The 139,034-nt window shown below is 43.2% G+C and overlaps 3 protein-coding genes across 3 annotated transcripts; 2 read left to right on the top strand and 1 right to left on the bottom strand.

Moving 5' to 3' along the window:
- Positions 1-50,305: 50,305 nt before the first annotated feature.
- Positions 50,306-55,330, top strand: AVPR1B (arginine vasopressin receptor 1B). Its single transcript, XM_030873079.2, has 2 exons — positions 50,306-51,248; positions 55,020-55,330. The coding sequence occupies exons 1-2, from the start codon at positions 50,306-50,308 to the stop codon at positions 55,328-55,330; spliced, it is 1,254 nt and encodes a 417-aa protein (XP_030728939.2).
- A 10,978-nt stretch (positions 55,331-66,308) lies between these two features.
- Positions 66,309-69,905, bottom strand: RHEX (regulator of hemoglobinization and erythroid cell expansion). Its single transcript, XM_030872821.2, has 5 exons — positions 69,895-69,905; positions 69,563-69,663; positions 68,367-68,510; positions 67,000-67,061; positions 66,309-66,509 (listed from the first exon to the last, which is right to left on the bottom strand). The coding sequence occupies exons 1-5, from the start codon at positions 69,903-69,905 to the stop codon at positions 66,309-66,311; spliced, it is 519 nt and encodes a 172-aa protein (XP_030728681.1).
- Positions 69,906-88,366: 18,461 nt separating this feature from the next.
- Positions 88,367-138,808, top strand: CTSE (cathepsin E). The gene is given in 7 exon segments (XM_060310919.1): positions 88,367-88,525; positions 132,821-132,933; positions 132,935-133,015; positions 135,336-135,458; positions 136,649-136,689; positions 136,692-136,927; positions 138,647-138,808. Coding segments are annotated over 7 exon segments (915 nt in total).
- Positions 138,809-139,034: the final 226 nt, after the last annotated feature.

The raw sequence follows: 139,034 nt of genomic DNA, 5'->3' as shown, positions 1-139,034 counted from the left end.
ACGCGCAGGCTCAGCGGCCATGGCTCACGGGCCCAGCCGCTCTGCGGCATGTGGGATCTTCCCAGACCGGGGCACGAACCTGTGTCCCCTGCATCGGCAGGCAGACTCTCAACCACTGCGCCACCAGGGAAGCCCCCGTCATCACTTCTGATGCAGAACACATAAGGAGGCCTGGCAATCTACATTGTTGACAAGCTCTTTAGGTCATTCTGAAGTGGGTAATTCGGGAGTACCCTTCGAAAAACAATGAAATTTTTTACTATCGATCTAAGAAAACATTTTATAGGTCCTTAAATTCAAGAATACTTCTTTTTCCCTCCCCACTTCCTCTTATGGATCCTACAGAAAAGAATTGTGAGATGCTGACAGGGAAAGTTGGGCCTTCTCTTTTTTTTCTAGTTGCCCTTTTCAGGGTGGGTGAAAGTGAACTAAGAACTCCTGCCTGGAAAAGGAGAGGGGATATAGGCCTGCAAATAGTGTCTCAAGAGAAGTATGTTCTCCTTTAAATACCTAACTTGATGCCCAATGATAACACTTTATGAAGCAAAACCAAAAGCAAAGTCAATATTTATTTGTCTCCTAATTATAAGTAGCATACACTCCTTCCATATCTCTGGGAGAGAAGAGCAGTCATATTCTTCCCCATGTTTCATGGAAGGCTTAGAGAAGATTAAATGAAAAACAAATGCTTAGCAGCCTGCTGTAGTTTTACTCTCCTGTCTATCAAAATTAATGCTGATCAGGCCTCTGTAAGGGGAAAATGCCCATCACTGTTTATACCATACCATTGATGCAAGACTGAATTCTTACTGTGTTTCTCAAATATAAAAATGTGAATATATTTCCACTTGGACCTCATCTGGAACTGTAAATCAAATGTTGTTGGTGGTGAAATTAAACGGATATATTCTCCCTTTTGCAGTTCAGTGGTTGCAAGGGGGCCTGAAGCTGCAGGAGCCATGTGCTGGGATAATGATTGCATTGATTAAATGCCAATTACTCCTGGACACTTTTCAAAGGTTTCTGCAGCGGAGTCGAAACTGGGCTTTCTGTCTCAGATTAGATCAGATCTCCATAATCCTAGGTGATAGCTGGTTTGGGATCTCTGGCAATTACTTGTGTCATGTACTTTAATCAACAGCGTGCTTACTATCATAACAAGTCTCCACACCCACCATGAAGCCAGACTCTGTTTCCCCAGCCCCCACCCCACTCACATGAAACTGAGCTTCTGACTGATAGATGATTAAGTCACTCTGGTGAATCATCCTCTGTGGGATGGGGGCAACCCTCCAGCCAGAGCTAGACCTTTACCACAGCCAAGTGCCTGTCTGGAAGGATGATGGATCCTATCAGTCCAGCCAAAGGTCAAGTTACCTGTCTCACTGTTCCACCGGGTATCAATCTTCTGGCTGGCATGCAACCAGCAACTAATTCTCCTATTTAGCATGTGCTTTCATTAGCAAATACTTAGAAAGGGTCTATGCTTGCATGTTGTCCCCAAGGAAATTCTTTCCAACAAAGTATTGGATCTAATCACCATCATAGGCTGATTTTGCCACCATCTTTGAAATATCCAGCAGATTAGGAGAGACATGGAAGGACCAAAGGCTGAGCTAAGAGGGTGACAAAGTCACCAACTTGCTGTGTGACCTTAGGCATCTTATTTTAAAACAAGGGGACTGAGCAAGTTGTTTTCTGAGATTCCCTTCCAACTCTAGCATTCTATGGATTAATTTCATTTTTGCAGAGATTCTTATTCATTTGCCAGAGGAAATTGTGTTAGTTTGCTAGGGCTGCCGTAACAAAGTACCACAAGTGGGTGGCTAAAATAACATACATTTATTATCTCACAGTTCTGGAGGCTAGAAGTCAGAAATCAAGATTCTGGGAGGGTTGGTTGCTTCTGAGGGCTGTGAGAGAAGGGTCTCTGTTCCCGGCCTCTCTCCTTGGCTTGTAGATGGCCATCTTTATCTTCACATGGTGTTCCTCCTTTACATATGTCTGTCTCCAAATTTCCCCTTTGTAAAGGACACCAGTCATATTGGATTAGGGCCCACCCAAATGGCCTCATTTTAATTTGATGACCTCTTTGAAGACCCTTTCTCCAAATAAGGTCACATTCTGAGATGCTGGGGGTTAGGACTTTAACATATAAATATTTGGGGAACACAATTCAACCTATAACAGCAATTAAATATCAACTAGTAATAAGGGGTAAAGAATAATTATTTGATTGATTTTAAGGCTGATGACCAACAGGGGCACAATCAGCTAGCAAATAAATATAGATCGTTGAATTTATTTTGTATATTCTAATGGCTTAAACCCACAGTGATACTAATCTTTACCTCCACATATTGATTTTGTGTAAGAATCGGCTCTGAATCCCTTTGTACCTGAAATTCTTAGCTTTGCTGTACTTTGTAATGTTTTCATCTGTTTTTATAATTGAATGTGAAACTTCCTGAAAAGGTCCTAAGACTAACCAATTATTGCTCAAAGAAGCCTCCTGGGGGTTAACAAGTAGGCAGGCCATTATTTAATGAAATGGCCCTGTCAAGGTTTGATTGAGTTTGGCCATCAGAGGATATAATTATGAGTGGAATATGCTTTTCTGTGCTGATATGAGTCTCCTGATCATATAATGCTATTTATATGTTAAGAACAGAGAAAAGGAATGCTTTAGATTCTGCTGACTCACAGCTACACATTTGGCTTTAATGGAAATAAATCAAAGAGCTCAGTCAATCTGAACAAAGACAGATTGGGGTGGAACAGGGTATTGTCTTTAAAGAAAATGACTGAAGTCCAGATTGATCAGCAAAAGTACACCTTTCTCTTCTGGTTTCTTTTCAGTCTCTCCAGCATGGAAATCCACTAGGTGGAGCAAAGGACCAGGAATTAGCTGACCGGGAGCGCTCACAAGCAAATTTGCAGCTATTCCTTTTCCTCTACAAAACTTAGACAGGCTGGGGGAAATTTGGGTCTCTGAAACTGCTTCAGATCAAATGTTCCTTGCTCATTAAAATGGATAGTAGTCCAAAGAAGAAAGAAACTCAGCTTTGCTGAGTTGGACACGATTGCTAAACACACAGGAGGCACACCCGACTTGGACTCTTTCCCCATGGCTTGGCTCACTTTACACATTTCCTTTCTGCTTTCATTGGTGGCAGATGGAATTTGGGGCAGACCTCTTACCCAGGCTCCCGTAGTCCAAAAATCCTATGCTTAGATCATGCATCTTTTTCCTGCCTGCGATAACCCTCCTAAAGTTCTGGTATCAACCTGGTTTCTATTTGAATATGTTCTCTTTGATTCCAGGCCCTTGGATTAACACTTCCTTCCTTAGATTCCAATCTTGCCTTTTTTTCTGCACTTATGGGTTGTTGGTTAGCTGAGCAGGGGCCAGGAACTTGACTGATATTTATTTAAGGACTTTTAAGGTATAAAAGAGGACTATCCCCAGTCCCCCATCAGATTTTTGTCCCTTTTGCAAAGCATACTCCGTATGCCTTTGCATTCAAATTGCAGGGGTTAAATGTCTTGTGTCTCAGTCCACATCTACCAGTGGAAGACATGGTTTTGTTTATATATTATAGTCATCATTCCAGAACCACACAAGTCCAAACACTTGCGGATGAAATGATGGAGGTAAATTCCAAATCCAAAATTATCCTGTTTTCCGTGGCTATGATTCTGTGGCAGGATAATTTATTGAAATATGAACTTCTCTGTTTTCTTCCTATATTTTCTCTTCCCCTTTGATCTAAGCAAGTTAGATAGGCCCTTAGTAGTTTCTCACCTTAGAGATTTTTTGCAGAATGATCTCGCTGTCTTTAGATAAAATCTGAGTTCATTGAAGAGAGCATTCTCCATGCCTTTGAAGGCAGCAGGAAAAGGGAAGGAGAAAACCTCCCAAGAATATGAAGAAGCTTGAAATGTAGAGGTGGGAGTGGGTAAGACTACACGCTGTGGCTGGAGAGTCTTGAAATGGGTCAGTGGACATCTCCGCAGTGACCAGAGTTGGCTGACAACTGTCAGGGTCTCTACCAGGCAAGATCCCAGGACCTTGCACAACCCTTGGAGAGGGGAGCCCCAATAATGACTAAGATTATATTCTCTCCCAATAAAGCTGGATGGGGACTCAGAATCCGTTTTAAGTTGACTCAAAGAAAATATAAACGTCCTTGCATATCTGAGTTTGTTTTCTGAGTTTTGTATTGGCTACAGTATAATTAAGGGTTTGTCATGGAAGTCTGAGATTGCATAGGAGCAGTAGAACATGGTGGCTAAGACTCTGGTCTTAGAACAAAGGTGCCTGGGTTCAAATCTCAGCTCTGTCACTGATTAGGTGTGAATCCTATTCAGTCTTTCTCTACCACAATTTTCCCACTCTGTGAAATGGTGATAATAATAGTAATCACCTTACAAGGTCCTGGTTGAATTCAATCAAATAATACATGTAAAGTGTTTAAAAAAAACAGTGCCTGACATATAGCAAAATTCAATGTGTGTAAGCTATTTCCCATAGAGTTTTTTGTGTGTCACTATTGTGGATGTTGAAATTTTAATTACTTTTTAAAATATGCACACAAATGGTACAAAATCTAAATGTTAAAAAAAGTATACAATGAAAAGTAAGGGTATAAAAGAAAAACTGTTTTCTAATTTCCCTCCCCAGATGCCACCTGTGTCACTTGTTTCTGAATATTAAACAAATGGGATTACCTACATGTTTCTGTATGCTTTTCTCCCCTAGCAGTACATCATGTAGATTATTCTTTAATAGTATCTCATTATATAGATATACTCTAGCTTACTAACTTATTTACCCAGGCTTCTTCATGGACCTCTAAGTTTCTTTCTTTCTTTTTTTTTTTTTCTCTCACAAATAATTCTGCAATAATTATCTTTATACTTACATCTTTGAGCACATGTCTGGAAGATCTGTGGGATAAATTCCTAGAAGTGAAATTACTGGATCTAAGTAATTACTACTCTAATCTTTGTGCACTACAAAATTTAATAGATATTGTCAAGTTGTCTTCTGTTCAGCAAATTACACTCCTAATACCTTTACATGAAAATGCCAACAGAAGAGGTTATTTAAAATTTTTGCCAATCTGCTAAGTATCCTCTTGTAATTTTTATTTGTTTTTATCTTGAGAGCGAAATTGAGCATTTTTTAAAATATTTCAAAAATCTCATTTTTTTCCATTTTGAGAAATAATCTATTATAAAATGGACTTTCAGAAATGAAAATGATACATCCGCTGGTTTATGAAGATCCTTCCAGTCTCATCACCAGGAAAAACAATATTTCTGCCATCACAAGCTGCCTGACATCTCCGTTATAGGATATACTCTGATTTCTTTGTGGTTGTCCCTCAATTCCACTGCACCAGAGCTAACAGGAGAAGACTCTTGTTTTCTTTAGTGTATTTGGTAGTGGAAGGTGACCAGGTGTCAAAAAATGGAAGTGATATGATCTTTCCTTAGATGCATTTCTTTTTTTTTTTAATTTACTATTTTTGGCTGCATTGGATCTTCGTTGCTGTGCGTGGGCTTTCTCTAGTTGCGGCGAGCGGGGGCTACTCATCTTTGGGGTGCACGGGCTTCTCACTGTGGTGGCTTCTCTCGTTGTGGAGCACAGGCTCTAGAGCACAGGTTCAGTAGTTGGGGCGCAAGGGCTTAGTTGCTCCACTAACATGTGGGATCTTCCTGGACCAGGGCTTGTACCCATGTCCCCTGCATTGGCAGGCAGATTCTTAACCACTGCTCCACCAGGGAGGCCCCTTAGATGCATTTCTAGAGGCTGCCACTTCCTCAGAGAATTGGAGGATCCAAGAGCAAAAGAACTTGAAGAAATCTTTTACATTCAAGGTACCCCAGTGAAATCATTCAGAGGTGAGAGAAGCAGAAAAATCAAATCTTACAAAATGTCTGAAAAATTTAAAAATTATTCTCCTGTGCTGTTACACTCTCTACAGTTTTTCTGTACAAGTAACGGATGAAATGAAAATGGATCAATGAGATGTTAGCCATTTATCAAAGGAACGTCAAGAAAACCATAAGCTCTGTTGTCTCAGCTGTTATCTGGGAAGGAAGAGGCTCCCAGAGAACTGCACAGTCAGAGCTCACAAGAAACCAGGGAAGAAGGAAAAAAGTTATCCAAAGGAGCTGCTCTCTTTGACACATGCTATTTCTTTTCCAGGAAGGAAACATTGCTAACTAGGAAGCCAAATCCAAATTTAGGATTTAATTAATCTTCCATTTGAAAAGTGCAATCGAGATAATCAGTGTCTACTCTAAATCACCCTCTCTGCCACCCTAAGTATTAGCATACTTATGTGTGAATTGCTATTCCAACCATAAGATGGGCAGAACCAAACATTTCAGGGATCATCTAGTTCATCATTTAATAGATGCAGACATCTAAGATAAGAGTCATCAAGTGACTTTTCCACGGCTACTCTGTGGAGAGTGGGTATCATCGCTAAAATGGGAATGCAAGCTCCCCACCATAGTTTAGTATGAGGCTCTTTCCATCGGTAAAACCAGCTCTGTGCCTATTCAGGGCTCCTATTTCAAATATGTATTTACAAACAAATCTGTTTTAGTCTGCTCAGGCTGCTATAACCAAACAACATGAATTAGGTGGTTGAATAACAGACATTTCTTTCTCACAGTTCTGGAGGCTTGAAGTCCAAGATCAAGGTGCTGGCAGATTTGGTTCCTGGTGAGGGCTCTCTTCCTGGCTTGTATATGGCCACCTTCTCACTGTGTCCTCACATGGCAGAGAGAGCGCTCCGGTGTCTCTCTTTTCATAACAGCACTGATCCCATCATGAAAGCCCCACTTTCATGACCTCATCTGACCCTAATTACATCCCAAAGGCTCTACCTCCAAATACCATTGCCTTGGTGGGCAGGGGGTGGGGGGCATTAGGGCTTCAACATATGACTTGGGGAGAGGAATGGGGTAAGAGGACACAATTCATGTGTGTGTATGTATGTGTTTTTTGTTGTTGTTTGCCTCTTCCCACCGGGAAGTAAGCTCCGTGAGGACAGGGACTTATTCTGTTTTATTGACTTTAGTATTCCCAGCATAAAACAGTGTCACGTATTGAGCCACAACTATATTCAATAAACATTTGTGGGGTATTTTTGTTTTTAAATTTAATTAATTTATTTTTTGCCACACCTTGTGGGATCTTAGTTCCCCAACCAGGGATTGAACCCGGGCCCTGGCAGTGAGAGCATGGAGTCTTAACCACTGGATCGCCAGGCAAGTCCCAATAAACATTTGTTGAATTGATGGATTTATTGATGCTTACTATGTGCCAAGCACTGTTCTAAGCATGTTACATTAACGTACAGAATCCTCATATAGCCTTATAAAATAGATACTATTATTCCCTCAATTGATGTGTGAGGAAACAAGCCCCGAGAGGATAAGTCGATGCCCTGGTTTCACAGGAGGCAGAGCCAAGCTTTGAAACAAGGCAGCCTCCTTAGCCCATTTTCTCATCCATTACACTATGAACAGAGTGTAAGTTTCCCCCAAAGCTACTAGGATGCCTATGGAGTTAAAAACTTGCATAGATTTTAAGTAAAATCTTGACTAAAGTGTTGACATTTTATCCCAATATTCCGTAGTTTCTAGAAATGCTTCTGATTATAACACCTCAAATTCTCTAATATAAACACTATTGTTCTGGTGGGGGCAGAGTTTCCATTGCACCATTGGTATCCAGGGTTATATTATAGACATATATTACTGACTAGTCTTGTGTTTTAGGTAGCCAGGGAGAGGGGTTCCCTTCTACTCAGATGCTTCCCAATACAGTATTGTCATTGACTAATTTTCCATTCTCAGGGAGTTTCCATTGCTGTAAAAAGTGATAATAAGGTTGTCAATGGAAAATGGACTTGGGGGGTTACTGGGGGGCAGTAGAGAAGACCTTCAGAGACTTAAAGCCATAGGAGCAACAGGAAAGCATGACACAGCTTGGTTTTAAGAGAAAAAGTCTTCTTGCCAGTGAGGCTGGACATTCTAGGAAAATAACATAAATTCCATGTTTATTATAGGCTAGGCACTTTCATATTTCGTGTTAAATCATTCTTACTCAACCTTGAGATGTGGATATGGAAAAGGAACCGACACCTCATAGCTAATAAGAGGAGGATCTTGGATTTGAAAGCAGGCCTGTGTGACTTCAGAGTTTTGCTATTTCTACTGGCCTATTCCAGGAAGAGCTTCATCCTTTAAAACAGTAAGATGGCCACCCCCGTCATCCAGTCACTCTTTAAGGTGAGGAAGTATTTGCAGTCCTTAGGAATAGAAAGTGTGTTACTGAAGCAGGAAGCATATTGTGCCATTATCACATCAGCATCTAAACGAAAAGTAAAATCCACCAATGAACCGGAGCCATATTTCTAACCAACCTCCAATTTTTTTCTGTGGCAGCTGCAGAGTCTTTTTCTCTCCCCGTCTGCGTCTGTCTCGGTTTCCCTGCTCAGAATAGTTATCTGAGGTTTATTTTCACTTGAAATATATTAGTGATCAAAGTATACTTTCCCTTTTCTCTCTTTTTAAAACAGTTTTGAGATAATTTACATACCATAAAGTTCACCCATTTAAAGTGCACAATTCAGTAATTTTTAGTATATCTCTAGAGCTATGCAACCATCACCAGAATCTAATTTTGGAACATTTTTGTCACCCCAAAAGAAAGCTTGTAGTCATTAACAGTCACTCCTCAATCACCACCTCCCCAGCCCTAGACAACCACTAATCTATTTTCTGTCCCTCGATTTGCCTATTCTGGACATTTCCTATAAATGGTATCATGCATTCGTGACTGTATTCTTTCACTTACAATGATGTTTTTGAGGTTCATCTGTGTTATAGCACGTAGCAGTAATGTAATCTCCTTTTTAAAAAACCCCTTTTTCATGCATAAATTTGTTCTGAATTTGGGCTGACCTCTCCAGGGAGCCCATCCCTGACCAGAGCCTGTTTCCTGGTGAACCAGCTATAACATCTGACAAGGGCACTATCAGGACAGGAACCCTATTCAAGGAGAAACAGACCCCAGGTTCCTTTCCAGGCCACTGTCCATGGCAATCTCAGGATTCCTTGGAAGGACAAGATGTGGCTGTGTGGATGGCAGCCAAGGAACGACATCCTGATCTTTAGTGGCTGAGGCTAATGGCGCTGGCTCCTCACTCTGTTTTGTTTTCGTTCTTCAGCTGAGTTTAGATTTTTAGATGAAAGATTTTTACTAAAAGCTGCTTCTCTCCTCCTCTGAGAACCATCTGAAGCTCCAGAAGCTTCTTGCTGTGAAAAAGCTTGATTCTGCTGCCACCTGCTGTTCTTAAGCCAGAAACAACTTTGGCAAAGATGAGGTCTTGTTCAAAAGCCCTCGTCTGAATATGCTGTGCTTGTATATTTAGGCCTCTTCTTTATGTCTAGGTTTTTATGTTTTCTACCTAAAAGTTCTTATCCCTTGAAAATACATCATAAGAGTGATCTGACTGAAGCTCTGTCAATAGAAAAGTTCCGCATAAACTTTTTGTTATTTAAATCAGATCTCAGCCATGGTAGCAGAGACGGTGGCCAGGGATCCTCCACAGATAGCTTGTCAGCAGAACACAAGCACCTGTGACAGACTTCCCATCAGCCTCAGAAATAACAGGGGAGATGGAACAGCCTAAGATCATGCAGCTGTGCTGCTGGAGACCAGGTGGTCAACAGAATCTAGCATTGATGTTAACGTGGCCTCACTGGCGTCCATGGGCGTGGGAGGCCCAGGAACATTTGGCTTACATGCACATGGGGACACTGAAGCCCAGAGAGTTCAGGGAACTCGCCCAAAGGCGTCCAGCAAATAAATGGGAAAGAAGCCAAATGTCCTGCACCTTTGCAACCTTTCAAAGTTGGCTCCCGAATGGGCTCCTGTTAAGGAAAACCTGAAGAAATGACTTCTTGAATTTTTTTATGAAGCAGGACCTGGAAAGGACACAGCATTGACAGATTCTGTGTTGAGATCAGCTTCGCACAGTAGGACATGCAAAGTCCCAGGAGGCCCACTAGGGAAAAAATACCCAGACCAGGTTTTTACCAGCTGTCCTGTAAAAGAGGCCTGCCCTGCACACTGGCCAGTCAGACTGGGACCCATCTCTGCAGTCCCCAGGGGCATGCAACCTGCCTGGACATTCCTCTTGGATTCATTCGGGCCCAGATATCATAAAGACCCAAATATTGCCTGCCCCAAGCTCGTCTCAGAAATCTCATACATCGTTCTTTCAATCTGTCAGCCAAAAAATAATGACTCAGTTCCAATTCTGAGTCCCAGACACTGTCCTAGGCTTGAGAAGGATAAACAGAGAAAACCCACTGGCTCTGCCTCCGGAGCTCTCAGTCCAATGAGAGAAGTAGATGGGCAGATGGATGTTTACAGCACGGCGTGGACATTTACAGCACCCCGAAGGAAGGGCAGGTAACACAAACTGGGGAGAGGCTTATGGACGTTTCTTGGAAGAGGTGACAGAAGCTATAACTTGAAGGACAAGGAATAATTCATCCCGAGGAGGAGCAGTGGCACGTCTCAGCTGAGGTGTAGGAAGCTCCGCACGATGGGAGAATGCACAATTGTGTGATGCTTGGAGCCGCGGAAGATGAGATTTGAAAGGCGGTGAGGGGCCACATCATGAAGGACCTTTCATGCCATCTCTGGGCCTGGGTTCTCCCCAAGAGCAGAGCCTGAAAAAGGGTTGGTGTTTAGGTGGTCTATCTTGTGATGTTCCCAAGGAACTGGAGTGAGAAACTGAAAAGGTAAAACAGGAAAGGAGGGAAAATCAATCTGAGGGCTTGTATGGAGCTGGCCTCCCCTGAAAGCCACTGGGCCTTGATCCCACAAGGATCAGAGCTGTCTGCCTGAGAACTGAAAGAGGGGGTGTTTATCTACCAGTTCCTGGCCCTCCTTGGACAAGAGTTGTTATCCCAGGGGTGATAATTCCCTCGTACTTCCAGTCTCACACGCACAGGGTAGTTGGGCAGGTTCCCAGTTATCCCACACGACAACATTGTTGGAGAAGGCCTGGGACAGAAGCGAGGGATGGACAGCTGAGGAGGGCTGGGGTAGGGTCACATGTGCATACGGCTAGTTGCTGCAGCAAAGGCTGGAGTAAAATAGTGGGTCGAGGGGATGTGAGAAGTGTGTGGAAGGGTTCAGCATCATGCTAGGGAGCTTGGAGTTTTCCCTGATGGTACTTAGAAGCCCACTTTTTCTTTTTCTTTTTCTTTTTTTTTTTGCGGTACGCGGGCCTCTCACTGTTGTGGCCTCTCCCGTTGTGGAACACAGGCTCCGGACGTCCAGGCTCAGTGGTCATGGCTCACCGGCCCAGCCACTCTGCGGCATGTGGGATCTTCCCGGACCGGGGCACGAACCCGTGTCCCCTGCATCCGCAGGAGGACTCTCAACCACTGCGCCACCAGGGAAGCCCAGAAGCCCACTTTTTTTTTTTTCAAGTTTGTCCTGGCAGCAATATGGAGAACAGTTTAGAAAGGATTAGGATGAGAGCCGAAAGCTATAGATGAGCTTCGCAGGGTTGTATATTACATATAAAATGGGGTGCTTATTGTGCCTGTGTGATTTTTAGCTGAGAGGGGTCAGAGTTTTCATCGGATTCTCAAAGGGGTCTGAGGCCTGAATGGAGGAAGGCAACTGTTAAAGCATCTAAGCAAAAGTGCAGATGGGTGATAATAATAATAAGTAAGGCCATGGGTGGAGTGGCCTGGGAGGTCCCAGTGAGTATAAATTTTGGAAGAACAATTATTTGGTACCTTCCAATCTCCCCAACTATATTGCTAGAAGGGGGAGGAGGGGCAGATATCCCTTGCGTGTCTTAGAGCTGCTGACGGCCTCTGAATGTGGCAGATTTAGGGCATGATGGGGACACGGGGTCCATGTCCCACCACATGGCAGATGGCCCCACAATCGGCACCCGACTTGGTGAGTGAAGCCAGTGACGTGCTCTCAGCCTCTCTAGGCACCATCTATATCACAGGCACTGGGTGCTCTGGATTGGGGACTTCTTGAGGAGAAGTGGTAGATAAGGTGGGATCCTTGCTAACATGTATCCATTCATCACCCCAAAGAGGTGTCTACTCAGTAGAAGGAGCCTTCACTTCTGACTCTCACAGGGCTGTTAAGGGATTAGGTCCCTAGTTTAGTATTTAATCTATGCCCTCGTCTCCATTTTATGAGTTGGTTGAAAGCAAAAGCTGCTATCACTTTCTTTAACTAAAAGGTCACTGGTTACAACCGGAATACCACATGCATTAAGTAAAGATAAGGTTCTGACTGTTTTGTTTCTAAATGAACAAATAAGATAAAAGGTTTCAGGCTGCTATTTATAAGCACTTTTTGGCAAATAGCATGTTGTGGGTGTAGAGAGTCTTCATTCCCAGTAAGTGAAAAGCCAAATGGAATAGGCTGTTATAGGGTCCACCTGAGCCCCTCTGCCCTTGACCCTGCAGCACAGAGGTCTAGGGTTCCAGTTCCACATTGCGGGTGCTCTGGAGCCACTGTGTATTTCTGGCTCTGAAGAGTCCTCTAATTTCTTGGTTTGGGCCAGTTTTATGCTTTGTTTTGTTTTGTTTTGTAAATTTGGAAGCCTGCCACTCAAAATGGCCCCACGCATCTATTCAGCGACCAGCTCAAGCATGTAATATGGTTTCAACAGCAAGCAGGCAAAGATAAGGTAGAGGGGTTGACGGACTAGCTGGACCTCAGGCAGCAGGGCAAGTCTGGGATTAGTTATTTTCATTCCAGTTGTGACTGTGTCACAAGCTGATTCAGGAAGCCGCAGGAAGTTGAGATTCAAGTACTTCCCAGAGAAGAGTAAAGCAATGTTTCCTAATCTAGTGGCTCATGACACCCGAGAGATTTATCATGTTGTCACAGGGGCTACCATCCTTAAAGTGGGATTGGCAACTACTTCACTTTTAAAAATTCTGTAAATATCAATGTCAAAAAAAAAAAAACAGTCAAAAAGTGGGGACCTAAATAGGCATTTCTCCAAAGAAGACCTACAGATGGCCAACAGACGCATGAAAAGATGCTCAACATTGCTAATTATTAGAGAAATGCAAATCAAAGCTACAATGAGGTATCACCTCACACTGGTCAGAACGACTATCATCAAAAAGACTACAAATAATAAATGCTGGAAAGGATGTAGAGAAAAGGAAATCCTCCGCCACTGTTGGTAGGAATGTAAATTGGTGCAGCCACTATGGAGAACAGTATGGAGGTTTCTGAAAAAACTAAAAAAGAATTACCGTATGATCCAGTAATCCTACTCCTGGGAATATAGTTGGAAAAGACGAAAACTCTAATTTGAAAAGATACATGCACCCCAATATTCATAGCAGCACTCTGTAATAGCCAAGACATGGAAGCAGCATAAATGTCCATTGACAGATGAATGGACAAAGAAGATGTGGTATATATACACAATGGAATATTACTCAGCTATAAAAAATAATGACATAATGCCATTTGCAGCAACATGGTTGGACCTAGAGATTATCATACTAAGTGAAGTAAGTCAGACAGTGAAAGACAAATACATGATATCACTTATATGTGGAATCTAAAAAAAAATCCAAAATCTTGAATATATATATATATATATATCTGAATCACTTTGCTGTACACCTGAAACTGACACAATATTGTAAATCGACTATACTTCAGTGAAAAGTTGTTTGTTTTGAAAAAAAAATCTGTAAAAGTAAATCCATTTCTCAAAGGCCGAATGAAAGAATAAAACATCAAACCTTGAACTTCAATGTCTGTTTTAGAATGCAAACCCCAAACCAAACACTATAGAACATGTCTTTTTAAGACTTATTTGTTAACGAATCATTCTTTTTCATGCTATTAATTTAAGGTAAATCAAGGAGCCTGCATTATTTGTTAATGGGGAAAAGCAGAAAATTATCTCAATGTTATAGTAAAGATTATAGTAAAATGAATATTATAATGCAATCCTTGATCATGTGCTGATTTAAACAAAATATTTGTATTTAAAATCATTTTGTTATTACATACTTTATTATGCAAATGACCTAATATCCTTTAATATAATGATCTTTAAACATTTTAATTTATGTACTTCCAAAATAAATTTAATGAAGCTGGTTTTCTAAAATGTTCAGGTCATTACAATACTTTATTGCATTTTAGGAACATTTTGTTCTACATAGGTAAATGTTCCATTGAGACTGCAGCTTAAATTACGTTGTGGAAATACATAGCAAAAGGAAAAGAAGGGATTGAGCTACTGGTAAGTGCAGTGCTTACAAAAGATATAGTAATTATGATTTTAAGTGCATTATTTACAGTTGGGTTGACAATATATTTCCATTAAGTTAATCTAAATCTAGTGAGCGCATAATATGAATGACTAAACCAGTGGAATAGTGGTTAATGAGGAACAGCAGGAGACTGCACCCCAGTAAAAACGGAATATGGGTTTATGATATCAATAATCTTTTGGCCAAAATGAATGAAATGTTTCTTCTACAAGTTTGAATGAATGTTTAAGGAAATATGGAGTGGCTCTACTTACTTTTAATATCTTTTCCTAGCTTGAAGATCTAATGTTGATCTGTTGGAAATAAACCTGAGACTTCTCATCTTCTCTTTGAAATAATGCAAAATTCTCATGAGATGTGAGTGAATGTAGGTGAAGTTTTGTAGCATACTGCTATTCTCCAACATAAATTTTACAAATTTTGATATCTTAATTTGAAGCTGCATAGGAAGACAGAAGAATGAAAGGAAGGAGGGGAAGAAAGGATGGAGGGAGGAAAGGAGAGAGGGAAGGAGGGAGGGTGAATAAGGCATAGTCTTGCTTTGCCATGAGTTTGTTGCCTAGATGAAATGGCTCTGCTAAGCTTAATATCTTGATCCTCTCTGCTTTGATCTCACAGAACTCTTCCATAATAATAGTGTTTTCTTCGACAATAACCAGGGGATGGAAGATCACTGAACAAAATTTGCCATCACTCCTGCCACTTCACCCTGCGATATACATGAATTCAGGACATCCCAAACCACCTTGTTCCTATACTGTATTTCACCCTTATCAGAAATACGGGTAAGATAGAAAAAGACACACAGCTCTAGTGTAGGATTACAGCGTCTTGAATAAAGAAGGCTTCCCTAACTACAAAATATTGAATTGCCCATTACCACCCTGGAGGTTATTTCAGCCCGGTACAATGCACCATAATTAAGTGCAGTAAGAGTACTAGTCATTCATTCATTCATTCATTCATTCATTTTTAATAAAATGGAGAATAGCAATTCTGAAAGAGGAGATGGAAAATGTGGGCCAGTATGACACCTTGACTTCAGACGTGCTATAAGGCAGATTAATTTTAAGAAAGAGTACTTTCAGAATTTAGGAAATCAGGAATTGAGTCTCTTAAAAATCTAAGACATGGAAACTGTTCTCCAAGGTTGGAAACTGAAAATCCATGTATGGAATCTCAATCTCTAAGCATAGAACTTGACACTCCTATATGAAATATGGACTTTCAGGCATTGATTTAGGTCTTCTAGGTGTTAATTTTTTTTTTTTTTTTTTTTGCGGTACGTGGGCCTCTCACTGTTGTGGCCTCTCACATTGTGGAGCACAGGCTCCAGACGCGCAGGCTCAGCAGCCATGGCTCACGGGCCCAGCCGTTCCGTGGCATGTGGGATCTTCCCGGACCGGGGCACGAACGCGCGTCCCCTGCATCGGCAGGCGGACTCAACCACTGCGCCACCAGGGAAGCCCAGGTGTTAATGTTACCTTTCCAAGCATATAATCTGATCCTCCATATGATAATCCACTGAACAGGAAAGGGACTTGGACCTCCCAGCATAGAATCTAGTTCTCTAAGCATGAAAACTTGTAAAACAGGTATAAAATGTGTCCCTTCAAACATGGAACATGGCTTTCCAACTATGGAATTCAAGTCCCCAAACATGGAATATCTCTCCAGTTGTGAATCCTGCCTCTCCAGGCATAAAATATGACTAATATGGGATTCCAATATCCAAGCATGGAATCTGGTGCTCCATGTATGGAATCTCACTTTCCAGAATGGATCCTGACTCTACAAACACAGATCCTGGCACCTCACACAGGAATCTCTATCACTAAGCATGGAATCTAAACTTACAGGAATGGAATAGCACACAATGGGTGGAATCTCAGTCTTCCAGTATGGAATGTGGCTTAATAAGTGTGGAACCTGGCACTGCAGACATTAAATCTGGTGTTTCAGTCATAGGAGTTGGCTGCCTAAGACATGGAACCTGGTCACCCAGGCATGGAAGTTGGCACTCTGTGTACAGAATCAGAATATCCCAAAATGGAACCTGGTGCTGTAATTGTAGAACTTGACATTCCATGAAAGGAATCTCAATCTCTAAGCATGGAATTGGCTCCCAAAGCATGGGACATAGCACTCCATGTATGAAATCTGGAATTTCAAGTATTAATTTATGTGTTCTAGAGGTGAAGTGTGTCTTTCCAGTCATATATTGTGGTGGTCCTTAAGACCCAACCCTACTGGCATGGAACCTAGACATCTAAGCATGAATAATTGCCCTCCTGGTATAGAATGTGCCCTTCAAACATGGAACCTGGCCCTCCAACATGGATTCTGCATTCCATCCATGAAGACTCTTTCAGGTGTGAGCCTACCTCTCTAGTCATAAGATCTGGCACTCTAGGGTTGGAACCTCTACTTTTATATGTGGATCCTGATGCTTTAGGCATGGAATTAGGCAAAACAGTCATTTCATGGAAGCCTGTGTGAAACCTCTCTTTCCAAGTTTGTAACCTGGCCTTCTAGGTTGGAACCTGAACCTCAAGCCATGTCATCTGGCACACTGAGCATGGAACTTAGTCACCTTGGCATGAAATCTTGAATTCCAAGTATGGAACCTAGAATTTTAGGTAGGATATAAGGTCTTACATTCATAAGAACTGATCTGTAGAAGTAGAATCTGGTTCTCCAAATAAGTAACTTGGCTTAAAATGTGAAAAAACTGGACTTCTGAATGTGGAAAAGCAAATCTCAAAGTAATTATTTGACCCTCCATTCACAACACTGGAACCTGGCATTCCATATGTGGAATCACAACCTTCAAGCATGGAGATCAGCTCTACAGGTATGGAACCTCGCACTCCATGTATGAAATTTCAATGTCCAAACATGGAACATGTCCATACACGTCTGGAGGCTGGAACTCCAGATATGGAACCTGGCATTTCAGTCATAAAGTTTGATTCTCCATGCATAAAAACTGGCCTACCAGGCATGTAACCTGGCACACTAGGTACAGAACCAGTGCTCCTATGTGTGCATTCAGGCCATGTAGACATGGAATTAGGCCTTCAGGCATGCCATGAATTACTAAACTGTGTGGTATCTTTCCCTCCTAGCTTATAACCTGGCCTTCCGTGGCATTTAGTTAGAACTTGAATGTCATCTAACCCACCAGGTATTGAACCTGACCATCTAGGCCTTGAATCTTAACTTGTCAAGTATGGAGTCTCAGTCTCTGAGCATGGAACCTGCACTATTAGCACTGAATTTGGCACAATGTGTATGGAACCTGTGGTGGTTAATTTTATGTGTTACTTTGTCTGGCCTTGGGGTGCCCAGATAAAACATTATTTCTGAGTGTATCTGTGAGTGTGTTTCCAGATGAGATTAGCATTTGAATCCATGAATTTAGTAAAGCAGATTTCCCTCCCTAATGTGGGTGGGCATCATCCAATCCGTTGAGGGCCTGAATATAACAAAAAGTGGAGGAAGGAGGAAGTCATCCCTTTACCCCCAGCTCACTACTTAAACTGGGACTTCTCATCTCTTCTCCTGTCCTCAGATTGGAATTTATGCCATTGGCTCCTTGCTTCTCGGGCCTTCAGACTCAGACTGAATTATACCTCTGACTTTCTTGGGTCTCTAAATTGCAGATGGCAGATCATGGGACTTCTCAACCTCCCTAACTGCCTCAGCCAATTCCTCATAATAAATCTCCTTATATACATCTATCATATATATGTATATCTGATAGGATTCTATTTTCTGGTTCTGCTTCTCTGGAGAACCTGACTAATACAGAGTTTGGAACCAAGTGTGTTCTAGAGAAACAGAATTTTAAGGATGAACTTTCTGAATTGGTTCTGGGATTTCTGGAATTGACTCTCTAATCTGATTAGATTTAAAACACTAATGACTATTTCCTGTAGTAAATAGAGTACTGATAGTCCACAGTGTGAACTGTTTATAGAGATACGCAAAATATCTGCAGGGAATATAATTAACCACTTATAAGAAGCAAGGAGCTGGACGACTCTCTATATGATACTTTTTTCAATTTTATTGAAATATAATTTATTTACAATATTGTGTTAATTTCAGGTGTACAACAAAGTGATTCAGTTATACATATGTGTATATGTATGTGTGTGTATATATATATATATATATATGTATTCTTTTTCAGATTCTTTTCCATTATAGGTCATTACAAGATATTGAATATAGTTCCCTGTGCTATACAGTAGGTCCTTGTTTTTTATTTTATATATAGTAGTGTGTATCTGTTAATCCCATATTACTAATTTATCCCTCCCCTTTCCTTTTTGATAATCATAAGTTGTTTTCTGTGAGTCTATTTCTGTTTTATAAATAAGTTCATTTGTATCATTTTTTTTAGATTCCACGTATAAGTGATATCATATATTTGTCTTTCTCTGTCTGACTTACTTCACTTAGTATGATAATCTCTAGGTCCATCCATGTTGCTGCAAATGGCAATATTTCATTCTGTTTTATGGCTGAATAATATTTCATTATATATATATATATATATATATATATCACATTTTTTTATCCATTCATCTGTTGATGGACACTTAGCTTGCCTCCAAGTCTTGGCTACTGTAAATTGGGGTGCTATGAACATTGGGGTGCATGTATCTTTTCAAATTAGAGTTTTCATTTTTTCTGAATACATGCCCAGGAGTGGGATTCCTGGATCATATGGTAACTTTATTTTTAGTTTTTTAAGGAACCTCCAAACTGTTCTCCACAGTGGTTGCACCAATTTTCATTCCCACCAATAGTGTAGGAGGGTTTCCTTTTCCCTACATCCTTCCCAGCATTTATTATTTGTAGACTTTTTGATAATGGCCATTCTGATCAGTGTGAGGTGATACCTCATTGTAGTTTTGATTTGCAGTTCTCTAATAATTAGTGATGTGGAACATGTTTTCATGTGCCTGTTGGCCATCCGTAGGTCTTCTTTGGAGACCTATTGGTCTATTTAGGTCTTCTGCCCATTTTTTGACTGGGTTTTTTTTTGTATTTTTATTGAGTTGTATGAGCTGTTTGTATATTTTGGAAATTAATCCCTTGTTTGTCACATCATTTGCAAATATTTTCTCCCATTAGGTATGTTGTCTTTTCATTTTGTTTATGGTTTCCTTTGCTGTGCAAAAGCTTATCAGTTTAATTAGGTCCCATTTGTTTATTTTTGCTTTTATTTCTTTTGCCTTGGGAGACTGACCTAAGAAAATCTTGCTACAGTTTATGTCAGAGAATGTTTTGCCTATGTTATCTTCTAGGAATTTTATAGTGTCACGTCTTATATTTAAATCTTTAAACATTTTGAGTTTATTTTTGTGTATGGTATGAGGGAATGTTCTAACTTCATTGACTTACATGTGGCTGTTCAGCTTTCCCAACACCACTTGCTGAAGAGACTGTCTTTTCCCCACTGTATGTTCTTGCCTCTTTTGTCGAAGATTAATTGACTGTGTGTGGGTTTATTTCTGGGCTCTCCATTCTGCTGCACTGATCTATATGTCTGCCTTTGTGCCAATACCATGCTGTTTTGATTACTGTAGCTTTGTAGTATTTTCTGAAGTCTGTGAGGGTTATGTCTCCAGCTTTGGTCTTTTTCCTCAGGATTGCTTTGGCAATTCTGGGTCTTTTGTGGTTCCATATACATTTTAGGATTATTTGTTCTGGTTCTGTGAAAAATGTCATGGATAATTTGATAGGGATCACATTAAATCTGTAGATTGCTTTGTAGATCTTAACAGTATTAATTCTTCCAATCCAAGAGCGTGCACTATCTTTCTATTTCTTTGAATCATCTTCAATTTCCTTTACCAATGCTCTCAGTGTGTAAGTCTTTCATCTCCTTGATTAAGTTTATTTCTAGGTATTTTATCTTTTTTGATGTGATTTTAAATGGGATTAAAATTTTCTTTCTCTTTCTGATATTTCATTGTTAGTGTAAAGAAATGCAACCGATTTCTATATGTTAATTTGTATCCTGCTACCTTGCTGAATTCATTTATCAGTTCTAATAGTTTTTATGTGGAGTCTTTAGGGTTTTATATAAAGAGTATCATGTTATCTGCATATAATGACAACTTTACCCCTTCTCTTCCAATTTGGATATCTTTTATTTCTTTTTCTTGTCTGATTGTTGTGGCTAGGACTTCCAATACTGTATTGAATAGAAATGGTGAGAGTGGGCATCCTCACCTCATTCCAGAATTTAGATGGGAAGGCTTTTAACTTTTCACTGTTGAGTATTAGGTTGGCTGTGGGTTTGTCATAAATGGCTTTTGTTATGTTGAGACGTGTTCTCTCTATATCCACTTTGGTGAGAGGTTTTTTTTTTCTCTCATGAATGGATGTTGAATTTTATCAAGTGGTTTTTCTGCATCTATTGAGATGATCATGTGGTTTTTGTCTTTTCTTCTGTTGATGTGGTGTTTATAATATTTTTGAACACTTTTGGAAAACTAATGAATATAATGACATTGGTTGGCGCTCTTAATGTTACTGCACAGAGTAGTGAAAGAAAAGATGAGCTCACAGATTCCAATTCCCAGCTCAAGCACCATATAAATGACCTAAGAGCTTCAATATCTGCTCTGAAAGAGATCCTTATCTCCTGTAGCCACAAGACTGAAACTGCTGAAAACACAAAACTTCATCCTGAGACTGGCTGAATTATAGTACAAGTTGAACTCCCAGTCTTGCAGGGTATCTACTGTTAAAGTGAAGGCATTGGTTGGGAAGATATGGGATTGTATAAGTTGGAATAGAAACTTACAGAAAGACCCTTATGAAGCTGGGGACATTGAGACCCTAAATTCTGAGGTTTTTGTTTTTGTTTTTTGCCAGTGGAAGAGGTCTCCTCATCTCCAGTGGCAGTGGCATCCCTACCCAGAATGGCCTTTCCACTTCTGTCTGAGGGGGCTACCTCAATACTCAAGCATGGAACCTGACCATAAATCAAGGAATTTGGCATTACATGTATAGAATCTCAAGCACTAATCATGGAAGATGGCATGACCAGCATGGAACCTGGTTCTCCATGTATGAAATCTGGACTTTCAGGCATTATTTTGGTATTCTACATGTGAATTCTACCTTTATAGGCATTCAGTTAGGTCCTCCATATGATATCCATCCCTATAAGCATGGAACCTGGCATTCTCCCAGAATTGAACCTGGCCCTACAAACATGGAAACTGGCACCCCATGTATAGAAACTCAACCTCCAAGTATGGAGCATGTCCTTACAAGTGTGGGATTTGTAACTCTAGACTTGAAACCTGGAATTTCAATAATAGAAATTTGCTCCTCAAGAAAACCAAACCTTCCCCTACCAGCATGGAACTTGGTACTCCATATGTAAAATCTTAATCTACGAGCTTGGAATCTGACACTCTATGTGTGGAAATCAATATCCAGTCATGGAAAATGGCCTAATAAGTATGGAACATGAAACTACAGACATGGAACCTAGTATTTGAGTCATAGAAGTTGGTTCTACATTCATGAGATCTGGTCTCCCAGGCACTCTACCTATGAACTCTGGACTTTGAGGCATTGATTTAGCTCTCATAGGTGTGAATTCTGCCTTATCGTGCATATAATCTGGCCCTCCAAGTGAAGCCTGGCCCTATAGACGTGGAACTTGGCCTAAACAATCTGACTTTAGGCTTGGAAAATGTGTCCTGATGTAGATCTTACCTCTCCAGGCATAGAACCTGGCTTTCTGATTGTGGAATCTGGGCTTCTATGTGTATTCTTTGGTCTACTAGATATGGAATTGAACCTTCTGGGCATGACATGAGAGTAAAATATCTCTCTCCAAGCTTGGAACTCAGCTTTCTGGGGGTGAAACCAGAACCTCATGGAATGTCATCTAGCCCACAAATGAGACAATTCAGTCTCACGGTTAAGTGATTTTCCCCAAGTTTAAACAACTGGTTTTCACTAGCTTGGGGGCTGAAATCTAGGTCTCCTGCTTTCCAACCAGTGTTCATTGTATAGAATGAGTTCTGCTTATGTTGCCTCTCTCCCTAGTGGTGTAGTGAGAGAAAAGAGAACTAGCAAGAGTCAGACTCTGTCCTGTCTGCCTCTGCGTCCAGCTGCACTGAACTTCACCACTCCACAATTCAGGAAAAGAGAGAGTCAGACTAGATGGTCGCTGAGACCAGACCAACCCTGGCATTCTGTTCTCTGCATCTATTTTGTGATTTCTCTATTAAGGTCCTCTTCCTCTTGTCTTCAAGCTGTGTGAAGCTCAAACAGGGGCAAACTGGGCCATCTGAGCAAGGAGCAACCAGAAGACTAGCTTTGATCCTACCCTGACCTGTCCTCCCTCCTGCGGTTTCCTCCATTATTTCAGCTGTTGCCCAAGGAAGGTATTTTTTATTTGGTTGAAGTTTCCCTTTCAACCCAGAAAATCAAATACCATCTTAAAAGATCTTGACTTTGGAAGTTAGCCTTGCAGCTGCCTGGGGTACCACAAGATCCCCCTCTATTCAAAGGCCTGTCCTTTTTCTCCACTTTATAGCTCTTGTCTGAGCCTCTTCTTTCTGTTTGGATGGGGTTGGTTGTGAGGGGTTCAGATCTGGTTGCCACCTGGGTGTGAACAGAGGAGAGTGTTAGGGCTGGTGGACTAACCTAGGGGTGGAGGAAATCTTTAGAGCATCTCCTGTCCTTTCCTTCAAGGCAACCACTTTGAACTCTTTGCCCTTCATATATCTGAAAGATAAACATCTAGAACTTTGTCTTGATTTTTCAATTTTAGACATTATTTATTTCCAGCTATGGTAGATGGGTCTTTCACACACTTATGGGTGCCCAGTTCCTCTCTTCCATCTACCTAATATAGTGTTTAGGCTTTTATAACCCTGAAATCCTGTTGACTCCAGAACATGTAGTATGTCTGATTCCATTTCTTTTCTTCTCTAGATTTTCTCCACCAAGTTTCTACATTTCTTTCTTTTTTCCTTATTTTGTTTGCTTTGATTCTCACATCATTTTAAAAAAAAACTTATTCATTTAATGAACAGAACTTGCCTGCAGTCACAAAATAGTTTCTTTGTGTGTGTGCGTGTGCGTGTGCGTGTGTGTGTGTGGCTCATTTGTTTGTTTTTTAAATTGAAGTATAGTTGATTTACAATGTTGTGTTAGTTTCAGGTGTACAGCAATGTGATTCAGATATATATACTCTTTTTCAGATTCTTTTTCCTTATAGGTTATTACAAGATATTGAGTATAGTTCCCTGTGCCATACAGTAGGTCCTTGTTGGTTATCTGTTTTATATATAGTAGTGTGTATATGTTAATCCCAAACTCCTAATTTATCCCTTGCCCGCCCCTTTCCTCTTTGGCAACCATAAGTTTGTTTTCTATGTCTGTGAGTCTATTTCTGTTTTGTAAATAAGTTCATTTGTATCAGTTTTTTAGATTCCACATGTAAGTGATATCATCTCGTCTCATTTTTTTTCTCACCAAACCTTCATCATCTCACCCATTCTACTTGGTGTCTTTCTTCCCAGGGATCTCCTATGCAGTGTCCTCTGTCAAGGAAACACTTTACTATGTTTGAAAAATAGCCCTGCCTACTGACAGTCAGGGCTACTTCAGTGAATTCAGTAAGTCTTTGTCATTTCTTTCAATAACCATGTGTTGAGGGTCTACTATGTGACAGGCATTAGTAATACAGAGATAAGTAAAATATTGTCCTTGTGCCCAAGTAGTGACTCTTTCTCTTTCCCTTGCCTGGGGTGGGATCTCTCCTCTTCCCAGCACCTAGCCTGGTACCCTCAGTAAATGCTTATTGAGCACATGATTGGGACCCATTTATCAGGCCCATTTTTGCTCATCTCACCCCTATTCTGCTTTCCTTAGGCCCAAGGCAAGCTGCACCCCTGGAACAAAGTCCTTGCTCCCAGAGGTTGGCAGAATACTGGGGGCTAGGGTAGGATGGCAAATGGGAGCTTTGGCATCCATCCCATCTCCCCATCCGTGAAGCCTAAGGCAGTCCCCTCTCCTCTGAGTCTCTGTTTCCCTGACTATAAAACTGTGAAGCAAGGCCTGCCTTCTCTCCTCCTTTGCATGCAGTTTAGGACAAGGTGAAAGTTCTTGGCTATGCAAGGCTGCGTGAGGCATATTCATTTACTCGTTAGGAGGGATTAGTTTTGGCTCAAATGTACTCTGCAATTATTTTCCAGTGACAAAGAGTTTATGTGTGCATCAAGAGATGGTCCCCTTCTCCTGCCCTGAGGACATCATCACCTGCTCTCTCAGGACAGGGTTTTCCAAAGATTGTCCCCACTGCCACACTCCCTCCTCGGGTCTCTGGTTACCTTCCAGGAAAATGTAATTCAACCCTCCATCTGGGCAATAGATTAAAAATCTCCACCTAATGCAAAGGGCCCCTGCAGATGGCCGTGCACCTGGGACTCCCGAGTCCCTGGGCCACAGGGCCTGGCTTTGGACTTCCCTGCTTGGCCAGCAGCCCTGGAACCTCTAGCTCATCTAGCAGGGAACTGCAAAGCCGGCCCCTCATTAGAACAGCCTCCAGACCAAGTCAGCTCAGAGAAGAGGTGGGAGGTGTTAAACTGATGTGTGTTACTTAATATCAGGTGTATTGGCCCACACATGGCACAATGGAGATGCAAGCTCAGCCACCTTGACTCTGGTAACCAGCATCCTCTCCCCACACTCAGCCCGGCTGGCTCCCAATTTTTCAAGTTTTAGCTTCAACATCATCTTTGAGACATCCTCAATGACTTCTCTGTCCCAGATGGCTCCCCCAGCATGCCCTTATTCTCTCTTACACCTAACTCCCTGCTCTGATTCTCCAATTTATTTTTAATTGTACAATATTTTTATTTACTTGTTTATTCTATGTTTCCCCCTAAATAGTAAGCTCCTGGAAGGATGGATTATGTCTGTTTTCATCAACCAGCCTCTGACACAGTGCATGGTACATTGTAGTTGCTCTACAAATATGTGTTAAATGTCAAATGAAGGAGTGTCAGGAAATGAATCCAGGTCAGAGCACTTCATGGGTAGCAAACTTTGTTGCATATTAGAATCACCTGGGAAGATTAGCAATTCCCCCCCACAGAAATTAAATCAGAACATCTGGGAGTGAGACCCAACCACCAGTATGGTTTATAAAATCCTCAGGTGATTCCAATGTGTAGCTAAGACTCCAGTGTTTTAGATCAGAGGCTCTTAAATAGAGTCCCTGACGGGCAGCATCAGTGCCACCTGAGGACTTGTTAAAAATGCAAGTTCTTGTGTCCTACTTAGACGAACTGAATGGGAAACTCTGGTGGTGGGGCCCAATAACCTGCTTTTAATGAGCCTTCCAGGTGATTCTGATTCAGGCACTGCGTTAAAAAAGGTTGTGCTGTCTCACCTCTTCTCATATGGTCTCCTTTTGTGGGCATCACCAGTAGGAAAAACGGATGATCTTTAGTAAGGTGGCCCCTATCAGAGGTAACTGGGAGACTGTCCCAGATTTACTGGAAATCCTCAGTCCTGGCAACCAGGACATGTGGTCCCCCGTCTCTTTAGAACTCTTTCAACTCAGACACCAGATCCACCAGAGAAGATGAATACAGTGTAATAAGTGCATTCGTGGCCTTTACTCCAATATCCATGTGATGGCTCCCCTAAGTCCTGGGGGGTACATATGAGGCCACCAGATAAACCTGGTCTCCATGACTCCCACTTCAGATATCTGCAGAAAGCAAACACTGCTGGGCCTTACTCAGAGCCCTCTCACTGCGTGCTCTATGTGGAAATTTGGCTTTGTTTTTCAAAAGGAGGCACCAAGACAGTTAAGAAAATATTCTTAGAGACCCACTATCACCTTCCTAGTCACATAAATAGTTTGGAAGAAAATGAAAATAGAACTTTCTGTCCAGTTTTTTATAGGCAACAAAACAATGACACCATTTGCAGGTTGCAAAGGCCTCATCAGAGAGTATCAGGGACTTCTATCTTTTTTTTCCTCTTCAAAACATATTTACTTTCAAATTTTCCAGTTAGCTGGGTATGCTACAAAAAAGCCCAGAAGTTTGGCTTTAGGTTAAAATCACAAACCCAGATCATCATCTACTCCAGACTTCCTCACAAACAAACATGTATGAATGAATTTAAAACCTAAACAGCCAAGGAAGTCAAAGAAACAACCACAAGTGCCTTTTAACTCAAAGACTGGTTTCAAGAGTGAGTTTAAGCTTTCTAATAGTCCCAGCCAGGATCATTTGGAGGTGGCTTATGACCAAGGGGAAAACGGGGACCTGCCTAATTCTCTGACCCCCACCCCAGCCCAAAACCACAGTCCCTCATCTGAAACCACTTAAACATTGGCAAGTGCAACCTGCCCCAAACCCTGGACCTTCTCAGGCAAGGAAAGGTGAGAGCATTTGTTTCAGCCTCAGGTCAGCGTTGGTGAGTCCTAACCATCAGATTCAGGCCACATTCATCTACTAGCCTCTATTAGGTGCAGGGACTGTGTTGGTGGTGGCAGATCCGGGGTCTGATGAAATCCTCACAGGAACTCTGGGAGGAGGGCACAACCAGTGTCAACACCTCCATTTGACAGCAGAGGAAACTGAGGATCAGAGAGGTTGATTGACTTGAAGAAGGTCACATATCTAGCATTCTACAAAAACAGGATTATAATCTGGTGTCCTGACTTCAAGTTCAATGCCAATTCCCAGCTCTCTCAATTCCATCATGAGACACTTAACTAGTTTCTCATTATTATTACCAGCACCACTGCTACTACTATTACTCTACTATTACACTACTAACTCCTGTGAGCCTTCACAATTACCATTACTATTGCAATTACTATTTTAGCACCTGCTATGCTGCAGGCACTGTCCTAAGCCCTATTTGTGCATATTTTTATTTATTCCTTTCAATAGCCTCATCCAATAGCCTCACCTTATCAGATGCAGATTGGAACCTAGAAAGTTTAGGAAATGACTGGCCTGTCCATGCGACTCCAAGGCTGCACTCTAAACCCCCTATAACATAGCGCCCTCCTCTCCAATTGCAGTGTCTGGGTCCCTCCTTGTCCCTCACGGTTGAATTCCTGCCTGGGTTAATTGTCTGGTAATGAAGTTCCTGGAATCAGGGTCTTGCTTTGTTTCTTCTGATCCTTCTGGGCACTGTCTCATCTCTGACTGCCAGCTCCTGAGATTAGATGCCACCCTCAGCTCACAGCCATAGCCTCCCTTTCACTGGGCCTGTCAGCTAAACCACTGTCTGTGGCTGCCAGACCCCTCTTTCTCAGTGCCTACCTTCTCAGATGAAATTTTTCCCTGGCCCTTACTAGTGGATTCTTTTGAGATGTTGCCCCCTTCTCCTGACAGCCAACATTCCGAATGTTACTCTCTTCCTCATTTTGGACGATGCTGAGTGAACCCTCTCCCAAGTCTCCTGGTCTCATTCTGGTGGGTGAGTCCACCCTCCAAATCTGCAGTCTCTGGTTAGACCATCTCCCTCTCACAAAGGCCTAGAACTCTTTATTCTTTCCAAAAAAATTTTTTTAATTAAGATATAATTGACATACAAAAAGCTGTACATATTTAAGTACACAACTTAATGAGTTTGGAGACAACTCGTTGAAACCATGAAACCATCAGTACATTCTATGCCACATCCATCTCTTCCAAAAGTTTCCTCCCACCCTTTTTATTTATTATTATTTGTTTGTGTGTGTATTTTAAGAACACAACACAAAATCTACCGTGTTAGCAAATGTTTAAGTACACAGTACAGCATCATTTACTACAGGCACTGTGCTACCCAGTGGATCTCCAGGACTTATTCATCTTATATAACTGAAAGTTAGTGCCCTTTGACTGCTACCTTTCCCTTTCTCCTCCTCCCAGAACACTTTATTCTTATATTCTCAGGAAAAAGAGAGTAGGGAGGACTGTCATATATTTACAGGGAGTGGTAACTATGCAAATGTTTATTTGCATGTCTGCCATCCTATCAGAAAAAAAAAAGCCTGCTGGGCATATGTATCCTCTACTAACCCTCCATCCAAGAAACAGGGAGGAGCTGTCTCCCTGGGCAGGCTAAGGGATCCCCACCCCTTGCCTTAAACCCCCAGCTGGTTGTCTTGGGGGAAACTTATGTAAACTAATCATTACAGTAACCATGCTATATTTTAATCTGTGGCAGTCTTCACCAAGTCGTATGGACTCAGAAAGGAGAGAGGGACTAAGCCTGCCTGGGTAAGTGAGGGAAGGCATCCTGGAGAAGGTGACATTTGATATGAGTTTCAAAGGGAAGGCAAGAGTTCTCAGTGTTTTAAGATTTCCCTGTGTTAAGATTTTACTACCAATTTATAGCTTTTCATGTTGACTGAAAATTCCATACAACCCAGCCTTTCAAACTTTAGTCATGTCCAGATTTGAGCTGGTGAGGGGAAGACAAAAGAATGTAAGATATGGCCACTATCTTTCAGGAGCTTGCTGTTTTGTTAGCAGAGAGCATACCTACATATGTAACATTTATGTTATTTAAGTAACTTTTCAAGATTGTTTAAGTGTTAGAATCAGAACCTTGGCTGTCTCATTCATTGTGGTATCTCTGGTTCCTGAATACTGACTGCAGTTGACACTCAGTAGGTCCTCAGTAAAGGCTAGTTGAGTATTGGAATGAATGATGACTCTTTAGTGTGAGGGGAAGATTTGATTGGACTTTGAAGGCAGGGCCATGTTTGAATAGAAGGAGGCAAGAGTGTATATACTCGCTTATGTGACTTAATCTTTCTTGTGGGCAGGTAGTTCATGCATATCTCGTATCCAAAAAGAACTAGGTATTTGGTAGATATTCATAAGTATTAGTTAGATTCAAAGGTAAGCTAGGGTTGGGAATTCCCTGGCAGTCCAGTGGTTAGGACTCGGCGCTTTCACTGCCAGGGCCCGGGTTCAATACTGGTCAGGGAACTAAGATCCCAAAAGCCACGAATCATGGCCAAAAAATTTAAAAAATAAAAGGCAAACTAGAGTTTTATAAGCCCCTACTGAGAAATTACAAAAATATTGGTGTTGGGAAAAGATGATTCAATTCAAATATTCCCCGATTTTTCCTCTGCCCAAACTGTTTGTGTATAATCTACATATTAGTGGATAAACATGTGTTCATTGATGTGTGTGTGTGTGTGTATATATATATATATACATATATATATATATGTATATATATATAATGGACATTGTCATCATCTTTATGGAGCTTACAATTCTGCAGTAAAACAGGAATGACCCGATAGAAAAATATCATCATTTGAAATATAACTCCAAGAATCTCAAAAGCAAATTGAGTATTTTGGCAGGTTAATCTGGGCATATGTCCTGAAGGAGGAGAAAGATCTTGAGCTGTTTATTGTTGAAAGCCATGATTATTGAGGTTCTCTGAAAAAATCAGCATTTCATGGAGTCTCTGACTGCTCATTATTTGGGCTTGTCTTCTTTACACTGCTATAACAATAGCTGCAGCCCCTTGCTGGGTCAGATTGCTTGTGTGTTGCATCTGTGATTCAATACCTCTAGCTTTGCAACTGTTAGGTCTGTGTTGCTGATACTTTGTATTTAATCTTGCTTCTGTAATGCCAAACTGTAACAATTAGAATTTGGAAGACCATTCCTCCCAGATCCGGTTCTTTAGAGAGTACCTAAGAAAGCCAAAAGTAGAAACTGAGCAGGGGAGGGTTTCAAGTTTCTTTGGCCTCAGAGTGTTCCAAGTTGCCCTACGAATGAGCAAGAACTAGGTGAGCTTCATAGAGTGAGATCTAAAACGGGAAAGTGCAAAGTGGTAGATGTGTTAGTACCCCAGGGAGAAGCTACCAAGTGGACCCAAAGTACTCCAGGTACTGACAAGGTCTGCTCTGTGAGTCCAGGTTCATGCCCAGTGGGAATAAAATCTCCCCTTTTTTTTTTTTTTTGAGGTACGCGGGCCTCTCACTGTTGTGGCCTCTCCCATTGCGGAGCACAGGCTCTGGACGCTCAGGCTCAGTGGATATGGCTCACGGGCCTAGCCGCTCCGCGGCATGTGGGATCTTCCCGGACCAGGGCACGAACCCGTGTCCCCCGCATCGGCAGGCGGACTCTCAACCACTGCGCCACCAGGGAAGCCCTAAAATCTCTCCTTTAATAGCCACTGGACTCTCTGCCAACTCCCCCTGCCCCCGACCCTGGGTTCCCGCTATCCCACCACTAGGAACTTATCCCCTTGATTTAAGGCGGTTACAGCACCAGACATTTTCCTTAAAAATATGAGAGAAGTAATGCCTTGTGGAAATGATTTTCTAATCTTTTTCTTTTTTTTTTCTCAAGAGAAAACTCTTTTTGTTCCTAATAATAAAACCTGCTCTGGCTGAAGCAGGGGTGGAGGCCTCCTTCCCCCTCAGCCTCACCCTTGCTGGTCTCTGAGATATTTGTGCAGAAGCCTGAGGCTAGTGGGAACACTATTTAAAAAGCTTCGATGCCAACAAACCAACCATACAAATTCATTCTTTTTTTAAATTTTTTTTTCTTTTTTTTTTCTTCTTTTTCAGATTCATTCTTGACACAACTGGGGAAATATGAATATGGACTGAGTATTCATTTTGTTAGGTATGATCATGGTATTATGGTTATGTGAGGAAATGTCCTCACATTTTTTAAAGCTTCATATCCCATGATGTCTGGAATTTGCATTAAAAAGAAGCAAATATGGCAAAATGAAAAATCATATTAAATCAAGGTGGTGGGGCGACTTCCCTGGTGGTCCAGTGGTTGAGAATCCGCCTTCCAGTGCAGGGCATGCGGGTTCGATCCCTGGTCGGGGAACTAGGATCCTACATGCTGTGGGGCAACTAAGCCCGCGTGCCACAACCAAGACCTGACGCAGCCAAAAATAAATAAATATATTTTTAAAGGTATTGGTTATATAGGGTTCATTATAATATTCGTTCTGAATAATGCAAAAGCAGAGCTTAACACTGTAGGACTCCTAGGCATCATCATAAGAGTAGGTCTATCGGTGCAGTTTTCCTGAGATCACACAGGGAGTGGGAGTCTGCTACATCCTCTCCACTCACCACTCACAGGGGGCTGGCAGGACACCAAGCTAGACTGAAGGGCAAAGGATGTATAGCACTTTTTAACATTATGGGCAGGGCTGGCCCCATGCACATCTTCCCCCCCTGCCCCTGTGTTGGGCCCCTCCTGCCTGTCTTATCTGAGTAGGCAGGTTCCCCTCCGTGCGCTGCTCTAACCTTGCCACCTGCTGCCTCAGAGGAAAACAGAGCTGATCAACGTGTTCCTTCTTCCTTCCCCCACCTCCTCTCCCTCTCCTGGGTATCCAGGGATCCCAGGAGAGCGCCTCTGGTTACCAGGAAGCTGAGAGATGCCTGCTGGGGCAATGCTGCCCTTTCATTTCCGAGCCCTGCCTTAGACAGCCCGCTGGCCAAATGCCAGCGCTGCTCTCGCTTCTCCTTGCTCTGCCCTCTGCCACAGTCAGCCTAGCAAGATGAGTTGTACAATCTGAGAGAGAAGTACAGCCTCCCAAGCAGAGCAAGAATCACCTCAGGTATCTCTGCTGGGAGGGCGGGCAGTCACCTGGCTTCTGTTAACATGTTTCCTCTTGAAATTCTTCCCACAAACATTTACAGAATACTCCTGTGTGTCAGGCACAGTGTGAGGAACTAATCATGGTCAGAGACCAGTAACATCTCCCAGGGACAGTGAGAGCTCAGGAGCAAATGAACCAAGAAACCTCCTGCAGCCCAGGAAATTTAAACCCACTAGTCTCCAACTGTAGATGCTGGAGCCCCTGGGACTGGACAGATCTATGTCCCTGTAATGGTGACATGTGGCTTGCTGGCCAGCGACTCTGTCACTTGGTGAGGTTGCTGTTTGTCAATATTCTGGTCCTCAGCTTTGCACGACCAGGAGCTCAGTTTTATTAATTCAGGTCCTGGGGGATATAGGCCTGTGCTGACCATACCTCACAAGAAACGTGTATTCCATATCTACAAGTGAGCAATGCTTGAGCATGGCTGTCCAGTGACCAGAATATTCACACCTGCTTTCCAAGACATACATTTCCCGAATGGAACTTATAACCAGATGGCTGCTTGGAGAGCACAGGATCAGCCCAAAGGAAGGGAGTGACTGTGAGGGAGATTTTACTCAGGCTATAGAAGAGGCCACGGAAGAGCCCCTCGGACATTTTTACACCTAGAATACCCTTGAGTAGACTCTTCTCAAGATGTCCTCTTTCTATACACCTATTCTTTTTTTTTTTGGCCGAGCCACGCAGCATGCAAGATCTTAGCTCCCCGACCAGGGATTGAACCCATGCCCCCTGCAGTGGAAGCTTGGAGTCTTTTTTTTTTTTAATTTTTTTTTTTTGGAAGTTTATCCACACTATAGCATGTATCAGTAGTCTGTTCCTTTCTTTTTTTAAAATTAATTTATTTAATTTATTTATTTTTGGCTTCATTGGGTCTTCGTTGCCATGCGCAGGCTTTCTCTAGTTGTGGCTAGTGGGGGCTACTCTTCGTTGCCGTGCAGTGGCCTCTCTTGTTGCGGAGCACAGGCTCTAGGTGCACAGGCTTCAGTAGTTGTGGCACACGGGCTTAGTTGCTCCGCGGCATGTGGAATCTTCCCGGACCAGGGCTTGAACCCGTGTCCCCTGCATTGGCAGGCAGATTCTTAACCACTGCGCCACCAGGGAAGCCCCAGAAGCTCAGAGTCGTAACCACTCACTGGACAGCCAAGTAAGTCTTGACTAAACACCTATTCTTTTGTTAGCCACCTATAACACCATCTCAAAAGATTACAACTTTCTGCATATTTGTGCCAGTCGTGCTTTCTGGAGGTTGTCTTGAGATCCTGGGGGAGGCGAAGTGACTTAATGGGAAACTCCTCAGCCCAAGGCTCTCTGAAGTACTGTAGGTTCTGGCATTTCTACACCAATACGTGGAGGTGGGAGCGGTGGCGGGGGTGGGGGGGCGGACGCAGCCTGGCAGCTCTTTCCTTCGTCTGGTTCTGTGGGACGTGAATAGATGTTATAGCAGGGCTTGCCAACTTAAATGCAGCAGGGACCAGGTGTGTAGCGTAGTGAATCGGGCTGAATAAAAGAACAATTTCAATAGGAACTTGAGCATAAATATGCTTCTTAACGCTCTTCACTATAAGAAAAAAATAGCGCAGGTGTGAAGATAACTGGCAACGGATGCTCAGTGGGGGAGGGGACGAGGTGAGTCCTGGGGACTCTGGCAAACTGGAGAGGGCGCCTCGCTTCTCACAATGACCCAGCTACCGTGGCCTTGTGGGGATGAGGTCCTAAGGTTACCAGATCTGAGTGTTTTTCATGAAAACTTCATAATCTGGATTTTTAGGTGAAATCATCTGATTTTTTTTAGAATATTGGCAACCAATTCAAAGTTTTAAAACATGCTCCTCTAAACAAACAAAACATGTCAGGGACAGATTCAGTCAGTCAGTCAGTCAGTTAGTTTGCAACTTCTGTTATATATATTTTTATATTTATATTTGGCCCTGCCGTGCAGCTTGTGGGAACTTAGTTCCCTGACCAGGGATCGAACCCACACCCCCTGCAGTGGAAGCTCAGAGTCCTAACCACTGGACCGCTAGGGAAGTCCCTGCTTTATATTTTTGAAGGATCCCATGATGAAATCTTTTAGAAAATGTTGGTTAAAAAAATTAAATAGGCAGAAACAAATCAAGATAGTGCTTGGGCCTCTGCTGGCATAAATGGAATCAGTTCTTTCCACACTATTTCATACTTTTTATGTGTTTGTCATCTATAGCCTTCCAACTTTCAAAAGGAATTGGTGACTGCCCGCAATTAAAAAAAAAAAAACCACACACACATCTGTGACGCAGGTTGACATGTGGCATCTGTCCCTCCTTTTCAGCACCGCCAGCTCTTATCTCACTCTAGGCTACAGCCAACACCTCTGAACAAATCTCCCATCTCCAGTTTCCCAATTAAGTCCATCCCGTGCACTGCTGCCAGAAGAATCTTTCTAAAACACACAGTGATTGTATCAGCTTCCTGCTTTTTTATCATTTCCACCTAGATTGTAAGCTGCCTAAAAATATAAACTATACTCCTTTATATTTCCTATGTTGTAGTGATTCTCAAACTTTGGTGGGGAACTTATTTAAAATGTGACTCCCTGATTCTTACTACCAAAGATGGATCTGGTAGGACTAGGGTGAGGTCAGGAACCTGCCTTTTGTTTCCAAACAAGCACCCCCAGGAGACTGTGGTGCTGGGGGTCTATAGACTAAAAATTGAGAAGCGTTCTCTTTTAGATCTGGTAGGGACCTAATAAATGGATAAAAATTGAGTTTAGTTCTTCTTAAATCAATGCACCTATATTTCATCTTCCCTGAAAAGATTTTAGTTCCCCATTTCCTTCACCCCAGCCTCTGGTAGAATGTCATTGATTAGTTTCTTACTGAAGTGATTTTTTTAAATATTCAGAGGAGAAAAGAGGAGGAAGGTGCTTATAAATGGCTTTCACTTCACACCCGGCGGATCATCAAGGTGATGATTTGGAGGCAAATGGTCCTGTCAGTGGTGGCTGTGTACAACCCAGGTGTTCAGGTCACTGAAAAAAAGTCTTTTCCATCTCTGCCTGCCCACACTATCATTTACGCCTCCACAGCGGACTGCCAAAAGAAGCTATGGCTAATGGAAATATATTTTAAGCCCTAATTTCCAAACTTCATGCTCACTTTCTAAAAAGAGAAAGGGAGCCAGGGCCAGGAGGAGTAGCAGAGAACAGCAGCAGGGGTAAAAAGTAATACGACATGCGCTCCATTGACCACTTACTGTGTGCTAAGCTCCGCCAGGCACCTCCCACAGGCAATCACTGATCTTCACAATAACCTGCAAGTAGGTATTAAGTGTCCCCATTTGGCAGATAAGGAAACTGTTTGCCTTCTTCCTGTGACATCACCATGACTCAAGCAAGGGCAGCTGGGAAAAATACAGGGCATGAAAAGATCACCACATATTCCAGAGTCAACCCCTGGGCACTTTTGTAATGAAGCTTCAGAAGGGGAAAGGGCCTAAGGTGGGGGAAGGAAAACTCAGTCTAAAGGCTCTTCCTAAAGGCATAGGAAATGACCCTCCCAATCCCAAGTGCTCATGGGCTGACCTTACCTTACCCCCAAACAGGCCTTGAAGTGCTTGGGGACTCTGTGATCTGTTCAGCTCATTACCAGCCAAAGATAAGTTATTAAAGGTAATTGACACTTTCTTGGGCATAAATTCCATTTAATTGATCAATATTACATATCTCAAAAACAAAACCAAAACAAAACAAAACCCAGAAAACAACTCTCGCTCAGACCACCCATCAGCAATATCATTGTAATCCCAGGCTTGAAATCTCTGCTGGTCTCAGGTGTCCTCCTCACCTGTGCTTCTGAGCTGTAGTCCTTCTGGCCATCTGGGGAGGTTCCCTGTCTGTGGTTCCCCGTGTTCACCGAGTGGCTCCCAGGCCCCTGGTTTGGCATCTCCCCCCATCCCCCACTCCCTCCACCTCTCAGCCCTTCCCCCTCCCCCAAGGCTCTCCTGTCACAGGACTGACCCACTTGGCCTGCATGACAGGGATGTGGCTCCTGCCTCTAGGTGGATATGCTCACTTCTCTGCCCGCCTCCATAGTCACTCTACTGAGTGCCTGCCTCAGTGTTAGGATCTGTTATAAGGTCCCCAGCCAGAGTGACCTCTGCTCTGGGTCCTCCAGCACATCTGGTGGCAGGGCTCTTCCAGTTCGTAAGCATTCCTCTCCTGAGCATCCCAGCCCTGCTGGCTTCTGGGCTCACCACGCTTTGCTGCTCTGAGTGTCTCGCACACACTGACTCTCATCTTTTCCTCTTTTGTTCCTTTTCCATCTGGGTGAATGTCTAGGAGGTTGAGAGAGGGTCATCGATCCCCAGCATCTCAGGGTCTAAGCCTTGTGAACAGCCATCAACCCCAATGGGTCTAGTCACGAATGCTCCATGAAGGCCTGAAGCAAATACAGCCTCCTGCCTACCGATTCATACCCAGCCCACGAGGCCCAAATCTGTAATGAGTATTACAGTGGAGTCCTTTGCTACATATATTTTTTGAATCACACTGCCAGCACAGAGTCTGTATTTTCTGAACCCTGAATTAGAAGGCACGATCTAAGATAAGTTTTGCAAGAAATGGAATATGTCTCAGAAAGCCTGGGACATGTGGCCATCAGTTAATTAAGACACGTGAGACATCTCTGCATCAAGTGATACACTTACAACTTTATTAGGGAGGCATGGAAAATTGAGCATTTCCAAGTTCCAAACAAGACCAAGTTCACCTGCCCTGAGACTGGGCAGGAGAAACTTCCCTGCTGTTCGAAGCTGTGGAGGGGTGGAGCCTTGGAGGCTGGCGGGATTCAGGTAAGTCTAGAGGGGCAGACAGCATTTTTCAGCTGAGAGGAAAAACAAAGCCAAGGTGTGGGGACAGAGGCAGCAGTGTGGATGGGAGGGGAGAGCAGCCTGACCAGAGCAGAAGATTCATGGACGATGGTGGGAGAGGCCAGGCTTAAGAAATTTGATTTGATGTACTAAGCAGGAAACCGTGTGGCTACATGCACAGGCAAGAGCCGTAAACGGTGTTATGGGATAAATCAGCAGGCAGTAGAAAAAGTGGGATCATTTGAAGGGAGTTTGGAGTCCAGGAGCCCAGATCGGGGTACACACTTTTGTAGCAGCGAGTCACCTGCTCCTCAGGATCTAGAGGAGATCATCTGAGGCCCCGCCCCACACACTGCATGAGGTTCACAAGCCCTTGCTTACTCCTAGTCACCTTGGGCTCCATCGTCTAGCTCTGCTAAGTGCTCATTCTGCGTCTTGCAGGTTTCTCCTTCCTCTCTGCCTCAACATTGACCAAAATGTAGGGTGCAACCTCTTCTCAGTCCCCTCCCCATCCCCTCAAATGTCCTCATATGAGGCAGCTATGTGTAGGGGAACGAAGGGGGCATGGGGAGGACAGGCGTACAGCAGAAAAGCAGAGAGCTAAAAGGAGACTTCCCTGTTCTGAAAAAAGCCCACGTGCCATTTCTGCCGACTCAGCACGAGCCGTCAACTTCAATATCCACCTTCTCTCCCTCCTCCTCCTCTCTCCTTTCTTTACTTTCCAAATCCTGGCTTATTTTTTTATGCTAGTGGTTTAACCATCTCTTCCTTGCTGCCTTCCAAATCATGTCATCAGTGTCTTACCTCTGTCGCCCTGCGGTTTGTTAAGTCTTTCCCTAAGCCAAGGCAAATTCTGTGTGAGAGACTCCGGGGCCAGTTTTATGAATTACAATTTTCCTTGGAGCCCCACTCCCAACCTGACCTTCCCTTCACCCCCCAGGGCAGCCCCTGGGGCACCTTTGAGGAACTTCCAGGCTCCACTTTGAAGCCAGTGTTGAGAGTCCTTCCATGTTTAAAGCTCCTGAGTCTACGATTCCTGAATTTCAATTCTGTGTGACTGGAAAAAAGAGGTAGAAATGCAAAGTTGAGAAGAGGGTTGGCTTAGAGCAGTGATTTTCACAAGTTCTACTCTCGGAATCCCTTTATACTCCTTATGAGGACTCCAAAGAGCTTTTGTTTTTGTCCCTTGTCTCAATTTTTATGTCCTGGTGATCTTGTCCTAGTGATTAGCTCTTCTGAACATCACTATCCTTCTCCTTAAAAGATAGGACTGAAATACCCATCTGAAAGGACTATGGTGAGAATTAAATGAGATAATGTAAGGTAATTTTTCAACTCCTAAGGGTATGTAAATATCAGCTGTTACTAGTATTACTGTTTGTATAAGTAGATAATGGGGATAACGTGACCTCTTCCAAGTACATAAGAACAGCCTATTTGAGCAGAAAGATTGAGTTCTGGAGTCTTTTCTGGAAAAGATCTGGAATCCTGTTCCCTCACTTACTGGCTGTGTGGGTAGGTCACTTAACCTCTCTGAATCATCTCAATTTCCTCACCATTAAGAGAGAGAGAGGGCTTTCCTGGTGGCGCAGTGGTTGAGAGTCCGCCTGCTGATGCAGGGGACACGGGTTCATGCCCCGGTCCGGGAAGATCCCACATGCCACGGAGCAGCTAGGCCCGTGAGCCATGGCCGCTGAGCCTGCGCATCCAGAGCCTGTGCTCCGCAACGGGAGAGGCCGCAACAGTGAGAGGCCCGCGAAAAAAAGAGAGAGAGAGAAAAAAAAGAAAAGGATAATAACATGGTGTTTATTTTCCAGGGTTGCAGTGAGAATCTGAGATAATGTATGTATAATGATGGCACCCAGGTAGATATTTAAAAACAAACAAACAAACAAACTCAAGTCTGTACATCTCTCCACATACTGGTTCACTCTAATCCACCCTCCTATGTAATCCTTTGTCTGGAGTATCTTCCTTCTTTTCATTAAACCTTCACTGTAGAAACTGACTGGCAATTCTACTTTTTTTATTGAAGTACAGTTGATTTACAATGTTGTGTTCAGGTGTACAGCCAAGTGATTTGGTTATATACACACACACACACACACACACACACACATGCACACATATATTCTTTTTCAGATTCTTTTCCATTATGGGTTAGTACAAGATATTGAATATAATTCCCTGTGCCATAAGTAGGCCCCTGTTGTATATTAGCAATTCCATTTTAAACTGGTCCTTAATGGCTCTACAATGACATTCCTTGAATTGAGGCAGTCAGGACACCCAATTCTGAAGGCAGAAATATGTTAGAGACCAGATGTGAATTTAGATGAACCTTGGGAAGGGCATGGACCTGGGCCAGCGTAGGAGGCATCTCACAGAACAGCACTGCCTCTCAGGATGAGTCTCTCACCTTGTGTTCGTTCCCACAGCACCCTGCAGCCTGGTCCCACTGCATGATGTTCAGACATCCTCTGTGGGGCAGTTACTGATACCCGCTGCTGACTGGGACTCTGGCTCAGAATCAGGCCCCATAAAACTAATCTGGCCCATGACTTTGAATTTCTTGGCCCCGTTGGCTCTGAATTTTCAGAATTAGAGCTTCTCCTTGGATTAGATGCTATTTTTCAGGTCTGTTTTAAACGTATCTCCTGAGGGGTTTAATATTTAGCCTTAACAGCTCAGCTAGGGTCAGGAATTGTGCCAGCATAGAGCCATAAAAGAGGCACGGCAGGAAATTTAGAGATCAACCCATCCAACCACCTCAGTTTACATAAGAGGAAACTGAGGCCAGGGTGATGAGGTGACTTCATCACAGGCACACTGAGTTACCAACAACACCAGGAGGAAAACGTAGGTTTCCTGACTTTAGGTCCAATGACTTTTCCATTTCTTCCATCCATCTTTCCAACAAACATTTATTGAGCACCCACCATGTGCCAAGAGCCATGGTAAGAGCTGGGGATATTGTTATCATCATGGATGAATAATAGATACCTTGGGGCTTCCCTGGTGGCACAGTGGTTGAGAGTCTGCCTGCCGATGCGGGGCACACGGGTTCGTGCCCCGGTCTGGGAAGAACCCACATGCCGCGGAGCGGCTGGGCCCGTGAGCCATGGCCACTGAGCCTGCGCGTCCGGAGCCTGTGCTCCGCAACAGGAGAGGCCACAGCAGTGAGAGGCCCGCGTACCACAAAAAAAAAAAAAGAAAAAGAAAAAATTACATACTTGGTCATTTCATGCTGCCTCCATCTAAGTGTTAGCAATATAGATAAATGAGCTCCCTGCCACCCCTCCCCCATTAGTGGGGCACAGAATAGGTAAGTGTGGATGAGAAGAGAAATAAAGAGGAAGGTCTCTAACATGGGCTGTCACCTACATATCCACCCACCCAACCTGGGCAATAAAACTTGCCACGGGATTCCTGGGCTGCTGGGCACAGCATGAGGGTGTTGGGAACATGGAGGGAGAATGTAGCAAGAAGTAAAGGAAAAGAAGAGCAGATCCCTGAAAGCCGGCCTCCCTCCTCCCACATAGCTGAATGGGGCGGGGGTGGGGGGGGTGCTGGTGCGGGGGGAGGAAGTACATGGGCCTGCTAATGATGAGACTTGAGACTCTACTCTGGGGAAAGGGGGAGCACTAGAGGAGGAAGCAGGATTCAGCAGCTGTCCCCCACCTTCCCCACCTCTTGGGCTCGGCAGCTGTGCCTCTCCCCACTTCTGCCCCATCCCCGCCCCCGCCCCAGGGCCCCTCTCTCCAGGGCTCCTAGCCTCAAATGGTCAAGTCCACTAAGTTGGCTGGGGACCAGCTTACCCGGAAACTAGAGAGCTGTGCTATGCATTTATCTTTGGTGAGTCACTGCTTTCATTTCATTAAACTTCAAGGAAATTTATTAGAGTTCTGATAGCCACAATGAGCTTAAAAGAAAAACTAAGACTTTCTCATGAACTGATGATAATCAATGGAGAAAGTTTCAACCGTGCCCCAAAGGGAGTCAAAGGCAGAGTTATCTGAGCATAACAGGAACACCTCCTGTTCTAAAAGGCCACGGCAGAGAGCCGAGTACCTCTGGGAGACAGCCCCAGCAATAGGGACGCTATCTAGCACCAACTCTGCCTCTTCTCCCTTGGAGCTGAGGTCCGCCCTGGGGCCAGGATTGCGGAACAGGCATATTGTATAAAGGGTCCCCAATCTTTAGCCGCCTGCTATGTTTCTGGCCACCTGGATGCCTGGGCACTGGGTTCCCCTACCTGCCACAGGTTCAGGGGGATGTGGTCTGAGAGGTACCCAAAGATACTGCACACAGGTAACTGGACCCTGGCCTAGTGGGGCTGTGGGAATTCTCAGCAGCATTAGAGTCACTTCTCTGATCTACTCTCCAGAAAACCTCTATTCAAAGGCAAATTAGATACTATACAAATTATTATACTAGTCTGTCTACTTCTGTGAATATTTTTAAATGTCTACAATAACGTGGAGAAATAAAACAACGTTACCTGGTGGGGATAACTCATTTATTCGTTTGTGCTCATTAAATTCTGAATTAATATTCAACAAAAGCTTATTGACTTTCCAGTAGGGGTCAAGCACTGAGTTGGCTTTATCGGCTTCAGTGCTGAAACTTTTGCCTTATGGTGGTGGATCAGACTCTCTGTGGGTGAGGCCTGGGCATTTTACAATTTGTTCAGGAGATTCACATGTGCAGCCAGGGTGGAGGACCACTGTCCTGAGGGATCGATGGAGAAAAGAACACGTGGACAGATTTGGATCCTGGTCAGGCTCTCACCTTTGATATCTATGTGGTGTTGAGAACCTCACTTTCATCTTTGGCTTTCAGGCTAGACTTTCTTCTGGAAAAGGAGAGAATGGGACTTGATGGTCTCTGAGATCCTTTCCATCACTCCTCAGCCTCTTGGTCGAATCAAAGTACAAGTCCATTTCAACTCCAACATTCTAGGACTTTTCAAGATATTTTGTGGTGAGAGGAACTGGAGACTTTTGGAGAATCCCTGAGATCAACACTGGTTCAGCTGACCCTCCCATTCTCTACATCAACTTCTTTTACCCATTGGCTTTCCAGCAGTCTCAGGGTTAAACCAACTTAACAGAAGACAGTGGCAACACCAAGGCTGTAAAAGATGCATTAGTCCCCATAATGGCCCATCTTCCCCAGACTGCTTCCTCCATCAAGACCTTTATGGGACACTGAATCAAGGGTTACTCAGGGAAACAGAAAGGCCAGCACCTGGTGGATGACAAGTGTGACGACAAGTAACCAGGCATCTCTCTGAAGTGTCAGCTCTGGCAAGTAACTCAACACTCTGAGAGGGTTCTGAGTCCCAACCAAGAAGAAGCCTCTGCAGGCTAGGTACCCAGAGGCTAAGGAGAAAAATGCCCTTATCTACTTCCTCTTTTTTCTTTTTTTAAATTTTTATTTTCTGGGGATTTTTTAAAAAATTTTATTTATTTTAATTTATTTATTTTTGGCTGCGTTGGATCTTCGTTGCTGCGCTCGGGCTTTCTCTAGTTGCAGTGAATAGGGGCTATTCTTTGTTACGGCGCGCAGACTTCTCATTGCAGTGACTTCTCTTGTTGCAGAGCACGGACTCTAGGTGCATGGGCTTCAGTAGTTGTGGCACGTGGGCTTCAGTAGTTGTGGCTCGTGGGCTCTAGAGCGCAGGCTCAGTAGTTGTGGCGCACGGGCTTAGTTGCTCCGCGGCATGTGGGATCTTCCTGGACCAGGGCTCGAACCCATGTCCCATGAATTGGCAGGCGGATTCTTAACCACTGCACCACCAGGGAAGCCCCCTTATGTACTTTCTTCTGCCCAGGTCATGGTGTGGCACAAGAAGGACACATAGTCCCCATTCTTCACTGGCCAATAATAATGGGGGAAGGATTTTGAGTTCACCCTTTTGGCCAAAATGGAAGATTGTTAAGAGAAGAGTTATTGATAAACATGTAAATAAATTTTATTTTTCACACTAGGTCTATTCCTGAAAACACTGTGCTCAAGCTGAACATATGAAAACAGAGCACTTCTTTCTTCTTTAATCGAAGTGGCATCTAACAATTTCAATTTTTATTTCTCTGCATCTTAGTCTACTAGTTAGTAATGTAGAAACCAACATTCAAATCCATGGAAGCAAATCCTTTCTAAAGGATTAGATTAAATTACTTGAGGATGAATCATGTCTTTCTTAAAGTTTTAAGTATTTTGGCTAAAGGCTTTACCAATCTTTATTACTGCATGAAGATTCAACTTTCAGTTCATACAGTCGGTCTCAGATGGAGACTCACAAGTTACTATTCCCATTACTCTATAGAGAAGATGGGGCTACAGGAAATGTGCATGTGAGCAGTGGGTCTCTGTTGAAAGGGCACCATATGCTCAAAGGGAAGGTCAATAAATAATGCTTAAAATGAAAACTAAGAAGTAATAGTATATGTTTGTTATTTAGAAATATGGATGTTAATAGCAAATAAATACTAAATGAGTTAAGAATGGTTGTCTCTGTCAAGAAATACCACAAATCACGTAAAAAGATCAATGACAAAGTGAAAAAAAAATGCAAGTTAAATGTCAGACAAAAGTTAATTACCAAAGTATATAAAGCTTCTAAGGGAGAGAATTAAAAGGTCAACAAAAATTGGTGAGACATATCAATAATTATTAGAAAAAGAAATATGAATCTTAACATTAAGATGTTCAACCTCACTCATAATAAAAAACAGGCAAATTAAAACTATGCTGAGAATATTATTTTTAACTTAGATTGGCAAAAATCCAAAATTTAAGAATACACTGCTGTTAAGACTATGGGGGAAACAGGCTCTCTCATACTTTACAATAGGAATGAAAGTTGGTTCAATCCCTACAGAGGAGAATTTGGCAATATATAGCAAACTTGTTTGTGCAAATACTTTAACACCCAGCAATCTAATTTCTAGTCATCTACCGCAAAATATGGGAAAAAATATATATAAGGCAATTTATTGCAGCACTATTTTTAACAGCAAGACTGGATACAAGCAAAATGCCCATCAAAGAGGATTGGAGGAATAAACTATGGTACTTCTACAAACTGAGTACTAAGCAACTGCAAAAAGAAAAGAGGAATATCTCTGTAGTCTCCTATGAAGAAATCTTCAGGATATGTTAAGTGAAAATAAAATCAAGTGGAGAAAAATGTGTTCAGTATGATACTTATATAAAAAAATGCCTTGTCACACCTGAAAGTAAGAGAGCTATCAAAGAAAACTAAGGTTTTGTCAAAAGGACTCAAGACCAAATGATTCAGCAGTTCCCTAAAAAGTCAGAGTTACCAAATACAACCCAGCAATTCCATTTCTAGGTGTATACCCCAGAGAACTGACAACATATGTCCACACAAAAACTTATACATGAATGTTCATAGCATTATTATTCATAGTAGCCAAAAAGAGGAAACAAACTAAATGCCCATCGGCTGATGAATGGGTAAATAAAATGTGGTATATTCATACAATGGAATATTATTCAGTCATAAAAAGGAATAAAGTAATGATACATACAAGGTTCATGGCTGAACCTTGAAAACATTATGCTAAGAGAGAGAAGCCAGACACAAAGGCCACATATTGTATGATTTCATTTATCTAAAATGTTCAGAATGGGAAAATCCATAGAGATAGAAAGCAGATAGTGGTTGCTGGGGGCTGAGAGGGAAGAGGAATGGGGAGTGACTGCTGATAGGTATGGGGTTTCTTTTGGGGGTGATGAAAATCTTCTGGAATTAGATGTTGATGATGGTTGCACAACAGTTTTACTATACTAAAAACCACTGAACTGTACACTCATTCAAAAAGATAGATGCACCCCAACATTCATAGCAGCATTATTTACAATTGCCAAAGTATGGAAGCAACCTGTGTCTATATATATATAATGGAATACTACTCAGCCATAAAAAAAGAATGAACTCTTGCCATTTGCAGCAACATGGATGGACTTGGAGGGCACTAGGCTAAGCCAAATAAGTCAGAGAAAGACAAACACTGTGTGATATCACTTATATGTGGAATCTAAAAAAATACAACAAACCAGTGAATAAAACAAAGAAGAAGCAGACTCACAGATATAGAGAACCAACTAGTGGTTACCAGTGGGGAGAGGGAAGGGGGCAGGGGAAGTATAGGGGTAGGGTGAAAAGGGGGTTTATTATGGAATTATATGAAATCATGCGTGTGAAACTTTTGAAAATTGTAAAGCACTATAGAATTTAAAGAATCTTTCATTCAATAAAAAAGGTGCATTTTATGGTATGTGAATTATATCTCAATTAAAAGATATGTACATTAAAATGATTAATATTTATTGCCAAATGAACAACACAAATACAAACGGACTCAGGTGCCAACTTAAATAAGCTCCCACTGACCAAAAATGGGACAATCTGAGCATCAAAATAATAACTCTAAGTGATTGCAACACACTAAATATATTTAAATCGATGATTGGAAGAACTCCAGGGAACCAATTCATTATTTGAAAACTATTAATAATGGAACAGTACTAAGCATTAATTTCGTCTTTTCTGTGCAAACTGTACCTCAGGGTGACCAAACAGTTGATGAAGAGAAGATTCTTTTTATAGGATTATTTAAATAAGCAATGGAGGAGTGATAGAATTAGAATATAATAATTTTGCAATCCTGATGAATTAATAGATCCATGCAATGGATCTACTACTGGCTGCTGACATCACAAAAAGATAGACAATCAGACATTATTTATCCCTTATGGAAGCATCCAATAATACCTATGAAGTACTCTTGCTAAAAAAAAAATCTAACCAGAATCTTATCAGTCCTCAGTAAACAGAGGAATTTATTAAACAACTTCACAGAGATGCAAAGGTCAAAATATAGATTGTGGGAAACTACAGGATAAAATAACAAAAACAAAATTACAGGGAACAAAGGAAACAAAAAGATGAAAATGGAATCTATAAAAAAACAGACTTAAGAGACACATTAACTGGTGCCAACGTATGAAACTTTTTTGAATCTGGATTCAAACTGTTAAAAAATTTTAAGGCATTCAACCATTTTTTATTAGACAATCAGGGAACTGTGAAAGCTGATCAATATTTGATAATGTTAGTGAATTATTCATAGTCTGGGGATTATATTATAGTTATATTTAAGAATCCTATTTCTTTAGAAATACATCTGAAGTATTTACTGATGAAATGATATGATGTCTGACATTTGCATCAAGACAATTTTGGGGTGGAGGGGAAGTGAATGAAGAGGTAGATAAAATAAAATTGGCTATCTATTGATAATTGTTAAAGCTAAGTGATGGAAACATGGGGTTTCCTTATGCTATTCTCTCTACTTTTGTATATGATTAACATTTTCTTTAATAAAAAATTTTAATGGAAGAAAATTATTACCTCTAGGGATTTGAAAATTATTACCTCTAGGGGTAGTATCAAAACTCCAGTATAGAATAATGTGACTCTTTATACTATGTGCATGTAAAAACTAAGTAGATTTTAAAAATTAAAAAGTGAAGAAGATCTACCACAAATATAATACTTAATGGTGAAACTTTAGAAGCCCTTTCACTAAAGTCAGAAATCAATGTTGCCTGCCCTTCAACACTGTAGTGGAGTCTTAGCTATCACACTCAGACAAGAAAAAGAAATAAGAGCAAAATAGATTCAGAATAAAAGACAAAAATTGATTGTTGTTTGCAGACAATATTATACGCATAGGTAGTCCCAAATAATTTACTAATATGAGCGTGCAGCAAGACTGCTGAATTTAAGATCAAGTTACAAAAATCAATGTTGTTCCCAAATACTGGCAATAACTAATTAGTTATTAGAAAATGTGACGGAACAACATTCTACGTATAATGACAACAGAAATTGTTAGGTATGTGGGAATAAATCTATCAAAAGTTTGGAAAACATTTATGAAGAAAAGTATAAAATATTATTGAAGGACAGAAAAATAGATCTGAATAAAATCATAAATATGTCAGTTCTCCCTCAAATTATTCTCAAAATTCAATGCTTTTAACCAAAAGCTCAACAGAAATTTTTGTGGAACTAGACAAACTGATACCAAACTTCACAATTTCAAACTGGTGAAAACCATTTTGAAAATAAGAGCAAAAGGGAGGCTTATTTTTTACTATATATTAAGGTTTATTATAAAGCTTTAGTGCCTAAAACAGTGAAATATTAGAGCAGGGATAGAAAAAACAGTGGAACAGACCAGAGACCCCAGAAATAGCCCCATACATATTTTGAAACTCAATATATTATACAGCTGCCAGTGGGAAATGATGGAGTACTCAATAAATTGAGTAATTAGTTTGTCATGTGGGGAAAAAACGAAGTTAGATTCTTACCTCACAGATACACAAAAATGAATTCTGAATGGATTAAAGACCTAAATAGTGAAAAACAAATGTTAAAAGTGTTAGAAAAAAATACGGGCTATCTCTGTTCTTGAGATAGACACAAAAAGCAGAAATGATAAAAGAAAATATTGATTTCATTAAAATTTAAACTTTCTTTGTAGCAAATGACCCTATAAATAAAATTAAAAGATAAGTGACCGATTAGAGAAGATATCTGCAACGTCTCAGAATACATAAAAGATTCATATCAGAACATATAGAGTTTTCCTACAAACTGATAAGAAAAACCACCTAATAAAAAATTGTGCAGAGGATATAAACAATTCACAGAAGAGGAAATCCAAACAGTAAATAAATACATGGCAAGATACTCAAAATAATTAGTAATCAGAGATATAGAAACTAAAAGCAACATGAGATGCTATTTTATACCTATCAGATAGGTGAAAATTAAAAAGTCTGGCTGTGAGGATGATGAGAAACTCAAATGCACCTGGGGGGAGGATAAATCAGTAGAACAAATTTAGAGATAAAATATTTAAGATTTAAGATATGGTCCTATCTAATTGAAAATTCATACATTGTATGACACAACAATATTGATATCAAGCATATACTTCTCTATGTACACCTGAAATTCTCACACACAAACACAAAGACACATATATAAGAATGTTCATTGCAGCATTCAAAAATAAATAGCAAAAAAGAAAGAAAAAAAAACCCGCTGGAAATAACCTAAACTATAAAAATAGGACACTGAATAAATAAAATGTTTTATATTCACATATTCGAATGTGAATGAACTAGATCTATATATTATCATGGACTGATCTCAAAAATAAAGTAGAATTTAAAAAGCAAGTTCCAGAATGGTATATGTAGTATGATATCATTTATGTAACATTTTAAAACATATGTTTAAATATATATAATTTTAAATGAATACATCAAGAAATGACAGCCCTTTTGAGTTTTGCCGTCAAGGGGAAGAGGTTGTAACAGCTGGAGCTCGGGGTCCAGTGACTGAGATGGGTTATATATATGTTTTTTAAATGCACGGCAGTAGAGTTTGTTTGCCTGCCGATGGGAGTGATCCAGTAGAGATTTAAAATAATTATTCATAAAGAGCAAAATCCTTGAGAAGTTGGGGCTTGGGCTGCAGAGCACAAGAGGAGGATGCTAGGGTATTTTAGGTGAGAAATGGTGAGTGTTTGAACTGTGGAGTGGGATGAAGTGGAGATGAATGTGTGGGCTGTTCAGGACAGAGACTCTTCAAAAAGTGATGTTAATTGGGTGTGTGGGTGGGTGGATGACACTGTAAATGGGGGTCTGGTTTGATTATAAGGCAAGACAAGGGGACCTCTGGTACGATGATGGGTCGCGGCCTTTCTGAGGGTGGTAGACGATGCTATTGTCACTCCTAAGGAACTTCTAATCTGCTCTGGAGAGTCCCAACAATCCTCCTCCTATATGTACTAAAAACAAAGTGAATTCCACAACGACTACCACGCACTACTTTCTCCGCTGAGTTGGAAGCTTCCTCTGGGCCCTGGGGGTCTATTTTTACTGCTCCAGTGCCTCTCACACACTGGCTGTTAGCCAAGGCTGCTCTGGGAAAAGCACACTGCGCTGGGTCTAGTCCTGCCTCTACTGCTTTACGAGTTCTAGAGCAAGTCACGTGACGTCTGCGGCCTCAGTTTTCTACCTCACAGGGTGCTTAACTGCCTTGAGGCTACTGCTGGTGAAAGACTCCGGGGGTGGGGCTGGGGGTTAAACCTTCCCCTGAACCCCAGGACTCCAGGTCTAACTGCTCCCACCCCACCTCTCTCCCGTCACCACCACTGACCCCTCTCCAAACACATCCTCGCATTTTCTTCCCTCCCTTTATGGCTCCAAGTCTCCACCAGAGTCTGTGGTCGGACGTCACCCCCAAGGGCCGAGGGCTCCGTCTGGGGCCCTGCCTCGCCCACCTGGCCACTCCTGCAGATTTTGGACCCTTCTGGGCTAACGGGGACCCAACAGAGCAGGCAGCCTTGGAGTCCCCACATAGGTGGGTGGCCACCACCCGTCCCCTGGGGTGTGCACCTGTCTTGGTAGACAGTCCGGGGGTTCCAGGTGCGAGCCAAGATGAGGTTATCTGTCTGTCTGAGGGTCCGTGGGTCCCGCCGGCTGGTGAGCGCTTGCTCGCGTCGTCCGCTTCTCTGGCTCCCTGTCCCTGGTCCACCGCCCCCTCTGTCCCTCCTCCAGGACCCTCCCCCGACACCTACCCCCACCCCTCCCCCCAGGCTCTCGGTCCTTCCTCCTGTGGGTGTCACTCCGCCCCTCCTCTGCAGGAGCCAACCGGCGCGCCGAGGGGCCGCTGCGCTCGGGCTGCGCTAGAGCATAAAACTCGCTCGGCCGAGCCGCTGCGCTCCAGCTGCCGCTGGTCGCCGCACGCCGGTCGGGGCGCGTGGGCTCGGCTGGGGCTTCCAGGCCGGCGGGCGACACCGATGGCCGGGAGCGCGCCAACAACCAGGCTTAGGGACATCCGCTTTCCGCTTCCAGAAAAGTTTGGGGAGAGTGGATTTGGGGTGGATTTGGGAGTGGTGCCAGCTCCCCCAGCCTTCTTTCCCTTCCAGAGGCCTCACCGTGCACAGCCTCATCCATTCTTCCTTTCCTGACACCTTGCCTCCCTGACCCCTCCTTCCCTTGGCTCCTGGGTTCCCCCTCCCCTCTCCGGGGTCAGCATCTTCTCCTTCCTTATCTCCTTCTCCATCGTCCTCTCTATCCCCATCTTCTTAACAATTGCCATCCAGTTTCAGCCTTTTCCCTGTCATCCCAACCTTCTCCTTTTTTCCATCTTATAACTTCCCCTCCCCACTCCATCTCATTCAACCAACCTCTCCACTCACACTCACACTCTCCATCCATCCCTCTCCTTCCTCCCGTTCCCTCCCAGCAAACTTCCACCATGGATCCTGGGCCTCCTTGGATCACCAGCCCCACCCCCGGGAGCACCCTCTCTGTCCCCAATGCCACCACACCCTGGCTGGGCCGGGATGAGGAGCTGGCCAAGGTGGAGATCGGCGTCCTGGCCACTGTCCTGGTGCTGGCGACAGGGGGCAACCTGACTGTGCTGCTGACAGTGGGACAGGCAGGCCGCAAGCGCTCCCGCATGCACCTGTTTGTGCTGCACCTGGCCCTGACGGACCTGGGTGTGGCGCTCTTCCAGGTGCTGCCCCAGCTGCTGTGGGACATCACCTACCGCTTCCAGGGCCCCGACCCCCTCTGCCGGGCCATCAAGTACCTGCAGGTGCTCAGCATGTTCGCCTCCACCTACATGCTGCTGGCCATGACACTTGACCGCTACCTGGCCGTTTGTCACCCCCTGTGCAGCCTCCAGCAGCCCAGCCTGTCCACCTACCCTCTTATTGCAGCTCCTTGGCTGCTGGCCGCCATCCTCAGCCTCCCTCAAGTCTTCATTTTTTCTTTACGAGAGGTGATCCAGGGCTCTGGAGTGCTGGACTGCTGGGCAGACTTCCGCTTTCCTTGGGGGCCACGGGCTTACATCACCTGGACCACCCTGGCCATCTTCATCCTGCCTGTGGCCATGCTCACGGCCTGCTACAGCCTCATCTGCCATGAAATCTGTAAGAACCTAAAAGTCAAGACCGGGGCCTGGAAGGTAGAAGGAGGGGGTTGGAGGACTTGGAACCAGCCCTCACCTCCTTCTGCCCCAGCTGCAGCCACACGGGGGCTGCCATCCCGGGTCAGCGGCACCAACACCATCTCACGGGCCAAGATCCGAACGGTGAAGATGACCTTCGTCATCGTGCTGGCCTACATCGCCTGCTGGGCGCCTTTCTTCAGCGTCCAGATGTGGTCTGTGTGGGACGAGAATGCCCCTGATGAAGGCAAGTGTGTGGTCTGGTGAGGGGTGATGTGGGAGCAGGAGGTGGAAAAATGCGGAGAGGAGAGGACAAGAGTATTAGGACAGGGTCACAATGGCTCACAGGCCACACAGGTGACAAATGAGCAGTTAGGAAAGATGGCGCCTGTCCCATGTGAAAAGGGACAGCTGCAACTCCCCTCCGGCCAAAAGACGCCATGTGAGTATCTTTGGTGTGAATTTCCATCTTTTAAAATTTTGGTAACTAATGTAAACGTTTTAAAATACTCTTTAGCCCTAAAAAAATATGGCCATTAGTAGATTTGGCCAAGCAACTGGTGGTTTGCTAGATGTTTGAAAGGGATTTTCAAATGATTCCATCCAGGATGGAAATTTGTGGCCCATGAACTACGTCCCTCGGCACCCTTCCCCCCTGCAACTAAATATGACGTTGAACTCCCTTTACAACAGCCACTTTCAATGAATTAGTCTTGGTGCACAACCCTGAAATTTCAAGTTCAACACTTTTGTCTTTTGTCTTGCTAGTGAGCAAGCAGAGGCTCAGAGAGGAAACATGACTTGCCCAAGGCCACACAGCAAAGTGAAAAGTAGAACCCGAGCCTGGTGCCTCCTTGTTTTTTCCCTCAATACATCCTCCTGCCCCCCCGCACCCCCATAACCCTGGCTCTGAAAGTGATGAGGAGAGGGCCTTTCCTCCTACGTGAAAAACAAAATGGGACTGTGTTCCGGTTGGCACATAGAAGGCCTTGTTCTGGTCATTTTTTGGAGTGAGGTAGATGGCAGCCTCCTAAGTTTTAGACACTGCCAGACGGTCAGGCCATTTAGGGGTGAACTTGTCCTCAGAAAGGTAGATGCGGTGTCTGGGCACCCAAAATGTTGGAGAGAGGTATTCAAAGACATCTGTTCCTGCTCCCCTAAGAAGAGTGGGGGACGAGTCTGTGAAGAGGGGTGACTGTGTCCTCTGCAGTGCATCACATCTTATGCACAGCTTGGGGTATATAATGGGTGCAGCATGTGACTGCCCTAGGGAGGCCCTGTGCACAGTTTCCTCTGGAAGCTTCCAGAGGGTTCACTGGCCAGCAGACCCTGGCTACCACTTCCTACCAGCTCTTAGGGAGTGGTCCCCCTTCCCTGTGCTTTTGTTTCTAATCTCATTTTGCTCATCCTAGCACACACTTAAGCCAACTGCTTTGCTTTTCTGGAGAGATGAAGTAAGTGGAAGGCTGTTCATGATGTCAACACAACTCTGTGAGAGAAGTGTGACGGCAGTACTGAACTCTTAAGGTCCCATCATACCCCTTCTTAACCACCTTTCAGACACCAGTCTGGACCAGAGACTTTATAAATTACCCTTAAAGCAATGAGCGTATTAATCCTAACCACCTGTAGGGACCTCCCTGCTCTAGTCAAGCACAGAATAGAAGGAAGGAGGGCTTTCTAGCGCCAAGCACATTCAGGCCTTGTGCTACTTCGGGGTGACCTTCTCTACGTCTGAGTAACCTGAGACTCAGAGAGGTGAGATAACTGGTCCGAAGTGCCACTGCGTAGTAGGGGCTGGAGCCAGGGATCGAATGAAGGTCTTTATGGGCCAAGCTTTAACCGTGGCATGGCTTTCTTCCCAACAATCACAGCTGAGCTGATGTCACCAGGGGTGAGAAGGCCATTCACCCCTTTATCAAGGAACCTCCAAGAAGATGGGGATCCTGCCGTTCAGCCGGTGCAGGCTTTCCTGCTCGCCTGCTGTACTCACTGTCATCATCAGCCTGTCCCAGAGACCCATGTATAGAGTGACTTACCGCTTACCAAGAGCCTCACTGAGTATGAAGTACAGGAACTAAGTATCCCTCAGAAAATGTGCTCCCTCAGAAAACTGGAAGCCCTCTGGGACCTTCGAGTCTGGCTGACATTCATTACTTTAGACTTACTTCCCAGTACACCCAGTTTTCCTCCACAGCAAACTAGCCTCCTGGCCACCTGTCCCTGAGTCTTTGGTGAGAAGCTGTCTGTATCCTTGCCCTTGGCCCTGCCCCCGACTGTCAGCTGAGCTTCCGTCAGAATGAAGTGCAGCGGCTGGCCAGGACTAGTAGTGGATCTGCCCTCGGGGGCTGAGAGGTGAAGCCTCTGCAGACTCCAATGCTCCGGGCCCATCTCCAGCCCCTGCACCGGGCCTGGCTCAGACAGGCCTAAATCAAACAGATGCTTCCCAAGTGAAGAAACTTCTGGAACCCCTAAGTCTCTGGCCGAGTCTGGGCACTACATATATATGTCGATGGAGCAGACGGGATAAATACCACCCCTTAGCCAAAGCAACTTCCCAAGTCTTCTGCAGCCCCTGGGTATTAACTGGGGAGTTAACTGGGGAGCAGGCCAGAGCCCAGACAAGCCTGAAGGAGGCTGTGCTTGTTGCTGAGGATGGTCTCTCCTCCACTTACAGGTGCTCCCTCCTTGCCCTCACTTCTGTGCCCTAGACCTGCCCATCCAGGCCCAGGTGTCTTCAGCTTCCTAACTCTATGATTCAAGCCTTCTCTCAAACATTCTGACCCTGGATCTTCCCTTCTCTTGGGCTATGAGTACCGCACTGGAGAGCATACCCTCAGGAGAGGCGCATGAGGAATCTGTGTATCGGAAGATTTCATGGTGCTTTACAGAGCAGGCACTTGAGCTTTGCCCTTCAGTTTGTTGGTTGAAATGGTGGCAGGGTGCAGGATTGCTGCTTTGAAGAGGGAAGACCTAGGTTCAAGTCTACGCCATAACTCTTAAGTTTCCTTCCAGCTCTGACATTGTATTTGGTGATTCCACCTCTAAGGTTCCTTCTAGCTTAAGCATTGTGCGCAGTGATGCTACAGCCTCCACTGAAGAGGAGGGTAACTCAGTATGCAACCCACGCCATAACTGTAGCCGTGGTGCATCTAGCAGGAGGACGGGGCCCATCCCCCAGCTTTCCTGTTGTCATGAGAAGTTTCATTTCATTTTCAGAAAGAGTATTGTATCTGGAAGAAATCTTATCAGAGTCTTTGAACTCTCACATTTTGACTGCCCAGGAGAGAAATTAGCTCCCCCACCCGCCAAGGATGGTGCATTCTTTGGATGTAATTTCTGATGACAGAGAACAAGTACTGGTCTGGAACGGGATGCCTGGATGCCCTGTACCTAGAAGGTGCACAGTTGGAGATGACATCATGGGACCTGTAGGGCTGTCAGGCTCCACTGATCGCCCTACCAGGTCCCTATCACTGGCTTGGCACAGTTGATACTCACATGCAAACTGACTGAATGACAGAATGACTGAGACTGACCCCTAGGGGTCAAGGAGGACGGAATTCGGAAGGCAATGTGCACCCGTATCTATGACATAAGTGGGGATGGAGGTGTGCCTGAACCTGGCTAGAATCATGGTTATTTTTCCTGAATGTTTTATAGAAGTTGCTTCATCCTAGCTCTACATCCATTAGGGGATTCAAGAGCGAGGTTTTGGAACAAAGACAGTGTCTCCTATTTGGTCTGGTCCTGTCCCGGACTATATTTGCACCTCTAAAGTCAACTCAGAGCAAGCCTCGGATCCTGTCATCACCCTGTAGTACAAAACGAACAAATCAATCAGTGAGGCAAGACTCTGGAGTCAGGAGTCCCAGGTTCATGCCCCAGCTGTATTTCTTTCTAATTACAGAGCCCCACGAGAGTCCCAGGTCCTCTCTGGGATTCAATTTCCTTCTCCGATCAGTAGGGACTGGGAATCTCTCCCAGGTCTAAAATTCTTGTGCTTCTCTCTCGGCAGATTCAACCAATGTGTCTTTCACCATCTCCATGCTTTTGGGCAACCTCAGCAGCTGCTGCAACCCCTGGATCTACATGGGCTTCAACGGCCACCTGTGGCCGCGTTCCCTCGGCCGTCTGGCCTGCTGCGGGGGGCCGGGGCCCAGGATGTGCAGGCAGCTCTCCAGCGGCAGCCCATCCAACCGCCGCGCCATGCTGCTGACCCGCTCCAGTGGCCTGCCCACCCTCAGCCAGAGGCCGGGGCCCGAAGACCCACTGAAGGATGAAGAGCAGGTGGACAGGGACACCGTCACCGAGACCAGCATCTTTTAGAGAACACTCCCCGGAGTGTGGCGAGGGTCTCTACCCACCTCAGCACTGGGTGTAAATGCTGGGAGCGCAGGGCTGGAGTTAGGGGAGCCCAGTTTGAGGCAGGGCGAGGAGGCCAGAATGGCTGCTCCTCTTGGTTACATGGCTGCCGTCGTTTGCTCCCAACCTCACATGCTGGGAGTCAGGGAGAATCAGACTGTCTGCTTCCCTGATCCTGCCATATTCACAGGGTGTCTGGGAACCACATGTGCGGTAGATGTGGTGCCCCAGATCTGACAGGCCTAGGGCTGTCCTGTCTGGGGGTCCACAGGCAGCAGGGACTCAGAGGCTGGTCTCCTATCTTGTTTGTCTCATCCTAACCTGACTAGCGCATCCCAGTTCAACCAGGAGAGGGAAGGAGTGAAAACCTGTGAGAAGGACCCTGTCTGCATCCTGAGTTTTTGTTTTTTGGGTTTTTTTTTTTTTGGTAGAGAGAGGATTGCTTAATGAAGAAAGTGAATAGGTGTGAGGGCTTCGCCTGCTATGCCCACCTGTCTACCGAAGGGAAATGCAGGGTTAGCACAGCACCTGGTAACTGGTAAAAACTCTGCAAATGCTACTTCTCTTCTCCCCATGTACCTCATTTAGAGTTAGGGTGGGTGACAGGGCAGAGTATTGCATATTCTCAGTGGAATGACCAACAGGGGGTGAGCGTGAGAAGAAAGAGTGAGGAAAGGAGGAGATGAAAATGGTCACAATAAAATTCCGAGTGGGAGGAAGCCTCGGAGGCAGCAGGGATTGGTCGCTCTCCCTCCTCCCCTCAGGGGGTCCACATGGCTCCTGCCTCTTGGGGATGCACAGAGGAGACATCCTTTGAGAAAGTGTGACTTAGTCATGGCTCTGGATTTGTTTGAGGCTCCTCAGAGCTTCCACACGAATCACATGCTTGCCGTGACCAAATCAGGAGCCCAGGACTGGAAACTCGGCTCTGCCGTGGGGTATCTGTATGACCTTCGGCAAGTCACCTCCCTCTCTGGGCCTCAGCTCCTCACCTGTAGAACAGAGATGATCTCTAAGGCATTTCCCAGCTTGAAACTTTCATGACTTTGCAAGACTGGAGAAGCGTTCTCTAAGGACGTTCTAACCAGTAGGCTCTGGAAGAATTGTTGTGTTTTCATGACAATGACATTTATGCCCTTTGACTCGATTCTGGTGACTTTGGTTCCTGCCTTGGCCGTACTGTCCACTTTTGCCCTCAGTTCTGTGATGCTGATGCCAAGAGAGCCTGGCAGGTAGAATCTGGGGCTTTGTCCCGCACCTCATTATCCGCAGTGGGATTTATACCATGGGATAACCTCCCCACCATGATTCTGGTTCTACTCAAAGCGATGGTCTTGATGGTGGAAAGACCATCAGCTGACGTCAGGAGAACTGGGTCCTGGTTCTACCACCATGCCACCACCAATGGCCTTGCTCTCTTCATTATGAGGGTCAAATAGGACTGTGCGTGTGTAGGTGGTTTGTAAACTCTTGAACCATACTAAACACGTGAGCCCCTATTAATGTAGGGATTGCTGATCTAATTAAGAGCTCCTGAGAGCACTCCAGGGAGCAGTGACCCTCTGCCCTCCACTCCTAGGGAAGTTTTGAGGAGTGACTGTGGCTTTGGGGATACACTTCTTTAAGAGGCCACTTAGCTCTAAGAAGTCTCATTAGGCTTCCTTAAAAGAAAAGAACCTAAGCTGAGTGTTGTGAGTGAACAAAGCACCCCAGCCCTTCAATACTAGAGAAGGGGAGAGCGGGACACAGACCCTAGTGAGACCAAGGCTCAAGGTGGATGTGGGAACCCACTGTCTCTCTTCACTGCACCCTGTTGCTAATGTCAGTCCCTGACGTCCAACCACTTCTTCCCTGTCCATCTGTCCTGATGGAGCTGGGCTGAGGAGCCTCCCATGCCAGCGTGAGCTGTTGAAGTTGCTCCTTCCTCTGCTTCCACTTCAGACCACAGTTCCTGACCCTGGTGCCCATAGTAGGTACTAAGTAAATCTTTGCTCGTCACGATGACTGGGAGGTACAAGGGATCCCGGCCTTGTACCCCCAAACCTGGGTTTGAGTCCTGATCTCACCTCTTTTCTACCTGTTTGAACTTGGGCAAGTTATCCAATCTCTCTGAGCAACAGGCACCTCATTTGTTAAATAGAAATAACAATGCCCGCCTTGTTGGGAGGGCACGAATGTGAGGCTGTAGACTATACAACACTCTACTGACGCTAGAGAAGATAGTGGCCGGGCTCGGGATTGCATCCCGTGGGTGACTTCCAGGGCGCTGGGCCCAAGAGGCTCTACAGTAGGGAGGCGAGAAGAGACTTGGAATCAAGATTGACTAGAGCCCCTTCCAAGCCTACTCTGTGCCTTCTCTAGCAAAGAGTAGCACATAATCCCACTATTATATTTCCAGCTTTGCATCGCATGAGGGCGCATTTACTTGTGGTGGTGGTTTGGGGCCCTCCCTCTTCCTCCCACGGAAAGGCTGCAATTGACCTTTTCCAGAAAGCTAGTGCTGTCCTATGATGAGGCCAATGGGGAACAGCTGGACACTGGGCTGGGGGCTTCAGGAGCCTATTCTAGGAGGCTCCTGAAGGAGATGGCAGGATCCTGTCTGGATCTATGAATGATGGCGTTTGCCGTCCCTGTAGGAAGCTCTCACAGGCATTCAGAGCCAGCACCAGGGCCTCAGATAGGGTCCAGGGAGGTGGGCCTTGTGGGAAGCAAGAAGGAGGTCCCGTGCTCTCTGGGTCATCCTCATTTCTGACAGCTCACCCCTGGAAAAACTGAGTGATACTGTCCCTGGGCTGAGCAATTTTGTAAAATGTTTATGCTGTCCTGTGGACTCTGTGAAATACAGTACTTCAGTCCCGTGGAACCCATGTGGGAGCAGGGGTCTGGGGGTGGGCAGGGCAGAAGATGGCAGGAGGAGGTTAATCGCTTGACTGTGGGCATTTCTCAGAATGGCTTTTTATGTTGTTTGGTACAGGCCAGTAATTTTAAAGATGGCTCTATGTTTTGTATGTAAATAGGTATTTTATCTCTTGAGGGGCTATAGCCTCAGCCTAGGCCACAGCAACTCACTCCTGGGTCCAGAACCCAGACGTGGTTGAAATTGACCAATACAACTACTTAATAACCAGGAGATTTCTGGGCATCTTTGTTTCCTGTGGGCAATGTCAATGGGATATGTAAGCTAAAATAAAACTGTGATCTCCTTGAACAGGGCAGGGCCAAGGGCAAGGTTGAGGGGCGGGGAGCCACCTTCTTGGTACCCCTACATTCACTTAATAGGGAAAAGGAGACAGGAGTGACCTGGGATTTGCCCTGGGGCCACACGGTGGCAGTGTGGAGCTGAAAGTGTGTCTGAAACAGTAATGACCCACAGGGACCTACTGGGAAAGTCACACGGGTCTTCCAGCTCTTATGCCATACTACCTTTCCCTCAAGTTCTAGAGTCTTGATCTCTCATTTGACCAGCTCTGTTGAGATACTTGGACGTGCAGTTCTTTTCGTCTAAGTTTATGGAGGATGTATTTGGCAAGGAGGGGCAAAGAACAAGAGGTTTCTTCTGCAGGGAAAGGGCCTGATATAGAAATTCCTTCCTGAAAGGGTGAGTGTATGAGAGAGCTAGGGGACCTCAATGATGAAATTATAATGTGTTTAGTTTAGAGGCCAGGGGCCTGGGTAAGAAGGCCTCTTGAGACCCCGCTGGACCAGGAAGACTGTCCTGATCTGAGAGCAAATATCTCACTGGTGTTGAGCATAAAATACCTCCTCACCCTGTGGGTCTTGCTGGCCAATAAGTTAGTGTCCCTCATGGAATTCTGCTTCAGTTCTATAGTGAGCATTGGGTGCTTGCTCCTTTAGAATAAAAATTCATGGAAGACAGGTCACATTTACTCTAGTCTACTGTGTATTCCCAGTTCATCACTGGCATGTAATCCACTTTCTACTGGTTGCCAGTAGCAAATCAGTTTATCGGTACCCAGGTATAAGATAGGTTTGGAGAGATGTTATCCAGTCCTTATCCACAGAGGAGCCCAGAGTGGGGCAGCATGATTCTTCCCTGGATGTTCTGATGACATACAACATGGGAGAGAGTGACTTCATTGTACCAGAAGCTGGGCTCCTCCAATGGTGACTACTCGTACAGGCAACCATTTATACAGATTTAGGCAGCTAACCCTTTAAGCTCACAGAGGTATCACAAACAAAAGGCCGTTTTATTTCTAGTAACATGGCTAGCAATGAGGGTCAGGTCATATTGTTAGCTGGCCCCAGTCATCAGCGTATGGGCCCAAGCTCCTTAGGATGTGAACTCAGTCCTCCTCTTCACTTATCAGGTCATCTAAGTCATCTGCACCACTGATGGTCAGTCAAACCTCTGTAAGTCACTTGGAGTCACACTTTCAACTCTCTTCTTAAACAGCAGTTGCCAGGAATGCCTTCCCCTTATAAGCAAATGGGGTGAGTGCTAACGTTAACTTCTATGATATACTTATCTGCCATGAACGTCATACTTTTGAAGCCAATCATAGCAGAAGTTCGCTATTGACCTTAATCAGGTGGTCAGTGTTTTCTCTGACATCAGCATCCTGCTCCCAAGTATCATCACTGCTTCTGAGTTCAGTTCAGGTCAGTCCCTGGAGAATTTATTGAGTGCCTCCATTGCATCAGCCCTGCTCCCTTTCCTTCTGCCTCTTCTCCCATCCATCAATGGTCCATCCTTCTTCCTAAACTGAGGTCAGAAACCACCTCTCTCTGAGATGTTTCTTTCTGTGCTCAAAGTTTTGTGTTTTTTTGTGGTACGCGGGCCTCTCACTGTTGTGGCCTCTCCCGTTGCGGAGCACAGGCTCCGGAAGCGCAGGCTCATCGGCCATGGCTCACGGGCCCAGCCGCTCCGCGGCATGTGGGATCTTCCTGGACTGGGGCACGAACCCGCATCCCCTGCATCAGCAGGCAGACTCCCAACCACTGCGCCACCAAGGAAGCCCTGAGATGTTTCTTTCTGATCAGGCCCACCTGATCTTAACATTCTTATACACAATCTACTTAAACATTGATGAGCTCTGGTTTCATTGCTCTGTGTTAATTCTCCCTTGTCACATGTTGTTTTGTACATGTTCTTGCCTGTCCCCACAACTAGGTCATACATGCCTTGACCCCATCCACATGCTCAAGTCTTATTTTTGTGTTTGATTCTCCTAACTCCCAGGGCCTATCCAGAATTCTGCAGAAAGCAGGTGCTCTGTCCATGCTACTGCAATTGTCCCCTCTCCTGGTATGGGAACTGTCTCAGCAGTATCTCTGCCCAGTCTCTCTTGGGTGTGCTGTAACTTATCTGAATCTCTTCAGCACACTCTTGAATTGTCTCTTTTTTTTTTTCTTTTAAAAAGAGATCAATAAAAAGAGTTTTATTTCTGTTTGCAAAGACGGCGTCATTGTTGTTGACTTTGGTAGTGGTTAGTCTTCATTCTGCCTCTCTAATCAGTAGAATCTCTTTTTCCCCATTAAGAAAAGCTTCAACAAAACTGATAAACCTCTAGCCAGACTTGTAAAGAAAAAAGAGAGAGAAGGCCCAAATAAATAAAATCAGAGATGAAAAAAGAAGTTATAAATGACACCACAGCAATATAAAGTATCAAATGAGATTGCTACAACTATATGCTAATAAAATGGACAACCTAGAAGAAATGGACGAATTCCTAGAGATGTACACTCTCCCATGACTGAATCAAGAAGAAATAGAAAATACGAACAGACCAATCACCAGTATGAAATTGAATCAGCAATTTAAAAAACTCCTAACAAACAAAAGTCCAGGACCAGACATCTTCACAAGTGAATTCTACTAAACATTTATAGAAGAATTAATGCTTAGCCTTCTCAAATTATTCGCAGAGAAAGGAATGCTTCCAAACTCATGCTGCAAGGCCAGGCACACTCTGATACCAAAACCAGACAAAGATATCACAAAAGAAGTAAATTACAGGCCAATATCACCAATGGACATAGATGAAAAACTCCTCAATAAAATACTAGCAAACCTAATCTAACAATACATTAGAAAGATCACACATCATGGTCAAGTGAAATTTATTTCAGGGATGCAAGGATTTTTCAATATCCACAAATCAATCAATGTGATACACCACATTAATGAATTGAAGAATAAAAGTCATTTGATGGTCTCAATAGATATAGAAAAGGCTTTTGACAAAATTTAACATTCCTTTATGACAAAAATTCTCAACAAAGTGGTTATAGAAGGAACATACCTCAACATAATAAAGACCATACATGACAAGCCCACAGCAACATCATGCTCAATGCTGAAAAGCTGAAAGCATTTCCTCTAAGATCAGAAACAAGACAAGGATGCCCACTCTCAACACTTCTAACCAACATAGTATTGGAAGTCCTAGACACAGCAATTAGACCAGAAAAGGAAATAAAAGGAATCCAAATTGGAAAGGAAGAAGTAAAACTGTCACTGTTTGCAGATGACATGGTACTACACATGGAAAATCTTAAAGATGCCACCAAAAAACTACTGGAGCTCATCAATGAATTTGGAAAAGTTGCAGGATACAAAATTAGTATGCAGAAATTGGTTGCATTTCTATACACTAACAACAAACTATCAGAAAGAAAAATTAAGAAAATAATCCCATTTACAATTGCATCAAAAAGAATAAAATATCTAGAAATAAATATAACTAAGGACGTAAAAGACCTGTACTTGGAAAACTATAAGACACTAATGAAAGAAACTGAAGATGACACAAACAGGTGGAAAAATATACTGTGCTCATAGATTGAAAGAAATAATATTGTTAGGGACTTCACTGGGGGCGCAGTGGTTAAGAATCCACCTGCCAATACAGGGGACATGAGTTCGAGCCCTGGTCCGGGAAGACCCCACATGCCACAGAGCAACTAAGCCTGTGCGCCACAACTACTGAAGCCCGTGCACCTAGATCCCATGCTCCGCAACAAGAGAAGCCACCACAGTGAGAAGTCTGCGCACTGCAATGAAGAGTAGCCCCTGCTTGCTGCAACTAGAGAAAGCCTGCATGCAGTAACAAAGACCCAACGCAGCCAAAAATTAAATAAATAAATTTATTTTTTTTTTAAAAAAGAAGTAATATTGTTAAAATGACCATACTACCCAAGTCCATCTACAGACTCAGTGCCATCTCTATCAAAATACCAATGGCAAAAAAAAAAAATACCAATGGCATTTTTCACAGAGCTAGAACAAATAATTTTAAAATTTGTATGGAAACACAAAAGACTCTGAAGAGCCAAAACAATCTTGAGAAAGAAGAACAAACCTGGAAGTATCACACTCCCTGATTTCAAACTATAATACAAAGCTACAGTAATCAAAACTGTGGTATTTTCACAAAAGCAGACACAAAGATCAATGGAAAAGAATAGAACAGCGGTACCCAACCCTTTTGACACCAGGGACCAGTTTCATGGAAGACAATTTTTCCATGGACAGGGGTGGGAGGATGGTTCAGGCAGTAATGCAAGCAATGAGGGCAATGTTTGAGGCAGTAATATGAGCAATGGTTCAGATGGTAATGCAAGTGATGGTTCAGGTGGTAACGCGAGCAATGGGGAGCAGCAGGTGAAGCTTCCTCACTCACCCACTGCTCACCTCCTGCTGTGTGGCCTGGTTCCTAACAGGCCACAGACTGGTACCAGTCTGCCGTACCAGTCTGCAGCCCGGGGGTTGGGGACCCCTGGAATAGAGAGTCCAGAAATGAACCCACACTTATATGAAGTGTGGGTTAACCTATGGCAAAAAATGCAAGAATATAAAATGGAGAAAGGAAAGCCTCTTCAATAAATGGTGTTGGGAAAACAGCACAGCTACATGCACAGGAATCACATTGGACTACTTTCTCACACCAGGCACAAAAATAAATCCAAAGTGGACTAAAGTCTTAAATGCAAGGCCTGAAACCATAAAACTTCTAGAAGAAAACATAGGCAGTACACATTTTGACATCGGTCTTAGTAACATTTTTCTTGGATATGTCACCTCAGGCAAGGGGAAAAAAAGCAAAAGTAAACAATTGGGACTATGTCAAACTAAAAAGTTTTTGTACCATGAAGGAAACTATCGATGAAAAGACTGTCTACTGAATGGGAGAAGAAATTTGCAAATGATATATCCAGTAAGGGAGATATATGGATATCTCCCTTACTGGATATATCATTTACAATATATATACATGTATATATGTATACATGTATATATGTATATATATAGCCACTTCTTCTTTATTCATCTATTGATGGGCTCTTAAGTTGCTTTCATATTTTGGCTACTGCAAAATAATGTTGCCATGAACATAGGAGTGCGTATATCTTTTTCTGCCATAAAAAGAATGAAATCTTGCAGTTTGCAACAACATGGATGGACCTAGAGGGTATTCTGTTAAGTGACGTAAGTCAGACAAAGAAAGGCAAATACTGTATGATTTCACTTATACGTGGAATCTAAAAAACAAAACAAATGAACAAACATAACAAAACATAAACAGAGTAATAGATACAGAGAACAAACACATCGTTGCCGGAGGAGAAGGGGTGAGGGGAGGGGAGAAATAAGCGAGGGAGATTGAGATACAAACTTCCAGTTGCAAAATAAATGAGTTGCAGGTGTGAAATGTACAGTGTGGGGAATAATACATAATATCTTTGTATGGTGACAGAGGGTGATTAGACTGGGTGATCATTTTGAAAGTATAGAAATGTCAAATCACTATGTTGTGTAACAGGAAGTAACATAGTGCATAGGTCAATTATACTACAAAAACAAACAAACAAACTCATAGAAAAAGAGATCAGATTTGTGGTATCAGAGGTGGGGGTTGGGGGAGGGGAATTGGATAAAGGCAGTCAAAAGGTAAAGACTTTCAGTTACAAGATAGTAAGTACTAGGGATGCAATGTACTACGTGATAAATCTATCACACACTGCTGTATGTTCTATGTGAAAGTTGTTAAGAGAGTAAAGAGTTCACAAGGGAAAACATTTTTTTCTATTTCTTTAATTTTGTATCTATACAAGACGATGGATGCGCCCTGAACTTATCGTGGCAATCATTTCATGACGTATGTAAGTCAAATCATTGTGCTGTACACCTTAAACTTATACAGTGCTGTATGTCAATTATATCTCAGTAAAACTGGAAGAATAAAAAGAAGAAAAGCTTTCTAAGGAGATGTCCTGGTCCCTACGGCTCCATAAAAAGTACCATAGACTGGGTGACTTATAAACAACAGATATTTACTTTTCATAGTTTTGGAGGGTGCCAGCATGGTTGGTGAGTGTCCTCTTCTGGGTTGCAGACCTCTCATTGTATCCTCACATGATGGAAGGCGCTAGGGAGCTCTGTGGATTTCTAAGAGCACTAATCTCATTCAGGAGGTTGCCACCCTCATGATCCAACAACCTCCCAAAGGCCCCATCTCCCAATACCATTACCTTGGATTAGGATTTCAGCATATAACTTTGAGGGGGGACACAAATGTTCAAACAATAGTAGGAGAGGAACAACAGTGGTAGCTAAAAGGTGTAGGGACATGTGTCAAAAGTTTCCAGCCCCAGAAACTCAAAACCATCTCTTCAGGTCATCTTGGGGAAGAGGAACCTGGGAAGATGAAAGCTGCCCCTGCCCCTCCCCCCACCCCCCTCAGTACCAGGGCTAGAAAGGTCATTTATAGCCAGTAGATGGCGCACAGTTAATGAATGGTCTCTAGACCTGAATGCCACTCATCTGGGGTTTGAATTTGGCTAGGAGTATTTCTAGGGTTTCCTTTTATTTTTTTTTAAGCATTTTTATTGGAGTATAATTGCTTTACAATGGTGTGTTAGTTTCTGCTTTATAATGGGGTTTCCATTTTTGAGATGTTTGCTTAGTTATTGTGAGCAATTTTTTTTTTTCATTTTGTGTCTTAATTAGCTGTTGGGAAAATAAGTTATATATTTATCTAGTCACTGCTAACTGCATGTTATTAATTTTAAAACATAGTTAATTCTCTAGCATATCGTAAACAATGACAGACTTATCCTCTTCTTCCATAGTTACAGCCTTATTTTTGTTAACTGTTTTATTGCACTGATTAGAATTTCTAGAGCAATGTTAGATAGTAAAGAAATGTCAGGCTTTTGGACATTCCTACTTTGTTCATGATTTAATAGGACTGCGTCTAGGACCTTACAGTTAAATATCATGCCATTAGCTGGTTTCAGATAAGCTGTTCTTAATCAAGTTAAGAAAGTGTTCTTCTACTACTAATTGGTAGTAAAAGTAAAAACAACAACAACCACAAACCGAGAATGGATATTGATTTTTATTGGATTGAATTTGGAAAGTTTTTTTGGAATAACAGATTGTGATGCTAGTTGGCATTTACTACTCTGTCATCTTTCTTTCCTAAGAACAGCAGATTCAAAGGTTAAGTAACGGTGAGCTTTCCAAATGCATTATTTAACGTTCTGAGGGCAGAGCAGGATTACTCAGCAAGATACAATACTGATAAAGGAACAGGATGCAAGGTTAAGCCAGAGGAAAAGAGGAACCTGTACTTGCTGTTTTATTTAAAAATTTTAAGGAAGTTGTTTATTACCTATAATTAAATAGCTCAGAGAGGCATTTAATCATAAGACTGTCAAACAGAACTCTACTACTGTTGATTAAAATCTTTAAAATTTTTTTTATGGAGAGAGACTTCATCACTTTCTCTACTGATATGCGCCAGTGTTTTCATACTTAACCTGGAAGTTCTTCCTAATCCGAATATTCCTTGCTGACATACAGGCATACTTTTTCTCCTATTTTCTTGTCAAAAAAAATAACCAAACACTAGTCCGCCTACAAAATAAGTGCAAGAATGCATAAGGAACTACGCCCCATTAAAAAGCCTAGAATTCACATGGCCACTTGGCTGTATTCCACTGGCTCAAAGACACCAGTGTTCACAAAAGTCCAGAAACCGGGCTTGTGGCTTTTTGGTTTGACATTGACATAATCTGTGGCTTCCTTTATGTTCTCATAGTCCAGGACAGAGTCATTTCTTCGTCTTCCAGGAGCTGAAAAGTCCACTTGTGTGTAGTTCACATCCTTGGTGGCCTTAGGGGAAAAAAGCAAAGAAATTTGGTCAAGATTCCTACCATGTTTGGAGGAGGTACTCAACTCTCACTCAAAGAGGCTCGCCCTAGGCTGGATGGGAAAGAACCTGGGTCCCAGGTAGCTGTGTCTGAGAGCTGGGTCAGGGCAATGAGGAATATTGCTCCTTGTGCCTGTGGGAATGAATGGGTTTAAGGAAGAAAGACGTGGAGACTTAATCCAAGTGAGGTCAGGACTCAGAGTGGACCTTGGTCAGTGACTGGGACATGGGAGAAAGGGGTTTCCCGTTAGCACCTTCATTTTTATAGCTCACTCAGACCCACTTTGTTTTGATGCTCTGTGCTGATACGGGCCTGGGAATGAAAGCCCAACCACCCTCACCTAAAGATGATGTAATGCCTCCAGAAGCACCTCCTTCCTTACTCCCGTCTCTGGAGCCACGGTGACCCCAGACTGCATATGGAGGGCTCGGATCATTGGGAGTGTCCATTACCTGGTGGGTGGGAGGTGAGCTGTCTGAGCTGTCGGAGCTGTCTGAGGACGTGTCACTGTCATCTAGGGTGAAATAGAAACTGTTCTTCTTCTAAAGAAAGCCAAAGGGTGTAAAGAGAGGATAGAGGCAATGGAAGGGAGAATGAGATGAAGACAGAGACAGAACGAGGAACTCAAAGAGGAGTGGGGGAGAGAGATACAGAGCCCCCCAAAGAGGAAAAAGGAATAGAACGGAGAAAGAGGTGAGCCTCCCAAAATAATCAGGAACATGTCCAAGAGTCCAGGCACTGCTGCTTTGTCCAGCTCCACCTAAAAGTAATACCAAGCGCACCAGGCTGGACTGTGCTTGGGAAGGGCTATCTGCTGGAAGGGGAGTAGGCGGGGCATGCTGAGCCGCTGTGGCCCAAGGCAAAGAGCTCTGGCCCCAGAAATCACAGGCACAGCTTCTAATCTAAACCTGTCACTAACGCCAGGTAGGTTACATTCCTTTTTGTGCCCTGGTCTTGTCCCCTGTAACACAGAAGGTTGGACGATGATCTCTGAGGTCCCTGCCAACCATGGAGTCTTTGATTCTGACCAGGCTTCAGGGAAGCATCAGGATCAGGGGTTGTGGCGAGGCCCATGCCTCTCCCCTTCCATTGAGACCATGAGTTCATGCAAATGGCATCTTCCGATTCCCACATGCATTGAGGCCTTATCTTGGTGGCGAGGAAGGCTGACAACCAGATTTCTCCAACTGAAAAGATAAAATTTAGAAGGACGGAGCAAACTCAAATCAACCAAAAGATGAAGCAGTGGAAAGAGCAATCTCTGGTGAGTGACTCTCTTGCTGTGGAAGCGGCAGTTTCCACTATGTGAATAGTGACCTGGTGGGTCTCCCAAGCTGAAAGAGAGAGAAAACGAGAACGTGATGTCCCTGTTGGTTCACTTGCCAGAGGGGGATAGAGATGTGAGCCATCACCAAGACTCAGATTTATTAAAGTGCCCAGATGCCATGGCTGGGGGCAGACAGAGGCAGTTGAAATCTCGGCTCCACCACTAACGGGCAGGCAGAAGAAGAGATGCCATAGTATCACAAAGACAGGAGCAGAGACAGCCCCCGGTCCTCCACGGCAGCCGTTCACACATGACCAAAGCTAGAGAAGAACTTAGACCCACACAAACCCAATGCAATCTGCCCCACTGGATAGGATGAACAACCTTCTGAAAATGGGGGCCTGGCTTGGCCTGTACTGGGGAGGGTGTGAGGAATCCTCGGGCTAGTGGTTTGGGTAGGACAGACTAGGGCTGCTGCAGGGAGGCTCCCCGGGAGTCCAGACAGAGCAGAATAAGCTTTGTGACACGTTCTCCCCCCACCCCTGTACTCACGTGGGTAACGGGGCTTAGGCACGGGTGTGCTTCTCTCTTCCCTAGGCTCCTTCGTCTTCTTGGCAGCAGGCGGGCAGCAGTGGGCAGGGCTGGGCCTGGGGACCTTGTGCTTGGCCCTTTTCAGTATCCGCTCATTCTCCTTAGCTAGAAGGGACAGGGCAAGAGTCAAAAGTGAAAGTTCGCTAGGTCAGGCTCATCCTATCCGTGAGCACAGCTCTCATTAGAGAAAATTGACAGAGGGATCTCCTCAAACCTCAGCACTCCTCTGCTCAGAACCCTGCAATGCCCCTCGCCTCACTTGGAGTAAAATCCAAAGTCCCAGCCTGAAGGCCCTCTGGGCCTCACTCCTCCTTCCTCTCCCTGCCCCACCTCAGCTCCAGCCACCCAGCCCCTTTGCTTCTGCTGTTATGAACAAACTCTCCTGGCTTATGGCCTTTGTAGGTGTGGCTCACTTCCTCACTTCCCTCAGGTTTAGACTCAAGTGTCAGCATCTCAGGGATGCTAACCCCCATCCAATTCATATCGCCTTGCCTTGCTTCATTTTTTTTCTCCCTAGCACTTACCGTAACCTAACACACATTTTACTTGTCCGCTGTCTGTGTTACCCATAGAATGTAAGGTCCATAAGTGCAGGGATTTTTATTTTGTTCCCTGTTGTATTGAATGAATGATTGACTAGAGTAGCTTAGACATACACCATCTTGCCCAATCCCTTGTCTTAGAACAGCCAAAGCAGTTTTATTTTCCTTAATTGTAATGTCTTCCCTGGACCGAGCTTCCTACTTTCCTACTGCAAATCAGCTCAGGAATTTAAGCTAATTTCTTAGTCTAACCATACCATTCGCCCTTCTGTTGTAATTCAAGGCCATTTCTTCACATTAAGTCCCTTGGCAGGGATGAAGGAAATTCACCAGGCTCAGGTTAAGTGAGCGCACCCTCAGGAGCATCGCAGCAGCTTGTCTCTAGGCAGAAGCTTGTCTGGGCAGTGGAAAGACTCTGAGCCATCATTCCCAACCGCAGATAGGTTGGGTCAGGGTGGGGATTACCAGCTTAGACGTTGGTGGGGTGAAGGGGCATCTGGCCAGGGATTCCTCAAGTAGCGATATTCGGGGGCTCCAAAGGGGGCTCATCTTGCTGCAGGCTCGGGAGTGGTCCCTGAGGGGAACCGGGAGGGAAGAGGATGTTGAGCCAGTTACCCATGTGCCTGCTGAGCAGGTAGTTGACGGCTGCGAGGAGGCAGGCCTGCAGTACCAGAGACACCGCTGCGATCACTATTCCGTGCCAGACCTTCATTTCTCTGTTGGGAAACGAGGAAATCAGGTTAGAGGTTGCAGAGGTACCGAGATGGCTGCAAACCCACCCCTGCCCCAAGCCAGAGGCAGCCTGCGGGTGTTGCTGTGCGTCTTGGGTCTCTTCCCTCTCAAATGGGAAGGCTTTAGGGGCCGGGGAGGGTGATGTGCACACTTAGAAGCTGGCTACATCCATCAGCCTGATGGGAACCTGGGCTGGCTCTTCCCGGGCCACTCACTCCGTCAGCATGACAAGTTCCTCGCAGGGCTGTCACAGGTCACGAGAGGGGCTTGGGCTCTCTCAGGGGCAGCAGGAAGAGACGTGGATGGAACCACTGGGGGTACCTCGTGTCCAGGCAGCACCAAGAGCGGGACTGCCCTGGAGACCCACGGAGGCGAGGCAGTGGGTCAGGACTCCTGGGCAGTCTTGGCTGCTAGAGGGTCGTTTGCTTTCCTCTCCCCAGATTCCAGTTTTTGAATCTACAAAATAGGCAGTAACAATATTAGCACCTGCCAACCGGTGGGTACTCGCTCGCTGCCCGCCACAGGGTTGAGCCCCCGGCACACCCGCCATCCTACCTGATTCGCACAATCCCGTGACCTAGATGTCACTACCTTCCTTTTATAAGGAGCAATGTGAGGTCTAGAGGGCTGAGGGAGGAGTCTGAAGCCATACAGCCAGGCCTGGATTTGAGCTCTACATCCAAGCCTACACCTCCAACCATTCATCTCTGCTCCGGGAGCCTTACCTGCTGCTGGAAGCACAAAGAGGTCTAACAGGAGCAAACACACTGAGGGAGATTCTGTGAAGAAGCCCAGTGTCACACACACACACATGCACACACATTCACCCACACCCTCCGTGCCTTCATTGGGCTTTAGGCCTAGGACTGTGAACGCTGTTCCACCCTCATGAATATGTTTATTTTAAAATTAGCATATCAATGCCATCAACATGGTGCTGAAAAGGGATAAATTAGGAGTTTGGGATTAACAGATACGAATTACTATATATAAACTAGATAAACAACAAGGTCCTAGTGTATAGCACAGGGAACTGTATTCAACATCCTGGAATAAACCATAATGGAAAAGAATATGAGAAAGAATATATATATATATATTCTGAATCATTTTGTTGTGCACCAGAAACTAACACAACACTGTAAATCAACTATACTTCAATTAAAAAAAGTTTTTTATTGTCAAAAAAAAAATGGTGCTGAATATGAAGTTTACTGCAAGAAAAAGTCAGGATGGTTTCAAAGCCTTTGAAATGATGTTTACTCAGCACGAGATGGGGCCGCAAGAAGGCCCACTGTCCTCCTGCAGATGGTAAACATTGAAAAGGCTTTTATTTCTGGTAAGGCTTATTTTCCCAGTCAGCATTTCCAAGTGATAAGGGCAGTGTGGAATGTCCTGACATTTTTTTTTTTTGCGGTACGCGGGCCTCTCACTGTTGCGGCCTCTCCTGTTGCGGAGCACAGGCTCTGGACGCACAGGCTCAGCGGCCATGGCTCACGGGCCCAGCTGCTCCGCGGCATGTATGATCTTCCCGGATCGGGGCACGAATCCGTGTCCCCTGCATCAGCAGGCGGACTCTCAACCACTGCGCCACCAGGGAAGCCCTGTCCTGACATTTTTGTTTCTGTGTGTGGTTCTCACACTGGGGCTATCCAAGATCAAACCTGGACCAAGTTGGGAGAGAGGGGAGGCAGGAACTGGGGAGGGAGGCTGTGGGGTTCGCCACCACTGCCTCTCCAGGGCTGGGTGTTGGCCAGCTGGAGGTTGCCAGGAGCTCTTCTTCTTTGCTTAATAGATCATAAACTTATTTCCAGATCAGAAAACCTTCATTAAACAGCCTCAATCTGGGGCCCACAGGCCAAATTTGATGCCTAGATGACTTTGTTTGATAATGTGCTTTAAGGATTTGTATGCGGATGCCCTGAGGAGGGCCATGTACTTTTCAGTCCCTGATTGATCCCTGAAGGCATCTGAGTTTACCCCCTTCAGCTTTTTGCATCATTTAAGATTACCACTATTCCATTTTATTAGTATTTTTTAGTACTCTTGACATTCAGAGACAGGCAGTTCCTTGTCTAGAATTGTGTCCTGGGGGACCACCAATAACAGGTGTAACAGGTTAATGCAACAACTAAAATGACCAAAAATGACCCCACACATTTCCAAATGTCCCCGAGGCAGTCACTTTTTCCCCCAGTTGATAATCACTGCATTATATAAATGTTCCATTATTTTAAAACCAATATCTTGGGCTTCCCTGGTGGCGCAGTGGTTAAGAATCCGCCTGCCAATGCAGGGGACACCGGTTCGAGGCCTGGTCTGGGAAGATCCCACATGCCACGGAGTAACTAAGCCCGTGCACCACAACTGCTGAGTCTGCGCTCTAGAGCATGCGAGCCACAACTACTGAGTCCACGTGCCTAGAGCCCATGCTCCGCAACAAGAGAACCCACCGCAGTGAGAAGCCCGCGCACCGCAACGAAGAGTAGGCCCCGCTCGCTGCAACAAGAGAAAAGCCCGCGCGCAGCAATGAAGACGCTACACAGCCAAAAATAAATTAAAAAAAAAAAAAAACCAATATCTTATTTTGTCTCTTTATACAAAACTATGTTGCCTATACATCCTTCTATCATTTTAATATACTGTGAGCACCTTACTAGCCAAATGACACACAGTACCTGTGTCAATATATAGCATAAAAGTCAAACAGATCTCAATATAGATCCAAGTTCTGTTCCCTTCTAGGTGTGAATTATTGAACTTCTCAGTGTCTCAGTTTCTGTACCTGTAAAATGGGGACAATGATAGTATGTACCTCACAGAGTTCTTGTGTGGGCTTGAGGAGTTATGTTTACAAAGACCTAAATACAACGGCAGGCATGTGGGAAGCACTCAGAAATTATTAGGTATTATTCAACCCTAAAACACTGCACCAAGATGATGACTAGAGTTGAGCTATTAAAATTGGGTCTGTCTATTTTTGGAAACTTAGGCATTCATTTTGAGTAGTTTGAAAATAAAATCTGGGCAGGATGAGGTATGAAAATGATGACAGATATCATTATTTAAGTGGCTAATGGCCCGTAACCTCAATGAGCAGGTTGTTCCTCAGGGTCTAATTGCAGATTGCTGATCAGACAGTCAGCAGAAACATCTGCTCAATTGTGCGCGCACACACACACACACACACACACACACACACACACACACCCCAAACAACCGGGAAATGAGCAATTTGATGTAACTATGATCAGAAAAAATGCCTGGACCATGTGAGAGTTTTGTACACTTCATTCCATCATCAAGATGGGACTGTCCTGCCCTGCCCTCTTTCAGGTTTGGATACCCAGCCCCACATTAATGCAGTGTCTTGCCAGCTGCCTCCAAACCACACGTGGGCAGAGGGCTAAGAACATTTCTTCCGTTTACTTCAGACCTGGTGGAAACCCTGAGCCTTCCAGATAGGGCTGAATTCCATTTTCTTGTTTCCCCTTCTCTTGATAAAGGAGCTCTCTTGTGGCCTTTCTAGTAGGTACAGCATAACAAAAGAGGTGAAATAATAAAAGCACACCTTTTCCTGTCTGAGGCCTGCTTTCTTTGGTTAGATATATTCTGGGAAGAGTGCACAAGAGAAGATGATTTATGTGAAAATCATATGGATTAAAGGAATCCTAATCAATATTGCTAAGCTGACTTGATCAACCTTTCAAAATTAAGTAGCTTTAAAGGTTTTTTTTATGAAGAGTTTAAAAAGATTTTTTGGCAGCGTTCATCAGCTTATTGTCTTTAAAATGAAGAATTTGAGCTATAAGAGAACAAGACAGGGAGATGAGAGCCAGGCTCCTCCGCCTGGCTCTGTCACTTGCCAACTGTGTGACCTGGGACAGGTAGAAGTCCTTTCTAGGCCCAGCACTTGACAGTACTCCTAAGGCTCTTTCTAGCCCTCAGCATTCTGTTCTTTAAAGACTGGAGGAGGGGAAAGGGAAGCATAGCTCGATGGAAATTGAATATTTTGAAAGAAAAAAATACTTCTTTCCATTTTATAATATCAACCAGCCTCCTTCATATTACTAGACTTTTCTCCCCTAATTGAATATGCAGTTTTGAAGAATCAAGAAAAGGAGGAAACATAAATACACCAAACTAATAATGAATATAACCACAGAAACAGAGAGGGTGAAAAACTGTGAGACTCCTGAGATTTTCTTTTTGTGAAATATCAATAAAATTATTGATTTCCTAGAAAAATATAATTAGCAAAACGGATTCCATAAGGCACAGAAAAATTAAACAGACTAAAACCGAAGCAAAATAACAAGAAAACAATTTGGGATCCAAGTTCAGTTCCCCTCTAGCTGCTAGGGGCAGAGAACTTGGAGTCAGACAGCTTGGGTTCACATCCCAGTTCATCCTCTGCATGAGCTGGGTCTACTTATTTAAGCTCTCAAAGCCTCTGTTTTCTTGCCTGTAAGATGAGAGCAGTAATAACTAATTCTCAGGATTAGATAGATGAATATAAATGATACCTACTTCTGTGAATGAAATAAGATGCAGTAGGAGAAGCAGTTATTCTAGCTTTTGTCACAAAGTAATAAGCATCCTATAAATGACAGCTATTATTATTTAGAAATTAAAAGCATTATAAAAACTATGTACTCAGGGCTTCCCTGGTGGCGCAGTGGTTGAGAGTCCGCCTGCCGATGCAGGGGACACGGGTTTGTGCCCCGGTCCGGGAAGACCCCACATGCCACGGAGCGGCTAGGCCCGTGAGCCATGGCCGCTGAGCCTGTGTGTCCGGAGCCTGTGCTCCGCAACGGGAGAGACCACAACAGTGAGAGGCCCACGTAACACACACACACACACAAAAAAACTATGTACTCAAAATTTGTGTCCAGATAGTTTTACAAATGAGTCATTTGAAATTTTTAAAGAGCACAGGGCACCAAAAAAAAAAAAAAAAAAGGAAAACTCTCCAGGCTCATCTCATTTATGAATACAGAGGTAAATACATAATATTATATCAAAAGTTACTCCAGGGGACTCAGGCTCCCTGACTTCAGACTATAATACAAAGCTACAGTAATCAAAACAGTATGCTACTGGCACAAAAACAGAAATATAGATCAATGGAACAGGATAGAAAGTCCAGAGATAAACCCACGCACCTATGGTCACCTGATCTATGACATAGGAGGCAAGAATGTACATGGAGAAAAGACAGTCTCTTCAATAAGTGGTGCTGGGAAAACTGGACAGCCATGTGTAAAAGAATGAAATTAAAACACTCCCTAACACCATACACAAAAATAAACTCAAAATGGATTAAAGGCCTAAATGTAAGGCCAGATACTATAAAACTCTTAGAGGAGAACATAGGCAGAACACACTTTGACATAAATCGCAGCAAAATATTTTTTAATCCACCTCCTAGAGTAATGAAAATAAAAACAAAAATAAGCAAATGGGACCTAATTAAACTTAAAAGCTTTTGCATAGCAAAGGAAACCATAAACAAAATGAAAAGACAAACCTGAGAATGGGAGAAAATATTTGCAAGTGAAGCAACTGACAAAGGGTTAATCTCCAAAATATACAAATAGCTCATGCAGCTCAATATCAAAAAAACAAATAACCCAATCAAAAAATGTGTGGAAGATCTAAATAGACAATTCTCCAAAGAAGACATACAGATGGCCAAAAAGCACATGAAAACATCACTAATTATTAGAGAAATGCAAATCAAAACTGCAATGAGGTATCACCTCACATGGCTCAGAATGGCCATCATCAAAAAATCTACAAACAATAAACACTGGAGAGGGTGTGGAAAAAGGGAACCTTTCTACACTGTTGGTGGGAATGTAAATTGGTACAGCCAATAGGGAGAACAGTATGGAAGTTCCTTGAAAAACTAAAAATAGAACTACCGTATCATCCAGCAATCCCACTCCTGGGCATATACCCAGAGAAAACCATAATTTGAAAAGACACATGCACCCCAATGTTCACTGCAGCACTATTTACAATAGCCAGGACATGGAATCAACCTAAATGTCCATCGACAGGAATGGATAAAGAAGATGTGGTATATATATATATATATACACAATGGAATGTTGCTCAGGCATAAAAAAGAATGAAATAATGCCATTCTCAGTAATATAGATGGACCTAGAGATTGTCATACTGAGTGAAGAAAGTCAGGCAGAGAAAGACAAATATCATAGAATATCACTTATGTGTGGAATCTAAAAAAACAAAAAGGTACAAATAAACTTATTTACAAAACAAATAGAGTCACAGACGTAGAAAACAAACTTATGGTTACTGGTGGGGAATGGGAGGGGGCGGGGAGGGATAAACTGGGAGATTGGGATTGACACATCCACACTATTATATATAAAATAGATAACTAATAAGGGCCTACTGTATAGCACAGGGAACTCTGCTCAATACTCTGTAATGACCTATGTGGGGAAAGAGTCTAAAAAAGAGTGGATATATGTATATGTATAGCTGATTCATTTTGCTCTACAACTGAAACTAACACAACATTGTAAATCAACTATAGTCCAATAAAAGATTTTTTAAAAATTAAAAAAAGTTACTCCAGGGATATACAGGAAATTAATTATTACAATAATAAAAGCTAACGTTGAGTATCTGCCATGTGGTTTATTTATCTTCTTGCTCTACAAGAACAGATATTATTGCCATTTCCTAGATGAGGACACCAAGGCTTGGAGAGGTTGACCAATTTACCCTGGTCCCCCCACTGGAAGAGTCAAGGTTTTTTTTTTTTTTTTTTTTAATTTATTTATTTTAGTTTTGTCTGTGCTGGGTCTTCGTTTCTGTGCGAGGGCTTTCTCTAGTTGTAGCAAGCGGGGGCCACTCTTCATCGCAGTGTGCGGGCCTCTCAGTGTCGCGGCCTCTTGCGTTGCGGAGCACAGGCTCTAGACGCGCAGGCTCAGCAGTTGTGGCTCACGGGCCTAGTTGCTTTGCGGCATGTAGGATCTTCCCAGACCAGGGCTCAAAACTGTGTCCCCTGCACTGGCAGGCAGACTCTCAACCACTGCGCCACCAGGGAAGCCCCAAGGGTCAAGTTTTAAACTCAAGCCCATTTGACTCAAAAGTCTAATCCTCAATCATTACAAGGAGCTGCCTTTTATATACTATAAATACAACATGGATAAATCAAATATTTTAAATGAAGCTGGAAGTTTCTCCAACCTATAATAATAATACTGAATATTTATTGACCATGTTCTCTGTGTACTTTCACATGTATTAATTCATCTGATTCTCACAACCACCTTAGGAGGTAGGTACTATTATTATTTCCATTTTACAGAGGACAAAACTCAGACACAGAGAAGTACGTTGGCCAAGATAATGAGAAGAGTTAATGAGGCTTTGTGCCCAGACAGGCTGGCGCTGGAGCCTCAGCCAATAACTGATGCAATGGAGCAAGGAAAAGTCAAGTTTATTCTTATTTGCAAAAGATGTGATTTTATACCTAAAAATCCCAAAAGAATCAATTGAAAAACTAGTGAAATTAATGAGACTGCTCAGGAAAGTCCCGAGGGCATGATAAATATTCTAAAATTACCAGCCATTCTTTGCTGGTACTTATTGCCATTAATAGCAATAATATTGCTATTATTCTAGCAACAACCAGTTAGAAAATGGAATTGGGGACAGGGGGAGCCAGGAACCTTAGCAAACATCGCAACAGATATATCTAAGAATAATTTTAAATATAAGAATTATTTTGAAGAAAATTTTAGAAATTCACTGAGAAATCTAAAAGACTTTAAAAAAGTCTTTGAAAGAAAGACATCTCATGGGTTTCAGATTGGGAAGCTAAAAGACTAAATATAAATCACTTTGAAATTGATTTATTGGTCCAATATAATTCCAATCAAAATTAGAATGAGAATTTTCTACACCTCAAAATTATTCAAAAATTTATCTGGGGAAAAAATAATAACAATCCAGAAGGGTTGAAACTTGTTTGGAAAGGAATTGTGACAAAGTGGGTTCCAGACATACCACTTTTTAAAAGTAGTGTAGACTTGTAAAATATAACTACATATAACACATATATTATAAAAGTGGTTCACGAAGCAGGGTGAGGAAAGGAAAGGGTTATTTAAGAAATTTTACACACAAGATAATGAATTCGCTACCTATAGGGAAAAAGAAAATATCTTTGATTCAGACACGATATGACAAAATAAATTACAAAGGGATTAAGGACGTAAATATTTTTAAATTGAGACATTAAAATTAGAAGGAAATAGGATTGGATATTCACATATTCAATAATATTTATTAAATCCCCAGATGAGAGAAAACTTTCTCAGTTTATGTGCAACAGAAGAAATCACAAAGCAATACAAGAAAAATAGATTTGGTTCTAAAATATTAAAACTTAATATGTTAAAATAAAATTTAAAGGCAAACAGACAAAAAAACTAGAGAAAGTATGTGCAACACAATTTTAAAAGATTTTACGTTTTGTTTTTACAAAAATTGTTAAGAAAAATCCTAGCACTCCCCAAATGATAAATTGGTAAAAGGCGAGGAATAGACAATTCAACAGACAATTTGGAATGAGATCAAAGGCGTTATTGCAAGGTAGTTCTACCCACTGTGGATTATAAAAGTGAAAAATGGAAAACAATCTGATTGAAAAACAAAGATTAAATAAATTAGGGCAAAGGTATAGGATGGAATATTATACACCTAAAATTATGTTTAGGAAAAATTAATCTAAGGAAGGAGTCTTCTGTGAAAAAGTACAAGACAGTTATATTTAACTTGTACTTTATCAGTATATATATATATATATATATATATATATATATATACAGTATACAATATACAATATGATCACAACCCTGTAAAAAGTAAATATAAAAAGAATGAATATTTGTAAAGAAAAAAAAAACTCTAGGTCATTAAAATTTTTTTGTCTATTAGTTTAATAACCCCCACGCCTCAATTCGCCTGATTCAGTTAATCAAATCCAGAATAACTCATTGATAATTATTTTGCGTATCAAATATAAATTTTCTCATGAATATACATTTATGAAAATTAAATTGGGGAATCTATTTTCAAAACGGGGAAACGGAAGAAAATATACCTAAATGTTAACAAAACTAGGTACTGAAATGTTCTGGATGATTTTTTCCAATCAGGAAAATATTTTAAGAGTATGGAAACAAGTCTAGAATTTCTGAGTAGCTTAAATTAGCGTGAGACCAAATTTATCTACATAAACATTTTATTTACATCTAAATTCTATCTCACCATATTAATATAACATTGAGATAATCAGCTAAATGTCTGAATTTCAGTCAATCAAATATTTATGAAGTGGTCTATGTGTGTGGTCCTGGGTGAAATACCCTGATGGCCACGGAGAAGGAGAGAACGCTACCTGAACTTCCAAGGGTTCATGTTGTACTTGGAAAATCAAGACATTAATGTGTAAAAAAAATCAAAAAATACAAGAGATGCCACAACAAAGCATGATGAATTGTCAGAAGGCGTGTTATCAATAGTACATAATGTTTTAGAGGAAAAAGAGATCCCCATGCAATAGAATATTCAGAGAGGATTCACTGAGAGGGTATTATTCGAAGAACAGTGGGTGATGGATGGGTGGAGAGTGGGGAGCACAGCACTCCAGCTAAAGGTGTCTGCCGACCCTGGCTGTAGGGGACAGTTTTAGTGGAATTAATTGTCTTCAACAAAGTTCACTATAGATTTGACCACATGGGAATAAGATGATACGGGAGAAAGCTGAGTATGCTGCCAGGCAACCTTACAAGTAAGGGCAGGAAAATGGTGAGGAACAGGGACTTAGTGGCCAGGTGAACTGGGCTGGGGATTCCAACTCTGGCCTTCCTTAGCTGTGACTTGCTTTCTCTTGTCAGGCCCCAGTGTTTTATGGGAAAAATGAGGACGTCACCTGTTTCATTTTTTTAACTCACACATGTTTTGTGCTTACTTTATGCTAGCATCATGCAAAACATTTTGCATAAATTATCTCATTTAAGCCTCAAAATAACAACCTTATGTGGTAGACAATATTGATGTCCCCATTTTACACATGAGAAAACCAGGCTCTAATCCGCCATGCAGGAGAAAGAATTCAAACCCCGGCTGTTTGGAGTGAGAGCCTTCGCCACACTGCACATAGTATTTAAGAAGCTTAGTCGAGTGCCTGGCATATATAGGTGCACAACAGGGGTGATCCTCACACCAGAACAGAACGTTCAACCCCAAATTGGCTTACCTATATAAATGCACCCATTTCCACAGGGGCTCACACATGATTTTCAGGTGGGAGGTATAAGCAACCCATAAACAAAGCTATATGGTCCTGGGAGGTCCTTGGTCCTAAACAGTCCCTGCTCCTATGACTGTCACCATGTCCACGCACCAGGAGACAGAGAAGGTCCAAGTACCTAGCTGTGAAAAGGGAGGAAATTGCGTCTGACAAACACCACGGAGAAGAGGACGACAGAGGGTTAGGGCGTCACGTCTGTCCTGGGTATCAGAGAAATTGTCTCTGGATTTCCTTCAGCTCTGGTCACCATGGCAGGGGCCTCACCCCAGGCAGTTGGGACGCATCTGGACTATAAAATGAGAACCTGGATCAACATTCCAGCTCGGCAACTTTCTAAACTCAGCCACCTTGGACACCTTGCTTCCTCTCTCTGAGTCTCAGTTTCCCTGTCTAGAAACTGAAAGGGGTGAGATAAATAGATTTAGTTCTGACATGTTGTTGTTCCATGAGAATTCCATGAGTCTAAAACGACATAAAGGATAAGACTCAAATTAACCAGAAATAGCAACTTTGAATCTCAACCAGCTAAGCCACATCTCCAGTCACACGGATTTATACGTGCAGGCACAGCCAATGTTTTAGGAGGAAAATAAGTCATCCAAAATTTCTAACTAGTAATTTGACGGAAAGCATTTTTTCCAAGTAAGTACTTGAGATGAATGCAACTTGGTGATTTGAGAGAAAGCATTTTTACAATTACCTGAGATGAATGAAACTTAGTACCGAGACTAAATCAGCAGGACAAAGAATTGCAAGCAACTTCAGGAGTCATTTTGCTAGTTCTGCAAAGCTCCAGGTGAATTGGAGGGGCCAACTAAATTTTATAGAATTGACCAACTAAATTTTAGAGAAACTAAACATCTTCCTCAGATTATGCTCAGTTTGTGAGCGCTTTGGTGGCTGGGACCATGTCTAGTCCATACTTTAGCTCCACAATTCCTGGCACAATATTTAGAGACAACGTGTGGGGAAAAGCACTTTGTAACATTCTGTACTCATTGCAGTTCAATCAGTTTGCATATAATAAACACTGTTTAAGCTTGGTGGGGGGCACTTGATGTCCCTGAGTCTCAATTTTCTCCTCTGTTAATTAGAAAGCCAAAGGCCTCCCTCACATAATTTGTCAAGAGGGGTAAGTGAGACCATGGAACTTTCCAGCACTGTTCCTGCCTCATTACTGGGTCTCAGGGCCATGGGCATGTCTCCTGTGGAGTCCAGTAGGACCTCATGCTCAGAAGGGCCCCATGATGGGTTTAGTGCTCTGCTGTTGCCATCTTTAAATTCTTAATAATTTTTAAAAAGGGGTCCAAGATGTCCATTTGTACGGGGCCTTGCTGATTACGCAGCTGATCCTACTCAAGGCATTGTACTGAGTAGGGTTGCCGAAGCCCACACAGGGTCAGTGCCTCAAACAAGAGCAGAGTCGACCAATATCCAAGTCTTCCTTGAGTGCCTGGTCTACACTTCTGAGCTCCCAGGCTGCAGGGACAATGGAGAGAAGCCTGCTCTAAGAACACTCTTCTATGCTAAAGTATTCTAGAAGAGTTTTCTGTCACTGACTTCAGTCAAGTCACTCAACACCTTTGTGCCTCAGTTTCCTCAATCATAAAGAGAAGCTATGAACAGCGCCTATATTTTCAGAGTTGTTGTGAGGATTAAATGAATTAATCTACGTGATGCTCTTAACAGTTCCTGGGACATAGTAAGCTCTATGTTAGAGTCAGCTATTATATTTTGCTGTTGTTGTTGTTGGCTTTTCCTTGCCCAGATGTTTGCCTGGCTTTTTTTTTGACAGTGTACATTTTCTGATTCTCATTCATAACATTTTTAAACTGCCAGGCTGGTTCCCTTCCCTCCGCACATCCCAGTTCTTTGTAGCTCAGAATGAATCTTAAGGGAAAAACTCCTGCAGGGAGATATTCTCTGGGATCTGGTTCCCAGTTGACTTTAAAAGAGTAAATAATTTATAGCTACTATTGATGGAGTACTGGACTCGGCACTAAATGTATATTTTCTGTAATCCTCATAGCAACACTGAAAGGTGGCTGGTTTTATACCCATTTTACAGATGAGGAAACTGAGGATTACAAACATTTAGCAAAGTTCTTTGGATCTGGTTCTGTCTGCATCCAAAGTTTATTTACCTTCTAGCCAGAGCCCTGAAGGACACTGCTGCTACTGAAGACAGATCTCAGGTCTCAGGAGCAAGAGACTAATGTCCATAAAGTGCACACTGACAAACCTTAAGTTCACTCCAAGCCAATGGCAATTGAATTCCACACCCTGGCATTCTAACACATAAACAGAGAACCTCCTCTGAAACTTCTACACATACATGTTCACAAACAGACACACACTCCTCAAACTAATTTAAAATCCTACGTGCCCAGACAATACTTACCCCCAGGACCATGAGAAAGTTCTGATCCCAGCCTGTGTTTCAGCGATGTCCTGATGGAAACATCTCCCTCACCACCCCCCAGCCCCACCCGGAAGCTTCTCAGTCACTGAAGGTCAGTCGCCAATGTTTCATCATTTCCAATAGGGTGAGGGCATGCTGCTCAGAAGATAATAATCTAGCTCAGTTTTGTAGAGCGGGGTGAAGCAACAGACAACACCTCCTGTCTCTCTTGGCAGGGCTCTACCCTACTGCTCCATGCAGACAGTTTACGTCGATGGAGGTTAGTAGTCTCTTTCCCTCCATGTGAACAAATGTTTAAATTCCACAAATATGCACACGTCCCGGTAGAGCGGAAAGAACCCTGGAGGAGAAGTCAAGAGGCCTGGGTTCAAGTCCCAGCTCTGGCACTAACTTGCCGTATGAGCTCAGACAAATCACTTTCCCACCAGTGGACTCATGATCTTCCTTTGTAAAATGAAGAAGTGGGTCTCTACATATTAGCAAAGGTCCCTTCCAGCTCACCTCATCTCCGAATCTGTGTGTGATACGACCATAGATAATTATGAGTGTGTATATGGAACGTACGGCAACTGATAAGGATAATTTTTTAAGGACTTCTTTACCGTTAAACATTGAATGAGGCCGACCTCAGACGGCTGTTACAGTTTGTATGACAGTGCCAAGGAAGGGAAGGAAGGTCAATTGCAGGCTTTTGGTGGGGTGTCTCAGGCTAAACCTCCACAACCTAAATTTGGGAGTGAAAAAGAACAGGAGGAGCATAAAATGATCCTGAGATAAAACAAAGAAAACAGTACTTTATAGGCCTCAGTGATGTCACCGCCCTACTCGCAACAAGATAACCAATATAGAATAATGGCTCCCAAGTCAGATATATTCAGGTTTGAAACCTGGCTGTACTACTTGGTAGCTGGTTGACTTGGGATAAGTTACTTAACCTCTCTGGTTCTCAGTCTTTTCATAAGTTAATAATAAATGTCTAATTTTTTTAAATCTCATAAGGCTTTTTAAAGTTAAATGATACAAATAAATAGGCAAAGCACTTAACAGAAGCTCCTTTCTCTGGTAAACGAGAGGTGGTAGCTATTTACATTTTTATTCTCTAAATTAAAGTTAGAAATCCACCCCTTGGGCTGAGCGCTGCTCAGTGTTTTCCGACCCGCGATGTATTATCAGTTCACTGAGGAAATATGTCTATAGCTACAGTCTTCTTTCCTTTGCAGAGCTATGTTAAGAACAGGAAGCGCCACCCTTACTCAAAGTTGAGGAATGCATGGGGGTCCTAGAAGCTCTACAGAATGATTTCCTAACTGAGTTTTCAGCACCATCCAGGTTCATCCTTACACTGTCAACATACACCTCGCTGCTCCTGACTCTGCCAGAGTCTCTCAGTTTTTTTTTGTTTTTTTTTTTTTTTTTTTTTTTTTTTGCGGTACGCCCGCCTCTCACTGCTGTGGCCTCTCCCGTTGCGGAGCACAGGCTCCGGACGCGCAGGCTCAGCGGCCATGGCTCACGGGCCCAGCCGCTCCGTGGCATGTGGGATCTTCCCGGACCGGGGCACAAACCCGTGTCCCCTGCATCAGCAGGCGGACTCTCAACCACTGTGCCACCAGGGAAGCCCCTCTCTCAGTTATTAACTCTAGCTACAACTAACCTACAGGAATCAAGCCAAGAATTTTGACCCAATACCTTGATTACCCTTTTACCTGAACCCGGGGTAGACATGGCAGCAGCCAGGGTTGTGTACCATTCACACTGCTCTGCTCTTCTGTGTAGACCACTCTTGGACTAGAACCTTCCGTGATGCCTCTTCAAGGCTCATGATATCATGTAGTTGTTAAGGAGTTTTGAGCATGACATATTTGGGGTCCTCCATGTGTGTACTCTACTACGACAGTGTTGCAATAATAGAAAGTCCACTTGACTTGGACCTCAGTAACCTGGAGCCCCGAGGCATTCGACCTCTCTGGACTACATTTTCTTCATAAACAATTGCAAGTAATTTTGATTCGATCATCCACGACTCTGCTCTAAATCGAGAGTCTGTGTCTTACTCTACTGTGTCCCTTGTTACCAGAACTCTGCCTGCGTCTAGTAGGTGCTCAAGCAGTGTTTGTGGCATGTGTAAGTGAGTGAATGAATTAAAGTGCTGTTATTTATACATGCCTGGGGTATGCCCGCATCTCACACACTGCCTAACTATATGCAAACACTTGCTGAAGATGAGATGATTTGCTCACAAAAGCACTTAGTCTGCTCCTTCCCAGAGGCCACTGTCAATGGATTCCTGCTGGTGCCTCTTGGGAGGTCCACATCCAAGCTTCCATCTGCCTAGCCCGATGTGATATGGTCCTCCTCTCTCTGCTTTGAGCTGACAGCCCTAAATGAAGCTATAACATCTGTAATGTCAACAGGAAGCTATTTCTGATAGCTTATCACGTGGTGGAAGAAGGAGCGGCTGATGGAGGTCGATAACTCACATTCACTTCCCACACCCTACACATTTCATAAGACTGCATCCTTCCCAAGCCCTTCTCCCCTTGCACAATGCCTCCAACATTCGTGGGATGCAACGCCTCACGGAAAACATAGCTACTTTCTGCAGGAGAATCAGTTATCTCTCCCCATTTTTAAGGGGGAAAAACGGTGTGTCAAGAAGACTAAGGAGGGCTTCCCTGGTGGCGCAGTGGTTGAAAGTCCGCCTGCCGATGCAGGGGACACGGGTTCATGCCCTGGTCCGGGAAGATGCCACATGCCATGGAGCGGCTGGGCCCGTGAGCCATGGCCGCTGAGCCTGCGCGTCCGGAGCCTGTGGTCCACGATGGGAGACGCCACAACAGTGAGAGGCCCGCGTACCGCAAAAAAAAAAAAAGGATCTTCCTCCAAAAACTGAAGTTAAAACTCGTTGACAGATGCAGTCAAATGCCCACCCCACAGAGTTGTTCAAGATTCAATGAGTCCACATGGGCTCTGTTAACCCACGTGAAACATGTTACAAATACTAGGCTTTATTATCTTTTAAAATAACATAGAAGGAAATGGTGACTGACTGCTCATGAGCGCAGGGTTTCTTCTGGGGTGATGAAAATGTTCTAAAATTGTGATGATGGTTGCACACCTCTACAAATATACTAAAAGCCATAGCATTGTGAATTGTATGGTATGTGAATTCTACCTCAATAAAGCTGATATCTTATCAAATAGCAAGGGCTTTGCTACTGTGGTCACTATGTTATTCCCTCCAAATTGTTCTGCCATTCATTCATTCACGTTACAGATATTTCTTGATAGTTGACAATGCACCTGGCCCTGCACTTGGGATCCAGAGGTAAAGAAGATGGACTTGATCCCTATCCCCATGCAACTGGGGTCATAGACTTCAGACAAGAAATTACACTAAGGTGTGATGAATGCTGTCTCCTGGAAAGTTAAAGGGAGTCAGGGAACATATAGCAGAAGGGCTCATCACAGTCTTTGATCAGAGAAGGACTCAGCTCTGACCTAGTGAGTGAGGGGAGGGCTACAGGCAGAAGAAAGAGCATGAGTAAAATCTCAGTGGAGAGAGAGAGAACTAGTGCATTTGGAAAACTGAGAGCCAGCCAAGATAAAGGGGAGAGAGCGGGAGGGCAGTGAGGAGTGATGAGGCTGAGGGGGTGCGTATGGGTGGGATCACAGAGGGCATTGTGGGCCCTGCTAAGAAGTTAGGATTTATCCAATGGACACCTGGAACCCATTGAAGGTGCGTTGATAAGCTGAAGAAACGTTAACTGATAATGACCACTCAGAGTTTGTTTTTTGAAGAACCTCTGGTTGCAACGTAGAGAACAGATTAGAGGGAGAGACAGAGGCAATTAAACAGATTTTTTAAATACGCAAGGTGTAAAAGTGATAGGATTTGGTGATCAAATTACTTGGAATGGAAGTGGGAGGTAGAGAATGGCAAAGTGACTCATAGATTTTCAGATAGGGCCAGTGGGTGGCCAGTGGGGAGGGAGAGGGCAATGGGGGAGCTGCAGCATGCTTTCTGTGCCTGATGTGTTGAGTGTGAGTACACAGGGGCCCAGTCCAGAGAGTGGTTAAAGACGGGGTCCCTGAAGCCAGACTGACTCTGCTGCTACCTATCTTCTCTGTGACTCGATTTCTTGAAGACAAGAATAACAGTAGCTTTCTCAAGTGCTGCTGTGAGGCTTATATGAGTTATATGTGAGGCACTTAAAATAGGTCTGTTAAGACTATGTAAGTGTTTACACACAGTTACGACTACAAAAGTATTTATCATTATTATTGCTGTCATACACCCAAGAGGTGAAAGCCAGTAAGCAGTTAGATGTGTGTCTACAGATGTCTACAGTTGGAGACGTAGATTTCAGGGGCGTCGGCAAGCAGACAGCACTAAAGCCTTTGGGAGTAGAGTGAGAAGGCAAAGGGCCAGGGGAGAGCCCCGACGTGCTCCAATATCAGAGGGACAGGTGGAGCCTGCCAAGGACACCCCAAGGGCATGGCAAAGACACAGGAGGTGGGGTGGGAGCGCCCAGGTGCCAAGTCTCAAGGAACGTCCTTCTAACTCACTGGGACCTCTGGCTGTCCCCCCACTTGCCTTGTGCAGTCGAGATTGCTCCAGCTAGGTGTTTCCAGGGAACATTGGTGAATTCAGTAAATCAAGTTTTAAACATCTATGCCCAGAGTGTATTAGAGGAGGGCACTATTTATACAAAGCCTGAAATACACCCACTTATAAAGACAAGAATCCTTTTGGAATGAGGGACATCCCTCTACACTCATCAGTTTCATAAGTTTGGACCTTTGTACATTCAGTATATCCTTTTCTCTATCTGGGCTGGCCTTCTTTGCACACAAATTTTTTTTCCACTGTTTTTTGTGTCTGCTTTAACTCCCCTTAGATCATCGGCTCTTAAGGAAGTGAAAAATTAAGGACCACGTGATTTATTTATTTGTTGAGTTCCTGTTTATGAGATGTTGCTGCGTAGTACTTGAGGCAGGTTCTCAAAAAAAACAAAAAAAACAAAAAACGTTACTGATAGTGGCCACGCCCTTCTAATGATGGCAAAATCGTCCTGCTGTTCTAGTCCATTCAACTGATCCATGAGAAATATCTCCTTGTAACATGATCAATTGTCATATGTCAGTTGATAATAATTCTTCACATTTTTCTACAGCATCTTGTAATTTACAGAATATTTTCATATAACATCATCAGACAATGCCTATCTCCAAAGCAGTCACAGATTATTTCCATAATCTGTGAACTTATTATTTCCATTTTACAGATGAGAAAATCTCAACTTAAAGAAATTAGTTAACTTGCCAAAGTTGTACAAGGTAAGTGAAGGGCCAAGGCTGATAGCTGACAAGAGAGTGGTGCATGGATTGGGTGGAGGGCAGGTGGCAGTGGGAGCTGTCCATCCTGGAAGCAGGCGCTCAAGGGGTGCATTGTCTGCAGTGGATTTAAAAAATAATAAAACCAACTAAAGGCAGTCTGCTTTTTGTTATTACCATGCACCATAATTCCAAATACTGTCAGAAATACTCCTGCCTGCTGGGCACCGAGAAGCTGGCTTTTTCTATCCTCTAATAAGAAACATTAAGGGAGCAAGTGAACCTCATTTCCAGTCACACAGAGAGATTTTTCTCAGGACTTTGCAAAGCGTTTTACGTTCCAAATCCCTGCCCTTGTTAAAACAGATACATTTCTTGGAGGATGTTCAGAACATTGCAGAATTATGTTTTCCCAAGAGAAACAGCAACCACCACATGGCCAAATGTCTAGAAGCTCCTCAGCCTATTTAACATAATTTCCCAAGAATCTTTAGAAGAGCAGCACCCATTCACTCATACAGCAAAATGCACTGAGCAGCTCCTCTGAGAGTGATGTAAGGCAGGAGCCATGGGTGTGGAGGAGCAGCAAGGGAAGGAGGACAGCTACATCCGCCAGGCCAGTGGGTTGTGGACAGCTTCTTCTGCAGATGAGCTGGAGGGATTTGTCTTAGTGCCCAAGACCTGGGCCTCCTTGGAGTGTATAACTCCCTTGCCCTCTGCTTTAGCTGTAAAGGCCCAGAATTCTCCCATCCTAACTGAGAAGGGCAGCTGTTTGCTCTAAAACCAAAAAGGCTAAATGCAGAAGTGGAGAGCCCTAGCTGCTAGCAGCCCAGACCTGAGGGGTTTCCTGGAACCCATCAATACTAATACTCAACGCTCTCAGTGCTAAAACTAGGACAGTCCAGGGCAAATCGGGATGACTGCTCATCCATCTTTCTAGTTGCTGAGATTTTTAAATCATTATTTAGTGCTCATTTTACTTCTGTTGAAATCACTGTGGGTCCCAAGCTTGGGGCATGGAGAGTCTGGTCAACATCTTCATCTTAGCTACGTATTGGAGCATGAGCTCCAGGAAGAGCCTAGAGCAGGGCTTCTCGACAGCAGCACTTTGTGCAGGATAATTCTATTTTGTGGGGGGGCTTTCCAGTGCATTGTAGAATGTCTAACAGCATCCCTAGCCTCTACCCCCTATATGCCAGTAGCACACACACACACACACACACACACACACACACACACGCCACTCCATTGTGACAATCAAAAATGTCTCCAGGGGCTTCCCTGGTGGTGCAGTGGTTAAGAGTCCGCCTGCAGATGCAGGGGACACGGGTTCATGCCCTGGTCTGGGAAGATCCCACATGCCGCGGAGCGGCTGGGCCCGTGAGCCATGGCCGCTGAGCCTGCGCGTCCAGAGCACGTGCTCCGCAATGGGAGGGACCACAACAGTGAGAGGCCCGCGTACCGCAGAAAAAAAAAAAAAAAAAGTCTCCATATATTTTCAGATATCTGGGAAGGGGAGCAAAATTGCTCCCAGCTGAGAGCTACTGCCCCAGAGAGATGTCTCTGGCTGGCTAACTAAAAATTGGGGGCTGTTGGGTACAGATCAAAGCTGGAAGAGGGGGTGTCCTCGCTTCAGACTGGGCACAGCTACCCCATTTGCCACATAAAAGACTAATAATGACTATTCTGCACCCTCCTTGGATTGAATCAGAAGCAGGGTTAGGCTGGGGTCTCCCTGTGACAGTCCCGCCTGGGCAGGTGTCCCCGTAAACAAGCTCTTCCCACAGGGCGTTACAAGGGTTACTTCCTGTCCTATGGGATGCTCCCTAAGAAAACAAAAGAGAGTTTAAAGAATACTATTCATAAAGTACATTACATATCGGAGGCTCTGAGAAGTCTTGCCATAAAGAAACCTGTTTAAATTTTTCAACACAGATATATGCTGAGGCCACAGTATCCATTTAAGGACCATTGTTAATATCCCAATTGTAAGTTCTTTGGAAACTCTGGTGCCCTCCCTGAGATTTCTGAGAATTTTCAGAGGGTTTGTGTGCTTGTGTTTGCTTCCAGCTCTGAGTTCATCCTCCCCCTGAACTGTCCAACTCATTCAGATTGCACCTCTTACCACTTCTCTCTTATTTCTGCTCTATGCTGACCAAGATGTGGATTTCAGTCCCTTGTCCATGATGTCCCCTTCCCCAAAATACCCACACCAGACCTTGGTGTGTTCAGTGGGCTTTACTGAGGTTTGTGGTGGTGGAAATCTTTTACATGATTTTAGCCCCCTTTTCCCTCAAAAATGTCCTTGTTGTCTCCCCCGCAGCCTCCTCCACCCCCACCCCAACTCTATCCTCACTTTATTGTACAAAACAACTTTGCTCTCCGCTCCTTATTGGCCTTGGACTTGCTTTTGCACTTTCAAAGCCTTGTTAACGGGTGACCACATAATTTGTCACCCAAACTATGACACTTTTGAGAATGAAAGTGGACCTAATAATAGTTTATCTGGGACAACAGTTGCATACCAGGAAAGTCCCCAACAAACCAGGGTGTGTGGTCACCCTACATCTGCGCTATAACAAAGGGCTCTCTGCCCTTGGACTTGCCCAGTATCAACAGAAAAGAGGGCAGAGGCTTAGAAATCTTTGTGTTTCCTTTCTACTTCCTCCTCCCCTCTCCAGTCTCTATGAGTGGAAAGGAGCCATAAAGAATGTGTTTTCTTACTGATGTGAACCAGTATGGCATACCCTCCTTCGAAGACAGAAGTGGCTTCTATCATGTTTGGTTTTAAATGAAAAATTATTTTTCTCCATTACTCTTTACTTATTCATCATTTCCCAAACTTATCTGGTCATAGATCTCACCTACTCTCTACATCCCAACATCCATTAACATCTCTCATAACTGGAAGAACACACTTTGGGAAACTTTAAGCTCAAAGGTAGGGAAGATCATCTACACTGCCACGAAATAACCTTGAGTGATGACAGGATTAGGGTGGAGCAGAGACCAGGAGTCCCCTATAAATGAGGAGAATATCTGGAGATTAACAAATGTGAGCAGCGGGAGTAGAGAGAGAGGTGCAGCCAGAGGCATGATCCCCAAAGGACCAGGGGCCCCTGTACTCCCACTGCATGGAGTATGCTGTGGGAAACACTGCCTTAGACCACTGATTCCCAAACTCAGGCGCTGATTTGTTGCACACACCTCATTTCCCCATACTGCTCCCGCCCCCACCCCGGCCAACTCCAGACACACTAACATCCTTGATATTCTTTGACCATGTAAAGTATACTTCCACCTCAGGGCCTTTGCACTTGCTGTCCCTTCTGCCTGACATGCTCTTCCCCATTTATCCTCAGGTCTCACTTTCTCACTGCCTTCAGGTCAAATGTCAGCAAGCCTGTACCTGAACATCTAATACAAAATAGCAACCCACTCCCACCTGGTGTTTCCCTACCTTCCAGGACTTGCTTTATTTATGTCCATAGCACATGCTACCATGTGACAGTCTGTGTACTTTCTTGTTTATTTGTTCACTGCCCCCCTCCTAGAAGGTAAGCTCCATGAGAATAAGGTTTTGTCTGTTGGATTCACTGCTGTATTCCCAGGGTCTAAAATATGGTGGTGTTTAATGCATGTTTTATTTATTTATTTTTTTAGGATTTTTAAAAAATTTTTGGCTGCATTGGGTCTTTGTTGCTGCGCGCGGGCTTTCTCTAGTTGCGGCAAGCGGGGCTACTCTTTGTTGTGGTGTGCAGGCTTCTCACTGCAGTGGCTTCTCTTGTTGCAGAGCACAGGCTCTAGGTGCACGGGCTTCAGTAGTTGTGGCATGCGGGCTCAGTAGTTGGGGCTTGCTGGCTCTAGAGCACAGGCTCAGTAGTTGTGGCATGCGGGCTCAGTAGTTGGGGCTCGCTGGCTCTAGAGCACAGGCTCAGCAGTTGTGGTGCACGGGCTTAGTTGCTCCGCGGCATGTGTCCAGGACCAGGGCTCGAACCCATGTCCCCTGCCTTGGCAGGCGGATTCTTAACCACTGTGCCACCAGGGAAGCCCTAATGCATGTTTTTAAATGAAGGAAAGAAGGAATGAATCAGTTGCAAAGTTCCAGACATCTTCCGAAGTTCCCACGGAGCAGACACTTGGTGGTGGTGACATGTACCCACTTCCACCGGGTGATCCTTCCCCAGCTCCTGTCCCGGGTGGCCCCGCATTCTCTGCGTTCACTCCCTCAGGAAGAAGACTTTACACATACTTGCAGCTCTCCCATGCCTCCTCCCCCCACACTTGGTACATTCCAGCAAAGCTGCTGTGAAGACATAGACACAGCAATCAGCCATTCACATCTCCAGACGTGAGTGTGACTCATGAATTAACCTCTACAGGGTGTCAATTCCTGACAGGGCAGAACAAGAGAGACAAAATACAGAAGCTGGTCCTTGAGTGGTGCGAGCCCCACTCCTGAGCCCTTGCCTCAGGAAGGGCAAGGGCGAGAAAGGGCTGGAGAGAAATGGCTGGAATGATTGTGTCCCTTGTCTCTCAGATGTCACTCCTTTCCATTATAACTGCACTTGTTTCCAATAAATTAGAAGAAATACCCAGTCGTTTACCTCCATCAGAATATGGTTTATGCATTTTAAACACACACACACACACGCGCGCGCGCGCGCACACACACACACACACATACACACACACACATCTAAAGGAAAAGCCGTTTCAGGATGTAGCTGGAGCACAGGTCCGACTTTCCTCTCTGAAGCATCTCACTGGCTTCCCATCAGTGGAATACAATGGAGGCATATTCCACTTGGTCTGGTGATGTCCTCCTGGGGCGATCGAAAGGGGGCATGTTGGCATAGACAACGAAGTCGTTTGCTTCCCTGGGGGCGAAGTTGATCACGTTGGAATATATGGCATCAGCATGGCAGGAAAGCTCCTTTAGAGATAGGACACAGGTTAGAGGTACCAGCCACTTCCAAAGATAAAACCAGCTACTGGGGCCCCTATAGGACAGCAAGTGGAACATTGGGTTTTTGCTGAGCAAGCCCTAGATCTGCCTTGATTTTCAAGAACATTTCTTTCAGGACTGTTCTCTGCCTTACCACCACCACCCCTGTATGGGGTCTACCTAGGAACAGCATGAAATCCTGGCAGAGCTAACCAGGAGCCCCTCTAGGTATGACTCCACTATTTCCTTACCAAGGATTTGTGGAGAAGATTGGTCTGATGCTTCAGTTGTTTCTTAGATAGTCCTCAAAAAATTAATAAATTCAGAGTCAGCCTGAGTTGAGGTAGTAACCATCTCTCCTTGATTGATTACTGGGCTTAGGGTTGGACTTCAGAATGCAAAATCCACCGCGTTTAACCCATTGGGCCTCTGAGACTGAGCTAAGTGCCCAGGAAGAGGCAGGGGGAGTAAGCACTGTTGGTATACTTTATAATTTGGGTTAGTATTTAGATGAGCTTGGCATCTATATTTATTTTAGTTGATGCATATAAACCACGTCTATACAGATTGCTTATGTATGGCTTTTAGCACAAAGAATTTGTACCATAAATAAATCTTGTTGCTATGTGCTGAGTCCCTGGCAACTCCAGAGAACAGACCCTATAGCCTGCCCTCTTCTACTCTCCCCCAAGGCTGCCCCATAGGAAAGACATCCCATCTCTGCCCTTGGTTTCTCCTCTTTCCTGGTTCCCAGCTCCAGGGCCAGCCGTTCAACTCACTCTCATGCCTCCATTTCTTCAGAGTCATGGACAAGAGCCCCACCAGCAGCAAGATGAGGGCCATGACACCGATGGAGCTAGAAACAGCTGTGGCTGCTGTGCCGAAGCTTAGGGAAGCAAACAAGACAACGAGGATGCTTCAGCTGCCCTGGCTGGCTGCAGTGACCATCCGCAAAATTGCCCTGGGTCCTCCCCGCTTCTGTGGGCGCTCTCTCACCTCGGGCTTCCACATCCCCAACAGCCAACCATCTCCTGCTCCCATTTTGAGCCTCTCTCCTCTGCCCCAACCTCCATGGCCATGGTCCCACCCACACCAGTCCACAAATGGGGCCAAACAGACCGTCTTCCAAGATGCCTGATACTCCTGCGTGGGCCAGCCCTTCTCTCACCCACCTGCTGAGTTCTTTAGGGCCAGTGCCTGTCTTCAGGGTGGTGATGTTCTCTGCAGAAAGGGATAGAGAAGTTCTTTTTGTTTTATTTTGTTTTATTAGTTATTTCTGAGATATACATTTTCAAGTAATAACTAGAATTATCACTTAAAACATTATACCAGAACATATAAGATTTTTAGAAATTTCATGTAATGTCTGAAACATTTATATTAACATATCTCCATACAAATCACCCAAAGAAAGTTTAGTATTAGTTGTTTTTTTCTGTTTGTTTGTTTTTTTATACAGCAGGTTCTTATTAGTCATCAATTTTATACACATCAGTGTATACATGTCAATCCTAATCACCCAATTCAGCACACCACCATCCCCACCCCACCGCAGTTTTCCCCCCTTGGTGTCCATACGTTTCTTCTCTACATCTGTGTCTCAACTTCTGCCATGCAAACCGGTTCATCTGTACAATTTTTCTAGGTTCCACATACATGCGTTAATATACGATATTTGTTTTTCTCTTTCTGCCTTACTTCACTCTGTATGACAGTCTCTAGAACCATCCACGTCTCAACAAATGACGCAATTTCGTTCCTTTTTATGGCTGAGTAATATCCCATTGTATATATGTACCACATCTTCTTTATCCATTCGTCTGTTGATGGGCATTTAGGTTGCTTCCATGACCTGGCTATTGTAAATAGTGCTGCAATGAACATTGCAGTGCATATGTCTTTCTGAATTATGGTTTTCTCTGGGTATATGCCCAGTAGTGGGATTGCTGAATCATATGGCAATTCTATTTTTAGTTTTTTAGGGAACCTCCATACTGTTCTCCATAGTGGCTGTATCAATTTACATTCCCACCAACAGTGCAAGAGGGTTCCCTTTTCTCCACACTCTCTCCAGCATTTGTTGTTTGTAGATTTTCTGATGATGCCCATTCTAAGTGGTGTGAGGGAATACCTCATTGTAGTTTTGATTTGCATTTCTCTAATAATTAGTGATGTTGAGCAGCTTTTCATGTGCCTCTTGGCCATCTGTATGTCTTCTTTGGAGAAATGTATATTTAGGTCTTCTGCCCATTTTTGGATTGGGTTGTTTGTTTTTTAATATTGAGCTGCATGAGCTGTTTATATAATTGGGAGATTGATCCTTTACCCATTGATTCGTTTCCAAATATTTTCTCCCATTCTGAGGGTTGTCTTTTCGTCTTGTTTATGGTTTCATTTGCTGTGCAAAAGCTTTGAACTTTCATTAGGTCCCACTTGTTTATTTTTGTTTTTATTTCCATTACTCTAGGAGGTGGATCAAAAATGATCTTGCTGTGATTTATGTCAAAGAGTGTTCTCCCTATGTTTTCCTCTAAGAGTTTTATAGTGTCTGGTCTTACTTTTAGGTCTCTAATCCATTTTGAGTTTATTTTTGTGTATGGTGTTAGGCAGTGTTCTAATTTCATTCTTTTACATGTAGCTGTCCAGTTTTCCCAGCACCACTTATTGCAGAGACTGTCTTTTCTCCATTGTATATCCTTGCCTCCTTTGTCTTAGATTAGTTGACCTTAGGTGCATGGGTTTATCTCTGGGCTTTCTATCTTGTTCCATTGATCTACGTTTCTGTTTTTGTGCCAGTACCATATTGTCTTGATTACTGTAGCTTTGTAGTATAGTCTGAAGTCAGGGAGTCTGATCCCTCCAGCTCCGTTTTTTTCCCTCAAGACTCTTTGGCTATTCGGGGTCTTTTGTGTCTCCATACAAATTTTAAGATGATTTGTTCTAGTTCCATAAAAAATGCCATTGGTGATTTGATAGGGATTGCATTGAATCTGTAGATTGCTTTGGGTAGTATAGTCATTTTCACAATATTGATTCTTCCAACCCAAGAACATGGTATATCTCTCCATCTGCTGGTATCACATTTAATTTCTTTCATCAGTGTCTTATAGTTTTCTGCATATAGGTCTTTTGTCTCCCTAGGTAGGTTTATTCCTAGATATTTTATTCTTTTTGTTGCAATAATAAATGGGAGTGTTTCCTTAATTTCTCTTTCAGATTTTTCATCATTAGTGTAGAGGAATGCAAGAGATTTCTGTGCATTAATTTTGTATCCTGCAACTTTACCAAATTCATTGATTAGCTCTAATAGTTTTCTGGTGACACCTTTAGGATTCTCTATGTATAGTATCCAATTTGTATTTGTATTCCAATTTGTTTTCCTTTTATTTCTTAATCTTCACTGATTGCCTTATCTAGGACTTCCAAAACTATGTTGAATAATAATGGTGAGAGTGGACATCCTTGTCTTGTTCCTGATCTTAGAGGAAATGATTTCAGTTTTTCACCACTGAGAATGATGTTTGCTGTGGGTTTGTCGTATATAGCCTTTATTATGTTGAGGTAGGTTCCCTCTATGCCCACTTTCTGGAGAGTTTTTATCATAAATTGTGTTGAATTTTGTCAAAAGCTTTTTCTGCATCTATTGAGATGATCATATGGTTTTTATTCTTCAATTTGTTAATATGGTATATTACATTGTTCGATTTGCATATATTGAAGAATCCTTGCATCCCTGGGATAAATCCCACTTGATCGTGGTGTATGATCCTTTTTATGTGCTGTTGGATTCTGTTTGCTAGTATTTTGTTGAGGATTTTTGCATCTATATTCATCAGTGATATTGGTCTGTAATTTTCTTTTTTTGCAGTATCTTTGTCTGGTTTTGGTATCAGGGTGATGGTGGCCTCATAGAATGAGTTTGGGAGTGTTCCTCCCTCTGAAATTTTTTGGAAGAGTTTGAGAAGGTTGGGTGTTAGCTCTTCTCTAAATGTTTGATAGAATTCACCTGTGAAGCCATCTGGTCCTGGACTTTTGTTTGTTGGAAGATTTTTAATCACAGTTTCAATTTCATTCCTTGTGATTGGTCTGTTCATATTTTCTGTTTCTTCCTGGTTCAGTCTTGGAAGGTTATACCTTTCTAAGAATTTGTCCATTTCTTCCAGGTTGTCCATTTTATTGGCATAGAGTTGCTTGTAGTAGTCTCTTAGGATGCTTTGTATTTCTGCGGTGTCTGTGTAACTTCTCCTTTTTCATTTCTAATTTTATTGATTTGAACCCTCTCCCTCTTTTTCTTGATGAGTCTGGCTAATGGTTTAGCAATTTTGTTTATCTTCTCAAAGAACCAGCTTTTAGTTTTATTGATCATTGCCATTGTTTTCTTTGTTTCTATTTCAATTATTTCTGCTCTGATCTTTACGATTTCTTTCCTTCTGCTAACTTTGGGTTTTGTTTGTTCTTCTTTCTCTAGTTCCTTTAGGTGTAAGGTTAGATTGTTTATTTGAGATTTTTGTTGTTTCCTGAGGTAGGCTTGTATAGCTATAAACTTCCCTCTTAGAACTGTTTTTGCTGCATCCCAAAAGTTTTGGCTCTTTGTGTTTTCATTGTCATTTGTCTCTAGGTATTTTTTGATTTCCTCTTTGATTTCTTCAGTGATCTCTTGGTTATTTAGTAATGTATTGTTTAGCCTCCACGTGTTTGTGTTTTTTACATTTTTTTCCCTGTAATTGATTTCTAGTCTCATAGCATTGTGCTCAGAAAAGATGCTTGATATGATTTAAATTTTCTTAAATTTATTGAGGCTTGACTTGTGAGCCAAGATGTGATTTATCCTGGAGAATGTTCCATGCGCACTTGAGAAGAAAGTGTAATCTGCTGTTTTTGGATTGAATGTCCTATAAATATCAATTAAATCTATCTGGTCTATTGTGTCATTTGAAGCTTCTCTTTCCTTATTTATTTTCATTTTGGATGATCTGTCCATTGGTGTAAATGAGGTGTTAAAAGTCCTCCACTATTATTGTGTTACTGTCAATTTCCTCTTTTAGAGATATTAGCAGTTGCCTTATGTATTGAGGTGCTCCTGTGCTGGGTGCGTATATATTTATAATTGTTATATCTTCTTCTTGGTTTGATCCCTTGATCATTATGTAGTGTCCTTCCTTGTCTCTTGTAACATTCTTTATTTTAAAGTCTATTTTATCTGATATGAGTATTGCTACTCCAGCTTTCTTTTGATTTCCATTTGCATGGAGTATATTTTTCCATCCTCTCACTTTCATTCTGTATGTGTCTCTAGGTCTGAAGTGGGTCTCTTGCAGACAGCATATATATCGGTCTTGTTTTTGTATCCATTCAGCAAGTCTGTGTCTTTTGGTTGGAGAATTTAATCCATTGATGTTTAAGGTAATTATCGATATGTATGTTCCTATGACCATTTTCTTAATTGTTTTGGGTCTGTTTTTGTAGGTCCTTTTCTTTTCTTGTGTTTCCCACTTAGAAAATTTCCTTTACCATTTGTTGTAGAGCTGGTTTGGTGGTGCTGAATTCTCTTAGCTTTTGCTTGTCTGTAAAGCTTTTGATTTCTCCATCGAATCTGAATGAGATCCTTGCTGGGTAGAGTAATCTTGGCTGTATGTTCTTCCCTTTCATCACTTTAAGTATATCATGCCACTCCCTTCTGGCTTGTAGAGTTTCTGCTGAGAAATCAGCTGTTAACCTTATGGGAGTTCCCTTGTATATTATTTTTCATTTTTCCCTTGCTGCTTTCAATAATTTTTCTTTGTCTTTAATTTTTGCCAATTTGATTACTATGTGTCTAGGTGTGTTTCTCCTTGGGTTTATCCTGTATGGGACTCATTGTGCTTCCTGGACTTGGGTGGCTATTTCCTTTCCCATGTTAGGGAAGTTTTCGACTATAATCTCTTCAAATATTTTCTCTGGTCCTTTCTCTCTCTCTTCTCCTTCTGGGACCCCTATAATGCGAACGTTGTTGCGTTTAATGTTGTCCCAGAGGTCTCTTAGACTGTCTTCATTTCTTTTCATTCTTTTTTCTTTATTCTCTTCCACAGCAGTGAATCCCACCATTCTGTCTTCCAGATCACTTATCCATTCTTCTGCCTCAATTATTCTGCTATTGATTCCTTCTAGTGTAGTTTTCATTTCAGTTATTGTATTGTTCACATCTGTTTGTTTGTTCCTTAATTCTTCTAGGTCTTTGTTAAATATTTCTTGCATCTTCTCGATCTTTGCCTCCATTCTTTTTCTGAGGTCTTGGATCATCGTCACTATCATTATTCTGAATTCTTTTTCTGGAAGATTGTCTATCTCCACTTCATTTAGTTGTTTTTCTGGGGTTTTATCTTGTTCCTTCATCTGGTACATAACCCTCTGCCTTTTCATCTTGTCTATCTTTCTGTGAATGTGATTTTTGTTCCACAGGCTGCAGGACTGTAGTTCTTCTTGTTTCTGCTGTCTGACCTCTGGTCGTTGAGGCTATCTAACAGGCTTGTGCAAGCTTCCTGATGGGAGGGACTGGTAGTGGGAAGAGCTGGCTGTTGCTCTGGTGGGCAGAGCTCAGTAAAACTTTAATCTGCTTGACTGTTGATGGGTGGAGCTGGGTTCCCTCCCTGTTGGTTGTTTGGCCTGAAGCAACCCAACACTGGAGCCTACCTGGACTCTTTGGTGGGGCTAATGACAGGCTCTGGGAGGGCTAACGCCAAGGAGTACTTTCCAGAACTTCTGCTGCCTTGTCCCCACAGTGAGCCACAGCCCCCCCCACCTCTGCAGGAGACCCCCCAACACCAGCGGTAGGTCTGGTTCAGTCTCACCTGGGGTCACTGCTTCTTCCCCTGGGTCCCGATGTGCACACTACTTTGTGTGTGCCCTCCAAGAGTGGAGTCTCTGTTTCTCCCAGTCCTGTTGAAGTCCTGCAGTCAGTTCCCACTAGGTTCAAAGTCTGATTCTCTAGGAATTCCTCTTCCCATTGCCGGATCCCCAGGTTGGGAAGCCTGACGTGGGGCTCAGAACCTTCACTCCAGTGGGTGGACTTCTGTGATATAAGTGTTGTCCAGTCTGTGAGTCACCCACCCACCAGTTATGGGATTTGATTTTACTGTGATTGTGCCCCTCCTACCGTCTCATTGTGGCTTCTCCTTTGTCTTTGGATGTGGGGTATCTTTTTTGGTGAGTTCCAGTGTCTTCCTGTTGATGATTGTCCAGCAGCTAGTTGTGATTCTGGTCTTCTCACAAGAGGGAGTGAGAGCCGAGAGTAATTCTTTAACACATGCTGTAGACTGAATGTTTGTGTGCTGCCAAAATTCATATGTTAAATCCTAACCCCAGGGTGATGGTATTTGGAGGCGGGGTCTTTGGGAGGTGAGTAGGTCAAGAGGGTGGAGCCCTCATGTATGGGATTACTTCTTTTATAGAAGACCCCAGAGGGTCTCCTCATGCCCTTCCAACCTGCGATGACACAGCAAGAAGACAGCCATCTAAGAACAAGAAGTGGGCTCTCACCAGACACTGAATATGCCAGTGCCTTAATCTTAGACTTTTCGGCATCCAGAACTATGAGAAATAAATGTCTATTGTTTATAAATCACCCAGTCAAACAGTAATTTGTTATAGCAGCCCAAACTGACCAAGACAACACATATACAAATGAGCTCTACAGGATCCTAAGCAGTAATATTAGCTGCCTTACACTGGGGACTTAATATATGCCAGGCACATTCATTATCTTATTTAAGCTTCATAAACAGGCAATAAGGTAGGAACAATTATTATTCCCACCTTACCGTAAGGAAACCAGCTCTCAGGGATCAGACTTGCTCAAGGTCATAGAGCTAGATAGTGGCAGAAATCAGACTTGAACCTGCACCTCTCCAACTTTAAATTGTGTGTTTATGAATACTACACTTTGTTGCCATTGTGCCATCATTTTACTCTTGAGTTCTGCCATTCTTACAAAGGAGTAAGGGTTACCAGATATCCAGAAAAAAGACAACCAGGAGGGTGCATGTGATCCGTCCCCAGGGAGGGGCATGTGAGGGGGTGAGGAATGGTCAGGATACCAGCTAATTTGGCTGGAACTAAGCAGAGGTGGCAGCTGTGAGAACCTGCCCATGCTCAAGTGAGGAGGTGATGGTGATATTATCCACACTGAAAAAAATTCTCCTACATCAAGGGATGAAGACCCCAAGCCCACCCCCTATCCAGCCATAGTCTGTCCCTGGATTCTCAGGGTTAGAAGGAATCTTAAAACATTTCTAACCCAACCCTCTTTCTGTATAGATCTTTAGGGTCAGCCACTGGCCCCTGCTGAGTGCTGGAGCCAGGACTGGAGTTTTCAATTCTAAACCCGAAGCGCTCTTGCCTACACTCGGGCCTCTTCTTATTCCTTCCCTCTTAAAATGGAGGTGAATGATTCAGCCCCTATAGCAGGTGGCACGTTCCAGACACACCTTGGGAGCTGGCTACTCAGACACCCGAATGCAGAGACTGCTGCTAGGGTGGGGTGGAGGGAACCTAGTGGATCGCTAGGGCAATTTAATACCCACTGACGATACATAATATCTGAAAGTGGAAGTACCAATTACAGCCTCTTGGGGCACTAAGGCCAGTTGGAATTGTGTCAAGCACCTCAATGGCTCACTTCCTCTCTGCCTTCTTTCAAGTAAGATAGCTGACCTCACTAAGTTTTTCTTTAACAGCTCCTGCCCAACTTCTGGGCAAAGGGTAAGGAGGGGACTCGGAAACCAGATCTTTCTAGTGCCCATGGCACCAGCAGGGAATTACCCAAGATGAGGTACCAAGTCACAGGACTTGGTGTTTTGTGGTGTTTTGTGCTCCAAAAGCCTGGAGCAATGAGACAGGAGCCTGGGGCTCTGGCTGGGGGTTGCTAGCCAGGGGTTGCTGAGAACAGGCCACATCTGTTCTCAGCAAGGATGACAGACAGCATGAGGGTGTCCACCTAGGCTCAGAAAGACAAGAGCCTATCCTAAAAAAGCAGAGGAGGGTTGGTGGGGGTGAGGAGAACAAGCATGAAGGATGACATCATGAAAGAGCCTGAGCTTTAGGGTCCCGTGACCCAGTCTCAGGTACTTCTAAATGTGTGATCTTAAGACAGTCACGTAATCTCTCTGAGCCACATTTTCCTCATCTGTGAGATGGACATAGTATTCAACCCATAGGGTTTTTAAAGAACTAAATGGTGAGACAATTATTTAACAGTAATTAGTAGTCACTTTGCCCAGGGCTCACTTTCAGCTAATCTTACCCAAGCTGTCTAAGACGTCACCACTGGCTCTGGAATCCTGGAACCTATAGTTGGTCCAATTCATCTTGCCAAGGGGTCTACCCAGGAGGTTCTTGTCCCATGTACCGAGGTTCCCAGGATAGGTGGTCCTCGTTAGCTGGAAGCAGAATTTCTCAGAAGTACTTAGCAGCCGGCAGACTGGGAAGCCCAGGGAACTGGAACCTCTCTTCTCCTCCCTGTCTGTCATTCCTCCACGGGAACCTGTTGGGTGCAGAGAATGTTAGACTCTCACTGCTGGAAAGGAGGGCCTCAAAAGGCATTGAGATAGCATTTCCCTCTTCAAGAAGTCATCTTCAGATTGGCCTTCCCCAAGCACACGGTCCAAAGTTGGCTTCCCAACCTCTCTGCCACATCACCCTCTGATCTCTTAATTAATATGTGAATTTACCTCAACCATCTATTTGTTTGCTTGTTTATTGTCAGTTTCTCATCACACGAACGTAAGCTCCCCAAGAACAGAAACCTCATCACTGTATCCCCAGGGCCTAGAATAGTGCCTCACCAACAAATAGGTTCAACATACACTAGTTGAGTGAATGAAATATGCCAAAAACTCCTTCAGAGCACCCTGACCATGTTCTGTCAGAACCGTGGGGAGTCTCCACCACAGGATTTGAATTCCTTAGTTGATGACGAACCTTTATCCTTTGAAGGAGAAATCGATTTTCAAAAGCCCACAGTCATCTGAACCAACCAAATTGTGTGACAATTAGGTGACAATTGATCTGGGAAGTGCCAATTGTGGAAACAGAGGCATTATGCCAACCGAACACCAAGAGCAATGTCCTGGCAGAGCCTGGAGGAGGATGCTACACCTGGGCCCATGGGGAGCCCTGGGGAAGAGAGTGAGGATGACGTAGCCCTGCCAGCCACCATCAGAGGCACATGTATCCTGCCTGGGCCTCCAGCCCCTGTTTCGGGTGGGAAGTGAGGAGAGAGGTGTGTTTAGGACCACATGAAAGAGGATCTATCATCCTCTGTCCCCCACTCACTGCCACATCCCCACAGAGATTTGCAGGAACTGTCAGGAAATCCCCTAACAAGGCGAGAGTTGGAACCCAGAGCCCAGATGACATAGATGAGTCATTAAGCCCCCCAGAATCAGTTTCCCTATTTGTGAAACAGGGCAAGGGTGAAAAAATTAAGGCATGACTATAAAAATGACCAGTTCTTTTCACAAATGTATCTCATCCCTTTCTAGCGTCCTCTTTGCATATGCCCCCGTGTACATTGTGTATTTTTTCTGATAATCATTCTATTGCTCAAGCAACTCTAAGAACTCATTTATGGAGTATAGCCTCTGTAAGTGTTAAGAATTGTTTTTATTTTTAATTTTGGAAGAAGGAGGGAATGTCATAATTTTTTCCGTTTGGGGCTTCTAAAAGTTTCTATGTTATTAGGTAACATTCATATGGTTTCAAACTTAAAAGGTACAGAAGGATAATCCTTGAAAAGCTGCTTTTCTACCCGTCACCCCAAGCAGCTAGTTCCTCTCCCTGGAGGCAACCAGCATTCCCAGTTTGCTGTATAGCTTACGTATACATGAGCAAACACACAGACACACAGGCATATAGACACACACACATGATACAGTTTTTTTTTTTTTCCTGTGGATGACTGCATACTATATATATTGATCTGCCTCTTCCCTTTTTACTTAATATACTTCGGAGTTAATTTGTAATCAATATGTATAGAACTTTCTCATTCTTTTTTTCAGCTGCGAAGTGTTCTATTCCGTGGATGCCCATGGTTTATTGAACTGGTCTCCTAGTTGTGGGCACTAAGATTTTGTTTCCAATTTTTACTCTTCAAAGGATGATGCAATTATTAAACGTATTCAAACATCATTTGCACATGTGTGAATATACATGTAGAATTAGGGGAATGCTTGTTAAAGTAGCTTTGCAATCCAAATTTTAAGAAGTCAGTGTTACTTTTTAGAACTCCAAAAATGTAGCGTTACCCAATTGACTACCCAAATAATTAACAAGATTTCCCTCCACATAGCCTTAGGCTATTTCCAAACATCAAACTGCTCCTAAAAGAACAAAGATCTGAGACCACTGAGGGTATTCGACAGAATTGCATCACCTCTGGAGGCTGCCTTCTGTAAGAATCCAAATGCCATCCGCAGCAGTAGCACTAGATGAAGTGGAGTGTTTCCCGGGGTGACTGTGAGGGTGAGATAACTCTCAATGACACAGATATTTCCAAGTATTTCAAACAAGATTTACTGAGTCCCAATCCATAGTCTGCTTAAAATAAGGATGAACAGGGAATGGCCTTGCCGTCAAGAAATCGATGGTCTAAGGCGGCAGGCAGTTCTCAAAGTGTGGTCTAGGGACCTCCTGGGGGTTCCAGAGATCCTTTCAGAGATTTGGTGAGGTCAAAACTCTTTCATAACAGTGCTGAGATGCTAGTTGCCATTTTCGCTCTCTGCCTTTCTCAAGGTCCGGTGGAGTTTTCCAAAGGCTACATGATGTGTGATGTGGCAACAGACTGAATGCAGAAGCAGATCTGAGAATCTAGCTCTCTTTTATCAAGCCAGATATTAATAAGGAGATCGGCAAAAACATAAAGCAGCACCTTTCTTCTCACTAAATTTTTCATGATTTGGAAAATATGGTTATTTTTTATAAAAGCATGTTAATTATATTAATATGTAATAGTTATAGTACCATTTAAAAATTAGTTAAATACATATCTTTAAATTGTCTTAGTTTTACTCCCTAATATGGTAAATATAAATGGATATAATCTACATAAGCAATAGCTCTTTGGGTTCCTTAATAATTTTTTAAAATTAATTAATTAATTTATTTTGGGCTGCGTTGGGTCTTCGTTGCTGCGCCTGGACAACCTCTAGTTGCTGCGAGCCGGGGCTACTCTTCGTTGCGGTGCGCGGGCTTCTCATTGCTGTGGCTTCTTTTGTTGCAGAGCATGGGCTCTAGGCATGCGGGCTTCAGTAGTTGCAATGCGTGGGCTCAGCAGTTGTGGCTCGCGGGCTCTAGAGCACAGACTCTGTAGTTGTGATGCAAGGGCTTAGTTGCTCCACGGCATGTGGGATCTTCCTGGACCAGGGATCAAACCCGTGTCCCCTGCATTGGCAGGCGGATTCTTAACCACCGCGCCACTAGGGAAGTCCTCCTTAATAATTTTTAAGAGTATAAGGGGGCGCTGAGACCAAAAAATTTGAGAACTGCTGGGCTAAGTAGTTTCTTCACCACAGGGTAGGTGAGGGGCACTTCACCAAGGGTGTAATCAAGGAGCACAAACCAAAAGACGCAGGAGAAAGAGAAATGGGCATCTCAAATGGCAGTATATGTCAAGGAGAACAGGTAATCCCTTGGAAGAGAGAACTCTCTGGGGCCTCCTGACTGGCAACATGGCAGCTGTAGACAGGCTCTGCCAGAGAGGACAGAGCCCAGATGTGGGGGAACAGGCTCTGAGGTGGAGGGAGCAGGGGGAGGAAGCAGAAATCCTGTGCTAGAGCAAGCTGCTGACTGCCTCCCCCTTGGATTCCAAGGGTCACCTGCCCTGCCCCCAAACAAATCCACCCTGGCTGCTGGTGCCTAAAACTCCAGTGAAGTGTCTCATTCTCTTGGCCAAACGGCAAGTTCAATCCCAAACAATGCCAAGTGTTCAAGCCTACAAGAATATGGTTACTTAGATGCATTAGAAGGTTGCATTTTATTAAAACAAGAGTGTGTTTCAATGGCAGGGTGGGGTGGTTGGGGGCAGGGGGTGGGGAATAGGTATGGAGACCAAAAAATATTAAATATATAGACCATAAGAGCTATGCATGAACCCATGATGGCAGAGCGCCACCAACAGATGAGTTTGATCAAGCTAATTCTGGGCAACTAAAATCAAAGAAAAAAATCCAATCCAGCCAAATTGTTTTTAGTGTTTGGTATGTATCCAGCAGTATAATGCAGTCTGCTGGGGTAGAGAGGAATTAGACATGAGCCCTGGGCTCGGAGAGTGGTATCCCCTGTCCTCCCAGTCCAATCTGGCAGAAAAGGTCTCCACTGACCCCCAACAGCTGTAAGAAAAGGCAGGTGTGTGGTCAGTGCTAAAATGATGTACCAGCAAAGGGCTATTCATCCAACAAAAGACAAAACATTTCTAACTTGGGCAATGAGGGAAGGCTGCATGGAGGAGGTGGCATTTGTGCTGATTCTGGACGATAGGAAGCCTTTCTATAGGCAGTGCTGAGACTCTGGACATACCAGGGTGCTAGGAGCAAAGGCAGGGCAGTTGGAACATGCAGTCACTTTTCCCTCGGTGAACATTTGAAATCACGCATAAGAGGAGGAATCCTGGACACCTGAGGATGAAGGGAAGCTGTCACCTAGGATGGCAGAAGGAAGGAGGGACAGAACCTGGGGAAACAGGGTGTGGGGAAGACAGTTCACAAATGAGACCTCAAGAGCCCCATGTGGACCGAGATCACACCTGATCTGACTCATACCAGCCCATAGGCCAGTACCTGGAATGTAGCAGGCCCACAGTAAATGCTTAATGAGTGAGTGAAAGGTTGGACACACTCCTTTTTTCCAGGCTGGCCACAAATGTACTGTTGTAATCAAGCGGGGCCATCAGGAAAAGAGCGGGGAGGATGTTCAACCAAATTTCCTCCTGGCTTCCTCTGAAGTAAATATTCTCACCATTTCTGGGACTTGAACTGCTTTTCTGTTTGTTTTTGCAAAATTTCATTTCTCAAAATAGAAACTCTGTGTCCTCTTGAGGTTTATTACAGAGCCATTTATTGGTTGGGGGTTGCTGTAAAGATCACCTTTAGGTTTTCAGTTTGCATGGTGGCTTATCTGCAAGCTTCAAACAATTGCCTTAACATTTGGCTTCCTAAGAAAATCAGAATGTCAGCCTCTTGCTCCTACAGAAGCTCACCTCTGGACATGTGAAACCAGCAGCTGTCCACAGGTGACTTAACAGGAACTGATTCCAAATTCATTGGTATTACTGTCTTTTACTGGCTCTGCACATGTACTTCATTCAATTTGAAAAACATAATACAATTTATTTATTTATTTATTTTTTTGCAGTACGTGGGCCTCTCACCATTGTGGCCTCTCCCGTTGTGGAGCACAGGCTCCGGACACGCAGGCTCAGCGGCCACGGCTCACGAGCCCAGCTGCTCTGCGGCATGTGGGATCCTCCCAGACCGGGGCACGAACCCATGTCCCCTGCATCGGCAGGCAGACCCTCAACCACTGTGCCACCAGGGAAGCCCAATACAATTTTTAAAGAAAGCACATTTTATCAAGTGCAAAATGGAAACCCCATGCACATCTCATGATTTCATTTACTACTCAGAACTGGGAACATCTCCCATGGCCTCCATGTAGCAGTTTGAAGGATTAGGCATACTTATCCCCATTTGCAGATGAACTGATAGAGGATCCCTAGGGAGTGGTGAGTGAATTGCTCAGGGTCACAGCAAACCTCATGATGAGTATCCAAACACAGGTCTCAGGATCCCTTAGTCTTTCCTCCATTACCTACACAGGCTGTTTCTATGTATATGGGAGCACTTAATTAGCTGTAATGGCCACAGAAATGTTTAGAGTAGCCAAGGAGGGTTGTTCAGGTTGTTTATTGCTCAAGGGCATGACATCCAAGGGGACTATCCCTATCATAGACATCGTTATTATTTTGAATTTTTTCCACATTTTTATTTGACTACTGATTCCAAAGGTAGATGATTTATATTCTTACTACAATAATTTTCTGAAAAATAACAATAAAATATCTTATCTAACAAAAATCCATTTATTATGATAATTTTCTGACAGATGGAAATAAAAAGACTTTTTCTAACAATGTCAACATTTATTTGCTTCATAAGTAAAGCAGAATGAGGTTGATGAAGACATTGTTAATTTAAAACATCTACAATGACTAGTGTTTCCAAACAAGGAGCTGCTTTTCCAACTGTTGTTTTGATTTTTATCTAGATTTTAAAAAATCCTCTGTAAGTATTTGTGTATTGGCTAAATTTAAAATTTTGCGTTATAATTCATATTGTCTGCCTGAACAGTAGCTCAGAGTTTCAAATTTAATCTACCAGATTTTCATTATGACATAACTTACTTTTGTAGTAATGGATGTTCATTTATCACTACATATATACAAAGTAATTATTTATATTCCTAAATTAGAGATTGTTATGTAATGAATTAAAGGAGAGCTACTGTTTACGGTTGTTAAAGGAATTTTTTTCTTTCAGTTTTATTGAGATATAATCGACATACAGCACCGTTTAAGGTGTACAGCACAATGATTTGACTTACATACGTCATGAAATGACTACCACAGTAAGTTTAGTAAGTTTAGTGAACATCCATCATCGCATATAGATACAAAATTAAAGAAACAGAAAAAAAATGTTTTCCTTGTGATGAGAACTCTTAGGATTTACTTACTCCTTAACTCCTTAACAACTTTCATGTGTAACATACAGCAGTGTTCGTTATATTTCTCATGTTGTACATTACACCCTAGTACTTATTTATCTTAGAACTGGAAGTTTGTACCTTTTGACTGCCCTCATCCAATTCCCCCTCCAGCCACCCCTGTCTCTGGAAACTATAAATCTGATCTCTTTTTCTATCAGTTTGTTTGTTTTTGAAGTGCAATTGACTTACAGCACTATGTTAGTTCCTGTTACACAACATGGTGATTCAATGTTTCTATACATTTCAAAATGATCACAGTAAGTCTAGTCACCCTCTGTCACCATACAAAGATACTACATAATTATTGACCATAATCCCTGTACATTTCATTCCCATGACTCATTTACGTCGCAACGGGAAGTTTGTACCTCTTAATCTCTCTCACCTATTTCTCTCCTTCCCTCACCCCCCTCCCCTCTGACAACCATGTATTTGTCCTCTATATCTATGACTCTATTTTTGTTTTGTTATGTTTGTTCATTTGTTTTGTTTTTTAGGTTCCACATATAAGTGAAACCATACAGTGTTTGTCTTTCTCTGTCTGATGTATCTCACTTAGCATAATACCCTCTAGGTCCATTCGTGTTGTTGCAAAAGGCAGGATTTCATTCTTTTTCTGGCTGAGTAGTATTCCATTAAATTTCTTTCCTCCCTGTATAAAGGAAATTTCTTTATGACAAAAATTAACTGCTGTTACATTTCATAGCTTGCTACATAATATTTTTTAAAGCTACACATTCTAAAATAAAATACTAAGCTCATATGTTATTGCTCCCATGATATTGGAAAGAAAAAAGATATCAAACCAAAAACAGAAAATGAAAAGCTGCCTACAGAAGAAATGAAATAAAATCTTTTGTATTGTTGAATAAATTTGGGGAGGAAAAGGTGAAATGCCAAAAAGATAAAAATAAAAGTTCAGAGCCATAGGTTTCAGTGAATGTGTCACAGAAATGTGAGTAGGATGTGAATTTACGTTTTCATTCCATCATCAACCATGACTGATAGATTTCAAGGAAAACTAGAAAAAAATGCAAAGAACCCAAATATATGGCCAAGTAGTTTGAGTGTGAAACAAAGGCGCACTCTTGCTGAAAATTACCCATGTCAAGTATGAAATTTTTACTTTACATAAGATAACACAGGTTGGAAGTTTAGGGCAATATAACGGACACAAATTTTTCTAAATGGTGAGGGAAAAAATCACTAGGTTCTGGTTACTTATTACACTTCAGTCAAAGGATTCTACCTTTTGCCAGCAATTTGAGAATGAAAAAAATCAACTGGAAAATAAGAAAGAGCACAAAGATTGAGAGCATTTAGCACTATTATTTTTTGTAATCATGAAGAATCTAAAATGAACATTAACAGTAGTATCATATATTCAAATTTCAAATCTGATTTGAAAAATATTTAATTATTAATGTTGCAAAACAGATTGTGTATGATAAAGAAAATATTGGCATTCTCTTGTTGAATACATAATAAACACAATTATGTTTTTAGCAAGATATTATCTAGCATTCAGAGGATGATCCAAGAAAATGTATGAGCATTCGTTTGTGTGTGTGTGTGTGTGTGTGTTGAAACCATCATTTTATCATTTCTTTTCCAGATAGTATAGTATCTATACTGGTTTTGTGGATCACATGCCATACTCTTTTCTTGTACTTAGAAATAAGGTAGAGAAAGTTACTCTGTAAAAAAAAAAAAAATATATATATATATATATATATATATATTAGTAGATAATTGAAGACACTCTTCTAAATTAAAACCAGTTCTCTTAACTTGCTGTTTTATTCTTGGGTCACATTATGAACTCTTCCCGAGGCCACATGGCATGTGTACTTTTTTTTTTTTTTTTACATCTTTATTGGAGTATAATTGCTTTACAATGCTGTGTTAGTTTCTGCTTTATAACAAAGTGAATCAGTTATACATATACTGTATGAGCATTCTAATGAGATTTTTCTCCACTTGCAGAAATCATAGAAGATTAATAATAGCAATAAAGCAGAACATTTATCCAAGATACAAACACCAAATAACATTACACATTATTTAGTGAATGAAAAACAAAACTCGAATAATTAAAATATAGCAGATTTGTTGACCAAAATAGTTTTGAACATTGTAAGAAATGTTAAATGTTACACAATTAAATAACTAAGGCACATCTCTTTTTTTTTTTTTTTTTTTTTTGCGGTACGCGGGCCTCTCACCGTTGTGGCCTCTCCCGTTGGGGAGCACAAGCTCCGGACGCACAGGCTCAGCGGCCATGGCTCAAGGGCCCAGCCGCTCCGCGGCATGCGGGATCTTCCCGGACCGGGGCACGAACCCATGTCCCGTGCATCGGCAGGCGGACTCTCAACCACTGCAACACCAGGGAAGCCCGGCACATCTTTTGATGTAAGCCATGTGAAACAGTTATTTTTAGATTTTTAAATTTTCAAAATGCAAATATGTATATATGAAAACATTAAAGAAATTTTTTCCACAGTAAATTTTATAGCCGGAGGAGGATTTTTAGTAGATTTTTAGTAGACCGCCAACAAGAAAACACTGAAGCTAGGCTATAATAACAATTTGAGGGGGCAGGGTTACAACAATGACAAAAAATTTATGACAAACTTAATGGATTTCAACATAAGATACCCCAAAAGTTCTAAGGCTGCCCATTATTTAAACCTAGTAGAAAGTAATATAGCAAAAAATTCTTTCAACATTGCCAAATCCTGTTATATAACCCAAGAACTGTTTGAATTCAGTGAAACATTGCAGAGTATTGAAAACAGAGTAATCAAACATAAATTTGAGACAACTGTCAAATAAACGATGGAAAAGTCAACTGAAAACAGTGTGATTGGAAAAACTCAATTAGAGGCAGTATGGAAAAGTCTTTTAGAAATCATTGATATTAGCAAAGATATAGATTCTAAAACACAAGCCAAAGCTATGCTTTTGAAAAAATATTTTAAAAAATACATTTGTTCAACACTAATTTGGCATAAAATTTATGACAACATATGACAAATTTATGACAATATAAATATGAAAAAAGCAAAAATCAAAAGTTAATGTACAGGAACTTCCCTGGTGGCGCAGTGGTTAAGAATCTGCCTGCCATATATGTGGAACCTAGAAAAATGGTACAGATGAACCGGTTTTTCAGGGCAGAAATTGAGACACAGATGTAGAGAGCAAACATATGGACACCAAGCAGGGAAAGCGGCAGCGGGTGGTGGTGGTGGTGTGATGAATTGGGAGATTGGGATTGACATGTATACACTAAAATATGTATAAAATAGATAACTAATAAGAACCTGCTGTATAAAATAAATAAATAAAATTCAAAACAAGAAAAGAATCCACCTGCCAATGCAGGGGACACGGGTTCAAGCCCTGATCCAGGAAGATCCCATATGCCACAGAGCAACTAAGCCTATGTGCTATAACTACTGAGCCTGTGCTCTAGAGCCTGTGAGCCACAACTACTGAGCCCACGCACCACAACTACTGAAGCCCATGCACCTAGAGCCCGTGCTCTGCAACAAGAGAAGCCACAGCAATGAGAAGCCCGCCCACCACAAGGAAGAGGAGTCCCCACTCGCTGCAACAGAGAAAGCCCGTGCGCAGCAATGAAGACCCAACACAGCCAAAAAAAAGTTAATGTACACAATATATTTGAAAACATTACAGATTAAGAAGCACTTTGAGGGACTTTCCTGGTGCTCCGGTGGTAAAGAATCTGCCTTCCAATGCAGGGGACGCGGCTTTGATCCCTGGTCGGGAAACTAAGATCCCACATGCCACGGGGCAACTAAGACCATGTCCCACAACTACTGAGCCCACGCGCCTCAACGAGAGAGACTGCGTGCCACAAACTGCAGAGCCCACGCACTCTGGAGCCCGCGTGGCACAACTAGAGAGAAGCCCTCGTGCCGCAACGAAAGATCCTGCGTGCCACAACAAAGACCTGATGCAGCCAAAAATTTAAATAAATAAAATATAAAAAACAGAAGCACTTTGAAAAAACACAAAGTTTTACCCGGTTCATAAAACAGTTAATGAAATATATATTATTGATGCCAAACAAATTGTAGCCTCTTGACATTGATGCCACCTTCTCCAAAATAGAAAATATTAGAAAAAGGAAAGTGAAGACTCACTTTAACTGTGAACCCCAGGACCAGCCCTTTTACAATACAAAGATCAATATCAAAATCAATTTTTTTTTCTATATTGGAAACAGCAATAGCTCTTTACAAGATGCAGTATTCTAGATGACATGTGTAATTTGAAAATAATTATGATAAATATGAACTACAACCATTAAAAATACATAATTGAGGGAACTCCCTGGCAGTCCAGCAGTTAGGACTCTGCAATTCCACTGCTGGGGGCATGGGTTCTATCTCTGGTCGGGGAACTAAGATCCCACAAGGTTTTGTGGCATGGCAAAAAAAAAAAAACATGATTGAAATGGAGGAACATGGTAGGAAATGTGATAACGATGAGACATTGATGTAAGAAAAATCTAGTTGACTCATGTGAAATGCATCAATATATTTGCATCGATAATATATTAGACACATTTTACTAAAACCATTGTAGCTCTCAGGATACCATAACCTTGGCAGTATCAGTCACCAGTGGAAAATGTAGATTCTCACATTTAAAATTATTTAAAAACTACTTAACACCCATGATATCACAAGAAAGACTGTCAAATCTAGTGACCATTTCTATGGAAAATAAGATATTGGAACAAGCAAGCATTGACATTGCCACAGAAACTTTTGTTTTCATGAAAATTACTTTACAACTGAAACTATCTTACAACAAATAGTTATATCCCAGAGGTTTTGCATTCCTAATGTTTGTGACTAAAAACACTAATTTTCTACTATTTTGTATTCGATAATTTTGTGTATATAATTTATGGAGAATAAACTTTTGTTTGCTTTGTTATTACTGAGAAGTACATAATCTACTAACTTGAAAAGACTTTTCTTGAGAAAGGGGCACTTCTTTGTTATTCCCACAAAGGTACCACAGGAGACAGCAGAAACCCTGCACTTTCTCGTGATTTGTTATAAAGTGACTGGGGCAGAGGCCAGCCAGTGAGGCATCCAGGTCTCTTCTAGGACCATGTTGCCTCACACATATTATTATTATTGTGCATAAGTCTGCTTGCCAGGGGTCAGTGTCTCCCAACAACTGCCAGAATATTGTCCAAAGGCCTTACACAGGCATGTGAAGCCTGTCACCATCTGGCTGCCCACACCTCCAGCCTTGTCACTTAGTAGTTCCTATTATACTTGATGCTACCACCAAATTGCTCTTCTTAGTTTCCCCAGACGCTGTGTGCATCCTTGCCTGTATATAGGCCCCTGGACACCTTCCCTTTCTCCTATTCTTCCATCAGGACTAAACTGAGCTGTCCTCTCCTCCAGGAAGTCTTCCTTCTCCACTCCCCACCCCTCAAGGTTACCAGGCTGGGTGACTCTCCCACACAACATCTCAGACCATAGCACTTGTCACACACAGCTGAAATCTTCTGTAACTTTGTCTGGCTTCCCCACTAGACTGAGACCCTTCCCGAAAGGAGCCATTGACTCACCAATCATTGCACACTGCTGTAAACCCAGCCATAGAACCTAGCTGATGCTCAAGAAATGTTTGAACAAACCTGCATGCAAATGGCCAGATGCATACATCTTTAAATAAGTTCCATCTCACTAATAATTAAAGAAAGTTAAAGCGACAATTTAAAACCATTTAAAAAAAAAAAAAAGGATGAGGGACTTCCCTGGCGGTCCAGTGGTTAAGACTTTGCCTTCCAATGCAGGGGGTGTGGGTCCCCTGGTCGGGGAGCTAAGATCCCACATGCCTCCGACCAAAGAAGCAAAACATAAAACAGAAGCAATATTGTAACAAATTCAACAAAGACTTTTAAAAAAATGGTCCACAACAAAAAATCTTTAAAAAAATAAAAGAGGATGAAAATGCTCAGCCTTGGCAAGTGTTCTGTCAGGCAGGCAAGTTGTTACAATCTTTGTGAAGAACAATTCGGTGGTATGCATCAAAAAGCCCTGAAAATGTCCATACTTCTCTGACCCAGCAAATTCACTTAGAGGAATTTATCCTGAGGAAATTGCCAAGGATGTGTGCAGAGATTCGGACGTTAAGACAGGTGACTGCCAAGTCATTAACAAGAGCAGCAGTGAAGAAACATCCTCGGGATGAAGAAACAACATAGGGATGGTGGATTGTGGTGTCAGTTGTGGGATATCCATAACGTGGAATAAGATTTAACCATTAAAGTGATCTGTGGAAACAAATTTATTGATAGGGAAAGATGCTCACATCATACTGTCGAGTCAACAAAAGGCAGATAACACAATAGAATGTCAAATATTCTCCATTAAAATGAATACACTGTATATGTACATGTCTGCATGCATGCACTGTGTATTCTTTATTTCCCCACCTAGCAATATATTATGGCCATCTTTCCACGTCCACATCATTGGCAATGATCATTTTCTCTGGGTGGTGAGATTCCTCGTGACTTTCATAGTCTCCTTTCTTACTCCTCTGCGTTTTTTAATTTTTCTTCAGTGAGCTTACATTGTACTGAAAGTGGGGAGGAGAGGAGAGAAAAGATAGAAGGGGAGAGAGCTGTTCCCACTCTCCGGTGCGTCGGGCCCTCATGAGGTTAACGATGAAAGGAGAGAATTGGAATTAGGAGAGTGAGGGGGAGGGGGTGGGTTGAGAACTCTAAGACCTCCAGTACCACAATAACAGAAGCTTTGGAAAATGAAGATAGTTCTTTTAAAGTGTGCAGAAGCAAATGGAATTGCCAAAAGGCAGCCTGGGCATAACTGAAGCTGCCTGTGAACCCAGCAGCTGGAGGAGAAAAACAAAAAATTCTCCTGACAGTAAAACTTCTTTTCACAACCCCTAATTTTCCCCTTCTATTTACGGAGCATCTCTCCTTGCATCTAACAGAGATATAATTTATCTTGCCACTCTGACCTCTTTCTAGTAACGTCTGCTACTTCTAATGTAGGTCAGTGAAGCAGTTTGCAGTGAACCTGTTTTTTCTGGCAGGAATCTATTTTGATATGTGATGAGCAAGGGTTAGACCATCTCCATTTTCCTGGGATCTATTTTCAAACACACTTCAGTAAATGTCATCTTAATCTAGTGCACCCAGCGCCTGCGCCTCACTGGAGTCACTTTATATTTAGCTCATTTTGAAATTCAAAGCCATATGCAGAGGAGGAGCCGCTGTGAAAGAGGGAGCCAGGGAGGGAGCCAGGGAGAGCACCGTGGGTGGCTTGGGAGGAATCTGCTGCCAGAGCGAGGACTCAGGTTCCAGTCCCAGATCCTCCCGGCCTCCACCCTCCATCACCCTCCAGACATTCCTGCCAGATTTACTGGCTCTCAGTGTTGTGGCCTCTCCCGTTGCGGAGCGCAGGCTCCGGACGCGCAGGCTCAGCGGCCGTGGCTCACGGGCCCAGCCGCTCTGCGGCATGTGGGATCCTCCCAGACCGGGCACGCCTGGCTCTTTTTATATTTGTGCAGCTTGGAGGAAGGACTAGCTGCATCACCCGACGTGTTGTTGGGGACGGGGTGTCAGCATCCTACCAGACCCCTCTGAAGGCCCTGGAGCATCTGCAGCATCGCCCTCATGGCCAATGTCCGCTCTCCATCACCCTTCTCACTGCCTCCCTCATCTTCATCCCCCACCCAGCACACCCAAGGGCGTACTGCCAAGCTTACAGCCAAGTCTGCTCTGCCAGGATTTCAAGATGCATCCAAATAGAGACATCACTGAGCCCTTAGGAAGAGGTGTTTGGCTGTCGCCCCATCATTCTGTGGACCACTGAATGGGCATGTGTGTGCCCCACTCCTTTCTTCTCTGTCTCTGAGGACACAGAGCCCTTCCAGCAGCTTTAGGAGCAGGCAAGAGGGCCCGAGAATGGCAAGTCAGCAAAGAGCCAACCCCTCACCACGTCCTATTTATTCGGCATTTATTGAGTGCCTGCTGTGTGCTCCCTGCCTTAAAAGGCTCTTGACCCAGTTAAAAGCACACATCAATTTCCCTCTGCAGTTTCTGAAAGTGTAAAACTGTTCCCTGGGGTAATGACGTGCCCTTATAGCCTTGCTAAGATTAAGCTTTGTCATCTTTGCCTTTGTTTTTTCAGATGCTTTTTCCCTGTCTCTGAAGGTTGTGGTCTTTTGGGGTGTACAAATAACAAGCTTCAGCAAAACTGGAAAACATATTTGTCTTGTTCTTCCCATCAAAGCTGCTGCCTTACAAGTTTAGGTTACCCACCTGTGGTCTTTTCTTACAGATTCTCACAGAAAAACTTAATTTGAAGGTAACAGAATGCCTTGACCATCGCCATTGTCAACACGCTGAAAAGATCTTTTAAAAAGCTAGTTTGTGGTTTGTTTTCCAGAAGTAAATTAACAGGGCTTTTGCTCATATCAAACATTTCCCTCATTTTATTTACAGCCACACAATGTTAGGCAAGGGTCCCTGACTAGTTAGCAGTCATGGAATGCGTCGAATAATAGTCACTTGTTGCTAATAATCACATTTAAAAAAGAAATAGGTTTTACTACTTCGAAAAGATACATGCACCCCAATGTTCGCAGCAGCATTATTTACAATTGCCAGGAGAGGGAAGCAACCTAAGTGTCCATCAGCAGATGAATGGGTAATGAAGATGTGATACACAGACACACACACACACATATACATACAGTGGAATACTACTTGGCCATAAAAAAGAACAAAATTTTGCCTTTGCAGCAGCATGGCTGGACTTGGAAACCATTATGCTAAGTGAAATAAGTCAGACAGAGAAAGACAAATACTGTATGATATCACTTATATGTGGAATCTAAAAAATTCAACAAACCAGTGAATATAACAAAAAAGAAGCAGACTCACAGATATAGAGAACAAACCAGTGGTTACCAGTGGGGAGAGAGTGGGGGAGGGGCAGGATAGGGTAGGGGAGTGGGAGGCACAAACTATTGGGTGTAAGACGGGCTCAAGGATATTGTACAACACGGGGATTAGAGCCAATATTTTGTAATAACTGTAAATGGAAAGTAACCTTTAAAAACTGTATAAAAATTTTTTTAATAAATTTAAAAAAAGAAAGAAGTAGGTTTTGAAATCCTTACTAGCAGTTCTTTCTGTCCCTTTTCCCCACCCCACCTTGGAACTCCAGAGCCAAGTTTCAAAGGGGTTTAGATGAAGGATTTATTCCCTGGCCCATTTTTTTCAAACATCAAGGTCTCAAAGACTATCAGTGAATTAATTTAGGGCTCTGCCAAGTTAGAGAGAGAAAAATTATATTCACCCTGAAATCCATTTAGAAGAACTAACTACTTCAGGACACTTCAATTTACCCTTCAGAGACTGGGAACAAGAAATGGCAAGTCGTTTGGAAAATTAGCCTTCCTAGGCCTTTAGCGGCAATCAGAGGGCATTGAATAAAAAGGTTTAAGGCCTGAGTTGGGGGGCGGGGGTGGCCTTAGGGAGCTTAACTGCCTGTGGATGCATCAGAGCTGCAGCTGGAGGAGCCCCCAGGCTGGACTTTATTTGCTCTTTCCATTCAGCTCTGACAAGGAGAGAGGCTGCTGTCAGAGGCCTAAAGAGAGCATTCCTCAGGGCGTCCCAGCTTTCATGCCGCTCTCATAAAACGGCTTTTCAGGGAGGATTAGTAAGCAGGTTTTGAAGAGATTGGCATTCCTCTCCGATCTGCTAAACAGATAATGAGGATTTCTAGTCATTAGAGCAATGATACCAGAGCAAAATTCCCATGACACGCACCAGCATGAAACCCCTCTGGGAAGTGCCTGCCGTGTGGGCGGGCATCAAAAGCCCCCCCCCACCCGATCCTTGAACGCGAACTTGAGGTTTCCTGCCCACCCGCACAACGTGGATCCCCTTGTCTGGAATTTAGTTTTCAGCATATTCAACACAAATTTGGACATGAGGAAGTAAGAGGCTCTCAGAGTGTTGAAAAGAAATCTTACATAGAAAAAAGTCCTCTAATTTCAGGTGTGAACAATTAGTGATGAAGTGACAAGGGCAGCATAATTCGGTGTCCCCAGCTGTCAGAACTGGGATCACAGCTGTGAAGGTCCTCTTTGTTTTACAGAGGCGAAAGCTACCTGTCCTAAGCCACTTAGTAAGTTAGGGGCCGCGCCAAGACTAGGACGCACCCAAGTGTTCTGAGACCCAGCCCTGGGCTCGTTCCTTGCACAAGGGGTTAGTGAGCCCCTTCCATGTTCAGGCAGTACCCACAGAAGCATGGGGGAACCCCTGTAGTCTCATTTCAAATGATGCAGAAATGAAGCCTGTGCTACTGGTCGAGGTGTGGGTGGGTTGGTGGGGGGGGAACTGGCTCTTGAGCGAAACACACCACGTTTCAAGTTCTGACTCTGCACCTCCTACTAGGTGGGTAATCTTGGGCAACTTACAGGAGCCCTCTGAGCCTCAGTTCATTTATCTGAAAAAGTAAATATGCCCACCACACAGAGCTGTCATGAAAATAAATGTAAAGGAGATTAACATTTCTGAAGTTGGTAGCCCTGGTGCTTAATAAAAGTTGGTCCCCCTCCTATCTGTTGCCACCTGAATTCCTTTATCCTAGAACAAAGGGGGTGGTTACAGACTACATGCATGAACAAAGCATTGCTAAAGTGTAATCAGTGACTTAACAAATAAAAAATACACAGGAGATCCTACTCTGGCCAATAACAGAGTCTGAGGGCTTTAGATGTCCAGGACGAAGGGCATCTCTAGTCTGATTAGAGAGTTGAGGAGAACAGGAAAAGGTGGGAGAAAGGAGGCCAGGGCAGGATAGACCAGAGATGTCCAATAGAAATGTAATGCAAGCCACGTGTGTAATTCTAAAAGTTCTAGTAGCCACATTAACTAAAGTAGAAAGAAACAGATGGCATTCATCTTAATAATATATTTTTTGAACCCAATATATCCAAAATATGATCATTTCAACTTGTACTCATATAAAAATTATGAATGAGATATTTTATGGGGTTTTTTTTCTAAGTCTTCAAAATAAGTATGCACGTTACACCTACAGCACATCTCAATTCAGACTAGCCGCCTTTCAAGGGCTCACCATATTGGACCACGCAGGTGTAGACAAATGCCCATGCGCCAGCCACTGTGCTGGGTTAAGAGGTCTAGGACTAGAGCATCGTTCCTGCCATCAAGGGTCTCGCTGTCTAGTTTAGGATCTAGGACAAATGGGGGAAATTTGTATTCAAAAATATACATTTGTCTGCAGGTTCTCAAGCTACTTATCATTAGGCACTAAACCTGCAGCTCAATCCTTTTCCTAAGAGCCTTAGGCACACCTTAACCACATGGACAATATTCTTTCCCATTGTCCACATAAACAGCTGTCAGATTATGCATCTGATTTTCGGGTTTGGGACATCCAGCACCCCAGGGAGCAGTTTAAGGGAAGGGGGAGGTGTCTTGTTCTCTAATCCCTTTAGGCTATAGAGCACCCAGTTCATCCTTGTTGAGCCCAGATTCCAGGCAAGTAGGAAAGAAACTGAAAGCAAAGTCTCAGCCCTCCTTGAACCGGTTACCTGTCTCTTGGGCCAGAAGCAGCAGCAGCAGGAGAAGCCATCCATGCTGAAGAGGCAGCTGCTCTCACCAGCTGCTCTCTACCACCCTACCCTGGCCTCTTTCCCTTGCCCCTCCCTTGAGAGCCTCTTCATTTCCTCCACTGCCTGGCTGGGCTCAGAGGGAAACACACCACCCCCCGAAATGAAACACCAGTGGCTGGCGCTGCTCGCAGAGCAATCTCCATGCTGTGTCGGTGTGGGCCTGAGCAAAACCACAAGTTGAGATTTGCTTTAGATCCCCTAGTGGATTTTTGGAAACCTTTCTCCCTTTCTGCAATTCCACCCCTGCTCCCACCCTGAGGTCCTTCCTTAACTATTCCTGCTGAGAGACTAATTCCTACTAAGGAGTTAATGATGACTCAGTGGGCCATCTTTCCCAGGGGTATTTGCATCTCTAAAAGACCGGATAAAAAGAATAGCTAAAATGTATTGAGTGCTTGCTTGGTGCTAGGTGCTATGCTAAGAAGCTAATGACTTACCCTAGGAATACGTGGACAATGGTGGAATTTCAAGCAAGCCAACACCAGGTGGAACAGAGGTGTCTTCCTGGTTATTTTAAAATCATACCTTGTAGACAACTGCTATGCAAGCCTCCTAGGGGGAATAGTCAGTGGAGGATGTAGAAGGTCAGCACTGTTTTTTCCTTAACTTTGAAACTTTAGAGCCATCTTCTTTGTTTATGGATTGGGGGTAAATGTATGGATTAGGTTTGTTTGTTTGTATCCACTCATTCAATCAACAAATATTTATTGAGTGCCTACTCTGAGCCAAGCACTGGGTTAGGTGCTGGAGATACAGCAGTGATCCAGACAGCCAGAGCCCTGCTCTCCTGAAGCTCGCAGGACAGTGAGGGGAGACACACAATCAAGAAACAATAAAAGAGAATTACAGGGCTTCCCTGGTGGCGCAGTGGTTGAGAGTCCGCCTGCCGATGCACGGGACATGGGTTCGTGCCCCGGTCCGGGAAGATCCCACATGCCGCGGAGCGGCTGGGCCCGTGAGCCATGGCCGCTGAGCCTGCGCGTCCGGAGCCTGTGCTCCGCAACGGGAGAGGCCACAACAGTGAGAGGCCCGCGTAAGGCAAAAAAAAAAAAAAAAGAGAATTACAGATTGTGCTCATCCCTGCAAACAAAATGGACACGGGAGGGTGATGGAGATAAACCAGGGAGCGGGGAGGAGGCCTCCGGGAGGGGGTACGGTGGTATTTTCCAGCATCATCCCTGTGCTCCTTCTTAGCCCTATCTGCTCCTTCTTCCTCCTTCACCCACCTGTGGCTCTACTCTTCTCCATCCAAGCACACTCCTGGGAGTTCTCGGCCAGTTTCATGGCTTTAACCACCTTCTATACATCTCCCAAATTTATATCTCCAGCCCCAACAAATCCTATGAGAGCACCAAACCCATATATTCAACTGTCAACCTCATTATCACCCCTGGAAAGGCTACCAGCGTCTCGAAATTAATATGCCGCAAAGAAGACATTGATTCTCCACCTCCCCCAACTTGTTTCTGCTCTCCTGATCCTGTACTCAGAAAAAGACACCACTATCCCCTCCAACAGCTCAAACGAAAAGTTTAGGAATTGTTTCTTTTTTGCATTTTTAAATATTTGGAATAGGTAATTATGATAGGCAGAATAATGGCCCTTAAAGATGTCCATATTCAAATTCCTGAAATCTGCGAATGTTACCTTACATGGCTAAAGGGACTTTGCATGTGGGGTTAAATTAAGAACCTTATGATAGGGAGATTATCCTGGATTGTCTGGGAGGGTTGAATCTAATCACAGCAGTGCTTAAAAGGATCTCTGGCTGGCTTAGCATCACTAATCATTAGGGAAATGCAAATCAAAACCACAATGAGATGTCACCTCACACCTGTCAGAACCGCTATCATCAAAAAGACAACAAATAACAAGTGTTGGTGAGGATGTGGAGAAAAGGGGAGGCTTGTGCACTGTTGGTAGGAACGTAAATTGGGACAGCCAATGTGGAAAACAGTATGGAGATTCCTCAAAAAATTAAAAATAGAACTACCATACAGTCCATCGATTCCACTCCTGGGTATTTATCTAAAGAAAGCAAAAACACTAATTAAGAAAGATATACGCACCCCTATGTTCATTGCAGCTTTATCTACAATAGCAAGATATGGAAGCAACCTAAGTGCCCATCAGTAGATGAATGTATAAAAAAGATGTGGTATGTATACATACAATGAAATATACTCAGCAATAAAAAAGAATGAAAACTTTGCAACATTTCAACAAGAATGAAATCATTTGCAACAACATGGATGGACCTAGAGGGTACTAGGCTAAGTGAAATAAGTCAGAGAAAGACAAATACTGTATGATTTCACTTATATGTGGAATCTAAAAAACAAAACAAATGAACAAACATAAAATAGAGTAATAGATACAAAGAACAAACAGGTGGTTTCCAGAGGGGAACGGGTAAGGGGAGAGGAGAAATAGGTGAGGGAGATTAAGAGATACAAATTTCCAGTCGCAGGGTAAATGAGTCACAGGTATGAAATGTACAGCGTGGGGAATACAGTCAGTAATAATGTAATATCTTTGTATGGTGACAAATGGTAACTACACTTATTGGTAACTACACTTATTGTGGTGATCATTTTGAAATGTATAGAAATATCAAATCACTGTGTTGTGTAACAGGAACTAACATAGTGCTGTAGGTCAATTATACTACAAAAACAAGCAAACAAACTGATAGAAAAAGAGATCAGATTGGTGGTTACCAGAGACAGTGGGTGGGGGGAGGGGGAATTGGATGAGGGCAGTCAAAAGGTACAAACTTCCAGCTCTAAGATAAATAAGTACTAGGGTGTAATGTACAACATGAGAAATATAACGAACACTGCTGTATGTTACACATGAAAGTTGTTAAGGAGTTAAGGAGTAAGTAAATCCTAAGAGGTCTCATCACAAGGAAAACATTTTTTTCTATTTCTTTAATTTTGTATCTATATGATATGATGGATGTTCACTAAACTTACTGTGGTAATCATTTCATGGTGTATGAAAGTCAAATCATTGTGCTGTACACCTTAAACTTATACGGTGCTGTATGTCGATTATATCTCAGTAAAACTGGAAAGAATAAAAAGGACCTCTGGCTGTGGTCAGAGGGATATGCCTATGGAAGGACATTGGAGACATGCAACATTGCTGGCCATGAGCCAAGGAAGATGGGCAGCCTCTAGAAGCTAGAAAAGGCAAGGCAACAGATTTTCCTCTACAGCCTCCAGAAAGGAACACAACCTTTCTAACACCTTGATTTTAACCCGGTGAAACCCAGGTCAAACCTCTGACATACAAAACTATATGATAATAAATTTGGGCTGTTTTAAGCCACTGCATTTGTGGTAATTTGTTATAGCAGCAATAGAAAACTAAGAAAGTAACATAGTCACATGATTCAAAATTCAAGAAATACAAAATGATGTACAATGACAAGACTCCTTCTCACGCTGCCCCCACCCACCTAGTTCCCCTCCCCAAAAGTACCCAGTGCTACCAACTTCTTGGTATACTCTTCCAGAGATATTTTTGCATATATAAGCAAATGGGACTAGATGTATTTTTCCCCTTTTATTATATACCAATGGTAGTATACTGTACATACTGTTAAGACATTTTTTAACACAAAGAAATATACTAGAGATTTTTCTTCGGAGTTTTTCATTGTTTTATTCTGGTTCCACAGCATTCCATTGAGTAGATATACCATAATTATTCAGACAGTCCCTTTTTGATGCTTATTCCCAAGCTTTCCTATCACAAACAACGCTCAATGGAAAAAAAAAAAAAAAACAACCTTGAACTAGCAGCATTTTGCACAGGACTAAGTGTGTCTGTGGGACAAATTCCAGGAGTCATCCTAGATCCTTCCTTTCCTTCATCCCCATCCAATTCAGTGTCACATCCTATGAGTTCTATCTCCACTTCTTTCCTAGTACTCCATCTCCGTCCGTTTCAAGCCACTATCATCTCTGGCTGGGGACAGCACAGTGGACGCATCTATGTGAGAGTTTGGTATGGAAGGCCCTCCATTCCCTAAGTTTGCATCTTGCCCTTTCAGGGAAGAGCTCCCTTAGGACCTTGGGTTTCTTGTTTCTGAAATATGATCAATGAGACTAGCTGTCCTGATTTTGTGTGGATAAATGAATGGTGTTTGCCAAGACTTTAGTGATGGAGCTCCAATTAGAGGCTCTCAGATAAAAGAAACTTGCTAAACCTGAAAGGAAGATCAGACGAGTATCTCGGTGTCCTGGAATAGACAACTTTTTTTTCTTTTTGAATAACTACTTTGGGAGGGGTCCATAAGCATTAAGAACATACATAAAATGACACACCACCGTTGATAATGAAAAAAACAGCATTTGATCATTTCCAGCTTTATAAATTTTTTAAAAATGATTCAGTTACAACAAAAAAAGTTTAGATACTTTAGCAAGTATCACCTTGCAGGACCATAATCACATTTAAGCCACTGACTTACTCTTAATGGAAAAAAGTCACACTGCATCTAGTTACTGTAGTATTTCTAAGCATAATTATAGCAGATTGAATGCAATGTGATATACACCAAAATTCATATGGACGTCATATAATGACAGCATTGTACAAATAACATTAATGATCTCCAACAAACACATTTTAAATTAGACTGGTCAAGCTAAATGGAATGTTGGAGCCAAACAGAAATGTAGTGGAATTCAGATTGTCTAGTAAGACTTGAAACTATACGTTAGGATGACGTAAAAACTAAATACTGGTAGAGCCCTAACGAAATACTAGCAGCGACAGTTACAGCCCTCTTAAAAGCTTTTAAAAATCTAGCAAATAAAGATAATACCATTTTTGAGAGAGTATAAAACTTTATATACTTCAGCATAACCTATTTGCTTTAAATCAGGCATTTATTTTTAAGACTGGGAGTATATTCCAGCTGTTGCTTTTCATAAAAGTTTTAAAATTAAGCAGATTTAATGCTGGAATGCAGAATCCTCCTTGGGCATAAAACCCCCAAAACGAACTGTAAATATATCTTGGTTCAGAAAGCAAGATATTTGAATCACTTGAAGTTTGCAGTACTAAATAAAATAGCACCTTTTAGCTAAGCTGTTTGAAGGGCCAAGCAATGATTTGAGGACTGTCCTAATTCAGTGCCCAATGCTGAAAGTAATCTATGTATAAAACTCCTACTTGTGGACTTCCCTGGTGGCACAGTGGTCGAGAGTCCGCCTGCCGATGCAGCGGACGCGGGTGCGTGCCCCGGTCCGGGAAGATCCCACATGCTGCGGAGCGGCTGGGCCCGTGAGCCATGGCCGCTGAGCCTGCGCGTCCAGAGCCTGTGCTCCGCAACGGGAGAGGCCACAACAGTGAGAGGCACGCGTACCGCAAAAAAAAAAAAAAAAAACCCAAAAACTCCTACTTGTTACAGCAGGCCATGGAGAAAGTCAGAAATACTTTTCGATTTCAGGCATAAATTAAGGAAATAATACCTAATAAGCTCGCTTGCTTACAGCACAAAGAAACACTGGCAAAACTCTTAATTCCTAGATGCATGTGCTGTTCTCAGTTTTATTTTTTGTTTTAAAGTTCATTGAATAAGAGGAAGGGAACTGGGGAAAGGAGGAGGACTAAATGAAAACATTTTAAATGGAATGGAACGAGTTTGGCTCTTAAATATCTGAACAATAAGATTTTTAAAGGAGCTACCTAGGTAGCCAAGCAGATTAAAACAAAGCTGCCTGCACGTAGTTCAAATACAGTTTACCTGGCATAAATGAAGACCATGGAACAGACATCATCTTTTTTTTTTTTTTTTTTTTTTTTTTTTTTGCAGTACACGGGCCTCTCACTGTTGTGCCCTCTCCCGTTGCGGAGCACAGGCTCTGGACGCGCAGGCTCAGTGGCCATGGCTCACGGGCCCAGCCGCTCCGCGGCATGTGAGATCCTCCCAGACCAGAGCGCGAACTTGTGTCCCCTGCATCGGCAGGCGGACTCTCAACCACTGCGCCACCAGGGAAGCCCTAGACATCATCTTAATTGCATCTCTAATATGTGTTTTCCTCTTGTGGGTTTCCAAAACATCTAAGGGACCAGGAACAAGGTAAGAGTTTTTAGGAGTGGAGAAAAATTCACTTCGAATAAGACCCTGAGATTAAAATTCTGCCTTTATTCTATTTAGCTACAGCCTAAACCCTACCCTGAGGGTGCTTGGGGAAATTCCAGGATGGGAACTGGTTCAGAGAGTCCAATCCTGGTAGAGGAAATAAAAGTAGTCAAGAAAGGAGTACTGCCGAGGTGAGGCCCCTGTCATTAGAAATCTGAAAATGAAAACCCAGGGAGATAACAAAGGAAGGCATCAGATTTATGTCACGTTTGCCTAAGCATCATCTCTCTTCCCTTATAATAAAAATTTTAGCAGGTATTTATTGATCCTTTACTGTGTGCCATGCATTTTCACAAATGCTTTTATTTCATCTTCCTAACATCCCCATTTTCCCATTTTACAGATAAGGAAACTAAGGATCAGGGAGAATTTTCATTTTCTAGACTTTAAATGGTTGAGCCCCTGATCACACAGTAAAAACTAAGGACATGTGGAAACCTTGATAACATTCTTGAACAGTTACAATACACATAAGGGTAGATGACCTTCACAATGAATTTCAGTCTGTTAATACGCACAGTAATATACACATATGCTCCAGACAGCAGTGTTGTGTAAGATCGCAGACTCTATAGTGAGACTTCCTGGGTTCAAGCCTGGTTCCATCATTACCAGCTGTGTGGCCTTGGACAAATTCCTTTATCTCTCTGGGACTATTTACCTTATGGGGTGGTTGAGAGGATTACATGACTGAAGATATTTAAAGCACTTAGAGCAGTGCGTGGCACTTAGTTAATGTTGGGTACCTGTCCCGGTTCATATGGTTTAGCCCGGGTACCAGCCCTGGGCTGGGTGACGCATAGAAAGCACTCACCCCAAGGACGGTCTCCTGGAATCCTCACATCATCCAACAATGAAATCATTCTTCCTTTTCTACAGTAGAGGGGTCTGAAACTCCAAAACTACCCCAATGTCACACAATCATCTAAGTAGCAGCATTGAAATCCAAACCCTGCTTTGCCTGCTTTTGAAGTCTGGGCTCAGTAACAAGCACAGAAGCTGGCGGTGCTGGCGTGTGTCCTGTTCTCTGGCAAATCTGAGACATGATCTGCTCTTCCTGCTTACAAGTACAGGGACCCGTGCACGCGCATGCACAGGCACACGCACATGCAATATTCCAGTGGGAAACTTCCCCCGCGCCTGTGCCTTTTGCTGACTATACACCCAACAATTTCTGGTCTGAAAGGCACTTTCCCAGAATGGAGTTGACAGCGGTTTGGGAAATGATTCAAACTAATTGAATTCTTGACATGACGAGATGCTGGGGACATTGGATCCTTCTTATTTCCAGCTGCGTGAAAGCAAGAAGCTTTGCCAAACCAAAGAAGAGCAAGCCATGGAAGAGAATACACGTTCAGTGCCAGATGCTCTTTATAGCAGTAAACAAATGGTTCGACCACCATAAACTTTTGATTTTCATAATTCAGTGTCCGGGTGGGGGAGGGTAACAAGCAGAGGCATGCATGGGAGAATTTTTGCACCTGTCAACGATACAATAATGATACTGCTGAGAGGTCCCTTGAAGACGAAACAGAAACACTTGCAAAAAGTAAGCAATGACAAGATTTCTCGTCACACAGCTCCTTACCACCATACTCCATCCTGCACACACCCCTCTCTCTTACAATTAAAAGGCCTCAAAATTTCCACCATGTAGAAAATTAGTCTCTCTCCCTCTCTTCCCCTTTCCTCCTCCTTCCCATCCTCTCTCTGTTTTTCTCTTCCAGGAAGAAACTCTTGAATGTCAAGCGCTAGACATTATCTAGTACAGACCATTAACTTGAAAGTCAGGAAAACCTGGGTTTGAAGCCTTGTTATGGCACATTATGCAAGTTACTTAAACCCTCTGTGATTCAGTTACCTCATCTGTAAAATGGGCTTAAAAGTAATACTTACCTGATAGGACTGGTGTGAGTACTGAATGAGCTAATGCTTGTAAGATCCTTAGGGCAGAGGCTGGCACATAGCCTATGCCCCCAAAATGTTCCTTGTAGTATCACCCAACCCACCCTCTTCATTTTACAGACAAGGAAACTGGATTTAGAGAAAAGTGATCTATCCAAAGTCATATGGTGAGTGAATGGCAGAGCCAAGTCTGGGTCCAGGCACCCCATCCAGGCCCTCTTCCTGCTGTACTACACATCGCATAGTATATTTCCCGCCAGTCATCAACTTCGAGCAGAACGAGGTTGGGACGTTTTCCAGTTGGTCATGTCCGTGCTGAGCTGCTGATGTCAGCAGAGCCAGGGCCACGAGCATCCTGGGTTGCTGGCCCCACTGTGGTCAGGGGCTGGCTGAGCGTGAGGGCAGGTGCTGCTTGTGTCTCATAATGACGCACAGTGTCCAGGACTATCAAACCCTGCTAAAGCCAATTTCCACAGAGCACTGAGCCACCAGCCTCTTATTATTAATTTACATTCTGGAAGCCGAAGCTCCAGAAAAGTTGACTGCACAGTGTCACCCTCAACAGCTTTCAAATGTTCTGGTAACACAAAACCTCTGCTTCCAAAGCAGCCTCCAATCCACATCCCTGAGGCCTGAGGTGCTGCACACTCTCTCCGCCCCCCCCCCCCCCCCCCGCCGCTAGGACCCTCTCCCAGTGCTGACAGACTGCAGAGACCGGATCATTGTCTGTACTATGACCTGTTTTTGCCCACATGGTACCATTTCACCCCAAATGCTCTTCCCTCTCCCTTTTCGTAAAGAACACACACACACACATACATACACATGCGAACTCACACCATCACCCACGTGCCCAAGGGCTCTTGTTCCCTAGGGGAAGTGTTCAAATCGTCCACAACAATATTTGGTTCTAGCGTGGGAGGATCAGAAACCTGCAGCCGGGGCAGGTGCGGTTCCGGGTGTTTCCAGAGATAACAGACCCATTAGTTCTGACAAACGTTCCCACGTTCCTGCCTCTAATCTCTGCCAAACTTCCCAGATCCAGCCAGAGCCTGGAGCTCCTCGCAGACCATCCAGGATGTCTCTGATCTAGTCAGTGGCCGGGTGGCCACGGCTGCACAGACCAACAAACTTTTTCTCACATGTCAGCCAGCCACACCCTCCACTCACAACAAACAGAGGCAAGGGGATATGGGAACTAACTGGCCTGGAAGGTGGGAGGGGACGGAGGGATCATGGTGATGATGATGGTAATTCTGTAGCAGAAAGATCACTGGCCTGGAAGGCAGGAGGCCTGAGTCCCACTGGCCACTGAGTGAAGTGCATGCTCTTGGGCCAGTCACTTAACCTCTCTGTGCCTCAGTGTTCTCACCTGCTATAGAAGTGGGCTTGCCTGGAGGGTCTGAAGGAAGTCTCTCAGGCTAAGGTTTCCATGGTGACCATCTTCAGTCCCGATGGCACATATGGGTAATTAGGGGCAAACCACGGCAGGGCTCAGCGCTAACCAGAATTCTCACCACTTCCAGCCACTTCTGGCTCACACTTTCTCCCCAATGAAAGGTCAAAAGGAGGGACTCCTGGAAAGTGGGTAAACGCCAAAGAGGATTTGTTCACTTGGGGGCACGGGTCAAGGGTCTGGGCTGGTCCCCGAGTCCTTTTGATGTCCTTTTTAACATTTTTGGAGCCCAAGGCAGGGCCCAAGTTATCTCCAAGCTCCAAGTCCATCTGCCTCTTGGGCTTCAGAGACGGAAAGCAGAGCTCGCAGCAGCAGTTAAGAGACTTGCCAGATGGCTGGCTGGTCATGGCAGAGCTGACCTAATCCAGGTCCCCTACCTCCTACTCCAGAGCTAGGAAGTGTCGGCATGTGTGACAGCAGTGGTGGCCTCTGTGACAGACAGTGTCAGCTTGTGCTGCAGGCTCCCCCATCACTGAGGCTTAGAGGCGGTGAGAGAACAGTGCAGGTTCCCGTTCCCCTTCAACCTTAAGGGTTCAATTCACCCTTCTTCTCCCACTTGACATCTGCCTTCCCTTGCTGACTGTCCAAACTGTAGACTTGACACTGCAGCACCAGGGCAGAAGCAACATCCTAATGTACTCTGTTAGCCAGGACCTACAATTGCATAGAGTCAAATATCTAGAATATAATCCTTTCTAGATATAGCTCCTAATGACTCTGTTTCTCTTATTAAAAACCTTGACTGATACAGATAATGAAGATATGACACGTCAATATTTGTGAATGCACGTAAGGCAGTCCTTCAAGAACAATTACAGGCTGAAATGTGAGTATTAGAAAAGCTGAAAATCAATGGTCTCAGCAACTATTTCAAGTAAAAAACAAATAAAAAAACAAGAGAACCACAAAGCAGAGCAAATCAACCCAAAGAAAGTAGAAGGAAGGAAATAATAACTAGAAGAGTGGAACATTCATACAATAGAAAAGTCACATAATAGAGAAAATCAACAAAGCCAGGAATGAACTCTTTACAAAGATTAATCAAACTGGTAAACCTCTAGCAAAACTGTTCAAGAAAAAGCAAGAAAATACACTTAACAATATTAGAAATAAAAAGTAATATGTTACTAAAGACGCTACAGACATTAAAATGATAATAAGAGGATATCAAGAATCATTTTATTTTGATAAATTTGACAATTTTTTAAAATTGGCAAATGCCTTGAGAAACAGCATGTCAAAACTGACACAAGAAAAAAATTAGAAAATATAACCCTCCAATATCTATTTAAACATTGAATGAATACTCCAATATCTATTTAACACTGAATGAATACTCCAATATCTATTTAACATTGAATGGATACTCCAGTATCTATTTAAACGTCGACTCTATTATTAAAAACATTTCCACAAAGAAAACTCCAGGTCCAGGTAGCCTCATTGGTAAATTCCCTCAAACATTTAAAAAAGAAATAGCACCAATCTTAGACAGACTCTTTCAGATAATTGATAAAGAAGGGACACTTCATAACTCATTTTATGAGTCCAACATAAATTTAATAACAAACTTGAAAAGGACATTACAAGAAATGAAAATTATAGACCAGTCTCTTTCTCATGAATGTAGACACAAAAGTTGTAAACAAAATATTAGCGAACAGAAACTATTTGTGTTTCAAAAATCACTGAACTGTACACTTAAAAGGGTGAATTATTGTGTATAAATCATATCTCAATAAATCTGACTTCTAATAAAGAAAAAATGGATCTTAACTCACACATTATCAAATTTCCAATAGATTGTAGATATATATAAATGTGAAAAGCAAAACAATAAAGCTCTTAGAAAAAACATAGGAAGATGTCTTCATGACCTTAAGGTAGGCAAAAATTTTTGTAACAAGTTCTTTAAAACTACTAATTATCAATCTAAGATCAATTTGACTACACTGAAATTCATATCTTCTGTTCATCAGAAAGCACCATTAAGAGAGTAAAAACATCTGTCACAATCTGGGAGAAGATATTTGTAGTACATATATCCAACAAAGGACTTTATTCCAGAATAAATAAAGAACTCGTACTAATCAACAAGAAAATTGTAGATAACCCACTTCACAAAAGAGGATATCCAAATGTCCAATTTTATTAGTCATCTGGAAATACAAATTACAACCTCAATGTAGCCCACTGCGTATTCACTAGAAGACTAAAGTGGAAAAGGTAGGCAACAGCTGGTATTGGTGAGGATACAGAACAACTGGACCTTTCAAAACATTGATATTGGAAATGTTAATTGATACAATCACTTTGGAAAACTGTCCGTATTTACTCAAGCAAAACACTTGCAAACCCTATTATCTAGCAGTTTTACTCCTAGGCATACATCCAACAGTAATAAGTACACATGTTCACCAAAAGACAAGTACAAGCAGCTCTATTAGCAATAGTCAAATACAGGAGACACCCCAAATATCCATCAGTGGTAGAATGGATAAATAATGATGATATATTCATACCACGGAATACTAAAGACAATGAAAATTCTACAACAGCATGCAATAACATCACGTTGAGTGACAAAAGCCAGATAAAAAAGAATTCATACCATATGATTCCATTCATATGAAATTCAAAAATAGGCAAAGATAGTATAAGCTGTTAGAAGCTAAGAGATGGGTTATCTTGCTGTTTTGTCTTTTTTTTTGAGATTGGTTACTCTTAAGGAAAGTCTCAATGACGGGCAGGGTAGTTGAAGGGGTTTCTGGCAATGGGGCTGTAACGTCTGTGAAAACACTGTACACTTGTGATTTCTGTATTATACTTCAATAAAAAATGTTTACATAGAAAAAATTAAGTGGATGGGAGCATGGCAAAAATTGTTGTATCCATTTAACCAAGGAAAATTGAGTAGGGGAAGAATTAGCTTTAGGACAGAAGAAGATTTCAAGAATCTGAGCCCGTTTGCCAAGGATCTGTGTGATTTTCCTTCAGGCTCCACCATTAGGTAGAAGGACTGACTGAGGTCGGTCAGCAATTTGAAGAGAGTGTCACAGAGACTGACCAGTTCTTTATGAATGCAGAGTCTTCTGGCATTCTGGGCCTGGGATAACCCTGCTTGTGCTGAAAGGGTGACCCCAGTGTTCGACACAATGGCCCAGAAGCTGGCGGATCTACCCGTGTTTTCTGTGTACACGAGTAGGTAAGGCCCATCAGCCCCACCAGATTAAGGTTATAACTATAGGGAAACAACACGTCTAGACTTAGCAGTCACAACACCTGGGTTGGAGCTCTTGCTTGGTCTTGCAGCAGCTGTGTGATTTGGGGCAAAACACTTACCCTCTCTGAATATTGAGAAAATGGGGTTTGCCTCAAAGTCGTTGAAAAAAGGACTTTGTGAACTATACCACACTGGAGTAATCAAAGAATCTCTGGGACTGGACATTCATTTATGCAGTGAATAAATATTTATCAAGCCCCTATTATGTGCTCACCATGATGCTAGGCACTGGGAACACAATGGAACGAGAAAGACAGTCCCTGCCCTCAAAAAGCTTAATTCTAGTGAGAGGAGGTGGGGGAAAAAATTCAAATGTTAGCTGACAATAAAATAATTACACATTAATGGCTGGAATAACAAAATGTAGTATATGCCTACAACAGAAAATTATTCAGCCTGAAAGAGGAAGAAAATTCTAACAGTAGTGGAATTCATAGAGACAGAAAGTAGAATGGTGGCTGCCAGGGGCTGGGGAAGGAACAAGCAGGAAGTTATTGAACGGGTATAGAGTTTCAATTTTATAGGATGAAAAGGTTCTGGGGATTGGTTGCACAACCCTGTGAATATACTTAACACTACTGAACTGTACACTTAAAAATGGCTAAGAGGGTCGATTTTATGTGTTCTTTGCCAATTTATACAATTTTTTAAATTGCATGTTGTGGTTGGAAAAGGTCATGAGACTCACCAGCCCTCGGACACGTTTACCTGGGGTTCTGGGAGGATCAGGGAGGAGATTTCTTACCTCTCTGACTCCTTCCCAAGGAAACTTGGCCTGAGCTTACCCTGTTTCAGCAGAAGCGCATTTCTCTCGCTCTCCTCTCTCACATGGAGAGCTTTGAATCTCCTCCATCACATGGCTTCCTCTCCAGCCTGATTGCAGTGGAGACCAGGCCTGGACGGAACTGTGAGTAAGAGGGCAGGTGTCTGGACACCTCGCTTCTGCCCTTCAGAGCTTCCTGCTCCCTTTCAGCCTGGAAAGATGTGAATTGTGGTGGAAAACAGCAAATACTTTGCAGTCAGACTGACCTGGATTTAAATCCCCCCCTCTTGGGACTTCCCTGGGGGCTCAGTGGTTAAGAATCTCCCTGCCAATGCAGGGGACATGGGTTCGAGCCCTGGTCCAGGAAGATCTCACATGCTGCAGAGCAACTAAGCCCGTGCGCCACAACTACTGAGCCTGCCCTCTACAGCATGGAAGACACAACTACTGAGCCCACGTGCAGCAACTACTGAAGCCCGCATGCCTAGAGCCCATGTTCCACAACAAAGAGAAGCTACTGCAATGAGAAGCCCGCGCACCAGAACAAAGAGTAGCCCCTGCTCGCCACAACTAAAGAAAGCCTGCATGCAGCAATGAAGACCCAACACAGTCAAAAATAAATTAATTAATTAAAAAAAAAAGAAATCCCCTCCTCTTGCATTACTTCATCTCCATGAGCCTCATTTTTCTCAAATTGACACTAGGCTGACATGAGAATAAGATGAGGCAGGAAAAATTCCTAGCACAGCGCCTTGCATAAAGGCCATCAACAAACATCAGCTCCTCCCCCCTCGTGCCTTGAAAACTGTTTTCCTTGGATTCCCACAGATATCCACTTCCCTTCCCCTTTACTGCCCTGCATACAGGGCCCCAAGTTTTGTCTTTCTCTGATCCTTTTCCTCCTGAAAACAAATCAGTTTTAGGTCCTATTTCTGCAGGATCCTGCTAGGTGGCAGAACATATTCTGAGAAATCAACACAATATTAATAAATATTCAAGCTCCAGTAAGTCACTTCATGTTCAATTAGCGTCTTTGCCTAACACAAAAGAGTGAATACTGTGGAAATTCCAGGCACCACCATAATAGTGGAGAAGATACTTGGGGCAAAGGAGTCTTTGGGGGTGCCTCAAGTTGCGTGGTGAATGCACACCCGATGATGGTCCTGGCCTTGGTGCTGCATGAGTTCTGCTTGATCAGATCTGTGGTCTCCATTTCTCACCTCCTTACCCCTTCTATCCAAGAAGCAGGAGGATATTCACAAATCATTGAGCACAGTTGTTTCTATTGTTTGCCCAAGAGGCTCCGACTAATCAGCTTGCAGCAGTCAGAAGCCCTGGTCTCAAAACGCAGGCTGATATTTCTGCCTATCTAGGTACTTGGTGTGAGTGACCAGACCAAGAAGCAGGGGCCTGGCTGAGGCTCGTCCTTGAGGTTTTCCAGTGGCCCTTCCTTGACAATCTGCCTTTCTTTCCATGTAGTGACACAGGAGGTGGTGCAGGTAGCAAGCTGATTTTCAGAGGCTAGGACCACTCCCACCTCTCTGGGAACATAGATTGAGTCCCAGTCACCAAACAAGTCTACTGGCAGATTGCAGTGGACACGTAAGTATCCTCCACAGAGTAGTTACAGAATGAGGGAAGAACTCATAACAGGCTCAGCTGAAATTGGATTAACTAAATTGACCTGAATGAAACTGCTGGTCACTGAGAGAGGATGCTGGGAGCTGGCTGCATGAGGCTAGAATATGGAGGTGCTGAGCAGAGGGGCAGGACGGGGCAGCAGACACATGGTACCAACTCTCAGCTTCCTTTCTTGTACATGTGGTGTATCTTCAATTCAACAGAGAGTAAATACTAACACTCGGCCAACTACTCATTCAACATTAATTAACATGTAAGGCAAGGGTTGAATGACACAGGGGTGCAAAAGCGAATTGGACTCAGATTTTGCCTTCACAAATCACTGCAGAAGATGACACCTATACACAAACTTCTACCATGTAGAGTAGAAGGTGGTCAATACTCCATGAGATGGACCACCAAAGTGGCCCAGACCAGAAAGGGCAAGACCACTTCTATCTGAAGAACTCCTCAAGGGTTTCATGGAGGGGGTGGCATTGATTGAGTCTACACACACACACACACACACACACACACACACACACACACACAGAGGCGCGGAGCAATCAGGGAAAGTGGAACTAGATTCCTGCCACATACCTAGCACTGTACTAGACAGTGCAGGAATTCAAAGAAATGTAATTCAAGTTTCAATTCAGCTGAAGGTAAGTTCCTGCAAGGGGACAGGCATGTGCTAGGCACAGAGATACAAAAGCCAAAAAGGCTCCAATGTTTACTGTCTACTGAGGGTTTTTCAAACTGTAAGGATTTACCCATTTATGGGTCACGACATCATTTTAGGGGATCGTGACCTACATTTTTTAATGAAATGGGCTAAAATAGAAAATATCAGAGTGCACTTCATATATTAAGGTTAAGTACAGTGTCATGAAATTTTTATTTCCTGCGTGTGTGTGTGCATGTATGTGTGTGTACTGGGTCAAGAAGTAAATATATTTCCTGCTATGCATCTCAGTCAAAAAAAAAAAAATATATATATATATTGAGAAACACTCATGTGGTAAGAGAGACCAAAATGCAAATTACTAACGTGCTTCAGCAGATTAGAGAACTCAGCAGAGAGTGAGAGCTGCTGGGGTGCCAGGGAAGCTTAGGGGGAGAAAGGGGAAGGAACAGGTAGGAGTAGCTGACGATGCTTCCTTTGTCCTCAGAATCCAGGTGGGAGGCACCATGATGTTCTTCTCCGAAGGCTGCAGGCCATTGTGGACCCAGGGACCTCCCTCATCACAGGCCCCTCAGGCGGTAGCAAGCAACTGCACAGACCACTGGGGCAGAGCCCATGGACGGGGAATTGGGAGGCCTCTGAATAGATCCTCTGTGTTCTATTTTTGTACACTCTGGAGTGTGTCAACATCAGTGTCTTGCCGGATGTCACCTTCACCATCAATGGGGTCCCCCACACCCACCAACCAACTGCCTACACCCTGCTGGTGAGAACTGTTTCCTTATTCTGCAAGTCACAGGGCCATCCTCACACGGCTGCCACTTCCCCTTTCCAAACAGTCGCCTGTACTCAGGGTGCCTTTACCCCTTGCCCCCCTCCCATCTTATCTAGCTCTGAAAGCATTCCCCTTGGGAGGGGTGGTACTGCCGATGGTGGAAACGCCACTGGGCTGGTTCTAACTTCCTGTTCTGCCGTGAAGCAGCAGCAAACCTTGGACAAGCCATTTAATGAGGTTTCTGACATTGTCAGGTAGGACTTTTCAACTGACAAAACTTAATCTCTTCAACCACCAAGTCAGACTGGGATATTATTAGCCCATTTGATAGATGAGGATACTCAGAGAGTTAAATGGTTCAAGATATGAGCTGCTAGAGGTAGGGGGATACAGAATAAGGTTATATCTCTTCTAACATTCAAGTTAACATTCTCCTCACACAAGAAAATGTCTTGTTGCAGGCGATTGGTAAGTTTGGAGAGTGAGGTAGAAAGGGAACTTCCAGGTGTTTTGGAAATCTATGATCCCAAATTTTCAATATCGCATTTCTTTGGCGACACACTTCAACACACCAACTTTGCCCAAGAGTCACCTGCAGCATCAGGGTGACTGCACCAGGACGGAAGCACTAAGGTGTAGACAGAGGGCTTTCCCTACCCCCATAACTTGATCTCCATTCACTCCTTCCCAAAGCCACCAAATATAAACAGACAGTGCAAGTGAAAACAAATGTTTTGCTTTAAAACACAAGCTTCATGTCAAGTCTCCTAAGCTCCTCCAACAAAGGAATTGTAGAGCTGCCACTGTGAACATGATGCTGAGGACAAGTTACACATTTCAACTGTGCCAAGTTCATTAGTCTATACACCTTTCCCCACTCCAACACCCCACACTCTCTCCCCTTCACCCTATGTGAGTCCCTGCTCACACGCACACCCTTCCCTGTACCCATTATGGTGCTATTGTCCTTTTATGCTAGCAGTTTTTGATCAGAGCCACCTTAATCCATCAAGGATGCTGTCATAACTTTGCATTTTTGTCCCCTTCCTCTCAAGAAGACTCTTGAAGCTCTCAGTGAATTTTCCCAAACCCTCATCGGCAACCTCAAATTTCAAATGGTTGTTGGAAAGACAACTTCTGCCTGTTAGACCCCAAGTCTTTACCAAACCAAATAAGGTTGGGACAGTTATACTCCTCTCACGGATCAATGGATACCTACTTGCCTTATAACTTGAAGGAGCCACTCGAATGATTCTTCCCAGAACTCAAGAGAATAGCAGTGGCTAGCCACTTACAGAGCAATTACTCTCCCTTAAAAAATTAAGTTGAGCTTTGCTAGAAACTAAAGAAACCAGAATTTAAGCCAAGATCTTCTAATGCCAAACCTTTTGCTGTTCCAGCCATGCAACAAGGTTTCAGTTTTCCCAATCGTTAAGATGGTGGTAAGGAGTGGAGGTGTATAACAGATGAACAATTATCAAAATTGCAGAACTTAGAAGCCAAGACCCACGTATATGAAATTGTGCAAACACTTTTTTGAGTAAACATGTATAGGTATATGAAACGGAAGAAAGAACCAACCAGCCAAAATTGTGAAGCGGCCGTCCAAGGCCATTTGGTATAGCTACCACTACTACACAGTACAGCCTCTAGACAGCACTACTTCCTTCTTTCCCTATACGTCATTTATATTCTTCTTTCCAATTCCAGAAATTCATGGATGGAATGAAGTTCTTAATTAGTGGCTTTCAAGGTTCTGACATCCAACCTCCAGCTTGGTCCTTCTGGACCCTAAGCAATGTATCATTAAACAGTTTTACTGCTTTTGACCATGGGAATAACCATGTGGGGCTGGCCCCAGCAGTCCCCTAAGCAGGGGCCTTGTGTCTGTGCCAGCCCTCCGGAAATTTACCTGGGCCTATTAGGTTGGAACATTCTCCAAAGCTGTCAAAGTTCTTTTCAATAGAATGCAGTTTTTCCAGAGCTGCAACCCAAATTAGAATGAAACAGAGCATGAGAACACACACATATACACTCACACACATACTTCATATACCCACATACACACCAACTCCACCAACATCATAATGGAAGAATT

The sequence above is a fragment of the Globicephala melas genome, chromosome 1 (assembly GCF_963455315.2).
Source record: "Globicephala melas chromosome 1, mGloMel1.2, whole genome shotgun sequence".
Lineage (NCBI taxonomy): Eukaryota > Metazoa > Chordata > Mammalia > Artiodactyla > Delphinidae > Globicephala > Globicephala melas.
Note: the sequence above shows the minus strand (reverse complement) of the source record. Positions and strands in the feature narration are given on the sequence as shown.

Bases quoted from the DNA above. Each gene is read 5' to 3' on its own strand.
- RHEX (XM_030872821.2), bottom strand. The intron at 67,062-68,366 runs GTGAGTACAGGG...ATTTCACCCTAG, and splicing joins GCCTAAGCCCCGTTACCCAC to ATGACAGTGACACGTCCTCA. The intron at 66,510-66,999 runs GTAATGGACACT...TTTTCCCCTAAG, and splicing joins GCTCACCTCCCACCCACCAG to GCCACCAAGGATGTGAACTA.
- AVPR1B (XM_030873079.2), top strand. From the start codon at position 50,306: ATGGATCCTGGGCCTCCTTGGATCACCAGCCCCACCCCCGGGAGCACC. The intron at 51,249-55,019 runs GCAAGTGTGTGG...CTCTCTCGGCAG, and splicing joins CGAGAATGCCCCTGATGAAG to ATTCAACCAATGTGTCTTTC.